The 144,179-nt window shown below is 31.7% G+C and overlaps 1 protein-coding gene across 2 annotated transcripts; it reads right to left on the reverse strand.

The window, feature by feature from the left end:
- Positions 1–33,718: 33,718 nt before the first annotated feature.
- LOC143232187 (nephrin-like) lies at positions 33,719–97,749 on the reverse strand. 2 transcript variants are annotated; one of them, XM_076467318.1, is made up of 13 exons: positions 97,448–97,749; positions 82,823–83,152; positions 73,408–73,518; positions 72,712–72,915; positions 72,077–72,373; positions 69,017–69,310; positions 65,671–65,958; positions 64,848–65,144; positions 63,234–63,368; positions 62,829–62,856; positions 59,191–59,279; positions 54,700–54,842; positions 33,719–33,997 (listed from the first exon to the last, which is right to left on the reverse strand). In XM_076467318.1, the coding sequence occupies exons 1-13, from the start codon at positions 97,527–97,529 to the stop codon at positions 33,836–33,838; spliced, it is 2,460 nt and encodes an 819-aa protein (XP_076323433.1). In that variant the 5' UTR covers positions 97,530–97,749; the 3' UTR covers positions 33,719–33,835. The 2 variants fall into 2 exon arrangements, with proteins under 2 accessions (XP_076323433.1, XP_076323432.1); XM_076467317.1 differs by having other exon boundaries at positions 59,191–59,282.
- Between the last annotated feature and the right edge of the window lie 46,430 nt (positions 97,750–144,179).

Genomic DNA, 144,179 nt, shown 5'->3' on the forward strand with positions numbered 1-144,179 from the left:
TTCACTAGTACGAGACTGATAGATAACAACATCTAAGTGATTTTCTCAGATGGTCTGACCAGATTTTGCTCTAGAGTTCCAAAATGTCTCAAAATGTTAACTTAATGCTAAATAACTTGATTATTTTTTGGTTCTTCCGATAGCTGTGACCACGAAAAGATTCTTTATATATATCAAAAATAGCCTGTTTACGCTTTTTTATGGGAACAATAAACTACTGAAGCGTAGCCTGTTTACACTTTTTTAGTGTTTTTTTCCATATTTATGGTTATCATTAGGAATTAGAGGACATCGCTTGGCCAGGATTAAAGTATCCACGAAAAGAAGATAAGCAGTTCTCAGCTTTGGTTTTAAAATAAACCCTGAACAGCATTTTGGCAACTGAATAGTAGACACGTACTTAGTAAAAATTACAACCTTGCATAGTAAAAATATTATGCAGTGCAAATTTAGTGACAAATGAAATACATTTTAACAAATATTTAAGGTATTGTCAGCGTCGACAAAAAATTCGAATTTTACTCAAGTACTGGAATAATGACATTAATCAATTAACGTAAAATGTTATTCATATTTATATATATTTTAAGTAGATATTCCTTCAAGGCTGAGTATTAATATAAGCACTAAAGTGCTCTGAAAGATAGAAAAAAATGTTAAACATTATTATTCTTGTCAGAGACTTCAATTTGGACTTGCATTCTCTCTCTTTTATAGATATGCAAACTTTCTGCATAAAATAATAGATTAAAATTTAAACAGATCCCTTGCTAATGCAATTTTTTATCTGAATAATAATGTTTTTCTTGTAAAAAACACATTGTATTGCACGATCTAAGACTAATCTTGCTACGAAATTAAATAAATGTTAACCGTAGGTTATTTAACGTCATAAATTATCCTGACCAAGATTCACTTAGAGTAGTGCTTTCCAACAGGATGAATGGTTTACTCAGGGCCTAAGAATATCAGAATCATGGTGAACAAGTATTATCAGTTATCATTCTAAATGACTGGTCGGAAATAAATTTAAAAGAAATAAATATACTACACGAAAGGTGTAGTATAAGATATTTTTAAGCGTATATTTTATAGTAAAATACACAATATAGAGGTGATGAAAACATGCTTAACTTCAGAACTGTATTTCATTTATACTGAAGTCAGCCGTCAAAAGTTTTCGCATTAAATTTATTGATAGTTTTATAATATCAATTATTGTATTTTTATTACTTTTTGTCTTTTGTTTTATTTCTGGGGTAAGTGAGGTGTTGTGAAAAACTTACCGAGCTGAAAGATATTGGAAAAATTTGAAAAGTACTCACTTAGATCTCAAACCCTTTGTGGAGGATTTTAAAACTCCTTAAGCAAGAGGCCATTTCTGAGCAACTATTTCTGTTTCAGGATCACATCAATAACTGTAATCAACATTCAACTTTTAAGTAATTCTAACTAATAATATTTAAATATACTATCAAGTGCTTCCATCTATTGAAACAAACTGAAGGTATTCTTTATCCTTGTTGGAAAACTGTGTAGCGATTACGCAAAATTAACAGAATTGTAAAATGAGAAAATTCCAATTCCTTTTGAAATAAAGATAATAGAATACGAAAAACAGAGCGTAGAAATATAGAAATAAGATTCCTATACATATATACAGTGTATTTAAACAAAGCACAAAATCATGACACTACATGTTTCAAAATTCTCGTGAGAATGAATATATTGATATGGATCCTCTCACCAAACACACCCAGAGGAATCTATCTCCGATATTTAGTTTTGAAGCCCTGATGAATTAATTTAAAGCGGCAAATTAAAGGGCAAATTCCAACAGAAAATATCATACTCCTTAAGTTAAACGAATGTTTGAACGAATTATAAAATAACTTGTTTAAACATTCTAATAACATAAAAAAATATAAATACAGTTTTTCGTAAAAATCTTTAAAAATATAAAGAATAAAATTTTGAGCTAACAGTACTCAATAGTGAGGAAACATAGTAATACAAAATATATTGAAAGATAATAGTTTTTCATAAACTTTATTACACTATGTTTTATTACAAAAGCTAGTTTGTAACTGTCCAATTATCACAAAATAACAGGTATTTTGAACAACACATAAAGGTGCCACCTAGTAGTAACTTATGTAAATAATGTAGCATTTTAGCTTTGTGTAAAGAATATAGAAAAAAGATTGTTAACGAATAATATCTTTTTAAGTTGTTATAGCACAATTGTTTTAATTATAATAGGAGCGCGAAACAAAAAGTGTTTTGTATTATAAACATAACCGTACGTAAAACAAACAAAAAGAACTTTTTAAAAATTAGCTTTGTGATTTATAGAGCTAATACAAATGCATCAAAATAATTGAGTTATAAATATTTTATAACGTGCTTATAAGAAGTGTTTATTAAAAACAAAACATATATATTTTTGCACTTTATATGGTTATTTAGATTTATGTTTATATTTAACCAACTTCTTTAATTGTTTGCATTTAAATCAACTTTATTCATTGTTTCCAATACTATAAGTGCAACATATTGTTGTAGACGATTATATTCATGGTGTTGGATCTATATACGAAAATGATTTGTTTGTTTGTAATTAAGCACAAAGCTATACAATGGGCTTCTAGTGCTGTAATTGCGGAAACATACCGCTATACCACAGGCACCATCTAGGTATATCACCTGTTCAAAAGGCCTTAGAATACATATTTTATGCATAAATATAACATAATACGACAATATGCACAAAGCGCGTAACTTAATGATTGAAGAAAAATAAATATAACAATCTTATATTAATAAATATCCGTTTAAATACTGTTATTTAAACAAAAACGTTTGTATAATAGTGTTTGGTAAGATATAATTGGAAGTTGTCACGACATTTTTAAATGTATTTATCTTAATAACTATAAAATTACATTTAAACGGGATTTGAAACTAGTAATTTTCATACCGACTTCATCAAAACATGTTTTGTAAATAAAAGTGACTATTATTCACAAATATACAAATTTTAAACTTACAGTTGATCTGTGCTTATACATTTAAAATGGACAATGAGATTGACTTTCACTTTTATAATACATGCACAACTGAAAATTTGGAGAATGATCAGTATTAGTAAAATGTTATAAATATTTCACATAGTTAATCAGTTGTGATTCTACATACTCGTTTTAAGTTTCACAATATTAAAAAAAATACTTGTACAGTTTTTAGTTAATCGATAACAAACTCACTGTCTGTCATTACTTGTACAATTTATTTGTTAATCGATAATATTACGTATTATAATTTATTCCGAACGAGCCCACGATTTACCATATTACGCACATTACGTATTACTATTTGAAAAAATCAGAAATTTAAATTTAAATTTAAAAGTTAATTTTATCAACTTTATAATGTTTGCCAACAAGACTGATACACACAATTTTCTTGACTAACACAAATATAGTTTAATTTACAAACCACAATAGAATTTACAATAACTTTTAGAGCAAATAGTTATTACAAATAATGATTTATATGCAACAGTTTTACAAACTTATTAAGTCATATCTCGTCTAGAACTGAATATTTTATCGACGATCCAGGTTCACGACAAGCAAATTAATTCTGAGTTGGTTGGCGTCACACCAGTTACAAGATGACTTTTTCCGGCGAAGATATTTAATGTCTTCCAAAAATGATAACGTTCGAAATAATTCGCTGAAGTTGAACAGTTTGTAATATTCGAACAATATAAACGTTCCTGGTCAAATTCTACAGTTTTCCGAATAATAAGTGTTAATCCCAATTGTAGCTTCAGAGGCCTATAACACACCGACTGTAGCTGACTGATGATATTCTTCTATTACTGCCTCTTGGCTGGCTGCTTTTATAAGAAACACGCGAATTTCTCGATGTTTCAACAGGCAGGAATTTGCATTACACAGCTAACAACATGCCTCGCATGCAAAAAAGAAAGCTTGTTTTTTGAATTTCGCGCAAAGCTACTCGAGGGCTATCTGCGCTAGCCGTCCCTAATTTAGAAGTGTAAGACTAGAGGGAAGGCAGCTAGTCATCATCACCTAACCGCCAACTCATGGGCTACTCTTTTACCAACGATTAGTGGGATTGACTGTCACATTATAACATCCCCACGCCTGGGAGAGCGAGCATGTTTGGTGCGACCGTGATTTGAACCCGCGGCCCTCGGATTACGAGTCTTAACACGTTTGACCACAATAACAAACCGACTACCTTCCTTTATCTCAAAATATTAATTAACTTTATTATTACAGCAGTCTTGTATCTTTTACTATATAATAGTCAAATATTAAAACAATATGTTTGAAGTTTCTGTGAAAGATGTTTGATTGCAGGTCAAATGTCTCATTTTTGAGAAATAATTAAAAAGAAGAAGAAGATTTCGAAAAGTGTTTACGTTATTTTTTACGTTATCAAATTTCGCTCATTGTTATGTTATACGTGTTATCCAAGTTTCACGCAGGATATAAAGTTATTTTAGTGACTTCATTTATGTATGATTTTAGTTATTACTCAAATTAACAAAAATGAATAATATAATACTAATGAAAAGAAACATTTCAAAAAATAAAAAAATGTAAATAAAATGTTTTGTTTCTTAGCTCTTTGGTTTCAATGATTTTTTGTAGAAATGTTTTTCATAAGATAATTAACTTTCTGAGATATAGTTTTGATAGTGAAGAAGTAAGTTGACTCTTTTAAACGTTATTAACAAAAGTCCGTAGAGTGTACCGATAATACTTTGAAAATCCTTTATTTGTACAGTGTGTTACTTGAACCGAGAGACAACTAATTGTTGGATGTTTTTGGACAAACAAGAGTAATATCTCCAAATTAAAATATTAACAGAAAATTCCTGGCATTAGAGAATTAGCTGAATAAATACACAGATGTCAGAATTAAAAAACACACACGTGAAGTTGTACATTGATGGCTGGATTACTAAAAATCATAACCCATAAAAATACCATCTGTATGATGATGTTATGTTAGTTTTTTATTTGCAAACAGATTGTTGAGGGAAAAAAATCCCCAGTCTTACTAAGAAGTAGGAGATGTTCTAAATGAACCTTTGACTAATGATGTGACTTTTTTAGTTCAGGTAATAAAATAAAAGCCTGTACATGAAATTGCCACTAATTTTTAATGAGTGAAGAGCATTATAGCAACATGCGTTACTTATTACCTATTATTCACAGCTACATAAATTATTTGTCAACTAGTTCTAGCCGTAAAAGTTACACTATGAAATTAATTTTACATAGGGTGTAGTTGAAAACCACCAGAAAATTTAGTAATAAGTCTCCGTCTCTTCCCCTGGCTCATTCGGTGCACCTCAAAGAGGGATACAACAGCGTCAAGACCTTGCTAGAAGCCTTGAAGTATGATGAGTATGGCTGGGAGGTTATCGGAGACTTCAAAATGGTGGCATTTCTGATGGGTCGCCAAGGAGGCTTAACCAAGTTTTTCCTGTTATCTTTGCCTTTGAGACAGCAGGGACACCGTAGCGCACTACAACAAGAAGCACTGACCGCAACGGACCGAGTTATCTGTGGGGAGGCACAATGTCAAGTGTGAGCCACTAGTGGACCTCCAAAAGGTGTTGTTCCCACCATTGCGCTTAAAACTGGGTCTTATGAGACAATTTGTCACAACTCTTAATAAGTAGTCTGCAGCCTTCAAGTACATTCGAGACTTCTTTCATAAGCTGTCTGAAGCAAAGATCAAAGCTGGTGTCTTCGTTGGACCATAAATAAAGAAGATCCTGGAGTGCACAGAATTCCCCAAGGAGCTCAGTGGGAAAAAGAAAAGCTTGGGACAGCTTTGTCGCAGTGGTTTGGGGCATCTTTGGCAATCACAAGGCCGAAAATTATGTGGAACTGGTTGAGGCTCTGGTGAAGAACTACGGCAAAATGGTCTGCAGGATGTCCCTGAAAGTCCATATCCTTGTCGTTCATCTTGGTAAATTCAAGGATAACTTCAAAGAAACATACTCAGAAGAGCAAGGCGAGCGCTTTCATAAATATATACTGGACTTTGAACGCCCGCTACCAAGGAGCATATGACGAAAACATTATGGGATACTATATTTGGGGGTTGATACGTGAAAGTGATTTATATTACAGTTGCAAATCTCGAAAAACTACTCACTTCTAAAGATTTTTGTATAATCTTAGTGTAAATACACGTAAATTTTAATTCATATGTTGTTTTATTTAGACCTTATGTAAATTAAAATGTGCAAATTTGCCCGTTTTTACATAGAAAATGGGCTAATTTCTAAATATTATTATCAAATTACAAAAGCAAAGTTTGTAGGTAATAATGGCCATTTTCTGTAATTTTACAACATAAGCAATTAAAAAATAGCACAAAACTTGTGTTACATAGTATAATCTGTTGCCCTGCTCAGAAGAGTCCTGAGAAAGACTGTTTGTGGTGGTTCTGGATGGATTTCAGTTCTGCATCTTCGTGATAGAAATGTGTGCATCCACTTCATATGATGTAAAAACCTTCTTTTGTTTTTATTATTTTCTGTGTGGGTCATTATTTTCATGTTATTATTTGTTTATCGCTTTTCTGAATATTAAGTTACGTATACATTTTTGTTATTTAATTAATTGGAATCTATATTCACAAGGGATGCTGTAAACAGCGATTTTGTTATCTTTTTAGGTCTTCACGAGGTTTACTAGTCATAAGTAGTATCGTTTTGTTCTGCTTTGTTCTTTTATGTTCTTTACTTTCTTCTCTGTAATGTAACAAATTAATCATCAGATTTAGATGATCGTATAGGCTACTCTATGACAACAGAAGATACAACATGATTAAAAGATATACCACAGTTGTTTTAGTTTTTGTTTCTATTAAAATAAGCTCTGCAATCAGCGACAAGTATCATTATTACTTACAAGTATACAATCACAACAAAGTATTCGAAATTAAAGTACAAAACTACCTCTTGTCTTTAACAGATTCTAAAGACGTTATTGAGAAGTCTGTAAATTTTGCTTTTATTGAAATAAATGTATAAAAATATTGATGTATATATAAATGGGTATTAGTGTAGGTCTCATACTAGTTCCACAGATAGACTAAAAGTAAATTCATTTTTTTTCTCTAAGGATTCAGCACTCGTTTTGGTTTGTTTTGAATTTCGCGCAAAGTTACACGAAGGCTATCTGCGCTAGCCATCCCAAATTTAGCAGTGTAAGGCTAGAGAGAAGGCAGCTAGTCATCACCACTCACCTTGGGCTATTCTTTTACCAACGAATAGTGGTATTGAATGCCATATTATAACGACCCCACGGCTTAAAGGGCAAGTATATTTGGTATGAAAGGGATTCGAACCCGAGACTCTCGGATTAAGAGTCCTGAGCCCTAATCACCTGGTGATGCCGAGCCTTTTAGTACTCATGAGACATTTTTTTATATTACGCTACACCAACTAAAAAAATAATCATAAAAACACTTACATAAAACTGCTGTATTGGCCATAGGAAATGAAGTCGAAACTGTGTTTTTATTAGAATTGTCTCATATTACTGCAATAAAGTGCTGTAGTTTCTACGGAAAATTTCGAAACCGTAAAAACATATCAGCATCTATGTCATTTATATCGTTAAAATAAATAATGTAATGTAAAAAAATGCTCGGCATTATTCTATTTTGACATAATAAAAAGGATGAAGAAATTACACTTCGCCAATGTCGTCCACTTCACATAGTAATAGTTGTTGCCAAGCTGTTTACTGATATAAATAGCATCTCAGCCACTGCTGCACCATCTTTATCTTTTGCGATTCCTAATGTTTAAATCCGTCTTGCTTCTATACATATATGCATTACAAATAGCTATATTGCCCGAATTTCTGCCTCTCCCACCATTTACACTCGTCTTATAGTTTTGGAACGACATGTCCTGAAGACAGCTCTCGACATTAAACTTCCTGGTCCTACAAAAGGTATGTATGGCAGAATCACTTTATCATATATTTTTACATCTATACAGTCCTCGCAAGAAATATATTTACAGAGGGTCTCACTCTCAAAATATCACATTTTCTGATATCTTAGCCAGTGCGCTTTTTCGAGGAACGCTTTGCTACCGGTGAATCGTCTCATAAATAAGCCTGCATTGTAGCTTCCAGTTGACTCTTCTACTCATGAGGACTTTCCAATGCTAAGTGTGTCCAGTTATATTAATCCAGCTAACTGGATGATTCTTTATCTTTCCCCAATTGTTCTGTCTTTCACACACAGGTAAATGTCAGTTTAAAATCATAGCACCTTTCACACGCTCGTTTTCATGTATTCTTTGATACACATAGTTGTCCATTACACTCTATCAATCGTCAATCGTATTACATTTAATAGTCGAAGACAGGAAACAATACTTTAATGGTCCAAAAGCTTCTCTAATTGAAATGATATGACAAGAAAACAAACAAAAAATACTGCTGTTAATCTCTTTCTATTCGGGCTTAAGTGGATATAGTGTTGTTTACATATTATTATTCTTTATTTGCTCTCAGAAGTTATTATTATTAATGTAATAGGTACTCTTGAACGGGTCACCATGGAGCATAAATATCTAAATATCTAATCGTTCTAAATGTAAAGGTCAGATAAAATAGTAGTCTATAGTCACACACATGCTTATCAATAAAAATGTCTACATGGAAATGCTATTTAATTATATTAGAACTTTCCAGAAACAAGTCTAAACGTTTGAAAGTTGATATGTTACCCAATAGGAGAGAGAAATGTTTGGAATTTACCGAAATTTTCGATACTGAAATAACCAGTAAAATAACATAAAAAAAACTCAACACCTTATTTTGCTACTTTTAGTTCCTTTTTTGAATTTTTCAAATAATTTGTTGTTTTCCACGAAAATTTGACATTATACATGAGATGAAAATTAATAAATTTTTTTTTTATTATTTTGTTTGGTTTTTGGAATTTCGCACAAAGCTACTTGAGAGCTATCTGTGCTAGCCGTCCCTAATTTAGCAGTGTAAGACTAGAGGGAAGGCAGCTAGTCATCACTACCCACCGCCAACTCTTGGGCTAGTCTTTTACCAACGAATAATGGGATTGACCGTCAAATTATAACGCCCCCACGGCTGAAAGGGCGAGCATGTTTGGCGTGACGCGGATGCGAATCCGCGACCTTCAGTTTACGAAGCGCACGCCTTAACGGGCCCTTATTATTTTGTAATCACAAGCAATCACAGTTTTTATTTCTTTTTTGTGTGTTTAGTTTTGTGCATGAAAAGGCCACTCATTATAAAGATAGAGAATACGCTTTCAGTTATCTAACCATTATATCCTTGTTTTTGCGAGGTGATTTTGGGTTTGAACTATTCGACAATTAAATGAGTTTGTCGAGAATCATTGTTATTGTTCAAAAGTGATAATAGTCCTTATAGGAATAAGCCAGTAAGGATAGAGACAATGACGATAAGAAACTAAATAATGTTCTTCATTAGTTGAAACTAGCAAATGAATTTGATTTACGAATCATGTAATTTGAAGGTGTTTTCGTAACTTATGTGGTATATAAAAGTAAAATAGGTTAAGTACTCATAAGTCTGATATCTTAACAAGTTTATTAGCAGTTGGATTATGAGCATCGGTTAATGTAGTGAAAAAATAGAGATTGATTTGTGTATTAACATCTATGTAAACTATTTAAACTTAGAATGAAAGTATATCATATACAAGTTCAAATATGTATACGCAAGAAGGAACAGATTTCTATCAGAAGTAAAAACGTTAACTACACTTCGTTTTTCATAAATTCGACAGTGGTGTTTAGATGAAAGGTGAAAAGTAGGCTTTAATTTCATGTCAAATTTCATTTTATGTTATATTAAAGCATGTATACAGAACACTTCATGGCAAGAAACCTTTAGTAGTTCAAATCCAGCACAAACCTAGATGATTTTTAAAATGACAGTTATGAAAATGTTAAATTGTAAACAGTAGAAAAATGAAACGTAAATGACAGAAAATGAAACACATTTCATGTTAAAGTAGCAGTAAATACACACTACAAAATGCAATAATGCTTATATCTTAATGAATTAATTTTTAATGAATTAAGCATGCCCCTATGGTTAATTTGCTGGATTGCCATTAGACGTGCACAATGTTAACGTCTCGTTAATACAAATATAAAATGAACAATCAAAAGAAAGAAATCGCGTTCCGCACTATGGGGCAGTAGTTTTACTATCAAATATTCAGTCATACGTGAGTAGCACATACATTGGTGTTCGGTATTGTTGACCAGTTCCCTTCCATCTTGTCTATATGTTCAAGTCTCCCACTGGCGCAGTGGTATGTCTGCGAACTCATATCGCTGCAAACCACGTTTCCATATCTGTGGTGGACAGAGTTCAGACATTGTGTAGCTTTGTACTTAATTCCAAACAATCAGCCAATTAACTGACACATTAAAATGGTGAACGTCTTTGCACGAAATCCGAAAACAATTAAAAGCTACTGCATTGATGTTGATTACAACGAATCTTTTCTTATATGTGCATTATGCAATACACAAACAATAAAATACCATAATATTTCGGGCGAGAAATAATCAAATAAAGAAGCTACTGCTTTCTACGTGTATTAAATAACGTATATAAAGAGTTACTAAATGTATTTAGTACAGTATATTGTGGTTGAGTGTTGTTCTTTGCCTTTTTAGGTATGCTTGATAAAATAAGCCATAATACACGGGTTGTTTATACTTACACACTCTTTCATCTTCTAGGTGTGTAATTTTAACAGCTGAAAAATAAGCTTACTCTCACTCAAATAATCTGTTGTTCTATCATGTTGCTAGCGATATATGTTTATTAAATATTTAAAAGTCATTGGATTGGATGCCGATTTTAACTATAATGAAGTTACCCTTCATCACAGTTAAAATCGAAAAAAAAATCCAATAACTATTAAATATTTAACTTTCAAATAGAAAGTAGAAAATTAAAATACATTTAAGCGTCCAATAACTGGATTCTTAAAGAAAGTAGCTCTAAGCAAGATAATTAAAAATTGCAACTTTTGCTATTGCAATTGCAAGCTATTTTAAAGTTACACTTTTTGTTATATTTGATTTATATATGGTAAAACAGAATGTCACTTAGTTCAAAAGATAAACGTTTCGTTGTATAACACAAATCTCCTAGTGTGTAATGGTTTTAATTTATCAGCAAACCAGGACAAGAACGCATCAACTAATTTAAAATTTTGATAATTTTTTCTTCACAAAAGAACTCTGAAGTTTATTGCAATAAACACAGCTAACGAAATGAAGAAAATAGTGTTTGGTTTGTGTGTGTATTTCTGCGTTATCGCCTCGTGCATTATTCAATATTATATATTATATTTGTATAGAAAGTATATAATTCTGTTACCAAAAACAATGAGAATAAAAAAAGTTCTGAGATAAAATTAATATTGTTTATTCGTACGATAAATGTTCACGCGTGTTTAGCTTGTAATACATTTCCGACTTGTTAAATTCATAAAAATGAAGGTCTGGCATGGCCAGGTGGATATGGCGCTCGACTCTGACTAACTGCTGTACCTCTACTCTTACACTGCTAAATTATGGACGGCTGGCACAGATATCCCTCGTGTACTTTACGCTAATTTAAAAACAAAAAACCTAACAATGAAATTGAATTAATAAAATTTATAATTTTTGAGCTAAAGCATTAGCTCGACTTTTGTCTTAAGTATCGTTTTATTTATTAAAAATATAAAACTTTAAACGGAAGACAAATGCTGGAAGCAGAATGATAAAACCCGCTTTCTGAATTACTGGAACGGCATGTACCACGTGACACTGAACAAATACGACTTTATCAAAACACCTTACATCCCTCACAGATGTATTAGAACTACTTTTATGGTTCTTAGTGCAAACAGAATGACAGTATGTTTTCTACCGAGCTTACCATGCTTTGAGATCGTGTTTGTCTGACGAATCAAAATTTCCCCAGCTCAAATAAGTGATGTTTTTGATAGTTAAGTTTTACTTAAAAAGCAAAACATGTTGATAATTGAATGACGATAATGATATCGACATAGAAAATAAAAGTCATTAGAAATGATACAAATAGTGAAAAGTAAGTATAGATACACGAATTAATTAAGTATTTTATTTTATCTCTTTTTGAATTGAAAAGAAAAGTGATTACCTAACTTTAAACAACTAAACAGCCCACTTTTAACTGGAATTATACTTTAATCGAAGTAAGTCTAACTTAATGATACCTCGTAAATTTAACTGTCTGCGTATTTACACAGAAATGCTATAGCCTCGTTATGTGTAATTATAAACAATAATAAATCATAAATATATTATTATTTTCCTGCCAAATTTGTTTTCAACGTTTCATACCAATTTTGAAACATTATTTTAAGATTTATCTGACAATAGATGTCGCTACAATGCAATTGTAACTCCTGATAAATGTCTACAGGGAAGAACCGTCACAATGTAACTTATTTATTTAAATAAATAAAATCAAGGTTTATAAGTCGTCACGAGAAAAAATCTCACTAGCATTGTTGTAGCATTAAACTTCTTATCTTTAATTAATAAAATAACAATATATAACAGAATAACTGTAGAATGTGTAAAAGGAAAACAACTAGATACTGTGATTTGCATTCAAGTTTGTGACCAGTTCATTCTATTAACGTATTTCCATACCGCAGAAGAGTGATTTGTTTATTTTTGAATTTTTCTCAAAGCTTGTTTGTTTGTTTTTGAATTTTGCACAAAGCTACTCGAGGGCTATCTGTTCTAATCATCCCTAATTTAGTAGTGTAAGACTAGAGGGAAGGTAGCTAGTCATCACCACCCACCGCCAACTCTTGGGCTACTCTTTTACCAACGAATAGTGGAATTGACCGTCACATTATAACGTACCCATGGCTGAAATGGCGAGCATGTTTTGGCGCGACGGGGATGCGAACCCGCGACCCTCAGATTACGAGACGCACGTCTTAACACACTTGGCCATGCCGGGCCCACCGCTCAAAGCTACACGAGGGCTGTTTGTGTTAGCCGTCCCTAATTTAGCACTGTAATACTAGAATGGAGGCAGCTGGTCATCATTAATTCTTGGGCTACTCTTTTACCAACGACTAATGGGATTCACCGTCACTTAGAACGCCCCTGGGGCTGAAAGGACAAGCATATTTAGTGTGACAGGGAATCGAACCCGCGACTATCATATTGTAAGTCGAGTGCCTCAACCAACTGCCTATGAGAAGAGTAGTTGTGCATATTGATGATAAAACCAATATATGTAAACGGGATATTTCTAATAAATTAAAAGTTTCTTCCAAAATTACTTTGATACTATATTACTTTATTAGTTATTTGATCAAATTGAAAAAATGAAGAGGAAGTTAAATGTTTTCGGTATAAAATTAAATCTTTTAAGACTGAAACGTTAGTACAGTTTTCCAAAACTGAATTTTACTAGAGATATTTGTGTCTTTATTAAAAAAAAACAGAAAAAATAATTAACACATTCATGGAATCCTTAATGTGGAAGTAAAGTCCATATACGTTGGTTACACGTGGTGTTATGTAATATCTTTTAGTTTAATGTAGCACTCGGACGACAGTGGACTGTTAAGTTCTATAAAAATTGTCCTCACATCCACCGCCACCTTTCACACCAGTTTTTCAAAGAAAATTATTGATTTTCGATTAATCTCCCGTAATGTTTGCTCCCATTACTGTTAGTAACAACTCATTGTTTAAGCCAATAATTCTGTTAGAAATTAGAAAAATAAAACTGTCTAGCCTTGTCTTTCTTTTTCATATATGAAACTGGAGTCGTCTTGTCCCATTATCTTCCATTATATTTATCTTATCGTTATCCTAGGTAATCTTGTAAACTTCAACATATTCACTTCTTACCTTTCCTTTTCTCAAGATAATCCAAGTTAAAATATTTTAAGATGTCCGTTATATCCGTTATAAGATAACCTTTCATTCCTTTGAATCCTTCTAATAGAATTCTGTCCAGTACGCCGATATCCTTTTTAGATAGAAAGACCAAAACTGCACACAACATTCCAAGTACATCCCAACTAATGATATGTATATCGAGATAACTATTTTGTTTTGTTTTGTAACTAATATGTCTGTAAATGGAGCCTAAAATTTCATTAACTTTACTACTCGTAATAAAACTAGTGGTTTGAATAACTTATTCATCACTACGCCAAACCACGTTTCCTCAGTCACACCTTTAATTGAGATCGTGAGATTGAAATTATGATAACCTTAATGCATTACCTTGCACTTTACTATAATCGTAGGTCATTTGCTAAATACTTGCCATATTTATTAATTGTTGCAAATCATTCTGTGGTATTTAAATGTTGTCGAATATTACTAGTTCACCAATTATACCTCTATCAGTATAATTAATATAAATAAGAAAGGCCAATTATCCAAACTCTGATCCCTTTACTATTAATAAGGGTCCATTCTGACTAAGCTCCATTAACAACAACAGTTTACTTAAAACCCAGTTAACTATCCTTTTTTCACTATCCATCAACATAATATTCGCATCTAATATTTTGTGTGGCAACTTACCAAAAGCTTTTTAAAACCCAAGTATATAAAATCTAGACTTTTATGATCGTCAGATGAGAAACAAAATCTTCAATAAACGTAAAACGTAATAAATTAGTCAGGCAAGGTTTTTCTTTGGTGAAAGCACGTTGACTTTCTTGTCGCGTTGGCAACTCCTTATTTCTCAAGCAGCTGTATATTGAATTACCAAAAAGCTGATGTTTTTAATCTTTATAGTATTTTAAAACTTTGAGAAAATCTTATCTGGTTCAGGTACTTTATCTGTTTTAATCCCTCAATATTCGTACTTACGACAAAAGATTAGAATTTGTGTGTTTTAGGTCAACATTCGACTTATCTTTAACACATCTAAAACCAATTATTTCAGTTAGTTTTGGTATTATTAGTCAGTTGTTTCTCATAAGCTCTTTATTGGATTTCCTAAGGTATTTTTAAACCTATTTTGTAACTTTTTTATAGTTCTGAAAATCTTCCAGCCTATTTATCAGTTTAAAGTTATGGCATTTATTCCAATTTTCTTATTTATGTCTGTGTAAGCTAAGTAGGTTCGAGTATGCACACTTCTTTTATGAAACACTTAAAAGCAGCTTATTAAAAAAAAGTCCAAATATATCGTACATCAAATTTCAACTCATTATCTCGATGCACAAATGATAGCTTTTGTATTATGACCTCAACATTTGCTTTCTGGAAATCAAGAACTAAAACTTACTTTATTTTAATTAATGTGTAGTAAAATATCAAATGATTCTCTACTTTAATTCTTATAATCGTATCTTTACCAGAGCTAGTGACCTCAATTAATTGAAAAAATCATTTTCTCTCGCTTTTTGACTCCATACAGTTCCCATCAATCTGTTTAAGTTGACGTATAGTGTAATTATTGTTTCAATAATCCGTTTAGTAACAACTCTGATCTCATTACATAGTTTCTCATTGACCTTATATGTTTGATCATATAGTCTATAACAATTGCCAGTTGAAAAACAATTACTCTTGAAATTCTAAATTGTAAACAAGACTTATTCATGTATTCACATGAACACAACTTTTTATGTTTTCAGTCCCTGAAGGCTGTAGTTCGTCTCGTATAAAATGCTACGCTACTCTTCTTTTGAAATGTCTTTACTATTAAATAATTTACTACCTGGAATTTCAAAACAATTCCTATTTTCATAGTCTTCCATTTCAAATAGAGCCTTGAAATCACTCATTTTAATCCCAATTTCCTAAAATTAAAATAGCGTCTCATTTTGTTTAATACTTTTAACTTTAGAATGATAGTGTCTAAGCGTATTCTTAAATCAACTATGTTATCTATAGAACTGATATTCTTATATTTTAAAATTGTTATCAAACGTATAGGCCTACCTAATAATGAAATATAAGCAAACTTGTCATGTTCTAAGTATTTAGTTCCAAATTCAATTGACTGCCCAAGCTATCCTTTCAGTTTATCTATTTTTAATTTTTCAAGCTCTTTTACCAGTATATAAAATCAGTTTAAACTCGACTGAATTAATATCTTTAGAGACTCCCCCAAACTCCTTTTTCCTAATCTGCATAACTAAATCCTGTCTCTGTCACGTAACTAATCTTTGCCCCGAAAATATATCATAAAGGTTCAACTAGCCACCATGTTGCTCTGAGAATATCTGATAAACTTGCATTTAAGCTTTAGATCAAGCTAAGTAATCCAATTTTGCATTTATCCCTACGGAGCACTCCCGAAAGAGCCGCATTTCTAGTTCTATCTTTTAATCTGAAAGAGATTTTATTCACAATTTTAAACCTAATGTATACCTTATAAAATATAATGTCTTTTATGCACTAGTATCTAAATTATGAATGCTCTGTATAATATATCGTATTGAAATTTAGCACCTGAGAAGCAAATTATGATACTAACGTCCCTATGTTCCCCGTTACCAAATAACTTTATTAGTAAGTGTGTGTTAGTAAGCAAAAAGCTATACAATGGACTATCTATATTCTTTTCACTAGAGGTATCGAAAACCAGGTTTCTAGTATTGTAATTCCATAGACATATCTCTGTATATTTGGATTTTTATTAGTATAATTAATGTCAGAGTTTCCTACTGTACATACCTTGTGATCATCTTGTTTTTCATCATAAGTATCCATAGGTTCAACTCTACTAAAAATGACACTTTAATGTCTAACTAAACCATTTTTTGCAGAACGTTTACTGTTTGGCACCTTTTAAAGCCATTAGTTTCATTTTGACCTTTTTACAAAAACAACCTATCAATTTCATATCTTGCGTTTTCTATTTCTGTTCGTAATCTCTTATTTTGCTCCTCTTATAGTAAAATATTTCCCAAAGGTATCTCTAACTTAATCTAAAATAAATAAGCCCTGTAAGTCTAATGTACCGTATATCGTTTTGAGCTTCCTGAAAGCCGCGTCAAGCCTACAGTTCCCAAATATAATACTGACCCAGGTCCATCACACAACTATACATTTCATTCCACTTTTCCTAAAAGTAACTTTAGTTATATTGAAGCTTACTACTTGATTCTTTATTACTAATGTTTTAGGAAAATAGTAATTGTATAATTCACTAGTATTAAGCTATTAGATAGTTCATAGTTTCACGAAATATTAAAATTCATTAACTAACACTTGGCCATTAATAACCAGTATTACTGCTATAATGTTCACTACTTTTGAAGTTATGCACAATTAACTGTTAATTTACATAATTGAAAATTCCTTCCAGCTGTTAAGTAATAGAAACATTACTCAGGATAACATATGTTCTTCTTACTTCACAAACCTTGTGTTATCTTAAAGTAACAACAATCTATTTTTAAGTCTAATATTATAGCTCGAGGTTTAAAATGTTCCTTCCTAACTAATTTATCCAAAATGCATTGAAATAACTACTCAAGTTTTAACAATAGCAGTATAATAGTTTTCTTCGGGAAGAACAAAATAAATACACTAAAATAGTTACTCTACACTTTCATATTACCAAAATAAAACTGTTCTTCAAAAGAGTCTGATAATAAAGAACTATGAATATTCCTACTTTTTTGTTTCAGAACTGAATAATATTCTATCAGTTACTCTCAACAGCTCATTTTTATGTGTCTTATAAAATACTGCCCTTTCATAACAGATCATAGCTAAAGTTTGAACAGCATTTATAGAAAACGTTTTCCCAAATCGTATATTATCCATTTATAAACACATTCTGTCCTCATCGTGAAATTTATACGCTCAGAGAGTCATATATTTTAGTAACAGAGAGAGCCAAGAATAACTTTAACTACTGACTTATAGAACTGTTATTGGATGGTTCCCACTTTACAGATTTGTTGAAATTGTGTAAAATATAATTTGGCAGACTCAAGAAACTTTAATTGCCACTAAAAGCACAGACTGTATTTTCATTTTACACGATTATTTTTAAACTGCTTAGAGACATATGCTTCAACACTAAAATACTGTAAAATAATTTAATGTTACTCTATGTTTCTTATTGCATAATAACAAAAATCTACGTGGTATAAAAAATAGGGTATAAGCAAGAAAGTTGTGGTCATTGACAAGTGATCTGTTATTTCAGAAATTCAGCCATTTCTGATAAATATATATTGATACTTTGACTTGTTTTTGATACTTTTATGGAAGTACCTCCAGATAGTAAATGATGCAATGCACAGAATATTTTAAGTAGGCTTTTGAAGTGATGGATCGTCCTCTTTTTCTCACTAAAAACGACCTCATCCATTACAGTACAAGAAAAACATCAAGTGGCAATATATCCTTATGATATGCAAAGTATTTAACAAACAACATCTGTATGTGAGAGTATATTTAAACTTGATGGGTTGATTATTGGGTATAATAACTTGTCAGTCTTGTTGCTTAGTGTTTATACGTGGTATTTTAATATAAAGTGATCGATAAGTGGCAAGCTATTTTATTAAATTTCGGTAACCTAATATTGTATAAGTTGTACCTTTAGGTCGTCTTAGTGAAATAAAGTTTTTAACTGGCAAGTTGTCTTGTTAAATTTCTGTAAACTAATATTATATAAGTTGTGCCTATATGTCGTCTTAGTGAAATAAAGTTTTTAACTGGCAAGTTGTCTTGTTAAATTTCTGTAAACTAATATTATATAAGTTGTGCCTATATGTCGTCTTAGTGAAATAAAGTTTTTAACTGGCAAGTTGTCTTGTTAAATTTCTGTAAACTAATATTATATAAGTTGTGCCTATATGTCGTCTTAGTGAAATAAAGTTTTTAACTGGCAAGTTGTCTTGTTAAATTTCTGTAAACTAATATTATATAAGTTGTGCCTATATGTCGTCTTAGTGAAATAAAGTTTTAACTGGCAAGTTGTCTTGTTAAATTTCTGTAAACTAATATTATATAAGTTGTGCCTATATGTCGTCTTAGTGAAATAAAGTTTTAACTGGCAAGTTGTCTTGTTAAATTTCTGTAAACTAATATTATATAAGTTGTGCCTATATGTCGTCTTAGTGAAATAAAGTTTTTAACTGGCAAGTTGTCTTGTTAAATTTCTGTAAACTAATATTATATAAGTTGTGCCTATATGTCGTCTTAGTGAAATAAAGTTTTTAATGATAGCAAAATCCAACACTGATTCTTACATTATTGTAGTTTTTAATTTTGCATTAACAAGCAAAAACAAAGAAAAAAAAGATCAGGTATCGTAGTTCAAGTGAAAAAAAAACTAAGTTACCTCTAACATTTAATGAGATAAACCTTTCGAAACATGTCAGGTTTAGTTAACATGTTTAATAGAACACAACTGAATAACAATGGTGCTATAAGACGTTTAAACAAGATTTAAGTTTCGATATATTTGGTTAAACAACCATAACTGTATCTTATAAAGTTATCCTTGACAATTTATACACGTTTAAACTTTAAAATAAGAATATTACAGTATTTAAAAAAATGTTTGATGAAAAACGGAGGAAAGATACTGTAGGAATGGCAAGAAATTTCAAAGTATAGCTTATTAAAATATGCGTTTGAATCTAAGAAATTCACTAACTCTCCGTTTACCACCCTGGCAGTGTTCTCTTTAAAAAAGAACAAAATCATTATTTACAACTGTAGCGTACACATGCATGCTCTCATTGAACAATATATAATCATGTGCTTAAAATCCTTGTCAACAATAAAGTTACTTGGAGTGACTAAATCTACTCAGTAGTCAAGTGAACAATTAATATATGTATATTATGTCCAGCAAAAGTAGTGAATTACACATAAGTCAAAGATTCAATAAAACTCCATTTATTATTAATTATGTTATTATTATGGGTACTTATCTTGTCGCCCCCCAGTGACACAGTGGTATGTCTGCGGGCTTACAACACTAGAAACAGGGTGTTGATACCCGTGGTGGGCAGAGCACAGATTGCCCTTTGTACAGCTTTGTTCTTAATCACCAACAGGAAAACAGCAACTTATTTTGTAGTATTTAATGTCTATTTTTGAGAATCATAGAGATTTTTCATTCAAAAAACCAGAATAAAAAATACTTCCATCAAATAGAATGTAATCATTGTACGAGTTGTTTCGTTCAGTTAAGAATAAAAGTTTAAGAAACATAATAACAGCAGTATTGTTTTGATGACAATTTTATGTTTCTTAAAGGCAAACTAGTGTCACAGTCAATCATTTCAACACTGTGAGCTTTTTCACGCATGCGTACGATTTACATAACTGTTTACTTTTCGTTTATAAATCAATTGGAGGTTGATAAGAACATATAATACAATAAATCAATCTATATTTTTATTGCAACATGGTCAAATCTATTTATGGCATTCTTAATATTTTAGCAAAAAATTAAAAATGTTGAAATAAATAGCTTTATTGATATTAATAAAGAGTTGATTGAATTGCAAAAACTGATTACCTCTGGAAAAGCAGTATAATGTTTCGGAGAGAACAAATCAGTTTCAAAACTTTACTATATAGGTTTGGTAACATAAAAAAAATCATTCATCTCCAGTGGCACAGTGGTACATATATATCTGAGGTCTCACACTGCAAACAACCGGCTTTCTATATACGTGGTAGGTAGAGCGTATCCTTTGTGTATCTTTGTTCTTAACAAAAAAAGAACATAAAGATAATGATGCTAAATAAGAAAACATAACCTTATTATTTATTCTATATTAATTTTTATAGAAAACAATATTTTTAGTTTTAGAATAATGTTTAATATGACAATATTTATATATTTTTTTCAAATATTTAACTCGTCTGGCTAGTTTTTTGCAAAGTATCTAATTTCCACTGTTTTTCTTAAACACAGAGGTGCTATTTGTTACGTAATTATAGAAGTTTCGTTTGTTTTATTTTGAATTTCGCGCAAAGCTACACCAGAGTTATCTGCGCGAGCCGTCCATACTTTAGCAGTGTAAGACCAGAGGGAAGACATCTAGTCATCACCACCCAAGGTCAACTCTTGGGCTACTCTTTTACCAACGAATAGTGGGATTGACCGTCATATTATAACGCTCCCACGGCTAAAAGGAAGAGCATGTTTGGTGTAACGGGGGTTCAAACCCGCGACCCTCGGATTACGTGTCGAGTGCCTTATCCACCTGCCCAATTATAGAAGCCTGTTGCCAAAATGATGTAGACTTTTGTGTTTCAGACAAACAAAAAAAACCCTCTAAAATAAAGTTTATTTTTATTATTGTAAATAAGAATGAGCTAAAATCTTGTTTTTTATGCTTGCCACGGTTTTATGTCAAGTGATCCTGATACGTGATTGCTTTTTAAACAAAGTCGATATCAGAGAACCATAAATGAAAGCATATGTAATTGCAAAAAATTTTGATATTTGTTCAACCAGACATAGCTAAGGAACAAATGCTTTCAAGTATTACTTTGGTATGCTGATTCAGGAGATAATTTTGATGGTGTTATGGTGATGAGCGCGATTTGAATGTGTTTAAATGTACATAGCGTCATGTCAAAATCTTGAGAGATACTTGTTGAATATATGATCTGAAGAAAAAGAAAGAAAAGAGAACAGAATGTCGAGAGGACGTTTGAAGATTATAAACAGCTACACAAAAATAAAGGGAGATGTTTATATCGATCATTTTGCATTTGCAGCATTTAAGTTGTTTCTCTTTCGTTTTTTGAATTTTACGCAATGCTACATGAGGGCTAAATGCGCTAGTTGTCCCTAATTTAGTAGTGTAAGGCAGTTAATCATCACCACCAACCGCCAGGTGTTCGGCTACTCTTTTAATAACGAATAGTGGGATTGATCGATCATTATAACATCTCCACGTCTAAAAGGATGAGTATATTAGGTGTGTCGAAATCGCAACAGTCACATTACGAGTCGAAAGCCCTAACCATCTGATCATTCTGGGCTCCATTTAAGTTGACGCTTCAGTTAAAATACAAAGAAGTTTGTTCATTTGTTTTTGAATTTCGCACAAAGCTACTCAAGGGCAATCTGTGCTAGCCGTCCCTAATTTAGCAGTGTAAGACTAGAGGGAAGGCAGCTCGTCATCACTACCCACCGCCAACTCTTGGGCTACTCTTTTACCAACGAATAGTGGAATTGACCGTCACATTATAATGACCCCACGGCTGAAAGAGTGAGCATGTTTGGCGCGACCGGGATGCGAACCCGCGACCCTCAGATTACGAGTCGCACGCCTTAACACCTTGGCCATGCCGGGCCAAAATACAAAGAAGACGACTGTGATATTTAAGAAAGTTGAAATGTTACTTAATTGGTTAGAAAAAAATGAAACTTAAACTATTCTTTAAAAAGTAATTTAATACACAAGGTATATACACACACAAAAAAACAACAACAACAAATTATTATATATTGTAGTTTCTAAATCTGTTTTGTCCGGGTATTGACAACATTTATAAACTGAATATTTATGAAGCTGTTTCGCCAGGAATAATTAAATATATTAAAAATATAAAATTAATATTTAAATGTAAGAAGCTAAAATAGATGTAACTAGAAAAGTTTGATTTCTTTATTTATGTACGTTAGGTTTCACAAACACTATTCACTATTCAGAAGTTATTTTAAAGTATATATCCTCCTCCGTCAAATAATATGTAATTACAAACGAGAAATACTATTTTCAATATCTAAGTAAATTAAAAGAAATTACTATATTAGTATGGATCAGATGTATTGATGATTCTTGAATAGTTGAAATTCCAGTCCACTGAAAAGGATGAGGGAAATTTTTATCATTGATGAAAATAAATCTGTTTGTTGCTTTCGACATTTTCGTACAAATTTGACCGTCACAATTATAACATTTCTAAAGTGCCGATCGATTTTTCGGCCAGTGACCATTCCAAATGCAATAATTACTAGGCTACGTCCAACCTATGTATCAAAAAATACATCCACGTTCAGAGCTCCACAATGTGGAACCAGAGGACGTGCTGCTTGGGTCATTATGTCGATGTATTGTGTATTGCTATACATGAACGTCTTCAACGTCTACATTGATAAGTAAAACTATTATTTTATTGATTATATTTTAATGTATTGTGTATACATACGAACGAATTCTTGACAAAATATTTTATAGGATAGGGTTACTACAAGCGGATAATGCTAATATGGGCGATGTTACCATAATTCGTAGCATGATCGATTTGTCATTAGTAGTTTACTTTATTTACCTAGCATAAGGTTTACAAATATAGGTCCTTAAGAAAGGTTTTTCACGATAATAACTTTGTGGTTTTAAAGTACAGTTTATAAACGAACTTTATGCATACATCAAAAAGTTTGCAACGATTGTCTTGCACAGATTTTTAACTCTCACTAATGCTGTCTAAGAAGTACAACTCAAATGGTGTTGATAAACGTTGACGTTTCGGAAATACACCGAGCAGGAGAGGACGTCATATAGCCAAACATCCAATTCTCTTTTAAAATTGACAGAAGAAAATGTCAATATCATTTTAAAATATGGAATTAAGAAATATTATTACCCCCCACGCATACATGTTTTTCGTAAAATATGCTATTTCTAGTTTCTAATGATATGTACAAGACTTACATCATGTCATTTTACAATAATTCAAACGTACATATTAAATGTTTGTTAATAAATCAGAAATTTTATTACATTATAGTGTTTAATCATATTATTTAACCAAAGCTTCAAATATATTTTGACAACTAACATAACTGAAAAAAAGAAGAGTTATCAATCGTAGAAATGGAATGAAAGAACATTTAACAACAAATCAAATGATTATTCTTTCATATGTTATAAATTCAACATGTTTATTGTTTATAATTTTGACAATAATGTAAAATTACTGTCTTGGTAAGCACACTGAAATATTTGTTAACAAAACTCTAAGATATACTAATACACTACTTATGAAAACATCTTACTTTATAAAATACCGACCTAAAGCCCAGTGTAATAATACCTGACATATATACTTGTTCTAACATATTATTAGAGAAATATAACAAATCATGATAACCAAAATATAAGGAATTGACTATGTAATACACAATGCTATAATATCTGTTTTGTTGAAGTCAAGTTTTTTATTTGTTGCTTGTTAGGACATGAAATTAAATTTATATATCAAAATTACAATGTTGATGATGTATAACATGTTAAGACACATTGTAAGATACTAGGTTTAAATCATCGTTTTATTAACTGTTAATAGAAACACCATTCATCCAAGCAGCACTTACTTTAGTGACAGAATTTATCAAGTAATACATTCCACCAAGTAACACTTTAACACCGTTCACATTTGTAAAACACATATAAGACAATTAGATATATAAATGGAAATTATAAGCACAAGTTTAGACAATACGATATCTGGTCGTAGTCTTATTTATGTGTGAAACGAAATATTTTGTCAACAACTCAATTACTGTTATACAATGAATAAAAAAGTAATATGTTTAGTGGAACAGGATAAGAATACATTTCATAAAGCCAAACTAAGGCAGTAAAATTGTATGTTAAGTTATTGCATGATATTTGAAGATATTATTACGAAAAAGCCATGATTTTCAGAATAAATATTTGTAAAATAAGGTAAAATACTAATTATTAATTGATCATCATAGGAAATATGGTATCACTGCTCTTAATAGAACCATCTGCCTATAGTGACAATATGAAATATTTTGTCAAGAAACCAGTTATGTTATACACCATAACTAAAAATATAATGAATAAAAATAACAGTTTTACTTAAAAAAATTATAGTACGTTCATGACGTCCTGTTATAGTAATACACAATATATCAACGTCATGATCCTAGCAATATGCCCCTGGTCTCCCTTTCCCGAATTGCGAGTCTTAACAAATGCTCTCATAGGGTGTACCACTCAAACTGTGATGTGATATGGCACCTCCTAGCTACGCTTGCTATGGCAGCAAACAATTTCCATCATCAAGTGGCATGGCGGAAACTGTCTGCCACTTTTGCAGAGACATGAGTAGATTGTTATACGCCTTAAAATTCCTTAATGTTATGTAATAGTAGTGTAACATAATTTTCCAGAAGATAGTGATACTGCAAAATTGATACATTTACAATATAATAAAAATGGTTAAATTAAACAGGGGAATATGGATCGTTTAAAAAGTACAGTGATGAATTAAAATGGAAATATTATATTTTGAAGCATAGTTTATTCATTTTCACTAGTCCCTAGTTGTAAACTGGTGAGTACCATCACCAATTAAAAATAAAGTGATAGCTGGTAATACCAACTTTTATGGTATCACTATCAATATTTTAAAATATGATTTACTTTGCAATGAATCAAATATTTTATCTTACGTGTGTGTGTTTCTTATAGCAAAGCCACATTAGGCTATCTGTTGTATCCACCAAGGGTAATCGAGCCCCTAAGTTTAGCTTTTTATATCCGAAGACTTATCGCTGTTCCAGCGGGTATCATTTACCTTATGACAAATACAGTAATTTAGAATCATTTATTTTATATAATGGTGCTTCTAATGAAACTTACAACAAAGAATGTGATCATGACAAGAGAGATGTTCCTCTTCAAGGTCCAGAGTAGAAGATTAGAGATTTTTACGTTGTTTGTACAGGATGGCCCTTAAGTTTCTACCCATCCATATGTTATTATGTTATATTCAATTACGCATGTATTAGAAATTTGTTTCTTTTCTTCAGAGAAATATGGCCGGTGCAAGCCCATTTACACTTGAAGAGCGTATTGTGCATAATATTATGCAGCGAGAATGAGGGACAGCACACAGATACACGGGATACATAAGATATATGAATGGGAAGGGACTTACGGGCCACCCGTAACGTAGAGACTTATTAAATATAGATGCATAAACATATTAAATTTTTACTATACTAGGCGTAACTGATTTCTGTATGAAATCAGAAATATTCTTGGATTTAATACTGAACATACACAATCCAAAAAAATATTGTGAATATTGCAATTCTAACATAAAAGGCAACTACTGGCATAATAAACAAGCAGTACTTAAGATTTATCATTTGAAAGGAATAATTTATGTAAAGTTTGAATAACTATTTTTACTATAGATGCCTGAAGATGGATGTTTTAAATTTGTAGATAGATGCATGAAGTGAAAAGAAAATCGAAGCGAATCTGAAAATGGAGGAGACTGGGATCCCAGAGTTTTTTATTTTCATTGACAGAAATAACAGTGCAGTGAGGATGTGTTTAGCATTATACACTTATTTATTGTTAATACATTGTTTTTTTATTAATAATCACAAAATTACTTCAAAAGTGTAGTGGGCTTTATTGAAGAGGGAAGACTTTGAAAAGCTAAAATCTTATAGATTCCTGAAAGTTATTTACTATTTATATTATAATTTGTAGTAGATTGGGTTAAATAAAAATAATAACTAGACATAGTAATTTTGGTAAGTACAAGTTTTAACTTAAAGAGTTTGGTGCTGTAAATTTGACTACTACATTAAAATAGGCTCAGAAAGTGTAACGGCAGTTTAGGCTTAGAATATTTCAAATTATTTGTAAATCGAAAACAGGATAGATACATTGTTTTAGTAAATAAACAATATTTAAAAACTAGTTTATTGTTTCTTGATGTTTTAATTTCATCTTATAATATTATAACTTATAGATACAGATAAGCTATAAATTAGACTAAATACTTTTATTATTAACGTCACATATATTGTTAATTCATGTTATTAAATTCTGTTTAAAGAAAAAAATTAGTGTGAAAATGAAGTAATGATAAAAATATTATTATTAGTTCTTAATTAAACGTTAGGCCTAACTAGATTTTTCAAATGACAAAAGCGAAGTGAAATTCTTCTGGATGAAAAACAAAGGCACTTCAAATAATTTTAAAACTACTCTGTGACATACTCAATGCTGCATTTATTAATCTGTTCAGCCTTTAGTAAAATATGACACTGTTATAGATACACATATTATTTATTCTAATAAAACAAAGCATTTCTTATGTTTGTAACAAAAACAACTTAGAGAATTTTAGAAGATGACTACCTCGACTTTCAAGAATCAAGTTAAAAATAAATCTGCAACAATTGCTGGCATTTTTGTAGTGCACGTGCGTAGGTTTTGGCGCTGTATAACTATCTATATTTACTGTAATCTTCGAGGAGAAATTTGATCAGTACAAATGATAAAACTTACAAAATACAATTACGACAGAAAGTGCTCGTACCCCTGCGTCCCGGGTAGTTTTTTGTTCAAAACTTAAAAAGTATCACGAATAGACTAATAGACGTATAGTCCTTTATAAATATTATATTAACACACATCTACATAAATATTTATGTAAATTAAACGACAAATTTGTTTATAAACAAATAACCAAAAATAGGAGGAGCAGAAAGTGTTCGTACAGTTCAGAACGTGTAAAAAACTGATATTCCAGTGAAAATTTTGTTTAGTTTAGCGAATAAACTACATTATACCATTCCAGAACCAGACACTGGGTTCATAATTATTGGAATTTAGCCAGCAAAAATTTTACTTCCAGCAATTTAGCGCCGTCTCCGTCATTATCTGCTTGGTCATCATGGCGAACAGGAAACAACTTCCAGTAATTTAAAAAACCGAATTATTATAAAACACAAGTCTCATGTGTCTCTTTCCGGTATTGCTACACAACTTAATGGGAAAAAATCTACTGTTCAAAACATAATTGCCAAGTTTAAGCTTACAGGATCAACTGCTAACCTTCCTCGTTCTGGATGCCCCACCAAAATTCCAGAGAGAACCAAGAGGAAGGTTCTCAGAGAAGTTAGTAGGAACCCTCGTTTAACACGTAATGACATACAGAAACTGGTAAGGTCAACTGGGGTTGAAGTAAGCACCTCTACAGTTACGAACATGTTAGGCTCTTCTGGAGTTGAAGCATGCCGTTCTCGTAGAACTCCATATTTAAAGCCTGTTCATTTAGAAGCACGTTGAGGTATGTAAAAAAGTATGTAGAGAAACCCTTTACCTATTGGAAGAGTATTCTTTGGTCAGACGAGACTAAAATCGAGCTTTTCGGCTACAATATGTTCGCAATATTTTCTGTAAGAAGGGGGAACGAAATTTTCCAAAGAACACCGTTCTTATAGTTAAACACGGAGGTGGCTTGATCATGCTATGGGGTTCCTTCAGCTCTTCTGGTGTAGGCAGCCTTCACCGCGTCAATGGAATCATAAAAAAGAAGAGTACATTGATATATTAGGCACTTATATCAAGAATGATGCTCGGAATTTGCGGCTTGGGCATCGTTGGATCTTTCAGCATAACAATGACCCTAAGAATACATCGAAATATGTGCAATCGTGGTTGCAGAGGAACCATATAAGCATTCTGGAGTGGCCATCGCAGTCACCCGATCTCAACCCAATTGAAAACCTTTGGCATGAGTTGAAGACCAGGGTTCATCAGCGTCATCCGAAAAACTTGCAAGAATTGGAGACCTTCTGTAGAAAAATGGAAGAAAATACCAGTAATGACAAACCATCATTGCGCCAAGTAATTCACCTGAAAGGCTACACAATTGACCATTAAAGTAGACGCACGAACACTTTCTGCCCCTCCTATGTTTGGTTATTTGTTTATAAACAACTTATTTGTCGTTCAATTTACATAACAATTTATGTAGATGTGTGTTAGTATAATATTTATAATATACTATACTTTCATTATCCTAATCGTGATAATTTTTAAGTTATGACGCAGGTGTACGAATACTTTCTGTCTTAACTGTATTTCTACCCATTCCTTATTTTATGATATTCTTCTTCTAAACTACATATCATACCCATGGTGGCCTGGCATGGCTAGGTGGTTAAGGCACTCAACTTTTAATCTGAGGGTCGTGGGTTCGAATTTCCTTCGCACTAAACATGTACGCCCTTTCATCTGTGGTGGTATAATAAAGTGACGGTCAATCCCACTATTCGTTGGTAAAAGAATACCCCAAGGGTTGGCCATGGGTGGTGATGACTAGCTGCTGATGGGTGGTTTTACGCTGCTAAATTAGGGACAGCTATTGCAGTTAGCCCTAGTGTAGCTTTTGCACGAAATTCAAAATAAATACAAACAAAAAAAAAAAATATTCTATGGGGGAGTTGTTTTGACTGTATGACCAAATTTTCTAAATTATGTTGTCGGTATGCTTTTATCTTCAAATTACTATTGCCAAGCAATATGTTAATCTCTGATTTATCTGAGATTCAATATTTCAAGTTATCTGTGTGCATTATCAACCTAGCTTCATTTAGGACAGTATGGCAATATTTTTAGAGTAGTAATAAATTTAAATGTGACTGTTTAAAATACTCAGTATGAGACTTAGCTAGCTGAGTTTAATGTCTAAAGTTTCTTGAATATACATTTCAAGTATCTTAAAAAATTTGTTGTGTATCATGAATAGAAGCATTATATAGGAAACATTTCCACGTTTTGTTTTCTGAAAATGTATTTTAATATAGTGTAAGCTGATACTGTAATTGGAGCGAGTTTTGAGAAAAAAAATATTTTTATACTGCTGAAATCAATCAGTTTCGCTTTCAAGGAAAGTATTAAAAATTGCAAGATATGACGTGCTAGCAGACGACAATAAAATAGCAAAAAAAATCTACTGAACCGAAAGCTTAGAATGACAAGTTATATCTCACTGGTCCGCTAATGGTTTATGTTCTATAATGTATATTTTCGTTCTTACAACCTTACTTCTAATGCTACTGATAAATAAACCAACGCACTTCAGCAACAGAGTTACGTTAAAAAGAAGAAAAGCAGCAGCCATCTCATCAGGCCATCCTACATTGGAAAAGTTCTACATCATCACTTAGTACATAAATCAGAATAGGTCAGAGAAAGGAGGTAGGGATAGTTTTGTATGAAAGACAGTAACTTATTCTATTTTATCAGCTCAACTTTAGTGGATATAAAAATCTAGGTTCCCAATTGCTATTTCTCTACGAAATACGTCAAACCTTGATTTAGAGACCTGTAATTTACAAGGTATGCAGAGTTTACAATCTTAATGGTAAAATAATACATGCACAGATCACATTAACTTTCTAAATGCATCACTTAAAACTAGCAAAAATTAATCATTTTATAAATATATTACCTACACTATATTAAGGTGCACATTATGACTGAATAGGGTGCATGGGAACTTCACGAAGCAGTTGTTTTGGTATGTACTGTTATATGTGTATTTACTGCTGCAGACATATTATCAACCAAGGAAGTTTGTTGTGTTAATACAAGTTGACTTATTTTTGTTCATACATAGATGACTAAGGTTTTAGTTTGAAAGTAATAACACAGTAACTGTTTTAACAAGCTAGAAATACCACTGCTTAAGTGTACTGTGAGTTGTAGCTTGTAGCCAGTAGCTATTCACGCGGTTGCACAATGCATAACTACTAGCGACAAGCTTCAGTGATCATAATAGAGTTCTGTAATTAGGCTGAATACCAGTAACTTATATACAAATAATTACGGCAGTTTGGAAAAGTGGTTAATTTCAGTTTACAGTACTGTAAGTTGCACACACATTTCAGATATAATAAGAGGAGTTACAGTAATACTCCAGCACTCTTCTCACCTGTACACAGATATATAATAGAAATAAGAGATATATGTGTAAATTAGATAATTTACTGTCTTATCTGACGATTTTCCAAGAAAAATAAATATACAAACCAATTAAACACCATTTTTATAGGCAGGTGTTACGGAAACATAATTTTGTTAACGCACTTGAGGTTGTGGAACATTGTGCTGTAATTGTAAGAAATACTACCTTTGTTGAACCTGAGAATCTGGATACTTAAAAAAGTGAAAATAAATTTGACTGTGTGAATACGCAATGTGTTAAACCTTCATATAAATAAATACTGTGTAAGAAGAAACAACATACTAAGTTACCGTCCTTGTATTCCTATAATACTACAATTATGCAAATGAATAAATGGGAGATGAATATGAGTCTTTTTATTCCTCAGTTTTTGAAGCCATTTTTTCAAAGTGTTTACGTTTATGGAGTGGATTCACACCGTATGTATTTCATGATGACGATAAATCAACTTGAAGTAAAAATGTATCTGGGTACAGCTGGTATGGGTATTAACACTTTTACTAATAAAGCAGAGAACAACGTTTCGACTTTCTTAGATCATCTTCAGGTTAAAATATTGTACTCTGCTTTGTTAGAAAAAGTGTTAATACCCATATCAGCCGTTCTGAGATACACCGTATGTGTGTTTGCATAAAACGGATAGAATAAATACAGTTAAAATTATTTCACTTTTCCTAATTTTTGGTTTGTGCAAAGTTTATCTTATTTTTTGCTACGAGCATATAAGTTTCTCATTCAATACTGCTCAACAAGTTCAAATTAAATTAACGATTCCACTTTCCAGGTTTACACCAATTATCATTACTATCATCACACCAAACATGCTCGCCATTTATAATGTGACGGTTAATCCCACTGTTCGTTGGTGAAAAGTAGTTGAAGGGTTGGCAATGGGTGGTGATGGCTAGAGGCCTTCCCTCTAGTTTTACACTGCTAAATTAGGGACAGCTAGCGCAGATAGCCCTCGTGTAGCTTTCCGCGAAATTCAAAAACAAACAATCATCAAATCCCAATTTTGTAATATAGAATATAGTCCACTGTGTCAAAACGAATTAATTTAAATAAAAATGCAAACTACGTAAGAATGACACATATTTATTTTAAACAACACTAATTATTTCAAGTTACGTGAAAACAAATGAACATACCTTTTCTATTTTAATTTATATTTGCTTGTTATTGTTTTCTTATACAGCAGAGCCATATTTGAGAAAGCTTTCTGTACTTTTTATTCCTTACACATACTAAAGAAGTCTGCATTGTGTTTTAGTAGAGAAAACACTTAGCTGTTAAAATAATGACCTAACCTAACTTATATCATGTCAAACGGTATAATTTGTTTATTGTCTTTCTTGCTTTGAGAAAAACGGTTCTATAACTTTTAATTTCATAATTATGTATATAAGATGTTAGTTTTCATATAAGAAACACTACCTTCACGTAATACTTTTTTCATATATAGCTTCACATGTTCTTTTGTCTTCTAATTATTTGTTTGTTGAATTTTCACGCAAAGTAGCTCGAGAACTACCTATATTAGCATCCCATATTCAGAAGTAATTGACTAGAAGGAAGACAGCTGGTCAACAATGATCACCGCCTACTGTTTGGGTACTCTCTGGGATTGAGCATCAAATTATACAATTTCCCAGATGAAAAGACAAGCATATTCAGTTACAATATTAGAAACCACTACAAGAAAATTTGAATCAAGTGCCCTAACCACCAAACGTTTGTTTTTTTATAGCAATTTGTTGCAGAAATCACGTTATAAAGCGATTATTTAGTAAGTTTAAATAGAAGTGGCGTCATGAAACTATCATATAATAAATTCAATTTCCATATACCATATAAACGAGAAAAATATAATAACACGATAAGAGTTTTCATACAAATTCATTTGATATGAATCCTGTATATACAAACAGTTTAAAACTAAGAACATATTTTGACTGTAATAATTGCAAGAAAGAATTATTTATGGTTTTTAAGTCAAAGTGCTAGAAGTAATTTTTGTATATACAGAAGATCAAGGAAAATAAGTAAATAAAAAGAAGTATGAAAAATTATGATGGATTATAAAGGACTGTTTCATAAATTTAACCCATAAACATTACTTTGTACAATTTTCATCTCTATTCATGAATCTCATAAAAACATTATTACTGGAAAGGTTTTGTGAGTAATCTAGCTGAACAAAATAAAGATGTATATGAAAGGTAAAAATCTCTCAGATAATAATAAATATCCGTTTTACTTTACGGTTGTATATTTGTTTTAGCTTTATACTAATTTTACTAATTTTCGTACATATCTAAATGTTACCACAGTATAGATACAACTATCTCTTTGTACTCGTTAAAAATTTAGGCTTTCATTGTAAAGTACAAGAATATAATTGTTTTATTGTTAATTTATTTTTTCTGTAGTAAATTATGATATAACTAAAAGTTTTATTGACATCAGAGGACTGAATAATAGTTTTAAAGTTCTCGTCTGTTCGGATTGCTCACATCAAAGCATTTTCATTTTAATCGATATGAAAATACAGCGTAATCTCCAAACCAATATTAGAAATTCATATTAAAATAGTCAGGGGTGAAGTGTGTTGTTAGAACAGTCAACCTAAACCTGGTTTATAAATATCAGTTTAAATACCCATGAAAAAAAATCAATAAAAATTGTAAATTGTTAAGTAAAATGTTGTAATGTAAGCATGTAAATAAATGAAATATTATCGAAATCTGAACAAAAGTACGACTTAATAGTTAGAAGGTCACTAGAAATCTGTAAATTGAAGGAGACAGTGATGAATCGATATACAACTAAGTAATTTATTGAAGATGCCACTCTTGGTTACAGACGAGAACAAAATAAGTAAACGGGGCCTGAAAAGATGAACTGAGAAAGTCAGCAAGATAATAAGGAGCTACGACTCTAAACTTTTGTTGTTTCTCCTCTAGACACAACAGTGTCATCCTTTTGACTAACGATCCTTCGCAACACCGTTGTGGATGAACCTGGCTTAACTCTAGAGCGCATAGTGTGAAGCTTATCTTCCGAGCTGGTAGGTGAGACTCTCTTTGAAGTGCTGCAACCCTAAGGTAAACAAACAATATTACAGGTGAGTACTACATCTACAAATATTTTCATACGTTTCTTTTTGTTTTGTTATGTAAAATAGGATACTTATAGTTTAAAAAATTCAATTTTTACTATTGCGATTTTGATCAAGATCTCATACTTAATGATTAACACCAACAGAACTCTAAGTATGAAAGTTATTAAGACAAGAGTAAAAATATTTTCACGTTAAAGTACGACAAAGTAAAAGTTTCGGAACTTTGTAAATACTATTTCCAGTAGAACTGATACCATTGTTGGCTAAAGAAATATGCCACTAATTTTCCTTTACAGAACTGTGTGTATTTCTTAAGACAAAATGTAATCGTCACTTTTACAATAATTATTCTCGGTAAAAGATCAATATACCTGATCAATATACTTAATAAAAGCAACAAAACAAGTACCTAAAAGAATAAATGTAAAGCCTTATCTATTATTCGATTTACCACTTTTCACTCAGTTATACCGGTTTCGGGGAAATTACACTATTAGTCAGTAAATCTGGGCAAGGAAAAAAAAAGAAAATATGACTAGGCTTCATAAAGTGACTTACTGTCTGAATAGGTGTCATTTTAAAATAACATACAATATACACATTACCACTATATGAAACTTAGTCTAACTTCAAAAAGAAATTGAGAACTGTGTTTATACTATGTATTATGATTTATTCCAAAAGAAACTATCGACTGGAGTGGTTAAACCCATGTAAATATTTTATTGTTATACTGGTTTCTGCATGACAGGAAATTCAGAATTTCATATGAATGTATAACTTGGAACTGTTTGCTCAGTTTGGGATATAACTATGTTCTAACTTGGTTTTTACAATTTTGCAGGATGCGTAAAAGCTGTATCTTCGGTTTGGAAATGCTGTGACATAATACAATGTTGCTTTATGAACAATATATAAAGACTACAAAGGTGCGCTTCACACGTATTACCACATAGCATTGTTAAGTTTTGCATCAGAACTATATCTGAAATTGCTATTTTAGAAGGAAAAGATAGCCCATTGTATATAGTAACTCGATGTTTTTCTACTTCAACACCATCACATAAAACATTGTAATATTGTATGTATTAAGTTTAAGAAAGTGACACATATGTTATGAAGTATAAAAAGCAGAGTGGATAATACAACCGAACAAAAATACTTTTTGTCCGACAACGAAACGTTCCATTCTTACGTTTTTCTGGAATAAACATTTCAATTATATTATGATATAGATGTGGGTGGCTCACTTTCTAGTCATCAGATTTTTCTGACTTAATTTGCATGAACTTAATTTTGAGTGGCTTCATTAAATGTGCTCCTTATGCAAAGAGACGACATGCAATTCATTGATTTCTAGCGCTATAAATTTTCGCACAGCTATATCATTAGAAACGCTACATTTGTAACACTAGATATCGTCATCGATTGTTTACGCTATTTTGTGTACAATGTGTTAAAATTTAGAAATGAGCACAGATCATGATCATCCAGAAATCACTTGTGTTTTCATTACATTTTTGAATGATGTGAATCCCTTTGTTAGGAGAATAGATGCTGAAGAAATACATTGGAGTAAAATACATTTAGGTTAGAATCCTAACTTTTACATACGTGAGTTTTGCAAAGTTTTTGAAATTATTTAAGAAGTGCAGCTCAAATAAGTTTACAGAAATGACAATTTTTTATAGTACTAAGGAAAAGATAATTACACATTGTTGATTTACAAAGGGTAATAGGAATCGTAAAAAATAAACAGGATGGATCAAAAGATTACATCTTCAAACCAACAATTGAACTAGTGACTCTAAAAAAGTAAACAAAATAGGCTGGAAATAGTGTTTACATTATTTTCTCAAGCTGTATATCCTTACATTGACTCCATGTTAACAGTACTCATCAATTTTAGTTGAGTCAAAATAATGATTTGTAACGTTAGAAAATAAGGTAAACACTATTTCCAGCCTAGTTTGTTTCCTTTTTCAGAATCCCTAGTTCATGTGTAAGCTTGAAGATATAATCTTCGTATTTTGATTCAGTTTGTTTCTTTACTTTTTACAATTCTTGTAACCATTTTTAATTAATAATATTTAATTATCTTGTTTCTTAAGTTTTATGTCCATTTATGGAGAATAAATTATACGTTATATATGTGCATATGACTTCAGTTGAATATTACGTGTTTTTTCACAGTTTACTGCTGTCTTGCAACTATTATTTGTTGAGCCAATAAGTTTTGTGACTGAAGTTTCGTCTAAACATACGTTTAACAAATGACGAATATAAAGAAATCGCTCGCGACAACATCGCATAATTATGTATCTATAGTCACGTAAATAAACTTTCGATGAAAAATAAATAGCTTTCTAAATAGGTCATGGGTATTAGCAGTATTTCATGTAGCACGTTTATCTAGGTTTTGCTGCAAAATACCCAACTGATTTTGCTCTAGGCTGGCTAAACACAAAAAAGAAAAGAATAATAATTTTAAAATACGCACTCAGTATTTCAGCGAAGTACGAAAATTGTTTGAATAAACCTCCTCTCAAAAGAACAGAAAAGTCTGTTACCAACGTTTTAGCAGCCTTAGCCATTTAGATAGACGGTTTTGAGTGTTGTTTGAAGAAAACGTTTCTTTTTAAGATGTTTTTCTTTATCCAATTATTACATTAGATTTTTTTGTGAAATTCCTATACGATCCTTATTGTGAACCTCTATTGTGGTTAATCATATGAGAAAATAGTTCAATTCATAAAACGTAGTTTTTACAGTACAAATAACTACTTTTCTTGTTAAATACAAAGCTACACAATAAACTATCTGTTTAGTGCCTAGCGCAGGGATAAAGCCAAAACTTTTGGCGTTATAACTTCTTAAGTTAATGGCTGAAATTTCTGGGATAGCACACATACTACAGCTGAATATTAAACTTTATTTATAGTGAAGATAATACGAGCATATACTTGTATTTCGTAAAATATTAATTATTTTTATTTGTTAATGCTTTGCGTATGATAAGAAGGATAACATTTTTTATTTCTTTTCAGTTGGTTGCTATGACTTTTAGTCTTAGCTGAAGTGACAGTTTGGTAGTCTATTGATCACTTTTTATTTTAGAATATAACAAGAGTTATCGCTAGGCTGACTGATATGTGGTTAGATTATAGTTAAATGACATATCTCTTTGACCAGGAAGTCACAGACTTAATATGTCTGTTCTCCGTTTTAGCTTTTATGCATTTGTAATTATATCACCAATGTCTGTTTAATATTTATAATAATTGTAACCGTATAAAAACACAATAAATAATAACTGTATAATGTATATTACATATATAAATAATTCTCAGCCAAACATAACGTACACAAAATAGCATAATAAGATAATAAGATATTATGGTATGCTATACCATAGCATAGAGGTGTGGAATACAACTAAAGTGGAATCGCTTATGACAAACATATTTCGAACATTGTATTAATAAAGACTTTATTGGATCTTGAAAACAGTAATAAAACAATTACTTGCCAAGAGTTTTGTGTTAAATTTACCCTTATACCGTTGTTAATTTCGTTGAAAATGACATTGAAATTACGTTAATAGACTTACTAATATGATTTGTGCTGAATCACAGTTAAAGAAAAAGGAGATACCGTATTTTAATTTGATACTATTTCTGACTGTATACTTAATCCTTTTCATGTTATGAGTTTATGGTGTATTATTATAAATTTGCAGTGCAACGGTATGCATCGGACTAAAATCTGAGATTATTTGGCGTTTCGCAGGCAGTGTGATTACACAAAAAATTGATCGCTTTTGTGTACATGTAATAGTAATATTTAATAACAACAATTCATATATTCACATCATCAAGAAGTGCTCATTTGGAAGATTTATAATTTTTAAAATGGGGATATTCCTAGTACTTCATATTATTAGAAAATAAAGGAATTTGGATCAGCTTGAAATCTAATGTCTTGTAACAAGTAAGAATCGAAAAATACACAAGTAAGTGACACACGTATTCCACATATTCTGGATAATAGTATGCAACATACTTATGAAAAACCTCCATCTGGAAAAGCGACACAGGTACAATGTAGATAGGTTGCTTTCAAAACATATACGTTGGAGAACGAAACGTGTATTTCATGCGAATACTACGAATTTCTGTGACATTAAACTATTGAAATTGGTATTGCAAAATCGTCATAATAGTAGTTTCATAAATATAATTGGTCTAATGACAAGTTTCATTGTGGCTTGGCATGGCCAGATGGTTAAGGCGCTCGAGTCGTAATCCGAGGGTCATGGGTAAATTCCCGTTACACCAAACATGCTCACCCTTTCAGGCGTGAGAGCGTTTAAAAGTTACGGTCAGTCCCACAATTCGTTAGTAAAAAAGTAGCTCAAGAGTTGGCGGTGGGTGGTGATGACTGACTGCCTTCCCTCTAGTCTTAAACTGTTAAATTAATGGAAGGTTAGCACAGATAGCTCAAGTGTAGCTTTGCGCAAAATTAAAAAACAAACAAGCATTATTAATTTCTATCGTCTTATTTAGTGGGTTTTGAAGTCATACGCTAATAACCATAGTTGAATAAATAAATGTCTTTTTTTGGGTTTTCATTTCCTATTTATTTATTTCCTTCATTCACTGACTAACTACATAACCCACCAAATGAGGTTTTAGCTTTATTGCAGGATAATTTGTAATCCTAATATCTTTCTTCATAAACAGCACATTCCAATATTATGAACTGCAATTGATCGATTTTTAACTTCTAACGATTTGCAAATATGAATGAACAAAAGACAATCCTGACAACAAGTTACAATACACAAAATGTAATATCAAATGTATCACGAACTGTTCTTATGGAAAACCTATACTGATGAGGTTAAGAATTTTTTTAAAAGTAGATCTATTATTATCGGAACTTTTAATCACACTTACTTCTTTTAAGTGGATTATTCTTTGCCGATTTCAATTTTAGACCACAGAATTACTGCAATATTTCACTTCACTTCCAGGTAACAAGGAAATTAGCCAAACTAGGTTGTTAGTACTTCAATATGGAAGCATTTTATGTTATATTAACATATTTTAGAGCTTAACACAATCTGACGTCATTATTATTATCAAGCATTATATTCTCTTTTACAGCCAGGGCTCAGGTCAGATAGATATTCAGTGTCTGTCTTTTACAGCCAGGGTTCAGGTCAGACAGATATTCAGTGTCTGTCCTATGAAAATGAGTTTTCTTCGGGAACTCCTGTTCCAACCCTCTTCCCCCAAACAAAATTAACCCGAGCTTTAAACCTTATGGACCCGCTCCAATGAAAAAGCTTCTGATACAAATTCAATTCGAATCATTTTTATAACATTTATTTTGTGTGTGTGTGTGTCTTCTTATAATAAAGCTACATCAGAATACCTGCTGAGCCCACGGAGAGGGAATCGAAGCCTTGATTTTAGCTTTGTAAATCTGTAGACGTAACGCTGTACTAGCGGGGAGTAACATTTATTGGAAAAATTAAAATTAATATAAATTCCATAATTCATAAGATGTAAACTTAATGCATGTCTGGATATTTCTGTCACGACCCCTTCATATTATCAACAAGACCATCTTACCTTTGTTGACAGCTTTCTCTGAAAAAATTCCCGTAGCAAAATTTTTCTCACGCGCGGGGTTGAAGAGAAACAATCGCTCTGAAGTGCACAGTTGGGAAGAGGAGGCAACAATGATGTTGATTTCTCTTCCTTCTAACAAAATTTATGACATGTTCCGTTTTTTCTTATTATTTTAAAGGACTACACTACACGTTTTGACAGAACATTGGTTTACCTTATTTAAGTAGAACAAGTTTGTTAAGTTATTATTAGATTGATAGTATTTACAGTTGTTGAAAATACTAAAATACTTCTAGTAACACATCAGTTATTTCACAAAGACAGTTGGGAAATGTTTTTTTAATTGTAACATTATTAAAATATATATCTCAGGCCGGCTGGTTTAGGTATTAATATTTTTAATATTAAAGTAGAGAACAAAGTATTGACCTTCTTAGGTCATTTTCAGCTTTAAACGTTGTTTTCTGCTTTATTAGAAAAATATTAATACCCATACCAGCCATCCTGAGATACATTTTTACTTAAAGTGGTTTCTCATCATCACGAATTATTAAAATATTGTGCATCATAATAATACACGCCGCAAAACAGATAGTGAATTTAGCTAGTGAAGTGAATTATGCTAGCTGTATCTTAATACATTAACAGAGTTTATTTCTCATTCTGAAATGTGAAGTATAATTTACATTTTCGACTCTCTGCTTATTGACTCTCCGGTTCGACAGGCAAGTTTTAATATAGAACACATTTTCTTACAGTACAAGAAATTAATGAGCTGATTATCAAAACTGCGTGTTATAGTAACATTTTGAAGACAGTCAATTATGTGTATTAGTAAAATATATTCTTCAAAACAAGAAACGCAAAAGGGATATTTTTTTTATTTTAAAGAGAAATATATGTAACAACGTTACAAGCTCAGAGTATGTTATGTTACACGTGTTAAGGCACTGATTGTCAGACCAAAATTACAATAAAAGATGTGCACTTTAAAAACGGAGGAAAACATCGGATTTTTCACTAAAACGCATTCGTGTCCAATAAATTTGTTTGAGAGATCTGCATGTTCTGCAAGTGCAACATGTGCAAAATCCCTATAAAAGTGACGGGTTCTCGGTTTCCAGGCAAATCTCGATCAGATGTTGCCAGAGCTGTGAATGTCCACCCAAGCACCATCACAAGGCTATGAAATCGTCACCAACAACATGGATCAACTCGATACCGTCCACGATCTGGCAGACCTCGTGTGACTACGCCCGCACAAGATCGCTACATCCGGTTACGTCACCTTCGGGATAGGACCACCACTGCGACGTCTACTGCCTCAGCCATACCAGGACTGCGTAGGATTTCCGATCAGACCGTACGCAACCGTCTTCGAGATGCAGGAATCCGACCTCGACGTCCAGTCAGAGGCGTTATCCTCACCCAGCAACATCGTCAAGCACGGCTGCAGTGGACTCGGGCACATCGGGTATGGCCTCATCGACGATGGAGGCATGTTTGGTTCAGCGATGAATCACGTTTTATGCTTCGTAGGCAGGATGGAAAGACTCGTGTTTATCGTCGCCGAGGTGAACGTTTTGCAGCAAACTGTGTGCAGGAAGTTGACAGATTTGGTGGTGGCAGCGTCATAATGTGGGCTTCCATCGTCTACAATGCCAGAACAGAACTTTTGCACATTCGAGGGAATCTTACGGCTCAACGATACGTCGACGAGATTGTTAGGCCCCATGTGCAACCCATCATGGTGAACGTCAACCACGTTTTTCAACATGACAACGCCCGTCCTCACACAGCCCGACTTACCACTGTTGAGACACCACAACATCAACGTTCTTCCCTGGCTCTCCAGATCACCAGATTTAAACCCCATCGAACATCTTTGGGACGAGTTGGACCGACGTCTGCGACGGCAACAACCTCAACCGCAGACTCTACCTCAGCTTGCAGCAGCTTTGCAGGCTGAGTGGACAGCCATTCTATAGGATGTGATTCGTCATCTCATCGCTTCCATGGGCAGGAGATGCCAAGCAGTTATTGATGCTCACGGGGGGCATCCTCGTTATTGACGTTGAGTGACGTTAAACGTCAACAAGTGAGTGTGGACTTCGCCTTTGCAGACTTTGGATGTTCAGCAGTGAATGTGCAAAGTTTCACACATGTCATACAGAACTACCCGGAATAAACTTGTTAACAATTTGTCTCAAATTTTGCCATTTGCATTTCTTTTTTTGAAGAGTATATGTAGCATTTTTTATGTATGAATGAAATTTTTGTACTTTTCCGTGCAAATCTACAAAAGGAGTATTCATTCTAATTTTGAACTGATAGACTAAAGAGAGAAGACAGCTAGTCAATAGTATCCATCGCCAACTCTTAGGCCATTCTTGTCTGACCTTATAGTGGGATTTGACCTTGATTCTTATAGCATATTTTAAAGCACGTTTCTATGGCAACGGGCAGAATCAATAAAATAAGACCTAGCACGGCCTTGTGGTTAGGGCGCTCAACTAGCAATCCAAGACTCGCGGGGTTCGAAACCTTGCCCTAAACTCACTCATCGTTTTATCTTAGATGATCAATATCACTATTCTTTGTTAAAATAATAATCCCCTTCCCAGTGACACAGCAATATATCTACTGACTTACGACGCTAGAAACCGGGTTTCCATACCTTTGGCGGGCAGAGTACAGGTGGCCCATTGTGTAGCTTTGTGCTTAATTACAAACACACGTTAAAAAATATCCTAAAATCTGGCAGTAGGTGCTGTCGGCTGGTCCTCTTCTCTTTTATAAGTAGCTCAAAATTAGGGACAGTAGCAGAAAGTCTGTGGTTTTTCCCACAAACAAAACAAAGAAATAAAGTGTAAAAGTAACAATAAATATATTATCATTATAGAATGCAATATCAGTAAACAGCAGTAGATAAAAATGTAAGCAGTTTTAAGAGAAAATTAAGAGAAATCTGAGGCTGTGATGTTACCTTGATATAACAGTTATGTACGATTTATTGAGAAACATTCTTACTTTTCGCTTCTAAAAATACAATTTTAAGTGATATTAAAACATTTTAAGAGTGTAGTGTATATGGATCTTCTGAAAACGTTTCTGTTCTGGATGAAACAATGAGGACAGTTATTATTTAGTCATAACTGTGCGTGTATAACAAGAACGCCTATTTCGCCTATTTACAGAATTGTGTAACGTAAAAGATTTTTTGTTTTGTTCTGTATTTAAACAAAATATATTCAATCGTAGCATCTGCTGCATCGACCATAAAGATAAATAAATACCAGCATCGATTTGGTTTTGTTGTTAACAGCAAGTATACAGACCTTGGATTTTCGTGACGGTGTGCCTAAGAGCATGCATTATGGGAATAGGATTTTGAAAAAAAAAATATTTTTACCTCATTCTCTTTATTTTTAACTTACTTTCACGTGATTTATGTGGAATTGGGACAAGAATTATGTCAACATTTTCTGGATGTCGTAACTAGTTTTATTAAACTTGCATTTTGCAACTGTGTCTCTTTGAAGCGAATGCATTTCAGGGTATGATTTGATTTAATGTGTTCCTCCATTTTGTTTTCTGGCTTATTTGAATGCATTTAAGGATATGATTTAATCCTCTTTGTTATTGTTTCCTGGTTTATTTGACTTCTTGTTGATTCCTACCTATGAATTTCTATCGTATACCTTATATATACTTTGCATAATATGCATATAAAGACCAATAAGATGTCTATTTCTTCTGCCTGGATGAATATTTGCAGACAAATAGACTGCAAATTTTATACATATGGTTTGAAATCTTGTTTGATATTCATACCAAATTTAAAACACAAGTTGAAATAATAAAAATGTCTCGTTGTTAAGCAGTTTGATATGCGGGTATAATAATACGAAATATACGATGTACGTTATGTGTTTTAACTAAGGGGCTTCCAATCTGTTTGTTGGACCCTTGAAAATATTTCAGGCTCGGATGATCCCCTCACGTACACATAAAAATGTATAACAAATTATTTTAGATACTCTAAAATATGTATTAACGTAATGTTTTGGTTTTTTTTAATAATGTTTTGACCCATTACAATATCCTTCAGTCCCCCGTTAGTACAGCAGTAAGTCCATGAATTTACAACGTTAAAATCAGGGGTTTATTCCCCTCGTTGGGCTCAGCAGATAGCTTGATGTGGCTTTGCTGTGAGAAAAACACATACACACAATATCCTCTAGTACCCTTTTTGTGGCGGGACCGCAGTTTGAGAAACACTGCTCTATCTATCATAAGTTTAACCACATTTTAACAACTGTTTTCTGTTGTTTATACTAATTAACAGACTTTATTCACAAGGTTAATCAACATTACAACTAACAATGATACACTATTTTTGACTAATTTTGAGGGAATATTGATTTAATTACTGGGATTATTACACCGTACTTTATCTAAGAATCTATATGTGTAAATTATCTACTTTATAGAAAGCTTAAAGTGATTATCTACACATTAATAAATTTATTCATTCATGCAAAACTCTGGTCTTATATCGATATGTTATCTCCTTTGCTTTTTGAGACTTACTTGGCATTTAGCTCGAGAACATCTGTTTAAAACACACGATGACGTAATTTATCACCTGTTTTGTAATTTTCAGGAAAGATTTGAGGTATTGCTTTCTTGCAGCTTTCTATGACGTAATATGTGTTTAATAAACTTTAAGTCTCATAAGCCGATAATATTTATTATTCCAGCGCCGTAACCGAAAGTGAGAAAAGGGAACCCGCTTCAGTGGCTCAGCGGTAAGTGTGAAGTGTTGCAGCGCTAAAACTTGGGATTTCGATACATGAGGAGGAACACGGCACAGATAATCCATTGTGTAGCTTTGTACTTGATAACAAAGAGTGAAACAAACGAAATGTTAAATAAAATGGCGCAAAAAAACAAAAACTTGACGCTTTTAAATGGTATGAATACTTGGGCCGAAGTAAGTCGTTTTTGTTTTATTTTCCAAATATAGAACATCGTGAAACAAAATCAATATGTCTACTTTAGTGATAAAACAAATATAAACTGCGAAAAAGAATCTTATCATGCTTAGTCGAAGTTTGCGTGAACTAATCATGATATGATTTTAAGAAATCTTTATCGATTGCGAGTTTAGGCATTATAACTCTTTTAATATTGAAAAGAAAAAAAATATTATAAAGTTTATTAATCATTAGATCTACAGATCCGAAGCTATTTATTTTACGGTATAAAATAGATTTAAATTCCGTAACTAGGAGTTTTTTTTCGTGTTTTTTGTGGTCTTTTAACTCGTCAATCAACCCGTACTGCTTCTGTCAAAATGAAAAGAGGTATCACGGTGTTATACATAAATATTTTTTTTTGTTTCGAAATATCGGAGTTAGATATAAGTACATAAAGTTTTGGTAATTTTATTTCATGGTTGTTTAAATTTTAATGAATTAATTACATAGCAAAGCTCAGTTACAAATTTTTATCAGCTTTCTTGGTCAGATGAAGAACAGTAATGTAATTCATCCAGCCTTGAAAACTGCAAGTTTCTATGGAGCGTGAAAAATGTCAAAATAAATTAATTGATAAGTGACAAAGAAAGTCTACCTGTTTTCCTGAGGAAAAACTAACAGAATAATCCTGAAAAATTAAAACTGTCATGTTGAGTTAGACGAAACGCTAAACGTGCATTTTCATTTTAAATAAAGAATGGCTTATAGCTCACATTTTTAATTTTTACTTTCAATTCGTACTTTAGAATGTTTTAGTTAGAGTCAGTTATGTTAAATATACAAATGATATTTTATGTTATCAACTTTTACTTATATTTATGACAAATAATTCAACTTAATAAGTACGTTGCTCAACTTTAAAATGTCTGCATGTAAACATTGCTATCTGACATTTTCAGTATTATTTTACCTATTAACTAGTATGTTGTTTTTATCAAAAAATAATTATCTCTTGGCCAGTTTCTGACTTTTATTAATTCAATCTTCAAACTCACTTTGCATAAAAGCGATTTTTCACATTTAAGAGGTATGTACATCCTTCAATAAAAATTACGGCAGGAAAATAAAAGGGAGAGAAATCACACACAGAACTCAAAGAAGTATTCGAAATAAGTTGTATTTACGTTACAAATCCATATGGTATCTTTGCCGTCTAGTAAAATTACTAACTAGTCTTTCACTTGTATGGAAAGAATATGATAAGGTTATTTTAAAAATATGCAGTAAATGTTCCACTTTATTTTTCTGTTGGTACAGTTGGACATTTCGTTTGGTGATCTCGCTGTTTTAAAGCATATTTTATTGTTTGGAATTTCGCTCAAAGCTATACAAACAATCAAATATATTTATTGAAAAGCGGAATAACACTAATATCAATTTGTTTGCCATCTTGTTTTAACTACTTTGTTTGAAATATTAGTCCAAAATTGGATACATATGTCAGCCTTCAACAAATTTCGTAACTTAAATCGAATATAATTTGATTTCTTTTGAATTTCGCGTAAAGCTACACGAGGGATATCTGCGCTAGCCGTCCCTAATTTAGCACTGTAGGACTACAGGAAAGGCAGCTAGTCATCACCACCCACCGCCAACTCTTTTGCTACTCTTTTACTAACGAATAGTGGGATTCACCGTTATATTATAACGTCCCCACGGCTGTAAGGATGAGCACATTTGGTGTGACTGGGATTCCAACCCGCGACACTCGGATTATAAGTCGAGTGCCTTAACCACGTAGCCATGGCAGGCCTGTTACACATGTAACTTGAGTGCACGTAGCCATGGCAGGCCTGTTACACATGTAACTTGAGTGCACGTAGCCATGGCAGGCCTGTTAAACATGTAATTTGAGTGATATTCTCATCAGTTCGAATTAAATGAAACTATAATCGTTGTGAATAAAATAGTTCAGCAACTGTTGTGTCCGTTATTTTACCGTGACGTAGTCCAAATAATGTAATTTTAAAGAATTTTACTGCTGAAAAATAAAAACATAATTTGTAGTAGTCAACAACCATTGCCGACATCATCAGTTCTGGTAAATGGAGATCTTGGTTTTAGGAGTTTGGATGTTTTTCTATTTAAACATGCCAGCTTCAAAATATATAAATATAGTGCAACGGAAAAATAAACAAAACATATGTAGATACTCATGACTTGCAAAGCGTTTTCTTACAATGTAATTTTTGTTGTTGTTTTTTCACGACAATAGCAACCTAATGACAGAGGTGTTACAAAAACATGCGATAAGGAAATAATATTTTTTTTTCTTTATCTTATGTTTCAAAGTCCAATAGTATTTTGCTGCTGACGTACTTAATATGCTAAACAAGTGTTTTCAAAAGGTTCTTTCTGAGATCGGCTGTAAGGAGTTACAGAACATATCTGCATAATAATACTGTAAAACGTAACGAAACATGTACTAAACCATAATTATCTCGAGTGGCGTTTTCTAAATTCGCAGGATATTCATCTCACATTGTATAACTAAATAATAAATTATTCAGGCTTTACATACAGTTTCGTAGTATATTATTAATAATCTACCATCTTAATTTTGAAAGATGAATAATAATGATATCTTGCTTGTTGAAAGAATGATTAATGTTTTCTACAGAACGTGGTTGAAGGTGTAGTGTTTACTGTATTCTTGCAGGTTTTATGCATTTCTCTTTCAGGAAAGTTTTCAAAGTAATTTCTTTAAGTATTGAGTATCAGATTTCAAAGAGCATAGAAGTTTAGAAATGTTTATGTTACTTTTATTGTTTTGCAAATAAAAATGCTAACAAAATTCGATTGAAAGTCTAAAATTGGAAAAAAAAACTAGATTTGTATGTAAAAAGAAAGAAGTGCTAAGTGTGTTGTAGGATCGATTTCGTTTCAAATGTTTGTAAGAATTTGCTGATAAGTATATAACAAACCGCTAAAATATAAAATTTTTTGTAGAGTTGAATGATTTTTAAAAAAATAGTAAATCTGAGAATTGTAGTGTTACTGGAAATTTATTAATTTTTGAAAAATATTATGAGGGAATTTATTACCAAAAGAAAATGAAAACTACGCAATTTATGACTTTGCAAACAATTTTCATATTCAGTATATTTCCGTATTACTCCTTCAATTAATACATCTCCTACATTTTTGTTTCTTGATTGCTCAATGATGGGTTATCGGAAAGCTTCAGGGAGTAAGCACTAAGTTAATATTTAGGGTTATGCTATATTAATAGCCCTAAGCAATTCCTGTTTCTGATAATTTCACTGTTGAAATTTTCATTTTTCTAAGTACACTGAGTAGTTTACGGTTAATAGGAATGTTAAATTTAAAAGAGCCTAGAGATTTATTCAATGTATTACAAAACGATGATAAAGGTTATTATTTATAGTTTACAGAATTAGAAGAATGTTTTGTTGAAATACACTTTATTAAATACACTGGTGATGATTGTACTTTTACACTTTATTAGACGATCAAAGACAACTGTTATCAGTGTATGTCAGCATTAGTAATTGAAAACTTACTCACTAAAAGTAAAGGGCCCGGCATGGCCAAGCGTGTTAAGACGTTCGACTCGTAATCCGAGGGTCGCGGGTTTCGAATCCTGGTCGCACCAAACATGCTCGCTCTCTCAGGCGTGGGGGCATTATAATGTGACGGTCAACTCCACTGTTCGTTGGTAAAAGAGTAACCCAAGAATTGGCGGTGGGTGGTGATGACTAGCTGCTTTCCCTCTAGTCTTACACTTCTAAATTAGGGACGGCTAGCGCAGATAGCCCTCGAGTAGCTTTGCGCGAAATTCGTAAACAAACAAACCAAAAGTAAAGATGATAAGAGAGGTATATAAAAGCGTAAAATACTCATGGTTATGCCTCAACTGGCTTATTTCTCTACTAGTGGTTATAATTCGATTATCTTCAAATGTGTAACTCAAAGAACGTTACATAAAGGTATCGCACAGCATCTTACAACCAATGTGCAAACTGCTTACCAAACAGAACAACTTAGCATCAGATGTGCCGAGAACGTAAACTATTTTCAGTGAATGACAGGCTACTTGTAGTTTGGTACACAATGAGTCACACCTTGCTCTTGTCTCTACTAACAATGAATTATATATAGAGAGAAATATCATGAACTTCTTTTGTTTTTCGGAAAAATGAAGCTTTTGGAGGTGGAATAAATAAGTAGGCAATGTTTTTGTGACAGGGGTTGATTGTTTGATCTATTCAAAAGGTTGAACAATATTATCTGAAGTCGTTACTGTTAATATTTTTGCGTATAACGTTTCATTTCCACTCTGATAACCAAGTGATCCTCCAAAACGATAATGCAAAAACCAACAACGCTTGTATTGTTCGAAATTGGTTTGAGAAACAAAACCGGAACTTCAGTCAGTCTGTTTGGACAGCGTGTCATTAGTCTTCAGATAAAGCTGAAAACTGCTTTCATCAAGTTAAATATCTGTGGTGTAAATGAAGATCATAAGCGTGTCCATGAGATTATCAATGTAACAAATGGTTGTTGTACTGTTATTAGGGGAGAATGGGCACGTGCTGTATATTTCTGGAAAAACAGTAATGATTTGCTTGTTTTTTGAATTTCGCGGAAAGTTACACCTACCGTCAACTCTTGGGCTACTTTTTTACCAACGAATAGTGGGATTGACCGTCACATTATAACGCACTCACGGCTGAAAGGGCAAGCATGTTTGGTGTAAAGGAGATTCCAACCTGCAACCCTCAGATTATGAGTTGAGCGCTCTAACCACCTGGCCATGCCGGGTCACAGTAATAGAAGTATTGTTATTCGGCATAAGCATGTTGATTAAGATAACATTACGATAGTATGTTTTTTAATGTGTGTGCGTGTGTATGTGAAAATAGCGATAAATTCCAAATATTTAATGTGACCTGGACGTTTGAGTGAATTTTTTTTCACAACATTACCGTTAACAATTCATTATTCATGTGCAATGAAAAGAAGTTACTCAGTTGCGACTTATATATATATATATTGAAATAACATGTTAAGTGACATATTCCCAGACGTATTATAACAAACAAAATCAGTTCAATGTCGTGGCGTATTTTTGTTGAACTAAGTTTATGAAACCCCCAACTTAAACGGAAGAGGTTATTAAGTACGTATGATTAAGGATTTTGCCAGTAGTTTTGTAAACTAGTCTCTTAAGTTTTTTAAAGACTTTTTAATAGAAGTTTCTAATAGTAAAAGTGACATATGAGAGTAAAACAGCTAATAAATGGCACCCAATTCGCAATGCGGATGATTCTTGTTTGATCGAATAATTGGATATGAATGTCACTTCTATAGAGACCCACAATTTAACGTCCAAGCTCGCTAACCATTTGGATCGTGGATGACGAAAAAAACAACAATTGTTAGATAGCATTGTTTTCTGCATTTTGCTGTTAATGAAAAGAGCAATGACCTATAATCTTTCATAATTTTATTTTCTTATGATTAAGTACAAAAAGGTATTAATCCATTATTTTTTAACTGATTATTTCTGTGTTCAATAAAAAAGGATATTTTTTATGTATAATTGTTCACAATAAAATATAAAATAGTCTAATCGGTGTTTGTAAAGGATTTGCTTGAATAATATAGTAACAGAGTAAGTCTACCAGCTTTGTTAAAACCTTTATGAACATATAAGATCGTGAATGTTGTTTTTGTAATTCAATGGTAGTAAACTAGTGGTTAAATCGACTATTATTGAAGGATAAGGCTGATCTTTGAAGTCGAGTGCTTACCTAATAGTGAGGGAACCGCGCCATACTTCATAGCAAAACGATAAAGCTGTCGAGAAACACTCTCTGCAATAAAACATTGGACTGATGCAATTCCAATCGAGTATAACTTGTAGTTACATATGGAAGAATGTAATTAGTAACCTGATCGGAAAACAGATATATTTTATTCCTGAAGGATTTGCATTACATACGAGTATGTATAATTCAAAGTCTTTAGGTAAGGGAAGAGAAGATAATAAATAAATGCATGCCTAATGGAATAAAAAAAACATTTATTCCTATCAAAAGCAATGCCCGATTGTAAGACTTTGTTAAGTCGGTGCAAAATTAATTATGTTCTTCCTTGGTAAACACCGCAGAATGCATGTAACACCTTTCATGTCTTACTCAGTAAATTTTGTATTGATTTGATGTAATCTCTTGACATATGTAGCAGGGTACTAATAGTGTTATAGCGACTGTAACGTCTTTAATGTGTCTCCTGGGATATAAAGTGAAAGTAATCCAATTATACAGCCATTCTATTTAAATACACCATACAAAATGAAGTTCATAGGGTTAGACCTGGAAAAGCTAGGTGACTGCTATCAGATTATTACGTTTACTCCTTAATATGCTGATTCAGTTATTTAAAACGATCTTAGAAAATCTTGCGTAACATATCCTATAAATATTCAAGTTACTATCAAACATGTATCAAAATGTGATCTTCCCTCTACGTTAACAAAGTTGATACGTGAATATACCTCCAGCCAAAATACAATGATAAGTATTTCGTAAAGACGAAAATGCAATGATAAGTGTATTAGTGTATTATTATGAGGTCTCATGACATTTTAGCTTCAATACATTTGTTGTGTGACAGATTTACTAATATATACACTCTTCAAAAAAAGAAACGCAAAAGGTAAAATTTGAGACATATTGTTAACAAGTTTATTCCGAGTAGTTCTGTATGACATGTGTTTCACTGCTGAACATCCAAAGTCTGCAAAGGTGAAGTCCACGCTCACTAGGTGAAATTTAACGTCACTCAACGTCAATAACGAGTATGCCCCCCGTGAGCATCAATAACTGCTTGGCATCTCCTGCTTATGGAAGCGATGAGATGACGAATCACATCTTGTGGAATGGCTGTCCACTCAGCCTGCAAAGCTGCTGCAAGCTGAGGTAGAGTCTGCGGTTGAGGTTGTCGCCGTCGCAGACGTCGGTACAACTCGTCCCAAAGATGTTCGATGGGGTTTTAATCTGGTGATCTGGAGGGCCAGAAAAGAACGTTGGTGTTGTGGTGTCTCAAGAAGACAGTGGTGAGTCGGGCTGTGTGAGGACGGGCGTTGTCATGTTGAAAAACGTGGTTGACGTTCACCATGATGGGTTGCGCATGGGGCCTAAGAATCTCGTCGACGGTTGCGTACGGTCTGATCGGAAATCCTACGCAGCCCTGGTATGGTTGAGGCAGTAGACGTTGCAGTGGCGGTCCTATCCCGAAGGTGACGTAACCGGATGTAGCAATCTTGTGCGGGCGTAATCACACGAGGTCTGCCAGATCGTGGACGGTCACGAGTTGATCCATGTTGTTGGTGACGATTCCATAGCCTTGTGATGGTGCTTGGGTGGACATTCACAGCTCTGGCAACATCTGATCGAGATTCGCTTGCTTCCAAGCGACCAATGGCGTTGTTGCGTTCTGCTTCAGTCAGTCTTGGCGTAACTGTATTGCGTGTCGGTGGCTTAACACTGAGCTATGGAAACCGAAAACCCGTCACTTTTATAGGGATTTTGCACATGTTGCACTTGCAGAACATGCAGATCTCTCAAAAAAATTTATTGGATACGAATGCGGTTTGGCGAAAAATCCGATGTTTTCCTCCGTTTTCAAAGTGCACAACTTTTATTGTAATTTTGGTCTGACAATCAGTGCCTTAACACGTGTAACATCACATACTCTGAGCTTGTAACGTTATTACATATATTTCTCTTTAAATAACAAAAATATCCCTTTTGCGTTTCTTTTTTTGAAGAATATATTTATTTTAATATGTATGTTTGTTTCTGTTTAATACATATTTAGAAATGCATGTAACGTATGTTGTTAAATGTGTATTGCCAAAGTTCCGCCTATTCTCTAAATTTGTGAAAGATTTTCAGCGTAAAAATCAAGAATATATGTTTTACGAAAGTCCTATCCTTTCTTTGAATATTGTTGCCAGCTGAACTTTCGAAATCATCACCCTAAAAGTTTATAAATCGAAGCGCCAACAGACAGCTTAATACTGCTGGTTTGCTACAGTTAGTATGCTATAAACTTCGGAAGCTACAACTGTGATAAACGATTATTAATTGGAAAAACTACAGATATTTGACCAGAAACGTTTAAATATTTCGAACATTATAAACCGTTTAACTTTAGTAAACTAACTTCGGACGTTAGTATTTCTTCGAAGATATCGTATAACTTTAGCGAAAAAAACTAATGTGTGAAGAAGCTATCTAGCTTTTCGTCAAGCGAAAGGTGCATGTGTATGAACAAAGAATTAACTTACTCATTGTGAACCGTCGATAACATATTTATTTACAGACTAGATAGAAGAATCAGTGTTGTTTGTAAGTTTGTAAAACTTTTGCATATAAATCATTATCTATAATAACTCTTTGTACTAATCGTTATTATAAATGGTATTATTGTTTGTATATTAGAATATATTTGTGTTAAGAAAGAAAATTCTGTACATCAATATCGTTGGCAAATATCATAAATTTGATACATATCGACATTCAATTAACTTCTAAATTTAAATTCAAATTTCCGCTATTTGAAATCGTAATGCGTAACAGTTGACATTCTAATCACATCAAGAAAAGTTTACTAAAACCTCAAACGTTAAAGAAAGTTAATCGAATACATTGCGCAAAACAGTGCATTGTTTTTCTAACCTTAATATCCAGTTGTTAATTTAATATTATGTTTCTGGATGTAGAATAATAATTAAGACACATTTAGAAACAAATTTGAAATCATTATGTTTCTATTAGCTTAAACAGTCGTTGTATGTTTTTACCGTGTAACGCAATAATAATTAAAAATGTGTCTAAAGTAAGAAAAATACCTACGTAAAGACGCATATTTAATTTAAAACTTTAAGATAAGAAACAAAATAATACACCTCAACTCATCATTAATATTTTCAGAAAATTATGAATGAAACATCTTGCATATATTTTACCAAGTTTAATGCAATATAACAGTCTACATAAGTTAAAATTTTGTGAAGAATTAATATTGCAAATTTCTAGCAGGAAATTTATGAGAATTATTAGGCCATTGAAAATTAAAATTAATTAAAGCTGAAATGATAATTAGTATCACTTAAGTATATAATGAAAAGTAATAGACTGTGTCATTATTTTTAACCAATACAATTGAAGTTTAAACACATTTCAAAACACAAATGCACATCAGATAATATGGTTTAGATATCGCAAGATCGAAATATGACCATATAGTAAATTAATTCTCTGGATGTTTATCTTTCATTGTAGTATAAAGTTACACAATGTATTATTTGTACTGTATCCAACACCAGTATAGAAACCCGGTTTTTAGTTCATTGGCTATTAATAAAGACAGGAAATCGTAAATACTCTACGCTGACAAACAATGTTATTGGTAAATAGTTATCACTTATTTTACTATACTATCTATTTATTGTAAATAGAGATGTATACTATATCACATTTTTACATGAAAAAAAAACATTTTCTTATGTCTCATAAAACAGCGTTTAAGAAGATTGATTTTTAATCAGCCCGAGTGTAAACAAAATAAATCATTGAAACTTTTGAAAACTGACGTTTAAGTTCTCAGATTTCAAGTATTTATCGATCTGTCGTTGAAATTTATTTAAATATACTGTGAATTAAAAAAAAAACACGCTGTAAAATAGCATTAGTGATATCTTTAGATTTCTGTGATTGCGGTAATAATATTGACACTTTTTTGTATCAACAATCGGGAAAGAAAACTTATGATAAAATACTAGTATATATGTACATATAACATCAAATATTATTTTATTATCTGAAGTGAAAAAGAAATAATAAAATTTTAAGTAATTTTAAATGTATACGTTAGGTAAGTAAAAGAAATAAAATTGTAAAACCATGGTAGTGACTTGATGACTTGAAAATATAAAACATTCATAAAAGAAATATCTACACTTACTGTGTTTGAGCACATATACCTTCCTTCTGATTCAAAACTTTCGTCAGGAATTTTGGACATATTTGATTTTGATGAAGAATGGTTAATAAGAAAAACACTTTCATCAGTTCCTTTGTCTATACAGTCCAGGGCAATTTCATTAACTATATAATAAAAAATTATATTTTTCATCTACTATTATAAACTTAATTTTGTTAATATGTTTTGTTCAAAAATTTGGTAAGAGCCTATGCTGCTTCAAGTCTATTTCAAATGAACAGATAAATATTTTACTTTCTGAACTAATATCCTGAGGTCAGATATCTAATAGAAGATCATAGTATTATGTATTAGAATACCTTAACTTTATCATTTTTTTTCTTATTAAAGTTAAAGAACAATTATAATGTATAGCACCCATATTTTGAAATCTAAACTCTAAACTAATAAAGAAAATGACAACCTTAACTTGTGGCCAATCTCATCAGTATTTTGAAACTGTCGATATAAACTACCAGTTTACCTAATACAGCTATACTCGAGATTCTAAGAACAGAGATTCATAGAAAGTCTGCTCAAGTAACATATTCTTGTAGCTTATTACTTTTTAATCTGTGTATAAAGATATTTATCATCAAAATACTTGGAATCAGCCGAAAAAAGCAATTTAACGTTTCCTTTGGTTGGTAAAGGCTTTCATTTGGAGCTTTCTTATGAATCTATAGAATAATTACATGTGTATCAACATAAAACTAATTTCTTTTCCGTGAAGCGTCGATAAAATATTCATTTCCAGATCAGATAGAAGACTGAGTATTATTTGTAAAACATATATGTTAAACATTATTTGTAATAAAAAAATTTAATAATCGTTATTAAAAATTGTGTTGTTGTTTGTATGTTAAAATATATTTATATTAAGAAAGAAAATTGTTTGTATGTTAAAATATATTTATGTTGAGAGGGAAAATTGGTTGTATGAATCCTGTTGGCAAATATTATAAATTTAATATATTACGACACTTAATTAACTTTTAAATTCAAATTCAGATTTCCGGCTATTGGAAATTGTAATACGTAATGTACGTTACATTAGAAATCGGAGACTTGTTCGATATAAATTATAACATGTAACAGTTTGAAAACATCAAATTTATTACAATACTGGTACTAACAGAAGATTTTTTAAAATTGCAATATAAGATTGTAGATGATAAAATAAATTTATAAAATATAAAGTATATTGACTAATTATACCTAGTGTTGGAAAAGAAAAATAAGTGTTTTTTCAATTGATTTCTAAATTATGATATGAATATACACTACATGACCAAAAAGTATGTGAACACCCCTTCTAATTAGTGGGTACAGCTATTTCAGCCACACTCACTGCTAACAGGTGCAAAGAATCAAACATACAGCCATGCACTCTCCATAAACATACATTGGCAGTAGAATAGGTCGTTCTGAAGAGCTCATTGACTTTCAATGTGGCACTGCCACATGATGCCACATTTCTAACAAGTCACTTCGTCAAAATTTTGCCCTATAGGTGCTGTTATTGTGAAGTGGAAACTTCTAGGAGCAACAACAGGTTGGCCACGAAGCGACAGGCCACACAAGCTCACAGAACGGGACTGTCGAGTGTTGAAGCGTGTAGCTCGTAAAAATCGTCTGTTAACAGTTGCAACACTCACTATCGAGTTCAAAACTGCCTATGGAAGCAACGTCAGCTCAAGAACTGTTTGTCGGGAGCTTCCTGAAATGGGTTTCCATGGTCGAACAGCCGCACATAATCCTAAGATTACCATGCGCAATGCCAAGCGTCGGCTGGAGTGGTGTAAAGCACACCGTCACTGGACTCTAAAGCAGTTGAAATGGGTTATCTTAAGTAATCATGCTTCACTATCTGGTTGTCTAACGGACGAATCTGGATTTGGCAGATGCCAGGAGAATGCTACCAGCCTGAATGCAAAGTGCCAAATGTAAAATTTTGTAGCGGAGAAATAATGGTTTGCTGCTCTTTTTCATGGTTTGGGCTAGGTTATTTAGTTTTAATTAAGGGAAATCTTAAAGCTATAACGTACAATGTCATTCTAGAGAATTGTGTGCTTCCAGCTTTGTGACAACAGTTTGGGAAAGGTTCTTTTTGTTTCAGCATGACAATGCCCCCGTGCACAAATTTAGGTCCATAAAGACATGGTTTGCCAAGGTTAGTGTGGAAGAACTTGACTGATCTGAATTTGAACGTCGACTGCGAGCCAGGCCGTCTCTCCCGTCACTAGTGCCCGACCTAACTAATGCTCTTGTGGCTGAATAGGAGCGAATACCTGCAGCCGTGTTCCAAAATCTAGTAAAAAGCCTTCGCAGAAGAGCCAAGGCTGTTATAGAATCAAAAGGGGACCAACTCCACACTAATGTTCATTGTTTTTGAATGAAATGTTCAAGAAGCACATATGAGTGTGATGTTGGGTGTCCACATACTTTTGACCATGTTGTGTATGTCGTCATGTGACAAATCTCTGCTCATTTGTTAAAAACTTATAAAATAAATCAGACAAAAAGAAATTGAATTTCAATGTGCAAAAAGCAATGAATGAGTAAGATCAAAACAGCTAATAATTTATAAACAAACATAAAATATCAAGGTAATTAATTTCTTATCTAATGTATTCTTAGCTGTAAATACTTTATTGGTGGTTGGTTTATCAGCAGAAAAAAACGCGCATGTTCATTTCTTGAAGGAAAATTTCTTTTTACGTGGATTATTTAATATATATTCGTGAAAATAAGAACATGCAACTAAAGACTTTCAGTTATGATGGGATGTGAAGGTAAAACAGACATTCATGAGGAAAATGCTTGTGTTGGTCATGAATGTATCTGTTTGTTTGGTATACTAAATAACTGAGAATACTGTTCGCCTGCCGATTGTGACGAAGGTATTAAAGAAATACTTGTGTAGTATGTATACATTGAAACGTAAATTAGTTCTTAAAATATATTGCGACATCTATTAAAATGTTAGGCTGGTTAACTTTATTAATTATTAATGATATTATTTATTTAGAATCGTCAATTTATTGCCGGCTTTAATATCAAGACACTTGTTTGCAAGAAGCCTTCCCACTTTAAACGCCAGTGAATTTTTTAAACGCCAACAATTTTAGTTTTACTAACTTGTAATGAAAAAATGATTGCATTAAATTTAGCTAAAACCTTTAATTCATAGAGTCTGAAACAAAACGAACGTTTACGACTGTAACCTTTGACCTACAGTGTTGAGAAGTTAGAGTAAAGAACGTTCTTCTGAAGATCTATGGAGATACATTTGATAAACAAGGGGAACAAGGAAAACGGCTGTCACGTTCACATTATGATTTGTGGATAGTTTTATACAGAAAGTTATGAATAAATACCATATTCTTCACTACATATTGAAATGCATTGCTTGTCTTGACCTATGATATTTCAATTTTGTCTAGAAGTTAAAAACGTAAATTTGTATAGATGTTAATTTTTAGAACAAAGCTGAAGAATGGACCGTCTATGCTCTGTTTACTGCGTTTATCGAGACTCCGATATTACGTTGTAAGTCCATCTTTAAAAGTTGATAACCTACCAGGAAGCAAATTTTAGAAGTGGAACACTTCGTTAATAATTTTAACTTCAACTTCTAATGGCCCTAGGGATAAGCCAAAGAAGTGAAGATTTGTTAATATGCTGCTTCTTGGCTCAGCGATTACTCCAGGGCTTATGACACTAAACTCCAGCATTCTATTCCATGGTGGGCACAGTTCAGATTGCCCATCGTGCAGGTTTGGGTCTAAAATAAACAAACCTTTTAAACTTATGGTGTTTCTAACAACACATATGATTAGGAACAATAAAAATATCAAAAACATTTATATGTTATTTTACTCGTCATCAAGAAGTGTAAATCTTGAGTCATACAATTTTCATCAATCATAGAATTATTGATAACTTTTTTAAAACATTTTCTAAACTATTTATGTAGCAAGCTGCTTGTGGGTCCACGGACTTGTTAGTTACAGGTTCCTAATAACATATCAGAAGAATCATACAAAAAATGTGAACAAAGAGCTATCGATACTGCAAGTACTGTTGGCTTCATCTATATATGTCATACGGAAAATAAGTGTTTTCACTTAGCTGTTTTAGTTATTTCTTTAATCTAATGTTACGATAGGAAAACACGAAATTTATTCAGGTGACCTCACTAGTAGTGAATCACTTTAGAAACAAGTCGACAAATTAAGAGCTAAAATGCTCAAAATTCCAAGTTAAATTCTTGTTGTGATGATATTTGCTATATCATTATAAGAAATGCGGATAAGAATAAACTTTGACACGAACTTCCGTAAATGAAAAAAAAGCATGATATATTTTATTCGTGTATTTAATAAAGAACCTCAAGAAGTTATCACTAAAGTGCAAAAGGTTTACAAGTGGTACATAAACACAAGCAAGCGTGTGTTTAATAATTATTACCTGGTATAACATCCGGGCATCTTTCCTCTTCTAAGGGTGACATTGTCTTGATTTCTTCAGCAACGTTTTTCAACGAGAGTCTTTCGTCACTGCTGATTAGTAAAATTACAAATAAATATGAAAAAAAAATTGACCGACGTACGCGAAATAATTTTATAGATTTGTATATGTCGCACGTACTATGCTTTAGTATCGTTTTATGCATGTTCAAGGTCTAAATTAATAAATTAAAATACACTTAACTAAAACCATTTACTTATATCGCACAACCAAGTCTACTGGGAATGAACCTGTTGTACTGAACATTCGAATAAGCAGAGCAATTAGTGATACAGCTGAACTGGACTAGATTGCTACTATAGACTCAATGAAAATGTTTTCAGGCACTGTTAAGAACACATTATTAAACTCTAGACGCTCTAAACTAGCTAATTAATGATATCCTGTACCTGGCTAGTAAAAAAGTTTGGAAACAGTTAATAACCAGTAATTCAAATTAGGATTATTCTGAAAGTGATTTATTAAAATCATATGAAAATCGAGACACATTATTTTAATGCATATGTATACTATTTTTTTCCTGGTTACATCAATAAATGATAAGCGTTTTTTTTTAAGAACAACATCAATATGCACATAATAACAAACGTGTTATGAAGTCAGATGTAAAGAAGATTAATCGGTGTTGAGTGAGGTGAAAGGGCGGTTGGAATTTGGTCAGTCCATAAGAGATTGCAGCATTCTTAGCCGTTAAATTATTAGAAGAATCAGCAGCCCTTCTTCTTTAGTGCTACAAAGACAATAAACCCACCCATGACTATGAAATGTTAGTCAAAACAAGTGTACAATGCTAGAAAGAAATAAACTTGTTCGCTGTGGGTTTCGAGAATACTGTTTTGGATTCGAATTTCGCACAAACCTATACTAGAACTATCTGTGCTAGCCATCCCTAATTTGGCAATATAAAACCAGAGGAAAAAGGTTTGTTTGTTTTTGAATTTCGCACAAAGCTACTCGAGGGCTATCTGTGCTAGTCGTCCCTAATTTAGCAGTGTAAGACTAGAGGGAAGGCAGCTAGTCATCACTACCCACCGCCAACTCTTGGGCTACTCTTTTACCAACGAATAGTGGGATTGACCGTCTCATTATAGCGACCCTCGGACTACGAGTCGCCCGCCTTAACGCGCTTGGGAGAAAAAAGGTACCTAGTCATCAAAACCCACCGCCAACTCTTGGGCTACTCTTTTACCAAAGAATAGTAGGATTGACCGCCACTTCATAACTACCCATGGCTAAAGGTTCGAGCATGTATGATGTGACGGAGATTCGAATTCGCGACCTTCAAATTACGAGTCGAGTTCCTTAACCGCCTGGCCATGTGGGGCCGTAGATAGAACGGATAAACCAAGAGAGAGGCAAAAGAAGAAGTAATATGCTGTAAACAAGAAACTGAATCTAGATCTACGTTTATGTGTTATTTATTATTACATTGAACAGAAATTTAATAAAGTTATGCTCAAATTGATACGAATCAATTCCTGATTGAAGTATGTATTAACCTAATAAATTGACGGGAGAACAACGAGCTAATGTGATATGATCATAACGAAGATGTGTGAGAAACAGTAATCTGTGATGTCATATTTGTCTTAGTACTTATTATTCTTCCTTGGCCATGAGACAGAATGATTCTAAATCAAATCAATATACAGCGTAAGTAACAGTAAAATTAATTATATATATTTACTACTTTTTACGGAGTAATTTTATAGGATGTAGAGCATGTTTAATATAGATTATTTTTTCAATAATGTTAATAATAGTCCTTACGAAGTAAAATCCATAACAATTAATTATTCAAAGAATTAACAAGTTTTTACTAAAACCTGAATACTTGAAGTATTCAGTCATTTGTATATGGCACTTCCTTTTTATTTTATTTTAATGCCTGTAAGATAGCTTTAGAACATTGTATTCAAAACCCCAACCCATTAATACACATTCTCAGCGCCAAATTAGCAACCCTTATAGAATTCCCTACCACTAAAATTAACTTTATGTTCAATGACCAAAACTGCTTACAAATAAATGTCTTAAGTATGGGCAATCCCGTGTCACCAGTTCTAGCAAACATTTTAATGACACAGATTGAATCTTAAGCGATAAATTCAGCTTTACACTCACCATTATACTGGTATACACATGTTGACGATACAATTGCTGGATTCATATCTATAAAACATACACGTTTTCAACCACGTTAACTACATACACCCCAACATTAAGTTCATCTGTAAACACGAGAGAACTAGTTTCAAGATCACAAGAACCGTTACATAATTCAAAACAGAAATCCACAGAAAAATCAACCGTACTGGATTACACATTCCCTTAACCTTAAACTGAGCACATGAAACAAAACAAACACTCAATACTTTAACAACCCATTAAATTTAATAATAAAATCAACCAGTTAAAATAACATTCACTTCATCAACAAATTTGTTTCAAATTCGGTTGAAAAAAATTATATACACACACCTAGACCAACAACACAGTAAATAACAAACAAACAATAATAAGTTCAACGATATAACAAACTATAAAACCTTACACTGCTGCACCCCATATATTCCTGATATCAGCGACATTTGGAAAAAAAAAACTTATAACAAAACGCAGCAATCCAGTAAACACCAAATTTATTCAAAAACCAGGTACAAAACGAAAGTCCATACTATGTGAAAACTACACTGAAAAACACGATACCAATGTTACTTATAAAATACAATGTAACAACTCCCAAGAACTCTACAACAGAGAAACAAGCAAAAAAAATGGTAACCAGATTCAAATAACAAAAAAACAACAACATATCCGCATGTTTCTGAGCACTTCAAGTCAAGTAAGCACAACATAACCATAGAAAATACCAACATAACAAGTAGGAAACTAATATGATCAAACTCAAAATCAAAGAAACTATAGTTATACAAGAACTGAAACCAAACTTGAACTAATACAAAGGAACACCATTGTACCTGTATTAATTAATAACTTTACATCTTACAGCATCGTTCCTTCCGTATAATTTTGTACCAGACATATGCAAAGTAACGATCACATTCAAACTGTCTTTGACAACCTGAAGATGGTTTAAGAAGGTCGAAATAATGTTCTATACTTTAATTTAATTAAAGTTTTAATATCCATACCAGCCGTTTTTAGGATTAATTTTTAATGAAACTTAATGGTTCAGCTCTTTTTATTCTAAAGGGAAGATATTATTACTCAATCATAGAAATTTGGAGCATATTCAATGTTAATTATAGTCTCAAATCTAGGCATACGAAAGGGTGTGTTTAGTGATTCAAGTTTTTCAACTACACCTAAAATATATATCATTATAATAATCTCGCTATCATAAAAGTATTGAACCGAAAAATATAATTTCAGAACACTGATAACAAGAAAACTCTTGTAAAATCAAACTACCAAATCAGTGGTTCTATTACACTTGAAATTACAGCTGAAGTTTTTCCGCATATCAATTGGCCGTTGATACATTAAAATATTATAAACCAGAACCTGGATTACTCATTTAAAGATCATTTAGTGTAAACGTTGACTAAACTTACCCGCTAGTGATTCCTCTATGACGATTTCCTAGGACAAGAAAAGGAGCATGTAAATAAATGTTATATTATTAAATAAATTTGCGGTTGAATCTAGTTTAGAGTTCAGTTCTTGTTGTTATTTTTATTTAACTATCACCTTGTAAGACTATTTGTTAAGAATCTGTTTATTATATAAATATTATTACCTCCTGTAAACTCAAGAGCAAAATATAACAGCATTATTTTATACATTTTAATTGACATTAATTTCAAGATGAAAATTAAACTTAATTCTTTAGAATTTGAAGCTAAGTATTGAGAATATATCATTACATTTTTCTTGTGAGGATAACTATTAATGGTAAGATAATCACAGTTCATAAAATGATTGTTACGTCTTATTACAATGAAAATACAAACTCTTACTTGCTTTTCTGGAAGAGTGAGTTCGGAGTCGTATGTGAATAACAATGATTATGACAAGAACAACAGCTATCAAGGCAACAAAGCTTGTTCCAATGATGACAAAGAGAGGCCCAAATGGGAAATTCCATTGATTTTCTTATAAGGGACCCAGGAAAAGATACAACTAATAAATGCAACATATACACACAAACATTTTGAAAATAGTGTATGTGCAGTATTTAACCATATTGTACATTTTGTAAACTTAAATCATGCTATTCTCTTTAGAAATAAAATGATATTAGATAACAGCTCATTTGTAGTTATTATAAATTGAATAGAATAAAAGTAATAACTAGGGAACTGAGACATAATTACGCAAAGAGTTTCAAAGTAATTAAGCAATTAGACAGTTGAGAATTGTGTACAAGATTGATTATATTTTTGTAATACTCCGATTACATTTGTATTAGATTTCTACCTAACGACTCGTTTAATCTTTTTGTTATAGTGCTGGTTAACGGCAAACTTTGCGATGTTTAAAAACAAATTTCAAACTATAACTAAAGAGATAATTTAATGAAAGTTATAAAGTATTCTAATCATGAAGTAGAGTTGATTACACTTATAAACTAGTTTTAGAGGTTTTATCTGCTGGTTGACGTTTGGTTCAATCGACCAAAGCGAAGGATTCAGTATGAAAGAAGAAAATCTATTAAAATTTCATTTCCAACTGTAACCAGTTATTTGTGGATTTTACTCCAAACTCACACGACAATTTTCTTTTATTATCTAATTTAATGTCAGCTTAGAACTATGCATATAAAGTTAAATTGAACACGCAGCAATTATTGACACTAATGTTTAAATTTATCGAAATTTATATGATAATTTGTCGATCTTAAATTCGTTCTCAACTTGTACCAAAAAAACAACTAAAAAGTGTTGTTCGGAACACCGAAAAATCTTTAACCTTTTAATGTTCTTATAGCTTCGATATGATAAACTGAAATATGCTTTTCGTATCTAGATAATGTACAGCATTTTAAAAAGGTTTGGAACAAACATGTTTAACGTCAATTGCAGAATAAGGTTTAAGTAATTTGAACTGTAATCGAAACATGTGCTGTTCAACATCACATTAATCGTTTCTTATGGCATAAGAGGAAACTAGTCTGAATCCGAAGTAGAATGGTAGTACATCAAGGAGGGAAGAATAAGGACATGACAAAACAATAGTGAGTAAAAGGTCATCATCATATTCTTATCTTACTGTCAAAAATGCATAAAATATTTTTTTTGTTTTTATTATATTTTAGGATACCAGTTACGGTAAAAAAAGGTTTTACTTTGTTATTATTATCTGAAATTAAGTTCAAATAGTCATCGGAAAATAGTTTCAATGAGAATGAGCGATCTACTTCAAAATCTGCCATTGATCATGGCTGAAAAGATTTTGATTACGAATTATGAATTATGATTTTTTTCTTCCTGTAGTTAATAACGATGTTGTTGACACTAAAAATTGATCTAATTAAGTGGAATGTTTTCTCTTATACGTTTTAACAACCGGAAGGCTACCTATTGGAAGTTAAATACTTTACTCAATTTTCTTGGAATTTGTACATTACTTACCGTCGTTTCCTACAAGATTAGATAAAGTATTTATTGTCATCATCCAGTTTTCACTTTTACCTTCAGAATTCACTGCATAAACTATCACTTCGAAGGAAGTTTTATATGACAGATCCCTTAGAAGAAACACTGGTACATCTGAAGTTAAATTTGCTTCTATTGTTTCCAAATTTTTATCAAGAACTTCCAAGACGAAGTGTTGTTTCAGTCCTCCATGGTAACCTTCTTCACAGGCAATTTGGAGAGAATTCATTGTTACGTTTTGTACTCGGCAGTCGCGTGGCTTGTCTGGCGGTCCTGGTAAAGATATCTAGTTTTAAAACGGAAATAGCATTTCACATTTGTTTGAGCTATTTATAAATAATAAGAAATTTATATATTGTTCAAAATTACAACTTTTTCTCGAAGAAAACGGCCAAATACAAATAAGACACGATTAATAGATGCAAATATTGCGAATTAAGTAATTAGTTAAATAAATAAAATTTCATGTTAGATTCCCGAGAACTTGGTAAATGCGTGTAAAATGATACAGCGTATTTGAAATAAATAAATGGGAACACCCAGGTGTTGGTTGTTTCCAATTTGCTGTGCCTTACACACCTCTGTGCTTTCAGATATATTTTAGTGGTTTGATATTAAACACATACTTTTTGACGCAATATTAAATACACATTATCTGGATTGATATTAAGTTTAATTCATACTTTTTGGTATGGTAATGTGTATGATTTTGAACATGTAATGGATGGTGTAGCAATGATAATCCTCCTGCTCGTGTGATGATGACCAAATATTGAATGATGTGATGTTGGTAACTCACCTACTGGTGTGATGTTGAACACACATGGAAATTTCTGTGAACCGACTTCATTGCTGGCCCAGCAAAGCAGTGTACCGTAATCTTGTTGATTTCGAGGAGTAAACGTTGCTCTGCTTCGAGTTAAACGACTTTCAAAGTCTACTATATCTAAAGTTTCATAAGTATTATTAAAACTCCAGCGAAAGGAGACTTCAGGTGGTTCTGCCTCCACTTGACAGACGACCTGAAGAGGCTCATGAACTGCCACTCCAAAAGACTTTATGTGCGTTGAAATACAGATAGGAGGATCTGCAACACATGATAAATGCACATAAATGAGAAAACGTATGTGTTTAATTAAATGTACTTGAGAAAAGTTTGTTTTAGTAACTATTGCTTAATAAAAACACAATGTTTAACTGTATATTAACAAGTAGATACTGTAAAGACTTTGAAGGAAATAACAGGATAAATGTTTAAGATACACCTCATTTTAATATTCATGATATTGTTGTGCAACCGAAATTCTTACTAAACGCGTCCACGAGAGGGACAGCGATAAGTTTACAAACTTTCAAAGCTAAAATACAGGGAACGATTCCCTACGATAGACAAACCTGATATTCTAATGTGATTTTTTTCACTAAAAAAATAAAGTGATTTATTAAAATTACATAAATAAGAAGATAAGTTGCGTAATAGAACAGTAATAAATTAATATTGTCATTTGGAAGTTATGTGATATTAAACTCTTAGCTAATTATATTTCATAAGCTAGACATATATATCACTTCCATATTTTCGGCTTTTAATTTAAAGTTTGTTTGTTTTGAATTTCGCGCAAAGCTACTCGAGGGCTATCTGCGCTAGCCGTCCCTAATTCAACAGTGTAAGGCTAGAGGGAAGGTAGCTAGTCATCACCACCCACCGCCATCTCTTGTCTTTCTCTTTTACCAACGACTGTCACATTATAACACCCCCGCGGTTGAAAGGGCGAGGATGTTTGGCACGACCGGAATTCGAACCCGCGACCCTTGGATTACGAGTCGAACGCCTTAACACGCTTGGTCATGCCGGGTCTTTAAGTTAAAGATAAATAGGTAGAGAAGACAGATTGCTTTGAATTTTTAGAGGAATGAATTGAGAAAATGCGTAAATATAAAATTATTCAAAGATACATTGATTGCTTCATTCCTTTAATAGCTTTTACCTATTAAGTATTATCTTTATTTATATACATTCAAACTTAACATTTAATTCAGAACGTATCTTTGTGTATTCACAAATTTTCTTTAGTACGTATATCTTTTTTCACTTTTCCACGACCAGCACTGTCGAAGATGTTAAAGCGGAAAGAAGTGAAATTTGTGTCACCGTCCTGTAAACAGGGTCAAAGTACGGATGACTGTGTTTTCTGCGTGCTCTTTAATATGTAAACACAGACAACGTATTGTAGAACCCACATAGACAAAGAAAAAATTTACATTCGTTTTTGCTGTTAGCCTGATAATATATTATTCTTTTAAACGAAAAGTAAAAGGTTGAGTATAAGACTGATTTCTCATACACTGTTTTGGGAAAATGTAATCGATTCACTTTCTTTATTGATAATAGAAGATCTATTAATAGCACTGTAGTGTTCTTCATTATAAGTTTTAATTTACAAGACACGTGTAATTGATGACATCGTTTAGATAACTGTTAATAGTAGAGTAAACTAATCTTTCACATCTAAATAAGAATTTAATTTCTAAACAAAGACGAACAGGACAAATAATTATTTCATTAATTTCTTCAAGTTAACGGGAAGAAGATAAAATAGATAATTTCAAGAAATCCAAATTTCTTCGTGGTAAATTAAAAATAGTGACTTTTTCTCAAAAAATAAGAATTTTTACGTAAAGATGAGAGATATGATGTGAAGAAGGTTAAGCACGTGCTAAATCTTTATATCTAAGACATTTTAACAAGAGTGATTCATGTTGAAATATTGGAAAATAATAAATTCTTAAAATATTTTATTTTCGAAGTACTCTCCCAAATGTAACATGGTTGGGTGTTTTTCTTATAGTAAAGCCACATCGGGCTACCTGCTGAGCTTACCGAGGGGAATCGAACCACTGATTTTAGCTTTGTAAGTCCGTAGTCATACCGCTGTACTAGCGAGGGGCCCACAATGTAGCATGAGATAATGTTTACGATATTGTATTGTATAAGTATCTCATAAAAACAAAATTTTAAATTGGAATTCATATATTTCTTAATTAGTGGTCCGGCATGGCCAGGTGGGTTAAGGCGTTCGACTCGTAATCTGAGGGTCGCGTGTTCAAATCTTCATCACACCAAACATGCTCGCCCTTTCAGCCGTGGGGGCGTTATAATGTGACAATCAATCCCACTATTTGTTGGTAAAAGAGTAGCCCAAGACTTGGCGGTGGGTGGTGACGACTAGGTGCCTTACCTCTATTCTTACACTGCTAAATTAGGGACGGCTAGCGCGGATAGCCCTCGTGTAGTTTTGCGGAAATTCCAAAACAAACAAACTAAACATTTTATAAAATTAATATGACTTTCTTTCATTCTGTAGCATGATAAAGGAAAAGGATATTTATTAATCTTGTTATTTGCATTAATCAATTTTAATAAGTCTACATCTTGACATACAATATGTGATATCATAAAAGATGAAACATGTATGAACCTAAATCATGCAGCATCTTGAGCATACCTGAAATGTTAAAAAAACGCAGTGTGTTCTTTTACCAAAAACAAATCTTCTTTAATTAAATGTAGATTACGGAATAAAATTTTATGTAAGCTAAACGGTGTAACATTTTATGGCTTAGTTTTATAGTACAGATGTTATTATTATTTTATGGAAACAATAGTGTAGAATATGGTTTAGAAAACTTGCAAGTTTGATACTTTGCAACTCATTCTATACTTAAAGCAAAGAAGCTGGAAAATATTTTTGATTTTTTTTTCATTACGTAATAATTAATTCTTACAATAATTTTAATAGGTATTTGTTTTGCAAAATTGCATTATAATATATAATATTAGCATTTAGATAAGGTAGATCTTACCCTGTTACTCATGTAGTTGCTTTAAAAAAGATATAACATTTTTAAGGAATGAGATGCATATAATAAACATTAAAGAACATTTTCACAGTTTATAGATTCTCTGTTTGTCAGTTAATAATGGATCGTATAAAATATATGTTTTGTTAACTACGTCTTAGAAATATATGGAAAATAGCAATTTTTAAATTGTCAAATCATTAATTGATTAACATTCAAGTAATTTCTTCCTGGTATTTATATACCAAAATAAATAAAAGAGCAGTATAAATTATTCTAAGTACATTGTACTCGAAGGAAAAAGATGCCACTTTCCCCTTTCCCTTCACTATTGGTTGCTGTGCAGCTATAACGCCCTCTTCTGGAACGACTGATGTCTTTCAAAGTTAAGGTATAATTGTTAATTAGAATTCCTGCTGAGCTGTTGGGATGGAGCTCCTCTCCTTCAAACATCCAGGAAATTCCTGTTGGCCGAGGATTCGATTGCACAAGACATTCAAAATAAACATCAGCGTCTTCTGCAATTGATTGCGATTTTTTGGACTTCCCAGAAAATCGTAGGCTAACTAATGGGGCATCTGAGTGAAAAAAAAAGAATGTTTTTTTTTTGTAATGGAACACTTGCCAATATTTTATTTTACAAACTGATAGCTTGATTATTAGTTCAATTAAAGTACGTACTAAAATAAGCATGCAAAACTTAAAACTAATTGTAGAAAAATATCACATATTGGCATTAAAAATTGCTATTTATATGAAAATGATAGTGCCATACTAAAATATGCATATTATAGATTGAAACTAATATATTAGAGTGATTATAATTTGAACATTAAACTGTAATCTCTGTTTTGTCTGATATTGTTGAAGTAATCCACAGATGTAATTAAATACATCAAGTGCTCATTTGTAATTAACAATAATATGTTGAAGTGAATACAATATCATAAATTTCTTTATAAAAAGTATTGTTAACGTATTACTTTTCCATACTTTCACTTCTCTAAACTATTTTTACAGAATGCATATTGTACAAACAATTTTACATTTTTGTACTACTACGAGATTTAAACATATCATTTAAAAAAATCAAAGGTAAATAATTATACACACATGTACATCATGAATGCAAATCTCATTCTCTAACTTGATAAAGTAAAGAATAAATTCCCTTATAATCCTAAGAGCTGTATCAACAAAGGATACAACAAATACACTGCACTATCAACAAACATAAAATATCAAACCGTTAAAAACTAATTTTAATGACAGAAAATACTTACCATTAATTTTGTTCATATAATTTGGTTAATAACTGTTTCTACAACCACATTAAAATTCTATTTTCTATTTAAGTAAAAAATTCAGTTGAAATTTTAAGATTTTATGCATATAATAATTCCATATAAGTAGTTACAAATGTTATTATTATCCATTTCCAGTTAAAACTAACTATATATATACATAACACGATATAGCTTATGAATATATTAGAAGTCTTCAGACTGTGTAGGATAAAATAATTTTCCTGCTTGATTGTTGAAACACTTAAAAATTAGGCTTTTAAAAGCACTAACTTTTGGATTTAGTGTGACCGAAACAGAAAAGCTTCATTCAAGAATGTTTTCGTAATGACACATTTCGTAATAACACACATAAAGCCGTGATTTAAATGTGCAATATTATATTATTTTTGTCAAAGACATATTCATATTGTTTCTGTTGGTGATCGCTGTAATCATACTAAAATCGTTGTCAACCTGTTGATTCCATTTGCTAATAAAGTACGAAATGACTGCTTGTAAAGCAGTTAGAGGTAATTACTCAGAACCGTAAATAGTATTTTTCGTAAAACAGGTAGTGAATGAAATATTCATGTAAGAAAGCTATAACTTGTGAAACTGCGAAATTGATTGTTTTCATCTCTTACATTATTTGATGTGCTTCTTAAACTGTATTTGAATAAAGCATTAACTGCTTTTTAAAGTATCCATGTGACTAAAAAGTCTAAGGCTGTCAAAAGTTATTATGTATCGTAAAATCTTTCGATTTAAACTTGGAGAGGGAATAACGAATCAGATGTAAAATTATAATTAAAATACAAGGTTTGCAAAAACAACAACAAAAAACATATAAATCCTTACGTAGGATGAAAAACCATGCCTCTCTGACCTAACTTAAGTAATCCTAATACTGACTTAAGTAAATCGATTACACAGAAAATTAAGTGAACCCAAGATACTTTATAAAGTAATCTTCAATATTGTAACATCTTTATTCTCTCATTTCCTCTTTCTATTTTGTTCTTTTAATTTTTGTTTTTTTTCACTTATAACTCGTTTTATTTCCTTCTATATTCCCTCCTCTTTCTCTGTCACTTGGCAAACTTAGGTGAGTCTTCGCAGGTTTGAGGTATTATGTTACACGGTTGTGAAAGAACCCAGTCTTCGACAGGCTGTTTTGCTTTCGGTTCGATAAGCTTGCTCACTATGTTTGAGAGGTAGCATGTTCGATTTGATCAGTCCAGGGATTATTTGTTTTGTGTGACATCATAGGAAGCCCCTTTTCAGTACTTGTTAAATATTTGCTTAACAATTTTACAGCTGTTATAATTGATTTTGTTTTCTATTTTTAAACTTAGAGAATGTCTGAATAATTAACTATATATTTTACGACATAAAATTTGTCTTACTATAGACGACGAAGCTGTTAATGATTAAGAAAAAACAACAACTAAAATTTATTTCTCTCAAAGTATTCAATTATCGTTTCATTAATAATTACTCAATATCTTTGCATTTAGTAGTAAGAAACAATGAATAAATCTGATATTTATCCTATTATTAAGAAAATATGTTTAATGTATTTTCACCTTGTTCAGATATTCGTTGCCTTAATTATAGTTAAATGTTTTTTTAAACCTACAAATCACCTAAAGCTTTATGATTGTAAGAATACGTAATTAATCCAGTAAAATAAATAGTTTAGGTATACTTTGATAAACAAGCACCTGTATTTAACTACATTTGAAATACAGTACCATTATGAGTAATCTTCTATAATTTATACTTTCCTAAAGTTTTAGAAAATAAAACCACCATAGAAAACATATACTTCTGGTAGGATACTCATAATTTTGGACATGACTACAGTCATTTCACTTCGAAACATAATTAAAATGACAGAAGTAACGTGTAGAATAGCACTGTAAATATACAAAATATATTTGCACACTTCTCTGAAACACAAATTAAAAGGTACTTATTATTATCGAGAATAAAATAGGTATGTATATATATATATATTTATATTTAAGACATAATATAATACTTTTGATTACTTACAATGAACCTTCAGTTTTCGATTTTCCCGCATAATTGTTCTTGGCATAAGTACGTTTTTTGCAACGCAAGATAAAATTTTGTTGTCATCTTCAACAGTAGGTGTGAATATTAGAGTACTAATGGTTGAATTGCCGTGATTGGTTACTGTGGTTCTGGCTGTCTCAAGCTCCAAATTTTCTTTCCACCATGTAATAGTTACCGGTGGTCGAGAACCAGCGCTATGACAGTTCAGCTTAGTCGGTGTTCCCGCTGACAAGGGCTGTTGGCCTCCCTCCATTTCTAGTAGTAAAGGTCTAACTAAAAAGAACATATATTCATTTCTAATGTTAAGACAGATTTTAAAACGGGAATAACATTTCGGCTAAGCCTTTTATAGCTTATATAATAATCAGACATAAATTTCAATTATCTGTTCTTTATATGAGAAGATACAGTATGTATTTTACATCTTTTAGTCTGTTTCTCTTTGTTTACAAGACAAAATGTTTAACGAGAAATAACTTAAAAAAATAAGCATTTGATTTATTATTAGCTCTCTATCCTAGCCAGAAGTACAAGTTTTTATCAAATATGTAGTGAAACAAAATTAGACTTGGAGTCATACCGAACTTTCAAACCAGGAGTACAGCACTTACAATTCATATCCAGTGTTACTGTTGATGATAGTGGAGATGAAACTTTGTTATTAGAGGCACAGCAAGTAAATGCAGCCATCAGATCATGTCTGCTTAATGAAGGAATTATCAACTCATTGACAGTGAGCCCTTCATCTGCCATGCTGTAGTTATTGTCTAACACTACCGATTCTCTCCACCATGTCACTGCGGGCATTGGAATGCCTATAAAATACAAAGTGTTTAGAGAAAAAGAACTTACTCACAACAAACCACTTTTTACCACTTAGCTACAAAGACGTTATGATAGAGCTTTAACGTTTTTTTTTTTTCTTGATAGCTATACTGATAAAAGTACTTGTCCGGACTGTGTAATTATCAGACGTAAGTTATTATACATTTTAAAATAGCAAGTATTACATTAATAATCATTATTGGATAATCATTCCTTAATAATTAGTATTATGTTATCAATAGTACTTGAATATGGAATTCAGTTCAAAGGAATAGAACTAAACATTTAAATAATTACGAGACAATTTAAGATAATTTGGAATTAAATCTACAATAGGATTATATGTATTGCACCTGATGAAACTATAAATAAAAGGTACGAAGTATATAAATATTGTAAGTAATAAAGCACTAAAATTTACGAAATATATAAGTATTGCAACTAATAAAGCACTAAATAAATAGGCGAAAATCAAAAGTTACCTCCTTCTACTTCACATTTTAGAAAAAACGACTCTCCTTCATCGTACGGACCAATCAAACTTTTCAAAATTCGCCCGTTGTTGTCTTTTATCACAAGCTTAGTCGGGGGAACTATGATAAATGTTTTACAGATTACAAATCAAAATTACATTTACTTGATGATTACACTACATTTTTTCGGTAACAATATAATAGAATGTTAGGTTGGAAATACTATTAACCAAATATTTTCGCACACAATATTAAGCAGGTCACATTACAAAATATCACCGCAAAGAGTGAGCTTTACAAAAGTCTTAATAAGAATTAATTCACACATATTTTGCAAGATAAGCTTCATGTCGTAGAATTTATAGACAATATAAGAAAGGGTTACTTTTAAATTAAGTAATGCCACGAATAAATTGTGACCTAACTTGCCATTGAGAGTACTGAAACATTTTCATAATAATTATTTAAATTAACCATATCACGTAATTTGCAATATTCATCACTATCTGAATTAAAATTTTAGATTAAGAATTTCTGGTAACCAAAAACGAAATGCAATATGCAAATTACTTTATATAATCATATAATGTTTCGAACTTATTAAAGTGTTTTATTAAGATCTGTGTAAATTGTATAAAAGATTGAAAGCATGTTGAGTAAATTTATTTACAGGTTATATGCTTTCTCTCAAAGTCCATCTCGCGATTTCGGATTACCATTAGGAACTTTGAGCTTCATCAAAAATAACTGTTAATGAGATGAAGTTAACGTTTACGGTACAACTGTTTTTTAAACTCTTCAAATACGAGAGTTTTTTTTTTTTCTGTGAATTTAATTCACAATTGTTAAACTTTAGCTTTTATTGAGGTGGTACTTAATGAATGATAAAACAACTTCTTAAATTAAAAATTATTATAAGCACAGAAGTTTAATATTACTTTATATGAACGGTGTATATCTGCTAACGTACTGTCTTTTTGCTGCATAATGTAAGCCATGGCGCCTAGTGTAGTATGTTGATCATGTTAACCACGTACTTACAGAGGATTGAATACATTCAACAGACACAGTGTTGAAGCTATTCCGTACGAAGGACATACTGGTGAAGTCGCAAGGCGCAATGCGTATAGAATTTTGTGTTGAAAATGGGGCTAATAAACTCTTATCCTTGTACACTAGATTGATTAGGTAAAATAAGTATATACTTTGCACATGATACGCATACAGTGGATATAATGGATATGCTTCAGGGCTATTATCAAGATAGAGAGATAGAGCATGACAGAACATGGCCACATTGCATGAAATCACATACAACGCACTTAACCTTTGTATGTGGTTCGCATGAAGTTTCCGACCATCAGACGTTCAATGATACTTGGGGTAGACTTATGGCTAGAGCATTTGTGACACGACAGAAGAAACCCAAATTATACAACATATTTTGATCATATATTTATTAAGTCCACTAATACAGCTTGAATGGAATTTCGTGTCTTTGGATTGCTTAGAAGCGATCTTAAAGCCAACGTACACGTACTGTTGAAACTCGGTTGAACGTTTGTCAGCATTTATTGTCTACGCTTGACGTTGTTGTCTTTCCTAAAAGATTTGTTATTCTAGAAACTGCAATAGTGCATAATCATGGCCATTACATTGAGCACGATTAATGATATAGGAAGTAATTACAAAGGCAGCACAGAGCTTAGAACATCGTTCTAATAAAGTACGATTAAAATAAAAAACAAGACATTTTGGAAACTGAACTACGGTTGTAATTCTTGTTCCTCTTATTTTAACGTACAATGAAATGAACATTTCACTTTCTTCAAAAAAATACAACTGAACAAAACACATTTTTAACAAATTATTTAATTTAATACATGTCATCCTGCATGTGTAACAGGAAGTATTAAGTAATACAGTCTTTGATTATTTATTTCTAATATTATTTGAGCCTCTTAATCACGGATGAATGTCAGCTAAGTTAACTGGATAAAAAATGCTACGCCGCACATTGTTGGTCATATGAAGTTTTAAAATAAATCAAGTTAACCCTATAATAAGATTATAATACCTAAATTAATCTATCTAGAGCTTATGTGAATTGCTAGTTTGATTTTTTCCACCAATATACTTTTTATATATATTAAAGATTAAACTAATATATTTTTTATACATAAGATACTTAAGGACTTTGACTTAAACACATTATTACTCGAAGTAGACTAACAAAATGGGCAAAGTGACTTTGATATAGAAATTCATATTAATAATAAGATATTCTATTCAAATTGAAAATTACTTTCATTACTCTTATGCATAAGCACTTTGAATAATTAATATTCTTACATGTATCTCAGAACGGCTGGTATGGGTATTAACACTTTTATTGATAAGGAGAGAACAACATTTCGACCTTTCTAGGTCATCTTCAGGTTAAAAACACATGAAAACCAGTTGAACAAAATACTACTACAAATAACAAAAAACAACAACACAATCTCAGAAAACATTTATTCTGACCTATGAAAGACCGACTCACGCACACCGCAACTATACGGCACCCCGAAACCTCATACACCTGATTATCCATTACGATCCATAATGTCGAATTACGAATCATTTAACTACAACCTCGGTAAATATATAGCGTGGGAATTTTCTAAATATGCAACATCAGCCGGTTTCTTTTTCAAAGACTCTTTCAGCTTTAAATATATTCTTAATGAATTAAATCATAAAGTCTTAATAGTCAGTTTTGATGTAATCTCCCTCTTCGCAGAAGTCCCAACAACTGAAGACTGCAAGATAGCTTTATAACTTTATGTCCAAGATCCCAACCCATTGATACACATCCCCATCAACCAATTAGCAACCCCTATAGAATGCACTATCACCAAAACTAACTTTAAGTTTAATAACCAAAACTACCTACAAATAAATGGCCTAAGTATAGGAAATCCCGTGTCCCCAGTTCTAGCCAACATTTTTATGACACAAATTGAATCACAGTGATAAATTCAGCCTTACACCCACCACTATACTGATACATGTATGTTGATAATACAATTGCTGGATTCACATCTACAGAACACAAGCTTAGTTTTTTCAATAACGTTAACTCGATACACCCAAATATTAAGTTCACCTGTAAACATGACAAAAAAAATTAACTATATAAGATTTCTTAACCTCAAAATCACTAGAACTGATACAAAATACAAAAACAGAAATCCACATAAAAATCATCCATACTGGATTATACATTTGTTGGGACTGAGCCAATAAAAGAAAACAAAAACTGAACAAATTATGAAATCAAATAAACACAGCCACCAAACTATGTTCACCCGATAAAATTAAAGAGGAAATCAACAAAATGAAACAACACTTCATCAACATCAACAAATTTCCTCATAAACCGTGGAAAACATAATACGTACGAATCTAAATTAACAACAACATATCCCAAGATAAATAAACTACAAAACCTTATACTACTGCATACCATATGTTCCTGACATCAGCGAAAAAATAACCAACATTTGGAAAAAAAACTTATAACAAAACACAACATTCCAGTAAACAACAAATTTATTCCAAAATCAGGTACAAAACTAAAGTCCATGCAATGTAAAAACTACATTCACAAACACAACATCAACATTATTTATAAAATACAATGCAACAACTGCCACGACTGCAATATTGGAGAAACATGCAGAAAAATTGAAACTTGATTAAAAGAACACAAACAAACATTTTCACACGTTTTAGAACACTGCAAATCAAATAAGCACTACATAACCATTATAAACACCTAGATGTTAAGTAGGGAAACAAATATAAACAAACGTAAAATCAAAGAAGCCCTACTCATTCAGCAACTAAAACCAAAATTAAACCAATATAAAAGAACACCTTTATACCTATATTAATAAATATAATCAAACATCTAAGCACGCCCTCTACATTTTTACACTCAGTTACACAACCATCTTCAAACATGTGGTCAGCTATCGATCAGTTATATCTTTCTTTCTTTGACAACCTGACGATTACCGGAGAAGGTCGAAACGTTGTTCGCTCCTTATGAATAAAAGTGTTAATACCCATACCAACCGTTCTGAAATACATTTTTATTTCAAGTGGGTTTCTCGTCATCAATAATAATGTTCTTACAATCTGACCAATATGCGAGACAATGTATGTGATGCAACGTTAACGGTGGGAATACGTTATATTGTTGAGGAAGAGTGACCTTTACTCTCATGTTTATCTGTTTATAATAATTACTATTCATACATTCTTACTTTTAAGATCATAATGCAATGTTTCGTCAGCTATGGACCATTGTTGTTAATGGCATTTTCGGCCGTAAGCCTAATAATATCTTACAAGGTTCGACCATCTTTAGATATTAGGGTTAGTCTTAAATTCGTCTACTAAACTAACTACACAAATTAACCTTTACAAAAAAAAATATTACAATACAATTGTTAAAACAATAAAAACTGTTGTATTAAATAACCTAACAAATAATGTTAATGAAAGTAATATCAAACAAAGAATTGCGAGGGAGAAAAAACTAAACATACTGAACCGATTGCTGAAGACTGAAATATGGTTTTAGAATTAAAAATACATTTAATATACACGTAAACACGCGGAAAACGTTCTTGCGACATGCAATGATTGTAAAACAAACTGAATGCAAACAATTCACAGAAAATATCTAGAGGCTTATTTATGGCAACCTATAAATGCCCAGTTGCTACCTTGACTCACTTAGTAAAATGTATCTTCAGATAAAAGGCTGATTTCAGTGTAAGAACTGCACTTTACATAATAAGTTAAAAATAAATGAACGCATGGTTGAGAATATTACACGAAAGAATGAGCTTGTCATCTGCAACATTTCGAAAAATAACTTTAAAAATTGTTTATAGTTAAAACTTTGTAATAAGCAGGTACGTAACGTTGCCAATACGCTAGAGGAACTATATCTCTTTATAAAATATCGAATTGAAAATTAATTCTGCAGTAGTGAATTTTTAATACAGTGGTTGTATTTATTTTTATAACTGTAAACAGTGAAACACCTTTCACAAGATTAACAATGTGTTGAAAGTGTTTTTATTTAGTGTTATAGCTAGACAAATTATGTTATTAGAGTTCAAATACATTGTAACTTTTGTTGCTGCTTTTTGTATAAAAAAAATGAAATCGTAATTAACTGTTCCTGTTCAATTTCACTAGTTCGAATTCAGAGAAAGACAAATATTTATGTCGCTGATGAAGATATACGAGCACCCAACTTAATCTGAAGGTGACTGATTCAAATTCCCGTCGCACTAAACATGCTCACCCTTTCAGCCGTGTGGACATTATAATGTGACGGTCAATCGCACTATTCGTTGTTAAAAGAGTAGATCCAAGAGTTGGCGGTAGATGGTGATGACTAGTTACCTTCCCTCTAGTCTGGCACTGCTAAATTAGGGACGGCTAGCACAGATAGCCCTTGAGTAGCTTTGCACGAAATTCAAACATTTGTGAGCAACTGTGAAGATATGCGAACTTAATCAGATATGATTGTTTGTTTGTTTATAATTAAGCACAAAGCTACACAATAGGCTATCTGTGCTCTGTCTCCCACGGGTATAGAAACCGGTTTATAGTGTTATAAGTCCACAAACGTATCGTTGTGTCACTGAAGGGGTGGCCCAGTATTGATATGAAAGAACGACTCATACACGAGTTTTCCAAAGTAACTGTAAGGGTAAGCCTAATTTATAACTATTCTATCAAAACTGACGCCTTAATAATAACTCTATATTAAACATAATAGTAATAATATAATTTAATATTTTTACAGACCTAATAATAATTAATTAGTTGAACTGGTCTAATTAGGTTGTTTCTTTGTTATGGAAACCCCGCTTTAAATTAACCTTGATAATTTAATTGAAAAATTACATCAAATTAATCCTAGACATGTTAAAAGTTGACTATCACCACTGATCTGTGCTTGATTCCACGTTGTGATTGAGTTACGAGCACTCTAAGAACAGAAAATCTGTTGTACAATAATGTAATTTAAAAATGAAAAAAAAAGCGCTGGAATATTTGTTTATTTACAATACATACTCTATACAATTGCTTTTCAAGGACAACTGAGTATTCAATGTAACCAACCAATACTACCCTGATGCACACCTCAGCTTTATGAATCATAAACCTCTGATGGCCATGTACAGTCGATCTTAACTTTCAACTGATGGCCAGAAGGGATGTAGTAAGCGCTCGTCTCTGTCAGGACATTGCCTAATTTCACATCGAATAACGATATTGAATAATATTTTTAAAACTTGTCCACAACTGAGAGTCCAACAGTATTATGACGTGAGCTTGGGAACTTTTGATACAAAGATCAATCTTAAGGATTGTATTTAACGAGAAGAGAACAAATCTTACTTTTTAAAGCATTGTTTGTTTCTTTGTTGTTGTTTTTTTTTTTTGCATTTTCTGCAAGGCTACTCAAGAACTATCGGTATTATCCATTACTAATTTAGAAGAAATGCACTAGAGAGAACACAGCTAGTCAACACCATTCACCGTTAACTCTTGGGCTACTTTAACCAACTAAACGAGGGACTAATCATCACTTTAATACGTCCTCCACGGCTGAAAGGACGAACATGTCAGGTTATGAAATTTGAAACAGCGACCTACAATTCGAGCGCCCAAATAAGAAGGTCTATGATAAGCAAGTGGTAATTAAAATATTGTGGTTTGCATCAAAAGAATCAAACTTTATTTTTTCTAATAATTTACGAGGTGAATTCTGTGGCTAAAGCTTCAAGATTAGTATCATCTTTAGACCTTTTTTTTAATGTCAAGAAAGGGTTAGAGAACTATCCTGAATTCAATAAAGCGTCATATTGTCATAAGTGTTATAATGACTCATTACTTACTTTTAGGAATGACAGCTTTAGATGTGCAGTATATTACAAAAATTGTTCCTAAGATCATAATTTATTTTAAACAACGTGTTGAAAAATTGTCTTAGAATCCTAATTGAAGGAGGCTTGTTCAATCACAAACACATATACATTTTTTAATGAATTATTAAACGGCAGTTAAGACCTAGAACAAATTATTAGTTCATGTATATTAAAAGTAAAATTATTTCCGAATATCTGGAAAGAGAAAAACCTCTTAGCAATAGCGTTTCGAAAGCCATATGTAGTCTGAGGTAATACAATACTACATTAATAAATATAAATGTTTTTAAATAGCTAGATATGCCAGTTTGTTTAGAGAAATCATATCCATTTCAACATCAGGGATTTAGTTTAACAAGAAAATAAGATACAGCACTTTCGTAGCTCGATAAGCGATTTAATGCCATTATAAACATTATATTTTACACGTGATTTTGTGTTGCAGTGGATGAAATATACTCTGCTTTTATCGTGTGAATTACATTGTCACTAATACGCCATCTTTGTGATCCACACTTTTCATTCACGTCAACCTTCTTGTTTCAATTAATTTCTTAATTTCAAACTAATTTCAAATGGAGAAGTGCTAAGAGGAAGAATTGGGAAGTTGTCATGATCTTACATATGGAACTACATAACGTATGCATCTAAACATTGATATACATATTTAATTTTATAATTTTCTTTAACAATTTAGGTAACATGCATATTTACTAATTACCATATAAAGAACATCTCAGTATCAACCAAGACAATTTAGGTAAACTAATCTTACTAGTTGACGTTCGCTTGGAAATTCTAAAGTTGTTCTTGTTGGCCTTGTGCTCGTCTTACTGATAATTCTGATTACAGCTCCGAATTATGGATTATTTTCTTAATTTCTGTCTAGCGAAGTTCTTCTGTCTTTAGCCCTTAAATTAGTGTTCACAATTTCCTTAAATTTTATTTTGTTCAAATTTCTCGAAAACGTAGAACGTTTTCTTTCGAAAATAAGAATATGCACCTATTACCCCAAATTATATTTCACTTACTTCTAATTATAAAGTAATAGCGAGAGAGTTGCTGCTTGTCTTGAAAATGGTTTTCTTCTAAGCTTAATCAAGCTATAATTTAAGCTTATGAGACATAATGCGTTTGATATATATTTATATGGGTTAATTATTTATCAGTAGAAAATGCTATTAAGAGAAAATCGGGACTAAAATAATTTCCTTATTTAGCAGTGCTGGAACAATTAACTCATGTGCGATACATTAACAAACGTTTTTGAAATATCATAACTTTATAACGTTAAACCTTTTAAACCACAACGATTTACTGAGACTCTTCCAACGTTATCAGCGATACAGCTTATGCATAGAGGAGCTTTAGCATCAATCGGTCTTTCATTTCCATTCATTTTCAGCTTTTAATTGTTACTAATTAAACGTTTCTACGAATCATTTCAGTGACAAGAATCCAAACGCTGTTTAAATAATTATATACAAAACTGTACAATAAAATAGGCGATCAATGTATTTGTAAGTGTATCACTACAACCACCAAAGAATGAAAGAAAGAAAATATAATGTTATTACTTTTTTATGTTATATATGTTAGAGGTTGACAATATTTCAAATATATTCATTTAATGAAAAAATAAATATAAACATAAAAATAATTTGACTGCAATTTCCCTCCCAAATTTCTCTCAATTCCATTGTCATTTGTATTCAGAGGTAAGTAAAGAAAAAAATACAAGATTAATTTTTGTCTTCCACAAGATCTGGCCAATACGATTTTCTGTCAATATTATAAATCATCGGTTTTTTCTGGCTAATTGGTATTCCAATATTGCAAAGACTTTGGGATATGGAACTGTAACTTTTAAATAAGAATTATCTTTTCAATTAACTTTAAAACGCAGCTTCGACACACACGTTTTTAATACTATTTTCTAGTAAATTTTGTACTAAACTGATAAAAATATGTAAGCACAAAATAACTCCGAGAGTTCTACAGGGTGTTTGGAAAGTCACTGTGCGGTTTTATAATCATATTTTATTCAGTCTATTTCAAGCCAGCAACTGATAGCGGTGTTTTGAAACAAAATAAGAAGGATCCAAGCCTGTATTGATACCAACGGGGGTCACTTTCAACATTGTTTATAATTGTCATTAATAATTACCTTCTGTATTCTATATTGAAACATGTCTGTTAATAAATATATAAGTGCACAATGACTTTCCGAACACCCTGTACATTTGAAACTATTATGTTATACAAATCGAAACTATATAATAGTTTTGATTTGTAATTTATGCTACTCTATCTCTAACTAACCGATTTTGAGAAAATGCAACCCTTTTGTTAAAACTTTGGTATGTGGCAAAATAAAATGTTTTACTCGGGCTGTTACTTAAGCACTGACCACTGACCAATGACCTTTAGAATACTGTCCGTGTAGCGGGTTCTAGCTCTGTTGAAATCCACTCTACAACGATAAGAGCCCTCGTCTTCTTTTTTCACCTGGTTAAGCACCAATGTAGCTGGCCTATTAACTGTTGTCAGATAGGCTCTTGTGACCAAGTTGTCATTAGAAGAATGTCGTGCCTGCCTTAGAGGACCTATCCTGGCGTCCAGAGTGTAAATTGGAGTGGGTGATTTGTCTTTATACCACAGGACTAAAGCTGGCTTGTCATTTGGGAGATCTGCGGTAATATTACAGGGAAGGTTCACTTCTTGACCAATCAGGCCAACCACTGTAACTAAAAAAAAATAAAATAAGATAAAAGAAAAAGAGAAGAAACAAAAAGATGTTCTTAGCAAATTTTAAGGAAACTTTAGAATGTTTAGTTGTTAGTGTTGTAAGTATATTTGAAATTAAAATAGGCAGAAACAATTCTAAAGTATTATTTCCCCAGTAAGCATTTATGCCCATATATAACTAATAAAAAAATTAAATGAACCGAAGAGAAGATACACTGTAAGTAAGTACATGGTTTCCTTGACTAAATTATTTGAAGAAGGTGTAGTTTGTCTGCACCAGCCGTCTCTAATTTAGCAGCGCTAGACAAGAGTGAAAGTAACTAGTCAACACCATCTACCTGCAAACTATTAAGCTACTCTTTTACTATTTAATAGTGGGATTGATTATAACACCCTCACGGCTGAAAATGCGAACATGTTGAGGGACGAGAGCTCGATCCTGCGACCCGCGGATTACGAATCCTGAGATATTACCACCAGGCTATGTCAATCCTTTTTAGGAAAGTGAAACTTTAGTAAACAACATTCTAGCATGATTATGAAAGTTTCATATGGAATGTGAATTGCGTTTTTATTTTGAAAAGAAAGTAATATTTTCATAAAAGTTTATTTCATCAAAAAAAAGATGTTTGGTATGTAAACAGCAAATGGATACAAATCTTAATATTGTCTTCAATCAGTTAACTGTTGTGCTTTCAAATATATTTCCTATACAATTCGCTTGTATTATTTGAAAATGTAAAAGCTACTGTAATTGACACTCGTTAATGATTTACGTGATAAGCACTCTATTCTAATAAGATAAAATGTTTTCTTTTCTTTGTCGTCGGTAACGAGCGAATGTGCTCAAAGAATATATATATATATTTATTTAGTAGTTATATATATTAGTAAAAGTATATTTTCGTTATGCCACGACAACAAATATGCCAATGAAACAGATTGATTGCTTGTTTATTTTTCTTAAATTTGCGCAAAACTACAGGAAGATTATCTGCGCTAGCCATCCCTAATTTAGTAGTGTAAGACTAGAGGAATTGCAGCTAGTCATCACCATCCACCGCTATCTCTTGGACTACTCTTTTAACAAAGAATAGTGGAATTGACAGTAACTTTATAACGCCCCTACGGCTGGAAGGGCAAGCAAGTTTGGTGTGACGGAGATTCGAACTCGCGACTCTCAGATTGAGACTCGAATGGCCTAATCATCTGGCTATGCCAGGCGTGTATGATTCTGAACTGTATCGAAAGATCATTTGATAACTAAACCATGATAAGAATATTTACTAAAGATATGTTTTTGTAATATGATGCGAAAATATTTAGAAACTCTTTTTCGCTCTTAGTACCAAGAGTTAAAACAATAAAACCATTTTTACTATTTATCTAAGACAATAGAAGAGATTAGAAGTCTTTTACATGCTACTATAGAGCTAGGAAAATAAAAACATTTAGCATGGTGCTGAGAAACAGGGTTATTTTGGTTGGTAGATTATGGGACAAAAGCGTGAGTGCAAGACACGTTTTAGTAATAAATCATGTTAGTAAAATGTATCATAATTGTATTTCTATGATAGCTATGGGTATAAAGCCGTTAGAACATTTATCGCCAATCTGTGGCAGTGAAACTAGTACAGAGACCGTTTGACGTTAAATATTTCAGATAATATTATGTTAATAATTAAAATAACACAATATATTTCAATACTTAGGTTGAGACATGTTGGTAAAATAAAACATGTAACTTCAGCAGCGAATCTACGTCACGTGTGTATGATGTTCAAAATCGGCAGAACCAGAAACACCTCTTTTATGTTGGGAACAGATCAAGAGTTTCTCTACGTTTCGCTTTGAACACATGCGTCCCTTCATTACTTCGACACATACAAACAAGGTTATATTCACTTGTGTCTGTTTAGTCGTTGACCGTTCTACAGAAAAAGTTGTGTCTGATTTTAACTGAACAAGTTTTAGAATAGAAATTAATAAATATAATTTTTTATAATTTTAAAATAATTTTATTATAATGTAGTTTTCAGTCAGAATTAAGCTTATTACTGAAAGCGTATCCTATTTTTTCTACGAATGATAATATTTGTATGCTACACGTTGCTGCTTACACGTCTGACGAGTAAGTAAATTAGTCAGACCTTATTAAGAGTTGAAGTGGTACTGGTAGGCAAGTAGTGTAATCTTGGTATCAAACACAATTTAATGAAATCAAATTTTGCATTTTTATATACCACTGAGACCATGATCTACCTAACGTTTGATGGAGATATCTTACTGATCGTTTGTCTCAAGAAGAATTAAATACGTTCATATTTAGTGAATAGTAATTTTACATTTCATAATTTGCAAAACATTTCATTAGTGTCTTTAAAACTACGAATAAGCTAATAGCATCTGGTAAAGGACTATAAGATATAACTGAAATACTGTTCTTATGTTTAAATAGGCTTAGATTTGGAAGGCAAACAATCAATTATATTTGGAGCACTTTTATCATAAATATATGCTACTTTTTCTGTTGTTTCGGATTAAAAAAATATATTGGTTACCGGAATATAAGATTATGACATCAAGCCATCAAGCAGTTACTTCTCTTTACCATTTAACTAAATTAACGTGTGTTCGCTATTACTGCATAACAAGAACTATACACATATATATTGAATGTCGTGTTTACATAATTACACCTAATATCTTACTAGTTTTTGCAGCAGGCCTAAGCAGATAGTAAAAACATGTACTGTGATTGTATAATATTTGTAAGCAGTTCTAACTCAAGTTGGAAGGTTATATATAGACTTTTCGTATTATACTTTTCTAAAACGATCACACGCTAGACCTAAATGTGTTGTACTCCCATTTACATTGAGGTGGGACTTGGAATGAAAATATCTGAATAATGGTTATCAAACTATGTAAACTAGTATTGCTGTAATAAATTTGAAGGACACATTGTTTAACATATATCTAACAATACTTTTATATATTTTTTTAATTTGTATTTCTTCATAATTAACCCGTTCAGAGCCGTAGACGAGATAACTCGTCCAAGCCGATCGGTAACACAGTGCCACGGGCGAGTTAATTCGTTCTCAATAATACCTAACTGCAACGCTAGATGTCAGTACCATATATGCATTTGATCTACTTACAAATTGTTTCACCTTCGATCCAAAATGGCGTCACGAAAAGAGTTACAAAATGAAGAAGCATAAAGTTGTATTTTTAACCTGGCTTGGTGTTGCCGTAGCAGCTGAAATACTTGGCAGTCAACAGGTTAACTCTGACTGTACTGACTTTTAGAGATGGATGATAAATAAACAAGTAATTTTATGATTTATTAAGTAAGCTTCAGGTGATAATGTGAAGAACTGTAGGGCTTTTTAATAGGTCTGTGTATAAAATATTATTATCATTTTACCGTTGATTCAGAATTTTGAGAATATTGTATAAATTCTACATAAAAAAACAAGAGCTCAATAACCCTAATTATTCGTTTCTGATCGAATTTTGTACTGGATTTTCTTTCTAATCTTTGCTCTTTGCCATTCCTTGTGAATGATAATTAAGTTACTAAGTAAATAATATAAATAAATAATGTCGTATTACTAATTCTTACAGTCAATATCTGATTAGTAAATGACTTAAATACAATTAAGAATATTTACAATTAACTCGTATAATTTGGTTGACAGTCGTTTTTATGGAAGCTTATGATATCTATATAGCATAGACCATAACTATTTCAGCCTGCCTTGTTTGTACTGGATATGGCAGATTTAGTGTGGTTAACATAAAAGGGCTTTCACACAAGGGCTCTTACAATTTGAAAGAAATCCTGGTTCCTCTTCATAATTTGTTTGAGAAAGATAGTAAAAATGCTAAAATCCATAAAACTCTCTGACTGTCCAAATATTTTCAGAGCATTTTTTGACTCGTAATATTACATTGTTTGGAGTTGAAATTTTCAAACAGTTCATGAAGGTAAATTATTGAAATTACAATAGGAGCTATTTGTGAAGAGTAAACAATTTGTATTTAAAGTTTTAGAAAAGTTTATTTAGTAAAATGACTTAAATATACTGATTATTCTTTTCTGTTCTGTTAATACGAATATTACAAATATAATAAAGTGCAGAAACACTAACTTTTTGCGAACGTTGACCCTGATATGTAGCAGTAATTAGCACTAAGTAGAAGAAAATGTAGTGATTGTAATTAGCTTGGATGTTTAAGGCCCACCACGTGAAGGTTCTTTATTTCGTATTTATGATCAACCAATTCTTGTTACCACTGAACGTAATTCGCTCATATATTAATTTACGTATGAATAACAACTAAATTCTACTCATAAAACATTTCTTAAAAATATTTCTTTCACTTAAATGCATTAAAGCAGTTCAGAGAGCTGACATTTTCTATAACACAATAAAAAGGGTGATAGTAAAAACTAGCTAAATTTGAACATTTTCAATTAACTGACCTTGATATTAGCGTTTTATTTATAGCTGACACCAATATTCATATTTTTTTTATTACGTGCACAAAATAAAGTTATTTTTAATGGCAAAACGAATAAGGTACCTAATTTTTAACAACCAACAAGAGAGAAAGAAGTAGGTTGGCAACACCCATCACCACCTCATTGGCTACTGTTTTTTTTTAACGAATAGTGGGATTAAGAGTCACATTATAATGATTTCATGGTTGAAATGAAAAACATGTTCAATGTTGAATTTGGATCCCGCAAAACACAAAGTTCAAATCGAGCGTATGACAAGCCAACAAGTTACGTAAAATAATTTTGAATGTAACACATACGCAAATAGCAGTTTGAATATTGCATTTCTAATATTTTCTAGAAACACAGTTTTGAGATTGTAAGTGTTATAAATATTTACTTAACACTATCAGTGTTTAACAAATATCAGCTGTTGGAAAAATTATAAAAGGAAATGATTTAAGGAATAAATTACTTAAAATAATAACATTTGATTGATATCATGCGAGATAATGAACCCATTGTATGCTTTGGAACGAACTATATAAAGAAATAAAACTTTTATTGAGGGTAACACTTTATATAGTGTAACGGATTTCCTATTATGTATTTATTTTGATGTCGATGTTTGTTTTAGTTAAATATATATTTATAAATACGTGACGTATTTTGTTAAATATGTATCACCAATTTTGTAAAAAATTCTCGAGTGTAAGAATCATATATGTTTTACGAAGCACTATCGTTTCTTCGAATATTGTTTCTTACTGAACTTTCGAGAGCCTCACCCTAAAAGCTTATAAATCGACGCGCCAAGAGACAGTTTAATATTGTTCGTTTGCTGCAGTTAGTATACTATAAACATCGGAAGCTATATCTGTGATAAACAATTATTTATCAGAAAACAACAGACATTTGACCAGGAACGATTTAGAACATTATAAACCATTTAATTTCAGTTAATTAGCTTTGGACGTTAATATTTCTACGAAAACGTTTGATATTTTCTTCAAGAAAACTCGCGCTTCAAGAGCGTGTGTGTTTTCTTATAGCAAAGCCACATCAGGTTATCTGGTGAGCCCACCGAGTGGAATCGAACCCCTGATTTTAGCGTTGTAAATCCGAAGACATACCGCTGTACTAGCGGTGGTCACACGTTTGAAGGAGCAGCAGGCTTTCTGTGTGTTAACACAGAATTAATTTGCTTATCGTGAACCTTCGATAAAGTATCCACTTTCAGATCAGATAGAAGTATCAGTATTGTTTGTAAGTTTGTAAAACTTCTGTATATAAATCATTTTTTACAATAACTATTATTATAAATTGTGTTGTTGTGTGTTTATTAAAATATATTTGTGTTAAAAAAGAAAATTACGTACATCAATCTTGTTGGCAAATATCATAAATTTGATACATATCAATGTTCGATTAACATTTATATTCAAATTAAACGTTCAGGCTATTCCAAGTTATAATACGTAACAATAGTAAAATAGCACTTTTACAATGTGATATTTTATGCAAGCGTAAAGGTATATACAGCATACAATTTACTAAACCTCTTTTCATAAGGTACACCAATAGACAATATGTATAATTTCCTTTATTGACATCTTTAAGAATATATGAATGTGTACTGAGTCCATTTGTTAAACATCAGATGTTATTTTGTTTGATATATTATTAGGATATACGAATGCGCCACGCATACAATTTACAACAAGGACATTAACATTGGGGTTGTAACGTGCAGTGTAAGCAATTATACTATATATTTATGTTTTGTGCCAATTTGGAGTACAAGAATTAAAATTATGCTGTCTTTTTTATCGATACTATTTTAAATGCATCAATTTGATTGTGTAGGGCTTTTATGGAAGGAAACAGCGGTAAACACAGTTTAGATTTTAATATGTAGAAGTTTACAAGGTGCAGTAGTGTACACAGCATACAAAATTCAGATGAACCTGTACAGGTGCTATTAAAGATCTACATCTAAAATTGACATTAATACCTTTTAAAACATGCATAAACCGCTTTCCCTACAAACGTTATTGCATCGTGTAATGGAAAAGCATCTGATCCGTAAACATACACGTAATAACGAAACAAGTAACAGTATTAGTATAGCATAATTAATTACAAACCTATGGCTAAATAGTGACTTTATTCATGCGTCGTTCACATGAGTTTAGAAGCAACACACATCGTGTGAAAGAGAACTGTTTAGAGAATAGATATATATTATCTTGAAACATTTCACACGTAATTTATTTAACTATGATTCCTACACATGAAATTAACATGCCACCTTGTTTAAGGTATACAGCTGTTATAAGATTATCATACAGTTTTGTCCATGCATATTTTAAGATAATTATCATTGTACTAGTAACGCTCCTTACAAACAACAACATAAAAAGTTTAATGCTTTTTTATTTTGTACATTACTTAAGAGCAAAAAAACTTATTTCAAATATTCTAAATCAAGTTATAAATCAGTCACATTTACGATTCACGTATAAGAAAGAAGACCGGAAAATTATGTCTTTTTGGTATTTTCAGAAGTAAGAAATTGAGTGGACATACTAAATAAAACGGCATGAAGAAAATAAGAAAAAAACATCTTATGGTTTGAGTGTAATATACAAATCATAACATAATTCACAGGAATCATAAGTAAATATTACAGACATAATACTTCAAGAGCATCTATTAATGTTAGATACTATATATTAGTCAATCACATGAACTTAAATAAATGTTAATGAAAGATATATCTAGTTAAATATGTATGTTTCCATCGGCAATCACCCTAAATGCACCATTTCGACATAACAGTTATTCTAAAAATACTTAAAATGAAGCATGTGTATTCCTCACATAACCTTTTTTTACACTTCTTAAAAGAAAATCTGTGTTAAGAATAAACATAATTTTCTTTATCAAACTCTCAGAGGTCACAAGGTCATAAAGTGGACCAAGCTAGAAATTTCCGAAACTAGTTTCTCCAAACAGATATTCGTTACGAGTAAAAGTGCCTTGCCTGTTGACGTCCTGCTGTTCTGTCGTGTTGTCAAGTGTCGGAGCAAGAGCTTGTCCTTGTCGTAAAACTCGTCTTATCTTCCACACGAGAATTGTTGATGCTGCCTTTTGTTTAACACAATTTTCGAAACTAGAGAAGTAGTCTAAGAACGGAACATTTTCGTCTTAAGTGGTCCGTATTTTTATTTTGTAGTTCTCTTGAAGTGACCATATTGGTTGAAACCATATCTTCACAGTAAGTTAAACGCATAAAAATCCAAATACAACAGTACATATTTTCTCCATTTTCACCAAACTGAAGTACGTTTATACCAAAACTCTATACATGTCTTAAAAGGTACAAGATGGCCAAACATAAAGTAATTACATTTAACAAACAGTAATTGAGATAAAGCAAAGTTATTTGCATTTATGAGCAACAATGAGAGTAAAAAACAATAACGTCGTTACAAAGGTGGCTTTTTACAAGAAGATAATTAGGTGATGTTCACCACTATTACTGCATTAAGTAATTCCAGTTATATGTATTTTTAGTTTAGAATAATAGACTTCTTATATTTGTATGCTTGTGTTTTTGTTTGGAATTAAGCACAAAGCTACACAATGGGCTATTTGTGCTCTGCTCACCACGGGTATCAAAACCCAGTTTTTAACGTGTAAGGCCTAGATGTGTTAACACATTATATCAGTATATTATTTATTTATTTATGCCATTTTATAACTATTGCTTTTCTGTTTAGGGTGAAGCACTTTTGTATCTTAGTATAGCAAGCTCATATTTTGACCGTGATATTCAGAAATTTGTTTTTTTCAAGATTAAACAGCGATTGTAATGTGATGTTTCGTAGTTTCTTTGGCTTACAAACAGCTTCGATTAAAATACTGCAATTCGTAGAAAATTTCTCTGTTTAATTACAGGTAAATGTAAGTATATCGTCTCGTATAAAAAATATACACGTTCGAACTGAAGAACTTAGAAATACTGACCACATTCTACACAAGTTACCCTTAACAATTTGTTCGTTTTATGTAATACGGATAAAAAGTGTCTTTCCTAATGTTAGGTTTTATTATTGCAGATATATTATGCAATATTTTTTGCTAAAAATGGGCATTTTTATATACTCTTAGACATTCATATTTAGAAATGTAGTATTTACATGAACATGTGAATATAAATATTAAAGATTAAGAACAATTTTATACTTTTTATAATTTTTAATACGTTTTCAGAACATATGTGCAAACATTACGAGCTGTTAACCCGTGTCGTCCTGCAGAGGGTTAGCGATAAATATAGGCTTAAGCAGTAGTGGTTAGGTTACAATAGCTCATAGTGTGGATTTGATATACAGAAAGCTGTGAATTAAAGATTTTATTATGAAATACTCTACCTAACACATGTGGAGAGTATCTTTTTAACGTGATGTCATTTAGAGTTATCTTGGAAACATATTCGCTTATCTGAAGAAATATGTGATATTGTACAAAATTATCTTCAAGAATAAACTTAGATGGTGTCCTGGATTGTCAAGTAATCAGGATTAACGATAGATATGAAAGTCTATTAAGGGGAAAATGACTTCAATATCTTTGCAATGCATTAAATTACATATCTAACTTATCAAGTAACGTTAACAAGTTTGGAAGTATGGCATTATGAAAATATCTAACGTAAGTAAAACCAACTTCTATGAGTTACAATGAAACTATTAACAAAAGGCAGCTTTAGTGAAAATAGAAGAACGGACTCAGATTTGGGCTGTAGTAGAACTTTCGATTTTTGAGTTGGCGAATTGTGTTGGAATCAGCGCAATATTACAAAATAATTCCCGAAGTTTAATCTGTGGGTGTTGTTGTAAGGTTAACATTGCTTTTGAGTGATTGCCTTCCCTCTGTTTAGTAGATCAAAATTAAAGACCACAGCAACTAGCCTTAATAATTCTGCTATGAGTACAAATTCTGTAAAAATTATGTAATGAACGAAAAATTACTGATAAATAAAACACGTGTATTGTAAATGCGAAACAAATACATCGTCTAAGCATTTGCTTGTTTATTACATGGTTAAAGTGTAATTACAGCTTTTTTTAACTATGTGCCCCATTTTGTACCATCAGTTTAATGTTTTTCATTATATATGAGACAACTCAAAAAATGGTACATCAAACTGCATGCCCAGCCCAGTAAAGTAATCTGTTTTTTAACCATCCAACAGAAAGAAGAATGAGAATAATTACCTTATGTAGTTTTTTGGAAATGCTCACGAAACATAAAACTGATATTTTGATAAATTGTTGTAAGGGTTATAATTCTCCTTCTACATTCTCCGGATCGTATTAAAAATGTTTTATTCTAGGTGACCTTGATTTTATGTTGATACAATGCAGTTGTGTAAACATCTTAGAGATTAATAACACTATCTAACAAAATTTTTACTTTTTCTTGTTCCTGGGCAGAAAGTGTTATTTCCCAAATGCTTATGCCTAAAGTAAATAAAAAAATACCTATTTTTCTTTTCGGACTTTGCTTTTGTGACCTAGGTAATGAAAATTTCAAATTTACCTATTTTCCAGAACATTCCAGGTAGAATTAGTGCTGAGTAGCTGATTGAGAATTTTCTCGAATTTACAAGAACTTCATAGAATGTTGTAGAACTTACGAGAATTTTCAAGAACCTTTTAGAATTTTCTAGAACTTTCCATAGTAATATATATACAGAGGCTCACCACTTGATGGCACTAAGAAGCTGCAATAATTCTCCAGACGCATTCTGCTATGTATGTGGCCAATTTCTCAAGACAAGAGCGAAAACGTACTTTGTAACAGCATTTGCTGAAATGTGTGAAGCCTACAAGGCATATTTCGGCATGCCTGTCGGGGATCAAGACAAAACCTGGGCACCTTATTTTACTTGCGAGCACTCAAACAAAATTCTAGAAGGTAAGACGGACAATCTTTGCTTGCTTGAATAGTAAGATTTTATATTATACAAATTTTAGACATTTTAAAATTTAAATATATTTCGATGCACCTCAAAAAGGAATACAACAGCGTCAAGACCTTGCTAGAAGCCTTGAAGTATTATGAGTATGGCTGGGATGTTATCGGAGACTTCAAAATGGTGGCATTTTTTATAGATCTCCAAGGAGGCTTCACCAAGTTGCCCTGTTATATTTATCCTTGGGACGAGAGGGACACCGCAGCGCACTACAACAGAAAGCACTGGCCACAACGGACCGAGTTATCTATGGGAAGGCACAATGTCAAGTGTGAGCCACTAGTGGACATCCAGAAGTTGTTGTTCCCATATGTTGTTTTATTCTGGCCTCATGTAAATTAAAATGTGCAAATTTGCCCTTTTGACATAGAAAATGGGTTAATTTTTAAATTTCATTGTCCATGTCACAAAAGTCAAGGAGATAATGGTCATTTTCCGTACTTTTACAACATTAGCAATCAAGAAATAACACATACTATCCAAGAACAAAATTTGTGTTACATAGTGTAATATGTATTTATAGAAGGTACTCTCATAGTTCGAAGGCGTGTGTTTTCTTATAGCAAAGCCATATCGGACTATCTGCTTAGCCCACTGAGGTGAATCGCACCCCTGATTTTAGCGTTGTAAATCCGTGGACATACCGCTGCACTAGCGGGAGACAGGTTCAAAGGAGAATCTTTTTGTTTTGTTCGGTAAACTTCTAATAAATAGGTAATGTAATAAAATGTTCACAAACTTTATTTTGTTTAAATCTTTGTTAACCTAATCAAATTCCCCAAAAGGTTTCAAATAAAAGAAACAAGCATATTTAAATGAACTGACCAGTTTCAGACATAATTCCTAGTTAACTTAGAAATTGTAAAAATTTGAAACGTTAACCACATTTCTTATATTTCTTTCAGCGAAGACTGCCATAAAGACCTTCTGGTGCGTCAAAACAAAATCCGATTGAAACATTTCATGATGCCGTCAGAAATGTTCACGGTAGGAAGTTATTAGGAAATCGTTAAGGCATCATCATAAAAAAAGGAATCGTTAGGAATGTTTCTCAAAGGCTTCCAATCTAGTTTCCAACTTGGAAAATTATTATGTCTCTTTTAAAAATCTATATAAAAGCAAACTCTTTGAATAGAAGGCATATGAAAATTTGATACTGGATTATTAAAAAAATGTGTCTTTTTCTTATACCTGAGATATTGAATTAAAACGGCTCAAACTGAGTTACAAAGCAAAACAGAATTATAAGCTAAAGTTCAAAGGAATAATTTATTTGAAACTACTGTAGTAAACGTACGTACAAAGTAGTTGCCTAAGTAGTATTGTCTTAACTACAAAATTACAACTGTATTGCACCACTACTTTGGTATTCTTAAAATTAAATTTTTTGAAAGAGAAAATAATTATTAAAATATTTAACAAACTTGCAAAAAACCCTTTCTAGTTTATTTACTTTAAAATCCCTCTTAGATTCCCTCTAATTGTATAATTATAGCAGAATAAATAGAAGCTAATTAAGACGGCTTATAAAATTAGTGGTTTATTTATAAGCATTTAAATTTCAAAACAGTGCGATCTAGATAAAGTGAAGTTGAAATATAACAAGTAGAAGTTTTTTTTTTCAAATTGTCAAATTTATATCTTAATCCGTGAGAAAGTAAGTGATAATTAATATTTAAGGATACAACCCTACAGCATTTTGTAAAATTATTATTTCATAAATTTATGCAGCTGATGTTTCACAAATGTAATACAACTCACAGGATATACAAATAATGGTTACTCTTACCCACCTTTGATTTTGAACAGATTATTTTTTTTTTAATTCTATGTTTCTCATGATAGCCCAAGGTAAAGTGAAATTACGAACTACACTTTAGAAGCTAAAGATATGGATAATATAAAGATATAAAACTAGCTTATTGTAATTAGGTACAGTAAGATCATTATGGCTACTATTTTCTAAAGTGTCTTTTGTTGTTAAACACAAAACCACACAAGAGGATATCCGTACTCTGCCCACCAAGGATATCGAAATCCAACTTTTAGCGTAATACACCCTCAGCTTTGTCATTTTGCTAGAGACGGCAGTTTCTAAAATAACAACCATTCTAAATGGCAACTATAATTATAATTTTATTTTTATATCAAAGATTGCCATAACAAACAAACCTCTGCCACAAAAACGTTCTTCGTACTTTGAGGCTGTAAATGAAATATAAGAGCGATGACCGAATTCCATTATATAGTTACGTAAGAGCGGCTAAAGAGTATGCGGCACTTACTCGTAAGTAACTGTCTTCTCTTTAATCTAACAGCCCAAATTTAGAAAGGGTTTTATGCAAAAATTCTAAAATAAACAAATCTTCTTAATGATAAAAAGTTAACTCCTAAAATAAATTTCAAGACTCTTTTTTTTCTAATGTTACATGACATAAACACTCACGAATATTTAAGAATAATGTTTGTTTTTTTAAATTGAATATATCTTACAATAATTTCGCAATACGTCTATCTACTTTTTTTTTAAGAGCACTGGCATCAAAATCATTCCCGTTTACTAATTACATTAATTCAGAGCATGTTTTTGTCTTCCTTTGTCAACTTAGTAAGTGTAAATAATATTGCTGCTATACATACTAAAAATTAAAATATTTCAGCAACAACTTACAAGTTTTTCTATAATATACATATATGAAAATGGTTGATAAATGAAAACTCTAAAGAGAGTACGCTACTATAAGTTTCAACAGGTAAGTGTATTAAAATGTATATATATATATATATATATATATACTGTTTTTAATGAAAGAAAGCGAATGAAAATAAAGTTTTTGTTTGGTATATTACGAGCCTTTATAATTTATTTTAATACCTCATCAGGGGCGTAGATCCTGGGGGGATGGGGTATATACCCCTCTTTGTTTTAGGTGGGGGTATGGTGCATACAATCATCCCCATACAGTTTGGTCTGCTGAATTGTTTTATTGCATCACAGGCCTACAAATTGTGTGTTTATTCTTGTGATTCTCGTGTTCTTACCAATCGAATTACATAATTAGGCCTAGATGTAGGCTTTTTCAGTAGCCGAAATGTACATCTTTAATATAGGTGTGTTTTTAAGCTTTTCTATCTAAGCGATAGTTCGTAAGTATCAGTCAGTAGGTCTAAGTGTACATGCAAGTATCGTGGCAACAAGATTACTCTGTGACTGCATGTTTACAGCTTTCAGGTTCACGTAATCAGAGATTACCAACTTACAAATTGAACAGTCCATATAAGTGGTTGTAAGAATCATCCCCCCAATCGAATGTAAAAAATCTACGCTCCTGTACCTCATGCATGTTTTGAAGGACTTTTATAATTGTTTCTTTATTTTACGTGTCATGAATTTCTTTCTTGAAATGTCTTTGTCAGTGATTTAGCTAAAAATATAGCCTTTCGGTAACATAAACACAAAAACAAAGTATTCGTTGTTAAACACTTTAAGTGAAGAAACTAAACAACACACAATATTTTAAATAAACAACTATGTGTACAGAAGTTAGGTTAAAAAATCTCGACTGTGATTATATTAAACACTTTATTGTAACTTTTCCAACCTTTGATTGACCATATATTGATACTTTATTAGAAAACACTTTAGTTGGAAGACGTTTGCACTATTTGCTTTAACATGAAAAATTATGTAACATTCATTGAAGAGATATAAGCTTATAATTTAAAAATACTTACTTGCCCAACTGGTATAAACACTGAAAAGAATTTGTACAACCACCGATAAAAATTCTATTCTATGTAACTTTACATACACCATTGTTGTTAAGGTCCTCGAATTGCGTTTATAACTCAAAAAATGACATATTTTCCACAATGTTTTTTGTTTTAAATCTCATTTTACTTTCCTGGATCGTAAGTTAAGTTTATTTTCCTGATAAACTGGAAGCTAAAGCTAACTTAACCTAAAGAACTTTTGTCCGTTGCAACCGCAGCATCCCAACGAACCGAATTTAAGATATCGACTGAGGGAATTCCATTTCTGAATGATCATCTGCCAGCAGTCTGGCGGTATGCCAGGATATAGAAGCAAGGCGACACCTATGAAAACCCATAAGAATTGACGTCAGTCGTTCACATCCCACAAGGTGGTAATCTCTTCAAAACAAATACGAAGTTATATTTACGCATTTTCTCAGGTTTCCTTTTCTAATTATTTCACAAAAATGTCATGCTATATCTGTATGTTGCTGGTTTAGCACAGTAACTTTACTCTCTGAAGAAAAAAGTTTTAGCTCTTAAAAAGAAGTTTTTAGCCCTGAAATGTATGGAAAATTACTCCTGTCGATATGCTGGTATTAGTAGTAACATAATAATCACTAAAACATTTTGTAACTGATTTGTTTGTCTCTTCGATAATAACAAAAATAGTTCATTTCTTTATGTCAAATAACAAATTAAATAATTTATACGTGTCTGTGTGTGTATATATAACGAAATATTACCACACTTGAAATGAGGTGTATTTGATATTCTTTATGTACAGATATGTACTCTATATCTGTACATTAAAAACCAACAACACCTAATTAATTCAGGTTATTCATGTTTAGTGGAAAAATGGAACATAAACATTTTTTTTTACCATAAATTTTCTGTAACTTGCATCCTGAAGAGCTGCATAGGAAATCATGAAAGCGGTAGAAAATAATAAAGGAAAGAAAAAAGAAGACTTAATGTATTGTTCTGTTTTTTGGCTACTTGTATCCAGAGACGAAATATTGTATATGCTTTGGTAATATATATATATGTTCACGTGTTTAACGATTTGTTGCATCCTATAGTGTATTCTGGATACCAATGCTTTGCTTGATATTACCTTCAAGAACCATTAGGATCCGTAATACAATGTAATTCTCTGTATAAATAGAATTGTTCGCAATCTATAACGCTGTGGTCATTCAAGCATCCTTTGTAATTTTTCTAGGAGAATGACTGTGATAAAAGCAGTATTGGTTACTACATGAAAATCGTTAGAATTCGTTTACTTTTTTAACTGTCATAATAACAGGTAGTTAACTGTGCTCGATCAGTGAAGCATCTTATTTTGAAGTGAGTTATTTCAATCAGTACAATTTTCAGAATGAATAACCTCAGTTACTCATTAACCCTATATAAGCATAGCTAATTACAAACAATCTATCTTTGCTTTCTTTCACAAGAAGTGATAATTAAGTTGCATTAATATTTTAATATACTTCTATTTTATACCTTATACGAGTTCTACATGAGAATTTATCCAAGAGTTATATATTTAGGTACTTCTAAAGGCTTGCTGTAAGGGAAAGTAATTTAAAATTGCCATTTACTTATAACCATTGATCAAGAGAAATGCTTAAATTAACGAGAGGATTTGTTTGTTTAGAATTAAGCACAAAGTTACGCAGTGGGCTATCTTTGTTCTGACTATCACGGGTATTGAAACCCGGTTTTTAGCGGTGTCAGTCTGCAGACATACCGATGTGTTACTGGGAGGCTTAAAGAGATGAATTTATAATAATATTGATTTATACATATGTAGTAGAGACAACTAATATAGGTGTTTAAAAATATAAAACTTATGTTTAATATATATAACATATTTATTGTATAAATATAAATATTCTATTAACACGAAAAAAGCTCCTCGTTGACATATATTGATACACGCAGTTCTCAATAATCGTTGGTTCTTATTTGATTCAAATATTTACACATATATGATGTAAACATTGTAGCTGAGTAGGACAGAATACAGAGTACTTTCCTTTAGAGCCCCTAAATAAGGTGAATGAAATAACTGTTCGGTGTCTGAAGAAAATAAATTACTATTTTGAAATTACATTTCAAACCATTTTAATAACAATTATTGCGTTCGTTATGCTTTACACCAGTTTTATACTGAACATCAGTAGTGAAACTCTGTTACTGAAGGTAGTAAAACGAAACGTTTCTTATGTTCTACCCAAACTATGATTTACTAACATCTGCTGATTTGTTTTATATACTTTTTAGATACTATTTTGGTATATACTTCTGTAAAACAAACTCATATTGTGAATATATATCTATATCTTCTAGGTTCATGCTATATTACTACTAAAATATAATCTTGATCTTCAGTTCAAGTCAAAACCAAGTCTGAAAAGGCACATTGTAAAGTGACAAGACCAGTAATTCTATAAGAATAATAAAAAAAAAAAAACAAGCGTCAACATAAAATTGTAAATATGTAGTGTAACGGATTTTTTATTGTATATTTATTTTAATACCGATGTATGAGTTAGTTGAATATATATTTAAAAATGCATGCAATTTATACTGGTAAATGTGTATTGTAAAATTTCTGCAAATTTCCTAAATTTGTAGAAGATTGTCGAGTGTAATAATCAACAATATGTTTTACGAAAGCACTATAGCATTGTTGAGCCAAATGAAATTTTTAGAACCTCGCCTAACCGTTTATTCAGAAAAACAGTTTATATTGTTGGTTTGCTACAGTTGTTATACTATAAATCTCGGAACCTATAACTATGATTAACGCTTATTAATCGAGAAACTACAGATGTTTGACCAGGAACGCTTATAGATTTCAAATATTATAAACCGCTTAACTTCAGCGAATTTACTTTGGACATTAGTATTTCTACAAAGTCATTATATAACTTCAGCTGTGAAAACCTCGTGTGTGATTACGAAAAGCTAACTAACTCCCCTTTACATTAATCGTACTATATCGACTCAGAACTAATTCGTTCATCGTGAATTGTCGATAAAATATTCAGATCCAGACGAGATAGAAGAGTTAACATTATTTGTGTTTGTAAACCTTTTGCATATAAATCATTATTTGTAATAGCCATTTGTAACAACCGTTAATATAAACTGTATTATTATTTGTATATTGAATATGTATATATGTGTGTGTTAATAAAGTTGTTGTTTTGAATTAAGCAAAAAAGCTACACAATGTGTTGTCTGTGCTCTGTCCACCACGGATAGTGAAACCCGGTTTTTTTAACGTTTTAAGACCGCAAACATACCACTGTGCCACTGAGGGTAGTTAAGAAAGAAAACTGTGTTTGTCAATCTTCTTGGCAGGTATCTTAAATTTGATACGTATTGACGTTGAATTAGCTTCTAAATTAAACGAATAATTCAGGTTATTTTAAATTGTAATACGCAACATAATAAATCGGAAACTCGTCCAGGATAAATTATAATAAGTAACAATGGTTAAAAAACTCTTAAGAAAATAAAGTAGAGTCTAGTGTTTCCGTGTAGTTAATGTACTAAACTATGGATCAGAGGGTTCCTGATTTTCGTCCCGTTGTCGCACAATTGCTCTTTGCTCATTAAGACCGAGAGTGTAATGTAAAATTGAGGGTCGACTATCCTCATTTTGTCTGACAATAGAAACCCAAGAGACCATGGTGAGTGCTTTTGGCTAGCTGTATTCCCTCCAGTTTATCAGTTTAATCTTAAAAATGGATAGTACAGAAAGTATTTATCTAGCTTCACGTGAATTTCAGGAACAAGTGAACAAACATATAGTTTTTTTATTCTTTGTTTGGAAAGAAATATTAAAACCTCAAATAAGCAGTAAATGGAAACCATAACGTTAAGTTTAGCTGTTGAACATGAAAATGTGTAATCTATTTTTCTATAATATCTACTTATGGAAATAGAACATTTTTTTTTGTTCCTGATATTCGCTCAAAGCTGCTAAAAAGACTATCTGCGTTAGTTGTCGCTAATTTTGAACTGATAGTGTAAAGGAAAGATAGGTAACCAAAAATATCCAACGTCAATTCTTTAACTATTATTGTGTAGACGAATATTGTTTTTGCCGTCATCGTTATAATGCACCTAAGACCCATAATAGTAGATCTCTAATCATTTTATTTCGTTGTAACGGAAAGCGAATATTGAATCCGTAGATCCACAGACTGGTACGTTAATCATTGGGCCACGCTTGAGGTCCAAAGAGAGAACTGAGAAAGTTATTTAATTGAAGTTTATCTCTTTTCAGTTGTTTACTTTTCAAAAGGTTCAACTGGTTAGTACTAACTACTAATTACACATTTTTGTCCTTTTACTTTTTATAAGCCAGATAAATTAGAATAAGGGTACTTAAATTATCTGAAGTATTTTTAAAAGTAGTACTTGTCTTGAGTTGTGGTTAAACAAATCCAAATTTTGAGCATGTTTGATGTTGTTAAATGGGTCATTTATTTTGAACTATGGGGTCGTTTAATAGTTACTTTTATTTGCTCTATTAGGCTATGAGTTGTCGTGTATTGGAAGTATGCTTCTCTTTGGTTTTCTTCCTGTTATTCAACAGTTCTAAGTGAAGGAAAGTTATATCTGACTTGGAATCTCTGGCCATGTCCTTGGACTATGTATTATATAGGATGACGTTAACAATGAAAATGATTAGAAGTACTATAAACACATATTATAATAAACATTCTGATAAGCTAAAAAATTAATATGAAAAAATATTTTTAAATATATTATATTATAGATAGTTATGCATATGGAAAAAATCTTATTATGCATAAAAGAAATTAAAACTTTTATGCTTATTTAACGATCTAATGATTGCATCCTACGCACCTTTATCCAGTACCATGATTAAACTATTTAGACATAATTTGCACAAATAAAGCTTATTTTTTAAAGAGTTTAAATTAATGATAGTTTTTCTCTCAAGTTAAGTATTTATAATACAAAAAAAAGTCTTATACCCTACTCCAAACTAATTAAAATACTGGAGGGATTAAATGTTTACTTAAAATATTTTAATAATGTTAATTTGCCGTTTCAAGAAATAAAGTTGATACAGTAGGTATTGGGATTCCCTTGGAAACCTCTTTTCCTCGATAATAATAAGATTAAAATATTTCACACGTATTGAAAATGAATAAAAAACTTATATTGAAATCCTCAGGAAATAAATTTAAGACCTATTTTTATTCTTAGCTTAATAAAAATCTAGAAATATGGAAACATATCACAAAAAGCTATAAAATGAAAAAATGAATACATATATTTTGTTATTATACTTCCTAACACGTACAATATCGCATGAGTAGCAAATAAACATTACATTGAATGGTCTTAAACTTCTCATGAGCAATAAATACATGACAAGTCAATTATATTATTATGATAAAAATTCAAGTTTTACATAATGTTATTAAATTATTTTAATGGAATTGTTTAATTCTGAAGGTATCAAGAGAAAGTAATGTACTTCAATTTTTTGTACACAGAATACAGTTGTGTGATTTGCAGCTTTGGAGTTGCTCTTACACCTAAAATTGACGCAAGGTCAAGACACGAGAATCTTTTATGTATTCTTATAGTTGTAGTAATAGTTGATACATCTTTTATTAATAATTTTCGAAAAATTGTAATTATTATACGCATCATTCTCCAAGGGAGTAAATTGATGTTGTTTGTCACCTCTCAGATTGACTAAATTCAAAACTTATAAGATGTGTTTCAAGATGTCTAAACCAGCTTCTTCTATCGAGCAAACGTTTGTTGAAACGTTGTATAATTAAGAGTTACGGAGTTACGCTCTGTACCCGTAGATCTATCGTAAGTGACTGATGGTTATCACTCTTACGACAGTGATAAATTGGGAGCTGCACAAGGAAATTTTTGGAAAACTTGTTCCTTAATCAATGATTCACGTGTACATCAACTATCACATACTCCACCAGATCCACAACCTACGGAAAATGACGTCATGTTTTCCATCAGATTAATGAAATATTATAGCATAATCCTATATTTAACAGAAGTGAACTCAAATGAAGAATAGAATACTTAAGCTTGGAAAAATGATTTCCATACGAAAATCTTCAAAATAAAAGTACTTCTCTTAATTTATTTATTCTTTTCTTGAAACAAGTGTCAAATGCGCTTCAGATAGTTTATTACCTTTCTTTACGGATGAGACTAAAATCAAAGATAGATTCCACGTGTTCATTCCTCTCCAGATGTGAAGTTAACCGTTTGAAGCTGAGACAATGTCAATAATGTTTCTCTCGGTACTATATATTGGTTTACGAAAGAAATTACGTTAACTTTTCTTTGTCTTGTATTGCAGGGTGTATTGGGTTGTTTTATCTTAGAAAGACTGGGACTTATAAAGCTAAAAATCTGACTTTGTTATCAGGTGTGTGTATAGTACAGATAACTCACTAAGTAGCTTTTTGCTTAACAACAAACAAACAAACGAGGGCTATTTGCGCTAGTCGTCCCTAATTTTGCAGTGTAAGACTAGAGTGTAAGACACCACCCACCGCCAACTCTTGGGCTACTCATTTGCCAAGTAATAGTAGGATTGACCGTCAACTTATAACGCTCCCACGGCTGAAAGGGCGAGCATGTTTGGTGTGACGGGGATTCGAACCTGCGATCCTCAGATTAGGAGTCGAGTGCCTTAAGCACCTGCCCATGCCGGGCCGGTGAAGTGGTATTGTAAGATGCCATGTTTGGTGGATAAAAAAACATTACTTCTTATTTAGTTTTAATGCCTTTCAAACTTGAACATTTTAATGCTGAATTACTTATGGATTATTTTAGGCAATATAATTATGAAAGAAATTATCTTCTTTTTTTCATTTCTTAGTGTTACAAATTTTGTACTCTTAGAGCAGAACACTAATAAAATAATTATATTACTTATAATTATTCAGCATTATTAGGTTTTAAAAGTTTATTTTAGCGTAACAAAAATGTGGATATTCTGTTAAAATCGTGTTTACTTTTTATATTAACATCCCAGAATACATAAAAAACTTCCAAAAATACGTTGTTATATTCGCTCAGTATGGCCACGTTTGCTTAGAAATAAATAAACAAAAACAAGTATATCAGTATTTATGTTTAGATATTCGAATTATTACAACAATTTGATATTTCTATCACATTTTATTACCAGCATATAAATATTACCAGCATGTTTCAGTTATAAATCAATTTCTTATTCGAACAGGGAAACACAACGTAAGTTTTAATTCGATGTTACAACTTCAGTAAAGGATAATTATTTAATCATAGAATTACATATTACTTGTAACCAATGTACGTGTTATATTGTTCACAAGATATGTAAGCTTTCCAGCCAAGAAAAATAAAACGATTAGCCAAGTTTATTTTGTAAAGGTGTGTTTGAAATTGTCTATTGCAATTTTACTTTAATAGGTATCAACAGTACCATAGATTTTCTTATAAACAAAAATCTCAAAATGATTTTTAGGTAAGGTAATTTGGAAAAAAAAAAGTGTTTATTATATAAGACATTTTTTTTTTTTAAATTTCAGAGTAAAGGAAACATTCATTCTCTATTTTTGATCATTTAATTTATATATTGGTTTGATGTCTTATCTGAATAGCTCAAAAATCTTTTTTGTTAAGAAGAAATGTAAATGAATGAAATTATTGAAGCTGACATAATTTGTTTGAAATGTATGAAACTCAAATCTTTGAAAACGTATAACATTGTAAGTACATATAGTATACAATACAGGTTTATGTTTCACATGGGACATGGTTTTATAACAATAAAGATTAAATCCAGGATACAGCACTCATAAACCTAAAAGAACCATTAGTCGTACAATTAATCATATCATACAAGCAAAATATATATCATTGGTTTCTTTGGTATGGTAATTTCTCGTAATTTCGTTAGGAAACTGACGTCATAACAGATTCTCTTTCTTCAACAAACTCTATGATATTGTATTTGTTATCATGCCACTAGTAGTATTTGACTTTGCCGGAGACAAATGTTAACTTTGAGTACCACAATGGATATAGGAGAGCAGTTTTTGGATTATATAGCAGTTTATTATAAAATAAAAATGATAACATATTATAACAACACACACACATATTTAAGCTTCAACTGAATGTTTCTTTTCAAAATGATGTTGTTGCTCTTTTTTTCTCAAAAACATTCTTTATGAAAACCGTTTTATATTATCATTACAGGCGACTCTTCAATATAAAAGCTTGTCTTGAATAGCTCTCTCTTTAAAGTTCTTTATATTTACATATATAACATCTATGCTTAAGAAACATTTTATCCATTTATAAGCTTCTGGTGACCTTGTCTTCCACGTAATCAATTTTAAGAATTTGTTGATAAATGTTTTGCGATTTTTGCATTTCACACACACTTAGAATCTGTCACAATGGCTTAATTTATTAGGTGCGCTCATCATACCCATGTATTTTAAATAACTGAAATACTACATTTTTTTGCATTATTGATGTTTTATAAGACTTTAAAGCATATTATTTGCATTTATTTTGATTATACGTTGCCTGACATGGCCAGGTGGTTAAGGCACTCGATGAATAGTGAGACTGACCGTCACGTTATAACGCCCACACGTTTTAAAGGGCGGGCATGTCTAGTGTAAGGAGGATTTGAAACCCCGTCCCTCAGATTGGAAGTCGAGTGCCTTACCCACCTGGCCATGCCAAGCCGAGTATATTTATTCTATTGGGAAGAAATAAATATAATAACCTTTTCAATGCTAGCAATTTAAAAAAAAAATCAGTAAAAATTGTATCCGTGTTTTGATTCTTACGTAACTAAAAGATAATTAAATAAAACAACATTATTTTTCCTTGCTAGTGTTTTGAATAACAAAAAACGAACTACTTCATTCTTCGTTTTTCAGCTGTAATTAAAAACAATAAATTAGTTTGTTTTTCTTTATTCGTTTTTTCTAATTACCAAAAAAAACGATTTGTTTATCGTTATTCATTTTTAATTATCGAAAATCAAACTAGTTCCTTTATTGTCTTTCAGTTTTTATTAACCTCCAATTTCGTTTTTCAAACACTAAGTAAGGAAAAATCTAGTTTTCAATAATGAATAACGAAAAATGAACCTAACCAGTTCATTTTTCCTTTTGCCATTTCTCCGTAACATTAGGCTTTTGTGATTTCAGACTTAATCCTGTCTAGCGCAAATAATTTTTGTGGTTAAATACAAAGAACTTTCGTTGAAATATGGTATGTTTTAATGCTATTTTTCTTTAGAAAAATATAGCCAACGTTTAATGTTAGCTTTCACGATATCTGTTAAAGACACATTTAACTTTAATGTTATAATCAGTGATGACGAGAAAACCCACTTGTAGAGAAAGATATATATGTAAAAACGGTTGGTTTGGGTTAAGAAATTTTTTTATGTAGAGGATCAAACAATGTTTCGACCTTCTTCGGTCATCGTTAGGTTTACAAAGAAAAAAAGAGGTAATTGACCGATAGCTGACCACATGTTTGAAGGTGGTTGTGTAACTGAGTGAAGGAATGTCACACTTTGTGTCACAAACCTGACGATGACCGAAGAAGATCGAAATGTTGTTCGCTTCTCTACATAAAACATTTTCTCAACCCAAACCAGCTGTTTTTACATATATATTTAATGTTATAAGTTTCATTTTTAATTATTTTTATAAATATAAGCGAAATGTTGCTAAGGTCTGTTGCCTATTCTATTGAAATAAAAAAAAGTGCTACTAGAATCGTGTTATTTTAATAAATCATGTTAGGTTAGTGTAGTGAAACAAGCAAATGGGACAGGTCCCTTTAATCCTAAAGAATAAGAATAGAATGAGACTGTGCAGTTTATATATTGTATTTCGGTCTGTAACTATAGAAAATTGAAACTGGTATTTCATTTAAAACACCTAATTACACCATGTTTTGGCAATTCTTTAAATCCAACAACAAGATGGTAAAAATGTAAACATAAGTCACTATACCATCGTTTCTAGAAGCATTTAAAAGGAAATTATGTTTATGTTCGTTGAGTTGCTGTTTAGTAATGTCATATTTTGTATATGAACACTTGATTGAACATGAAAGTTTCATGTAAATTAATTCGTTATGAATAAAGTATTTTGACACAAAGTGAACGTGAATGACTTCGTCCTGTAGACTTCTTGCGCAATACATATTTGTATTTCACGCAGAGCTACACAAAGGCTATCCGAGATATATGCCCTTCATTAACAGTGTAAGACAAGAAAGAAGGAAGCTAGTTATTTCCACCCACCGACAACTCTTTTACAACTCTATTTTACGAACGAATAGTGGGATTGACCGTTATGTTATAACGCACCCAAGGCTAAAATGACGAATATGTTTGGTGTGACGCGGATTCAAACCCGCGACCCACAGCTTTAGCTACACTCCCATCCCAGCCAGCGAAACAAATGAAACATAATTGAATTTATATCAATTTATTTCTTATCGCTTAAAATTTTGAAACTAAAACAATGTTGCAATTTGTAATTCAGCAACAGTGAGAGCTACATTTAATTTTCGAATCAGACTGAAGAAAATGTCTTGTTTTAACAAACCTTTACTGTTTCGTTGCATTCGAGAATCTTAATTGATAAGAATTTATTATTGTTGTTCAACTTTAAACACAAAGTTACACAATGTGCTATTTGTGATCTGCCTACCACTGGTATGAAAATCCGGATTCAAGCGTTTAAAGCCCGTAGTCATATCTCTGTGCCACTGGAGGTTAATTGATAAGGATTTCACTTTTTCAAGATTACTTTTGTCGTTTACTTCTAGCTCATTTAGAAGAAACATTTATTCGATTTCTATTGCAGTACCTTTGTAACACGAATTACAAACTCTCATGATTCATTACATTAACATTTCTTTACGATCATTATCTGCCTTTGAATTCTAGAACAAAGAAACAAGACATCACCCTAGTTATGAGAAGGCTCTTGTGATAAATGTTATTAACCGATAACAACTATTTTTACAACATTCTGTCTACTTCTGAGAAAAAAAACAACTTTATAGTGAAACATTGCCATTTTTAGTTACAGTATTTTTGAAATGATGTAGTTTAAAACATAATGTATGGTTCATAACTCAACTATATATCGAAAAGAACATATCACCCAATGAGTTATTTTGATTTTCTTAAAATATTTTTTCTCAGTGGAATTCAGGTTAGTTGGTATAAATTAAACGTTGACGGTTTTATGCCATTACTGATCATGTCAAACTGTAAAATTGAAGGCTTTGTAAACTACTCTGAAAAATATAACGTAATATTGCCTTAATATCGGGGGACATTTTAGTACCTAAAACACTACAGTCAGCCGACTAAAGCTTTTCTTAATACATATATTCATAATTTTCATCAGTTTTTGTGAGTATTTTTAGCCGGAGAGGTTAATAAATAGGTCTTTCTCATCTTTAATACAAACACAATCCTTTTGTTCTGTTTGTTTTCAAGCTTGTTAAAACAATAGAAAGATGCACCACCATTTAAAAAACTAGAAAGATAATTTTAATATTTGTGTTAGGTAGTATAATTTATCAGGGACAACCCTTTAGTTTAATATGTTACCAATTACGATTTAAAATTGTCTGAAACTGAGCTAAACTCTAATTTAAATTTAGAAGTTAATAAAATGTGGAGATATACCGTATTTATGATGTTTTCCAATAAGATTGATATACACAGTTTTATTTCTTAGTAGATTAATATTTAAATATACAAACAATTATAAAAGTTATAATAACAGTTATAACAAATAATGATTTATATACACATGTTTTGCAAGCTTGCAAACAATATTAAGGTTGCTATCACATCTGGAACGTTCTTGACATTTTACCGAGGGTTTATCGATGAATGAAGCAATTCTGAGCTGATATACTAATTCACTTAAGCAAGCTAGCTCTTCGCTGATCATATGTAAGTTTTTCACCGCTGAAGTTATATACTGTCTTCGTAAGAATACTAATGTCTGATGATTTGCCTCTGACGTTATGCGGTTAATAATGTTCAAAATATATAAATGCTCCTGGTCAATATCTGAAGTTTCGAATTAAATAGCTATAATCACAGTTATAGCTTCCGAGGTTTATTGCGTACCAATTGTAGCAAACCAACAATGTATGCTGTCTCTCAGCGCGTTGTGTTGGTAAACTTTATAAGCTTGAGAGGAAAATTTCTTGAAGTTTCAGATAAGACAATAATACTAGTAGTTACATACATGTACTCATCGTTGATGCTTACAAATTTAATGAATAGGAGGCAATTTCGCGATACACATTTAACAGTATAAGTTACATGCATTTACAAATATATATTTAACTGAAATAAACATTGATATTAAAATAAATACATAATAGTAAGTCCGTCACATTTGATATTATTGTTGCGAATTATTATTTACTCTTAATAAATTAAACTTATAAACAATTGTTTACACACATTTAAAGGTGTGTAAGAAAACTCTCAAAATATTGTTACATTTCGAGTTTTTAACTCTAATTTAGTGGCTTTATCATTTTGACTTTACCTGATGAAACGAAAAATATATCTTTTTATTACAGTATGAAAAAACTCTAGTTAAAGAACTTTTATAGTTATATATATATATATCTTCTGTTTTGAAATTATTGTCCGTAATATCCCAGCAATTTTCAATGCGTATTAAACTCTTTTAAAACGTTGGTTCTAAGTTGGAGGAAGGCTTTTTTTTCAGATATCATTTATTTATATCTGTATCTCCAAGTCATAAGTTGTTTTCAGATGAGCGACATCACTTCTGAAAGAGACAGGTCACATGCCGTTTACGAGTTGTGTATCATTCACTAGATCTAATCTAGCCAATAATCAGCCTTAAAGTTTTTGCCATTCATGTTGTATGAGTGTAAAACACTCCTTAAGAATATAAAATGTGAAGTTATAACACAAGATATACTATCTTATAACTTGCGATTTCTTTCACATTCGTATAAAGAAGAGACAAAACTATTATTCTATGCTTTTAGATATTAAAGAATATTAACTTTAATTTAAGCATTAAGATGACTCTTGCAGATAATTAATAAAAATTATGCAAAAACTATGATTTCAAACTTTTTTGATGTTATGTCCTTCAAAACATAAACAATTTTGTTAAAGTACTTTTAAAGGTCAAACAAACAAGTTAGAAGTTTACTTATGAGACACTTTTATTTTCGTTTAGAGAAAAATAGTTTTAAAAGCTCTTTAGTTTGGTAGCTATAGCTATTATATGGTGGTACGACGTCATCTTAGATTATCCCATTCCATAAAAATCTTAGACACCAGTTTTAAGCTAAAAGAAAATGTTATTCAACAGAGATTTAGATTAGAAAACAGCTTGGTGGATACACATACTTTTACAAAAAAAAAAATCGTCAGGGTTATTTGGATTTCAATTTGATGATGTGTTTGAATTTCTTGCACCTGGACTCATGGGAACTGATGAAGTTCGAAACTACAAATCCAAGTTGACCGTTGTATGGGATTTGTTATCCAAAGTGAGTAAATGTATCGCTTTACAAATTAAATGTTTAATATTAAAATAGCTTGTGACTTTTGATGTAACTCATTTTTGTGTTTGTGCTTGTGTTTTCATACAGCAAAGCCACATCGGGCAATATGCTGAGTTCACCCAGGGGAATAGAACTCCATATTTTAGAGTTGTAAACCGGTAGACTTACCGATGTATTAGCGGGGGGATAAATAGGGATGACAGAAAAGTTTGACACAATAATTATTTTCACAAAGACGTCATAGTACAGGAAATTAAAAGTTTTGTAACTTTCTCTCTGAAAGTAAAGCTTTGGTGTGAAAAGCATCATTTTAAGAACAGATATGGTATAATGGTAACAGTACAGGGAAATATTGTAATTAAAAGAACTTCGAATTTTTAGATAGCGAGCACCCATCTGAAATATGCATATAGCCTATCCAAGGAAAATAAAAAAAAAATTAACATACACCTCCCTTTGTAATCTCTTGGTTTTAAAATAAAGTTACTTGAAATGATTTCAAAAAATCAAATGAATAAAACTTTGATGTGACGTTACTAACTTTAAACATTCCTAAAAGGATAAAACACCAGTGGCTCCTGAACTATGCTCAGATACACTATCTTATCTAAATCAGAAAAGTTTAGTTTGTTTAAAATTTCGTGCAAAGCTAAATGAGAGCTATCTGCACTAGCCGTCCCTAATTTAGCAGTGTAAGGCTAGAGGGAAGGCAATTTGTTATCACCACCCTACGCCGACTCTTGGGCTACTCTTTTACCAACGAATAGTGGGATTGACCCTCACTATATAACGCTCCAACGGCTGAAAGGGCAAGCATGTTTGATGTGACGTGGAGTCAAACCCGCGATATTTAGATTACGAGTAGAGTGCCTTAACCACCTGACCATGCCGGGCCCAAATCAGAAAAGAGACTATCTCAATGACATATACATGTAATTTTTTTTAGTGTGATCCTGTTAATATATATGTACATTTTGTGATTTGTCCTGATGATATATATATGTAGAGTTTATGATTGGTCCTGCTGATGTATATCTGTACAGTTCGTAATTAGTTCTGCAGCAAATTTGTCATTGTTCTTATTACAGTCTGTAATTGCACTTGTTGGTGTAAAAAGTATTATGTGTCATTGACCTTGTAGAAACATATAAATAAGCACAGTTTGTGACTGATCCTGTTGATACATATATGTATAAGTATAGTTTGTGATTGAACCTGTTGATGTAAAAAGTACAGTGTGTGGTTGATCCTCTTGATATATATAAGTACACTTTGTGATTGGTCCTGTGATTATTCAGAAGTTAAGATTTATATTTACTTTATATTTCAATCAATATAACAAGAGAATCACAAATGTTGGCGGAAGATGGTACTGAATAGTTGTCATCTTTCTAGGTTACATTACAAACATTTCGTGTAAGTATTCTTCAAGTGATTCTACGCGAAATTCAACAAATAAAACATTATGTACTTCACTACGAGTCGTAGAATCCTTCTACTAAATGTATTTCAAATCTGTAGAAAATAAGTAAAATTCTGCGAAAATTTAAAATAGATTTCTAAACAGTAATTGAAAAAATCTATGCAAGCATTTTATGTGCTTATTATTTGTAATAACAAAGGTATGTTATAAAAATTTAAATGAATTAAACATACCTATATCCAACAATTTATATGTAAAATATTTTTCATTTAGCTTACCAATATTTTGTCAGTAAAATCAAAACAAAGATACAAATATATAATTTATTTTTACGTTACAAAGAATTCTATACTAATTAATACACATTTAAGGCACAGTAATTCGGCTTGCTTATCACTAAAATTCTATGGAAAAAGTATCTAATTCACTTAGTAAAGTAATTCTACCCATTTTAAATAAAAAACACTAACATATTTTACTCTCTGTATGGCTCAGTATGAAATATTGTCCTGTTAAAAATATATTTTTTTCTGTCAAATTTTGTTTATTACTTTATCTATATTTTATCAGCAGCACCGCCTATTTCAGTGAATCTGACGATGACAGAAGAAGGTCGAAACGTTGTTCGCTCTTTTATGCAAAATATTTTCTCAACCCAAACGAGCTGTTTTTGCGTATATATTTCTCTACAAGTGGGTTTTCTCGACATCACTGATATTAAGTTAACATCAAATACCGTTAACAGCAAAAAGAATCTATGTGCGGCATTAATGCCTCAGTATAATTGCTAATGATATGTAAAACTGGGTTGATTTTCAGTTCTGATCATTGTAGGTATCTTGCTATGGTAAGATGTTTTTTACAAAAGGATGTTTTTTGTACGAGACGCTAATTGTCTATTCCTGTTTCTTTTCAAGTATCCATAAAGTATTTTAAATATAGTATAGTTCTAAGACAACTCTCTCAAAACCCATACCAGTGGTAAAATATTTTTCACTACTACATGTCTTTCAAGATCGTATATGTATATCTGCGTGTGTGTTTGTGAATAACAATATTAACATGTAAATAATTTATGATGTTACCAGGTGTTATAAATGTATTTGTATTCGCATCTGATTCAGCAATAATTATGAAGTTTATTATGATTAAGTTTTCCTTTTTGTTTTCTTGTCATAAATGACTTTTAACAAACATTGTTATATCAGTTGTTAGTATATTGTGGTAAATATTAAACAAGGTGAAACTTAATTTTGTTACGTGCAAAAAATAAATTATCATTCGAATTAAGTAGCATGATACCTTTAAAAAGTAGAAAAAATGTGATGATAAATAAACACTGAACCGTCGGCGCATTTTGCGTAGTTAGACTGAGATGAGTTCATTTGTTAGAGTGCCTGTCCATGGATCTGAGTTGCTTGGTTCGTGCCTCTTTAAGTAGTCCAAGAGTTGGTGAAGGGTCAGGTTAAATTGTTGTTTTCCCACTTGTCCTTCAAAATTAGTGAACCTAGTGCAGATAACTCTCGGGTATATATCGAGTCTGATGTGTTTGTGTTAACATCACACATGTTACTAAGTTCCGTATTTGGCCGCAGAAGTATAGTTGACCAGTTTGTTCACGAAAAATGATTTGCCTTTAATCTCATTCTAATAAGAATGAATAACAGTATTACATCAGTAAAGATAACGTTTGCTATTTTGACAAAATATTTAGTTATTTTAACATAAATTATAAATTATCCCATAAATAATTAACCGGAAATAAATTTGTACAAACATTATGCATATAAAATCAAGAAAAGAAAATTAACAAAACGAGGTTTCATCAACCACCGATAAACGGTCCACGTACCACAAAATATCCTTTCTGGATAAAACATCAAAAACGTGCCTTTTCTTATGTTTTCAGAATCTAAAATTAAATTCCGTAAAAAAGTTGTTTAATTCTTTGGTTTGTTACTTTGTTTTATTTCATTGGATCATTATTTCTATCAGGCTTTTCTTTTTTTATTCTCTTGCTCATCCTCTCTATGGAATTTTTTTCACGTGTCTTTTCATTCATTGAATCTTCATTTTTATGGCAAAGGTCTGATTGTAGATCCACAAAATATCGAGCTGCAAAAGTGGCTTGAATTGAATCTTTCACAAAACAGATGAAACTTTGTTAGAGTAATAAAAATAAAACTATAATCTCGAAATCCAAATTGTGTTTTTATTTTCATCATTACGAAAAAGGTTCCGAAACAGATATCTCATATTTATTCTATATTTATTATTATATTGATATTTTTCTCGTTTAAACACCCCCACCAGTGGTTTGCCCTCTTAATGGGTTTGCCCTCCATTCTGCAGAAATATGGTTGAAGAAGAGAAAGAGGAATAATGTCTCTGTCCACATTGCCATCACGCAAATGAAACATTTCAGTGAAAGAACTATAAATGTGAATCTGAAGTTTTAATGTTATTCCCATGATCATTTATCAGTGTCGCTTACAGAGTTTATCACATCATATAGTAACTTAATACGGCGGTGTTACATAGATGAACATTAGTTGCTGTGCTTTCGGAATATAATAATGGGTTTCCGTATGAAGACAAACCTACAATGTATGAACACCAGTAACATTTATGTTTTATGTGTAACTAGAACTATGGTTGAGACTCAACCGTGGTGATTCTTAGAGAACCCTTTTTATATCAAAATGCATCAATGGCCTTTTTATATTGTTCATAATTTTAGTGAAATTATGCAGATTCAGAAAAGATTATGGTAATGTGGTCTTATAAAACGACCTTTCCTTTTAATATGCCCATTACTGTTTGTTGTTCTTTAAAAATAAGAGTATATAAGTGTACACTAAAGACTGGAAGTACAAAGGTACTTAGAAATGTGATGTTTTAAAAAATTATAAGCTAATAGTTTATTAACTACTTTACATATATTTGTTTTTGTTTACTTAACACATTTTATTACAAAACAAAGTAATTAATCAAATTTTGATACAATAGAAAAAATTACATTCAGCATAAATACGTAATACCCGAGATTTAAGCTTGTACTATTATATGAATTATAGAGGAACACAAATACTACTCTGCACTATAATGTTTTTTAAGACCAGTGTATCATTCTTAGCTTACTACGTAATGTTTAAAATATTTTAAAGCATTTGCTTTTCAATTATGCTGACGTTCTATAATATATTTTTGAGTATGCAAAGAGAAGTCCTTCTTTGAAATGTATATATGTTCAAGATGGGGCAGTAACTACTGTACAATGATAACAATTGATACTGTAAGGCTGCTACGGTTGCTAGAGATATTATTGTATGATTGGTACTGAATAGAGTATTAAGACAACTGATAATAAATTTATTTTTGTTTTTTTCAGAATAAAAACTGAGACTAAACTGTTTTAAATGAAACAATTCTATAGTTAATTCTGCCCCATGATGTATGTATATTTAAATCACGCATGCTAAATCTAATGTTCTTGGGGTTATAAATTTCAAATATTCCTCTTTTTTAAGACATAAAATGTCCAAACCTCAATGTTCCTTGTTCTTCTTAAATTGTAAACTTTCTTTGAATATTATTTATTCAACTACTTACAACTTCGCTACTTACAACTCTATTCTCAAACTGTATATATATATATATGATTAATCACAAACTGTAATTTTCATATCAGTAGGACCACATCGCTAATCTTAATTAAGGAATGCACTGGCATTCTTTATGTAGGGATGACAAGGACGCTTGTATTAAAGCAATACAATTGCTCACTTAGATTTTCTTCTTTACAGATAATCAGAAACTAGATATGAAAAGCTAACTGTTATAGTCGCTCTATATTCGGTGCTGCTTTTCAATTATCCAGAGCGTTCCAAAGTCAAAAACAGTGAAATAGCTAAAACCATAATTTCTATTTTCGTTCGTCATCTTCTTTCTTCATCAGGCTTGACATCAGTCTGGTTTTAGCAGTAACTTTAATTTTACCATCATTTAACAGAGCAAAACAGTCCTCACGATCTTTAACTACCTCGTTTATTATAATTCTGTCCCCCACTAGTACAGCGGTAGGTCTACGGACTTACAATGCTAAAATCAGGGGCTCAATTCCCCTCGGTTGACTCAGCAGATAGAACGATGTGGCTTTGCTATATGAAAACACACACATATTATCATTCTATCTAATTTCTGAATATTATAACCTAGTAACTACGTGCACCATCTTATAAAAAAAGTAAACAAAGTTAGGAAAAATATTATATCTAAATAAAAATATATATAATATGTAGGGCAGTTACTGAAGTTGCAAAAAGAAACAACAACAATCAAGAGGGAGATAAGTGGACATATCACTTAATCTGTCTAATGATTATATAGTAGACTGAGCTGTCTTGATTTTATATGGAGAATAAAATCCTAATGTCAGTGGCTTCCTCACAGACCAAACAAATAGGATTGGCATTTCTAATTGTAAGATGTTACTTTGTTGTAAAATAGTCATTAAGTGAGTAATTTAAAGTTAACTAAAGGAAATATAATGATAAAACTGAGATTCTATTAGCACATCAAGATTTCGATCGATAATCTGGAATTTTATTCTCCACGACAGATCCAGACGGTTTAGTCTATTATGTGATCAGTAGCCGGATCAAATGATATGTCCACTTCCATTCCTATCTTGTTTGGTTTTTTTTGTTTCAAGTTCAGTAACCAGCCCTACATAGCTTCTTTCTTTAGAGATATTTTTTCCTAATATTAGAATAGTAAGATTGACACTTCCGTTTGTAAGGCGGTCACAGCTGAAAGTGCATAGAGTGTTTAGTGAAATATCACTTTACCGAGGACATTCCAATCAGTGGGATGTCACGTTAACCATTCACCACTCCTGGTCTTATTAGCATTAACAATTACAATTTATTCAGCTTGGTTATTTACGTAAAATATTTTGACACAAATAATTAAAATTCGATGTTGTCTGGATAAGATAAATTTACTTCAACTATCAAATACGTAAAGGAAAGTAGTTGTTTTTTCAACCTACTGTGCTTATTAGATTTTTGTGTCTACCTGACAAACCTTTTCCATATTTACCGTCGCGATTTGTATTTATAGCTGGATATTTGCTCTTTCGACATAATATTTTGATTTGTGAAGAAATAGATGTAATACTATAATAAATATATTTGTCGTTTAAAACTACTAAACAACTAACGTCATACATGTCATTTGACAGTGTCACTTACATTTTGACGCTTCAGTGACCTTTAACTTCATTTTTATTAGAGTAAGCGGACAGTTAATGTAAGAGAATGCTGTCGTTTTTCATTGATAAGATGAACTACGTTTATTGAGGAGTCAAAAAAGTGTTTTATTTTACTATTGATTGGCCTTTAAATACGAATAAGTTTACTAATAAAAACAACTATGTTTTATTAATATTTAATTTAAATCAATTTGAATTATTTTGCAATATAACAAATGAACATAAATATGCTGTGAGAAATAGATTTCGAAATTAAAAAAAAATCACAAAAAATATAAATTGAAAACATACTCCTGAACTTCAAGTAAAGCGTGTTATTTTACATGTTCTTAAGAAAAACAAACTGTTAATTTTTGAACAAATTTCATGATTGGTTCTACATTATATAAATACAAAAGGTACACATTCTTTGGTGTTTTAATTGAAGAACTGAAATAAAATACTATAACATGTTCTGAGTCTAGATACACCAAACGAAATGAGTTACAAATATCTGAAGTATATTAAAGTTACTAAAATTGCTTTAAAATCTCCATATGGATATAATATTGATCAAGATATTCTTTTCAAATTCATTATTGGTATATCAAACGCGGTTATATTTTGTCATATGTATGAATAAAACAATTTACCCCAAAAGTATCGCTTGATTAAATGATTTATGAAAAAAGTAAACGAAGTAGAATTAAAACTTAATTCTCACATTTCAGTATTGTTCTTCAAGACGTATGACATTAAAAAAGTCGAGAGTACAAACATGTAAAATTAACTCTTATCCTTTTGTTATGATTTGCTAAAAATCCAAGTTTATAGTTAATTGTATTGAGCAACCAGTTTCGTGGCGTATTAGTTACTTCACTGACACATCTAGGTAAAAACTAACTAATATTTTGAGGTTTTGTTTGTTTTAGAAATGAGAAAACTTAAGTTAAAAATTCAAAAGAATATTCCTTAATCGCAACAAAACAGTTTGCAACTAAATATCATTGATAAGTTTGTTTGAAGTTAAGCACACAGCAACACAATGGATTATCTTTGCTCTACCAACAACAGGTATGTAAACCCAGATTGTAGAGTTTTAAGTTCGTAGACATATTACTGTGCCACAAATATGAATTAAACACATTAAGCCAGATAGTTTAGTTCTAGTTTAAATAGAACAATTACAAAAACAATAAAGTCTAAAATGAGAAAATTAGAATGGTGCAGTTCACATTCGCATTATTTTTTTCTCGTTAAACTCAAATTATAACTGCAACTAAAAGGCAAATGACTTTTTAGTGCGATAAAATATTATTTAGCTTCTTAGTTCTGAAAAAAATGTATTTACTATATTTACGGAAATGTTCACGCAGTAAAAAGAAAGTTAAATGTTGAGATACACTTGTGGTAATTAGTAAATCCAGACGAAATTTTAAATGTTTGGTTTCACCAATATACACTTTATATTGACTAACTGTTATTTTATTATTATATCAACTTAAAATCGGATTAAACTATTTTGTGGTGCAATTATACCTTGTTTTTTAGTTAAGTACAACGCCACACAATGGACTAGCTGTACCATGCTAATTTCTGGTATAAAAACTGGATTTTTAGCATTATATAACCTTAGACTTTCTGCTGGATTACAGGAGAAGCCGCTGCAATAGTAGTCACAACTTGGTGTGGTGTGGACGCCACTAAATTAATAAAGGTGTTTTGATCGATTAATTTGAAGAGTGCGATCTGCATTTAGTTTACATATGTCGACAGAAAATTATGATTGCGAAATTCAAGTTTATTCCAAAGTTGCTGAATTAGACCAAATTTTGGTAATTAATGGATAGTTCAATGAAGTCATTGTCATGTCCTTTGAATTCTTTCAAATAGTACGAGCGTAGTGGATTTTTGCATTACTATGTTTGAAGAACCATACATATCATTGTATAAATTAATATTGTGGGGTGGACATGAACGTCAGCAACATTCATAGTAGGAATGTCGCATTGTGGGGCGAACATGGCCTGTAATAATGTTTATAAAAGAAATGTAGCATTGTGGGGTGTACATGATTTACAACAATGTTCATAATAGAAAAGTAGCATTGTTGGTTGCACATGGTTCGCAACATATTTCAAGTGAGCTCTAGTATATATTTACTCTTCGAAAAAATTAAAGGAACAAATATTTATCATGTGAACGATCTTTACACATTTTCGACAACTTAAACTACTGAAGATTATTAAGAGTTAAAGCGCTTCCAGTCATTTAATGTCTATAGTTTACTTTATGAATATGAACGTATTTGCGTCTCAGTTAAGAAATTTTTGAACTAGTTTTCAGTTGGCAGACTAGTAACATCTTTCATATGATAGGGTTAAACAATTCTGACAGATAAATAAAGTGGTCAGTTTTGATACGTTATAATGCCTGTTACACGTTAGAAAGTTGTTCAATTATCTTTATCCTAGGTTAGATGTTATACTTTTTCGCAGATCTTTATGTAATTTTTCTTGAAGACATGCCATTCAGATAAAGATTTTGAAGATGAATAAGTACTCACAGTTATGTTTATTTCAAAGTTGGTGAGATCTACGTTCTTATCAAGTTGACGACAAACTAATTATGGTTTGACTAAAAACCTCATTTTACAGCGTTCAGACTACCACCACATGATCAATTTATTTTGAATATTCAATTGTATAAAGTGTATTTTAAGTTTATATCTGCACTAGTCCAATAAACTGCAATAAATATATAAGGCTGGTTATATTATTCAGATACGTGGAATTTAGTTTAAGATAGTGACAGTGTTTAAATATTTTTAAAGTTGTTTCTCACAATGTTAAAACCAGAAACACTGAAACGTGCCATTGAGGAAAAAGTATTATAATTATTTAGTCTGATGTTTATAGAATGGTCACTTTAATAATCTAGGTAGCTTTGGAAATTAATATCAAAACTAAATTAAACATCAAAAACAGAAGTTATTTTGCTCACATGAAACCTATATATTTGAATTCTATATCAAGATAGATGGCATAGACTAACAGCGTATATGTGTTAAAAGCCAGTAAAATATTCCTTTTAGGCAAATGGTAATGTCCGAGGGTCAGTAATAAAGTCAACAACAAAGTAACTTTGCAATAAATTCCAATAATAATTTCGAAAAACTAAAAATAAATACTTTGAAACAATAATATAATTAAATATTGGTTATATAAACCTAGAACTACATACATGTAGAAACAAAGTATAGTTTAGTGTAACGACAGAAAATGTTCGTACCCCTGCGTTCCGAGTAGTTTTTTGCTCATAACTTAAAAAAGTATAAAGATTAGGCAAATAGACATAGATTATATTATAAATATTATACTAACACATATCTACATAAAATTTTATGTAAATTAAACGACAAATAAACTGTTTATAAACAAATAACCAAAAATAGGGGGAGCAGAATGTATTTGTACATTTCACAACGTGTGAAAACACTGATATTCTCGTAAAAAGTTTGTTTAATTTGGCGAATTAACTACATCATACCATTCCAGAACTAGACACTTGGCTCATAATTATTGGTATTTATCCGGCAAAAAATTTACTTCCGGCAATTTAGCACCGTCTCCGTCATTATCTGTTTGGTTATCATGACTAACAGGAAACAACTGTCCAGTAATTATAAAAAACCGAATTATTATAAAATACAAGTCTCGTGTGTCTTTTTCCGGTGTTGCTACAGAAGTTAATGTGTCGAAATCTACTGTTCAAAGCATAATTGCCAAGTTTAAGCTTACAGGATCAACTGCTAATCTCTCTCGTTCCGGATGCCCCACCAAAATTCCAGAGAGAACCAAGAGGAAGGTTCTCAGAGAAGTTAATAGGAACCCTTGTTTAACACGTAATGACATACAGAAATTGGTAAGGGAAACTGGGGTTGAAATAAGCAATTCCTAAGTTACGAACATGTTCGCTTTTCTGGGTTTAAAGCATGCCGTCCTCGTAGAATTCCATATTTAAAGCCTGTTCATTTAGAAGCACGATTGAGATATGCAAGAAAGCATGTAGATAAACCCTTTACCTATTGGAAGTGTATTCTTTGGTCAGACGAGACTAAAATCGAGCTTTTCGGCCACAATATGTTCGCAATATTTTCTGTAAGAAGGTGGAACAAAATCTTCTAAAGAACACTGTCGCTACAGTTAAACACGGAGGTGGTTCGATTAGATCATGCTATAGGGTTTCTTCAGCTCTTCTAGTGTAGGCAGCCTTCACCGCGTCAACGGAATCATGAAAAAAAGAAAAGTATATTGATATATTAGGCATTTATATCAAGAATGATGCTCGGAACTTGCGGCTTGGGCGTTGTTGGAGCTTCCAGCACGACTATGACCCTAACCACACATCGACATATGTGCAATTCTTGTTGCAGAGGAACCACATAAGCGTTCTGGAGTGGCCATCGCAGTCACCCGATCTCAACCCAATTGAAAACGTTTGGCATGAGTTGAAGACAAGGGTTCATCAGCGTCACCCGAAAAACTTGCAAGAGTTAGAGGTCTTCTGTAAAAAAGAATGAAAGAAAATACCAGTCGAGTACTGTCAAACAATGATGGAGGGCTATGAGGAGAAATTGCGCCAAATAATTCACCTGAAAGGCTACACAACTGACCATTAAAGTAGACGCACGAAAACTTTCTACCCCTCCTATGTTTGGTTATTTGTTTATAAATAGTTTATTTGTTGTTTAGTTTTCATAAAAAATTATTTAGATGCGTGTTGTATAATATAATATAGTATAGTATAATATACTATACTTTCAGTATTTTAATCGTGATACGTTTTAAGTTATGAGAAAAAAAACACTCACGACGCAGGGGTACGAACACTTCCTGTCGAAACTGTATATTCCATTATCGTGAGGATATAAACGTGTTCAACTCAAAGATAATATATGCGGTTACCCTTTATTCTATGAATTAAAATGACAATAAAATATTTATTGACTATAATACTGAATAATGTTTGGAAATAAAACTTCTCTGGTATTCTAGTAGGTGGACCATTAACACAAAGGTTTCACATTTATGTGATTCTGTTAAATACAAATATTATTTCATTACGATCTCAGTTATATTTCACTTCTTTTCATGTTAAGGTATCTTCAAAGTTTTTAGTTTAATTTATGTATTTGTGGGTGTTTTTCTACCTTTCTAATACTATTTTTGAACATTAAATATGCCGCAGTACTTGAAAATAGTGTTTGTGTATTCTGAAAATAAAGTATAAGATATTGACTATTTATTATTACTTATATCGACAGTGTTGGTTGCGATGTGTATTATGTTTTGTTTGGTATTTTAATTGTAACATCTATTATTATACCTTTATGACAGAGAGTCTTCTCTACTGTCAGCATAATGTACGTATTTAGGGTTTACGTACATTTCCTACACAGTTGAATTTCGAGATATTATTAGGTTCACAATAAAAAAAATATTGTTAATAGCAAGGGTTTTTCAGTCATACAGCAATGGATTCTAATATTACTATTTAGGTACGAAATACTAGTAAATTCAATTAGCTGTATTCATTATAGGTTGGTTTTGAGTTTTGCTGTTGTTGTTTTTGTTGCATTGAATTAAGCACAAAGCTACACAATAGGCTATCTGTGCGCTGCCCACCACGGGTATCGAAACCCGGTTTTTAGCGTTGTAAGTCTGCAGACCTACCGCTGAGCCACTGGGGGGGCGTGAGTTTTGCTATTATCAGGTAACTTATTCTGATCGGAAATTAATATCAATTTATATTCCGTTTTCTATTCATAAATCTTTTTGAAATTAAAATGTGTTGAAACTCCATTTGATTATAGAATGAACTGTTCAAGTATACAAAATATTGTCCTTAACATATTTTCAAACATTAATATCAATGTTAAAATGTACACTTTCAAAAATACTCTTTATTCTGTCTTTATATTATTTTATAAACCTTTTGGAAATAGTTTTTTATATGTTTCACTCATTTACCCACATATAAATTTAAAATAAATCATTTAATCTCATAACTTTATTCATAGTAATTTTTGTTTAAAAAATCACAATTTACTATTTAAAGATTAAAGTTATGGCCCTATTCTGTAACTCTCGTTTTGGTCAAGTACTTCACTTCACTTAGAGAGGCTCATGATGCGTATCAATGATTTAGTTTTGTCAGTGACAATTATTCTATTTTCACCCAATTCTGTTTCCTGAAATTTCGTTTTAGTTTATTTTTAGATCTACATATGTGATTATTATTCTTATATATTTCAGTTTATAACTGAATAAGCGATCTTCAAATGTTTTATTATCGATGTATTCTATTTTTATTTTTTCTGATTAAGAACTGTAGAAATCACACATCTTTATTTCCTTGTAAATGGGCCTGGCATGGCCAAGCGCGTAAGGCGTGCGACTCGTAATTCGCGGGTTCGCGCCCGCGTTGCGCTAAACATGCTCGCCCTTCCAGCCGTGGGGACGTTATAATGTGACGGTCAATCCCACTATTCGTTGGTAAAAGAGTAGCCAAAGAGTTGGCGGTGGGTGGTGATGACTAGCTGCCTTCCCTCTAGTCATTACACTGCTAAATTAGGGACGGCTAGCACAGATAGCCCTCGAGTAGCTTTGTGCGAAATTCTAAAACGAACAAACAAACAAATTTTTGTAAATATGAGTATTCTTTCAGATCGTATAAAAAATGTTAAATCACTTAGAGTGTAAACGTTAAGTGGGAAATAATAGGCCATTTCTATTAGGATTATTTAATGAAATAAAAAGGGTTTAAAATTTATTTTATTATAAACATTATCCTGAATATCCAGCAATTTTCATTTCATTATCTGAAAAGGATAAACATATCTACATTGATAAATATAGTGCAACAAAAATAGAAAAATGTGGATGATTTCAAAATTAAATTAGTATAATATACCATATCCATTCTGAAATATTCTAATATGGAGTTGTTGTTTTTTTCTAATAGGTCCTGATAGTTATTTATTCATTCATCTTTATACTTGAGGGGAACCTACAGGTTAATTTTTGTGTATAATTATTTTTTTGATATTTTTATCATCGAAACTAAGAAACAAGTATTCTTCTCACTCGTGAATCAGAATTATTTTACTGATACTGCTAAAACACAATACTGTTCAAATGATCAATTACTTTATACGACTGAAACTTTAAATTTTGCTTGTATGAAATAGAATGTTTTTACTTGAAATATTCAAAATTAAATTTTAGAAAAATGTATCATTTAGCGATAATTCTATAAATAAAATAAGGTTATGGATTTTATTTTAACTTTTTCAAAGGTTCTTCAATTTAGTGTGTTCCTACTGTGGAAAGATTTCACAAACTTTGTAATTAATCCGACATTTCTCCTTGTATTTGGTTGACATTGTTTAATTATATTAAATTAACGCACTCTTAAATAAAGATAAACAAAAATAAAAAAAATATTATGCTAGTTAGTACGTGAAAATATCGAAAACATTGCCATATATACAAAAACAACGTTTTATTTTGCTGTTTTTGATAATTTGGAAAATATGTTTTGTAACCTGATAAAAACATTAACCAGACCCCTACAAACAGACACTTACTCGTACTTTTTAGTATTAATGACGTTTATTTAAAAGTAAACAAATTCTGATGACGTTTTTCTTAGATTTTGACATCTGAATTTTCATTCTTAGGAAGTAACAAAGTAGAAAATTGAGCTTATATGTATTTAATAGATACAAGATGATCTGACTTATAATTCCAACTATACTACAAGTTGTGAACCGTAAGGAAACAGTCAAGTCTCTTTCTAATGTAGTATTATGTTCATTCATCTATAATGAAACTCTTGGCTCTCGTGCGATTTACTCTTTAATTTAATACATGAAATTCACATTGATTCTATTCATGACATAGTGCACGCTACCTTGATTTTAAGTAAAATTTATATCTAACTCAGGTGTTTTCTGAGACAATGGGCTAAATCTCCTATTCTTAGGAAATCTAACGTATGAACAAACACACAATTAAATGCTGAGTTTCGCTGGTTCTATAGGTTTACAAAATGTCCAACAATTTTTCTATAAAAGTTTCATTTCCTTAAAACAATACTCAGATCATTGAGCAGAAGTATTTACTTTCATAAGTTGGAATTTTATATTTGTATGAGAAAACTATAGCAGTGCAATTTACTTTCAATTGCTATCAAAGAGTCGAAGGCTTTCACTTGATTAAAAGCGAACAGGAACGAATCGAGCAGATGTCGGTTTTGTTCCTACATTACTTATAATCAATTCATTAGAATGCAATCTGTTCAATACATTGTTCACTCTGTAACTATGAGGTTATATAAAAACAAATAAATTCGTTTTAACAAATGGTTTAGCTATCATTTCTTTCTTTTTGTATCAAAGTTTAGTTGGTTCTTGGATATCAATTAGTTTTGTAAAAGACGGTAAGAGCATATATTCGCACCTAGTAACGTCCATACGTAATTAAAATATTTAACACTTTTAAATATTAGTATGAATACTTATTTCTGATACCATCTGTTTTATGGTTATAACAATTGTTTCATGTAACTATTTTCTATCACAATTTGCAATGTTTTCTCGAGTTCAGTAAGTATTTTCTTAAAGATTATTTAACACGTCACAAAACTGCCAATAATAAACTGATGCAAAAGTTGTTTGAGCAAACTGAAAGATGTAGACGAAATAGGTTTTCAATCATCAAGTTGTTTTTTTACAAACGAAGTACTAGAATATTTTTTATAGAAAATCAGCTTGCATGCAACTTCAAATAATACAGTGAAGAGAAACGAAGAAAACAATTTCTTGGTTATTCTGTGATTTATTATTAACTCTTACTAGCAAGAAATATGTTTTTGCTCTAAACTTTATAGAACTCCAAATTGTTTGTGTTACATCGTAATATTATAGTTTATACACTATTCCTATTTAATAAAAATGCGTTAATTGTTAAAATATCTCAAAACATACAATGATCTGACAAAAAATGTGTTAACCTTTCTGTGCGCTATATTTTTAAAATAGGATTTTTGAGACAAATGTGGAACATATGTAGATTATGTAACATTATCTTCTTTTATAGCTACTGTTAAAGTTATTAAATAGTGAAGTTACTGTATAGCTACTTTAAAACCGTTAAATCATGACATCATTGCCTAGATACTGTTAATGTTGTTGAAGTGTGATATAACTGTCTAGCTACTGTTAAAGGTATTCAGTCGTGACACTAGTGCTTAGCTACTGCTAAAGCTGTTGAACTGTTATATTACTGTCTATCTACCATTAACACTGTTAAATCAAGACACTAGTGATTAACTACTGCTAAAGCTGTTAAATCATGACATCATCGTGAATAAGAAAGTGAGAATGCTGAAAGCTAAAAAAATGTTGGTAATTTTCAACACAATAACTTATAGTGATTTAAAACTAATTGGGTCAACTTCTCCAGCCTCAACTTGTACGCTTCATCACTTTATAGTATGAGACTTTCAACCGCTTTCCTTATATTTCCTGATTCCTAGAGCACTACAGCAATGTAGATAGTTGCTTTAGGCAATATATGTCTATCTTTCTGTCTTTAACAATATCACCATACTGGGAACTAAGAGAACTAGTACTTTTGCCAACTTTTATGCTCATATATTCCCATACTTTTAAGCAACAAATATTCTAGCATATATATCTATATATAGTTGCGTGTAGCTTTGGGCGAATTTCAAAAAGCAAAAAAAAACAACCAAACCGAAAAGGATTAAAGTATGTAAAACATTATTAGCATTTCGCCCACTTAAGTTGTCTTCTTATGTTAAAATGAAGCTAAACATTTATTTATGAGGCAATCATAAGTCAAAACGAGCAAAATTGTTTTTCCGTCCCAATAAACGATAGATGAGGATTTAACCGAAACAGACACTTATGTTCTTAAGAATTTCTAACATAAAACTTTAAGATGATTTCAAAACGTTACGTTTTAATGCTATTATCTTGTTTACTCAGGCTTGTGTTACATATCTTATTTGCTGCAGTAAAAAGGCGCAGAAAGATTTCCACTGTTCATTCTCGAGGATATTTATAGACTATGAAGGCATAATGATGATCAAAATAGTAACTTCTTTTTCCCATTTTTATGTACATTGTTTCCTCTGTTAGTTTTCTTTGAAATACATATTTGGGTGATAATGTATGGATTTATAAATTTCATGAAGTTAAGGTAAAATTATAATACATTTTGAACGTTGATTTTTAGTATATTAAAAGTTTTTGAAATTATTGTAATATTTGATAACTGTGCAACAACGACAAAAAACATTCATAAATAAAACAAGCCACGCTTCGAACTTTGGAATCGTAGTTGTGTTACAAAAGTGACGGTTATATTCACCTATTCAATTAGAGTAGCCTAAGAGTTAACGGTAAGCACTGTTGGCTCTCTGCCTTCGTTGTACCCAACCACTTCAAAATTATGGACAACTAGGTACAGCTAGTCCTCACGTAGCATTGCGACAAACATCTAAGAGATAATTTAGGGGTAGTTTACTATCACACTGATTTGTTGTTTGTATTGTAAGTTAAAGAAATTTATAATTGTTTTGAAAATTATAATACTGTAAAAACACAAGCACAATATACGACCAGTTAGCTAAAATTAATTCTATAAATTCTATTTATTAAATAATTAAAGGAAGTATCCGGCTATGTATATTTGTTTCTTGTCAGATATACACTGTATAATATCTGTGGTTACAACGTTTCACATGATTAACCTTGCATGTAAAGATATAAATACTACAAGAGTGAACTCACGATCTAGATGATACGAAAAATTAGCGGGTATTTGATTGGTTGACCTTAAGAAGATTGCAGAACTGGGAAAAAAAGTATTGCAAATGGTCAAACAATTAATGTTAATTTTTACAGGTGAGGAATCTTCATCATAAAAGCTGTTGAAAATTAGCCAAAGTAATGTATAAAACTGGAAATTATGTCAAAAGATAAATTGTGGAAGATTCATTAATCCAAACCTTGCCAAATTTCAAACACAGTTAAAGATCTATATAAGCTGAACCTTTTCTGAAGTCAGATGCTGTTAAAGAAGTTTGAACTTTCTTTAAAAAAATAAAAAAAACGAAAGTACTTCTTTCAACATCCAATCGTTAGTTGAAAAAGGACGCGTAAAAGTGTTGAAAACTGTATACAAGTTAATTTAATATTCTTCCAAAATAGTAGTTCATGACGTTGTTTTAGATTTTACCCATTACTGTGTATTACCTGTTGTTAGAAACAGAATATTAATATTCTTGTAATCATTAACAAAATCCGCAACAAAAGGGCTTCAGATATCTTACATTGTGGCGTATATTTTGAAATATAATTATATTACATGCTAGACATATCTTAAAAACTGAAAGGATAAAACAGACGTATACAGCAACTCAACTTCAGTACGTTATGTTTTGTAATCTCGATAAGCTTATCCAATCAAATATCAATGTATCCATCTGCTAGTTCTCGTATTTTCTATATCAGAAGCTACTTCTTGTAGGTTGTTGATGCCAAGTTAACTTGGTAACATGTAACCATAAATATTATACTCTATATATCTGACAAAATATAAGTTTTTAGTTTTATTTTTTATTAAATATCAAGATCAACGTCATAAAGGTGATTAATGGCTCGTTGTCAGTTAAAAATGACCGAAATAAGCACTTGGAAAAAGGGTAACAGGATATCCTGTTTCAGCTAATAACCTGTTTTGAATATTATATGTTGAAATCTTGACAACTAGTTTTTATGATCGGTTCCAGTTGCACCTTTTTGTAAAGCGTAGCCCATGTGTAGATGAATTAAGTTTTAAATATCTTGATTTTACAGAGTATGCAATAAGAAAGTCATAAACTAAAAATGTCTTAATTGTTTTAGAAAAAGAAATTCTTTGGTGAGCTATACATTTGGGAACATCATCTTTTTTTCGTTATTCCAAAAAATTAACAAATGTGAATGACTAAAAACAAATACAAAAAAGCAGAAAAAAGTAAATTATAGTGACCTAATGAATTAAACAACTTTTAAGCTTGTCTAAAGGGCGTGAAGTTTCAAGCTTCATTTATGTATATGTTATATTCTGATATATGAGTATAGATAGTTCTTGTTTGAAAAATGGCAATATAATGTTTTTTTCGGTACGAATTTAGTCATATAATATCATTTAGTAACTGAATTTTTATATTTTTGTCATAATTTATGATTTACTTGACTTAATGTGTTTTTTCACTCTCAGAAAAAAACTTTTTTCAGTACATAGTCTTTGTGAGATATTTAATATTGGAAATAAATGTAGAAACGGTGAATAAAATTAGAATAAAACGTAAAAACATGATAGTGTTACCTTTCACTATCTCTTGTGTGCAAATGAACAGCATTGGAGTAGAATCAAGTGTGTAAATGAAAAATATACCACAATAAACATATTTAAACATTGCTTTTTGTTAAAACAGTATTTAGGAACTCTATAAGCAAAATTTATTTCAATAAAACAACTATGTATGCCGTTGATTCACTAATAAAGCTTTTTTGCACTCCAGAAGATAAATAAATAAATTTCCAAACCAAATACCTCATTTTCCAAGTGTCATAAATTTATTTGTACTGGAAATGCCCGAATGTGGTTTGGAAGTAAAAATGCCCGGATTATATTATAATGAGAGGATTCATGGTTTGCGTTTCCTTGTCAGAAAAAAAAAAATTGGTTTATTTTTATATAAGTGTGAGAGCAAATTCCCTGCACTATTCGATCAGATAAGTTGTTTAAAATTCTTGATGAGTAATGTTGACTAGACGTTTTCCACTTAGCTTATTATTTTAAAGTTATGGATGGCTATATGCAATTAGCCTCTGCGTACCCTTGCACGAAAATTCTTTGAGAACAAATTTTTTGAAAATGTAAATCTAAAAGTGTATATTATACTTCTCTATTGTGCAAAGTAAGCGGTTTCTACAACATCCTAGTAGTTACCAAGTTCGTAATTATGTTCTAGGTAAAATACTGTTTTTAGAATAATTAGATAGTGTGAAACGTTCATCTACATATAATGAAGACTACGTGACTGAAATTGTTGTATCTAATTAAACAGAGTTTTTTATCATTAACTTTAACTGCGAATCAACTATTATGATACAGTCACTTAAATGAATTATCATAGTGAACTGTTCAGGCTTTTTCCTGCATAGTATATGTTATTTTTTGTCAGAGCAACCACGACATTCTTAAGAATAAAACAAAACCTAAGTATAAATAAGGGCCTAAAATGAAGTTTGTTACATATTTAAGAATAAATATTTGCCTAATTATAGTAACAGTTATGATAAATTACTTATGAAATTTGATACACCTACAACATTGGAATTTCATAAAATGGCAGCCGCTAACGCGTGTGGAATTACGCGTCAATAAGATTATATTTTTAGAGTTATTTATCTTTGAAATAGTTGCAGAAAATATCAAGTTCCTAGCAACAAACCTGATAATGTAAAGTATTGGAAGTGTTACGTATTATAATTTATTTATCTCGAAGGAGTATCCTATTTATTACGTTACGTACATTACTTATTACGATTTCAAAAGCCCCCCGCTAGTACAGCGGTATGTCTCCGGATTTACAACGCTAAAATCAGGGGTTAGATTTCCCTCGATGGGCTCAGCAGAGAGCTCGAGGTGGCTTTGCTATAAGAAAAGAGACACTCAAACTGAAATTTGAACTTAAAAGTTAATTTAATGTCAATATCTATGAAATTTATAATATTTGCTAACAAGATTGATACACATAATTTTCTTTTTCAGACAAATATATTTTAATCCACTAACAACAATACAATTTATAATAACAGTTACTACAAATAATATTTTTCATACAAGAGTTTTACAAATTTATAAACAATTATAAGTCTTTGTTTGATCTGGAACTGAATCTTTTATCGACGTTCGCGGAGAGCGAATTCATTCTGCTTTTGTTACTTTTTGCTTAATAGTTGGCTTCACGCCGTTTGTAAGCTGACTTTTACATGACAAAGACATCTCATATCCTCGTAGAAATACTGACTTCCAAAGTTATTTCATTGAAGTTAAAAGGTTTATATTGTTCAAAATCTAAACGCATTCCTGGTCAAACATCTGCAGTTTTTCGATTAATAGGCGTTTTTCACAATTATATCTTCCAAGGTTTATATAATACTGATTGTAGCTGTCTAACAATATTATAAGCTATGTCTTCACGTGTTCGATGTATAAACTTTAAAGCGAGGTTCTTAAAGGTGCAGTTGGCAACAATACTGGTAATTATTAGTATTTTATATACAACGTACATTGTTTATTCTTACGCTGAAGAATCTTCTATACATTTTGAGAATAAGCGTGACCATCGCGATAGTTCTTCAACAATATAAGTTATAGGCACTTCTAAATATATATTAAACTAAAACATACATGGATATTAAATAAAGATACATTAGTAAATCTGTTACAGAAGTAATTATGGAAACATTGCGTAAAACGAATATAAAATGCAAACATTATGGGGTTTCTCCTCTTGTACTACATGAAAATGAACACCAGAGTAGTGTTACGTACTGAGATTTAACATCTTGAATGGTTGTCATATAGCCAATCAATCAGGCAAATATATACTAGCAGGTGTATGGTTAATGCAATAATAACTCCCAGAATATAAGTTTTACTTGATAAATGTTTAAATATTAATGTATAGATTCGTGAAATTTACTTCATTTGTTAATGTCTCAGTAGGAGCTATACGGAAACTCTGAAATGGTGAAATGAAACCATTGATAAAAGTAGTAGTCTAAATATAAAGTCCAAAGCTTATAAATGTAATGCAATTCAGGATATACTCTTTACGTGATGAACAACAATCCAGTAGAGATGTTGTAAGTGATCCTTTTGCTGAGATATGAAAGGTATCTTAAGAGTAATAGCATGCATAATTGCTTGAAGTTGTCTCAGCAGATGTTTAAATGCTCAATAACAATGGTTTAAGATCCAAAGCATAAACTTATATGGGCATCAAAATTCAAACAATGGGATGAGCGAAGTTAGATGAGGGTGCATTTGAGAGACGAGTACAAACTAAAACTGTGTGACTGTAAATATCGATAATAATAAGACCAGGTCTATAACGCTCAAAGAACGCCGCCTCACGTTGATTGGATGTCTCAGGGGAGAGGGTGATAGTTCCAAAATTGTCACCACAGGGCGCGACGTCAGAGACGCATTTCTGGGCAGCCATTATGTCATACTTCAACAAAGTGTCACGTGAGGGCTCAAGGTATGGGAAGCTAAAAATATAGTACAATATGAAAGGCGACAAAAATGGAGAAATACATAATTGTACCACAAACTAGAGAATATGTTTCTTGACCACCATGACTTATACAGTACACGTCTCATCATGTCGATAATTAATAATTTGTAATTAGTTCGTGAAACTATTTATAATTAATCACCCTATAAAGGACTCTTAACACTAATTAATTAGTTAATCCTAAAAAAGAACAGTTAATACTAGTTCATTGGTCAATTAATTAATAATTAAATCATCCTACCACACAGTAGAGAACATGTTTCTAAATCATCATAAAAAAAGAATTTTAAGATTGATTCACCAGTTAATTAATTCGTCCTAAGAAGAATGCTTAACTCTAATTAATTAAAACATTTGTGATTAATTCATTCTGAAAAGGACCCCTAATACTAATTTATAAGTTAATAAAATCGTCATTAAAAAGGAGGCTTAACATTAATTTGAAACACAGCAAACACTGAAAAGTAATGAAAACTTTAATCAATTGGTCCTTGGATTAACTTTTAATGTGCAAAATATAATATATTTGTTCATAACAGACATACGATTTTCTCTGTGAGTTGTAAACTAGCTGGAACATATTACGTTAAATAATGTTCGACATTTTATTATATCACTAAAAAAATTTAAACACTTAGTTGATAATTCTAGGACAGGAAATTTAATTAATTGATGAATTAACATTAAGCATCCTTTATATGATGAATTAGTCCCTTTTTATGTCGATTTTAATTATATTCTTGTTGAGACGTGATTGTATGAGTTATGGCAGCCTAGGAACATATTCTCTACTTTGCGGTAGGATGATGTAATTATTAATTGATTAATAAGTGCAATAATGTACACTGCCCTTTTTCCTTTTTATAGGGTGATTTAATTATAAATGATTTAATGGGTTAATCTCAAGAATTCTTTTAAGGATGATTTAATTAATTAATTAACGATTAATTAACGGCATGATAGGACATGTTCCATATGAGTCATGGCAGCCAAAAAACACGTTCTATACTTTGTGGTATTATTACGTAATCATCCGTTGCATGTCTGATATCAAATTATAATTTCAGCTCTTCATCAGTTTATTTGGTGACATTTTGGAAGCCTAGTAACGCCTTCTTAACGATGTGTCCTATGGTGGCAATTCTTCATCTTTGATGACACCATCCTCTCTCCTTCTTCCCTAAGACAACCAATCAGTGTGGGGCGGCATCCTTTGAGCGCGATAGTTTCGGACTTACTACTAACAGTAATTTTATAATAAAAGAAACAATGTAATAGCTAGTGCATAAAACCTAGAGTGTAGAATGTTGCTGAGCGAATACAAATATCGACTGCATCTCAGCAAATGGTATTCTAAATCTATGCAAAATCGATGGCATTCTGATTGTTGACATATGTTTATCTATCATGGTATTGCTTCAGGAACAAGACCTTTTCTTCAAGGATTTAACTTCGAAAATAATAATCCCATACATGTACATGCAGAAAATGTGGTGAAACAATAACTGGTAGGGGGTGGATAGAACACTTGCAGCCGTTGGCTGTATGAAGTCCCGATATGAATATTATTAAGGCTGTATGAGCTTATGTATAAATTCAGAAAGTAAAATGGTAACCAAGTGGAAAAAAAATCACCATCATACATTGAGAGATTTATTAAAGTATGCAAACAAAATGTTCTGCCATGTTTAAAACAAATACAAAATACTTGAACACTGTGCAAAATATTTTCTTTGTTTTTGAACTTTGTTTAATTACATAATGATAAATTAACGATTTTCGAGCAATAACTCATGGTTTATGACATCTTTTTGGATGTAATCAGCACATTCTCAGATATTGAATATTGACAGTATTGTAGTTGTATTGATAATGTTGATGGGTTTCAGAAATTACTCTATCAATTGCAGAAAGCAAAAAAAAATTAAAAATCATGGGTTTATTGATGCCAACCCTTTTCTTGATGTTTTTTACTTAGTCCGGTATAACTAGCTGGTTAGGCGGTCGACTCGCAACCTGCGGGTTCCGAGTTTAAATCCCCGTTCCTCCCCACAAACATATTTGACGGTCAGTCCCTCTACTCAAGAGTTGGTGGTGATGATTGCCTTCTCTCTAATGTTACACTGCTAGCGCAGATAACCCTCGTGTATCTTTGCGCGAATTTTAAAATAAACAAACACAACCATTTAGAGCTACGTTAAGTAGCACAAGTTTTTACGCCACAGTAACTGTAATATCCAAATCCAGTTATAATATCATCAGTTTTCATTAGTAATTAATAAATAATTATGAAATCTAAAGACCCTTTGTTTGTTTGTTTGTTTGTTTGTTTAGAATTAAGCACAAAGCTACACAGCTAGTTGTCTGCACTTTGCCCACCACGAGTATCGAAACCCAGTTAAAAGGTACAACAAAACGTTATACCTATTAAAGTGACAATAATGTAGGAACTCAAAATTGCTAGAATATATTGTTATTATATATATTTATAAACTTAGGGGGAGATTGTATTTTTATTACAGATTTTACTCATTGTTACATCTTACAATAAGTAATAAAAACGAATCGGTTTTCATCTGCAAAGTAGCATTCCTTTCCAACAAGTAGTTAAATCTTGCTCGCCAGATATTTTCTTTTCTTTGTTCAAGGTTGAATGAAGAACATAACATATATATATATACAATTTTATTCCACCTTTATTTGCACGATTTCCCAACCCCCTCTCTCTGATATATATAAATATATATTTGATATAGTGATGAGTTATTGCAGACACAAACCAAGGCGACCGGATGTCTTTCTTAACTCCTTTATACGTGACTCAGAGCAAAATCTCGAGTATTAAAAGTGCTCTGTCACGACGAATAGACTTACTGCTAGAAAGAAAAAAAAAACATCTTTACAAAGAGAAATATTTAGGCAGTGAAACTGCTAAACGAGGTAGTGCAGAAAAAAACAACATTTCAAAGAACGGAACTTTCAACCTACTGCATGAAAACAGAACAAAAACAATTCTCCCAGCTGACCGTTTAAGACAGCAACAGACCAGAACTCAAGTCAATTTAGAGCGATACTCTCATTCCTGCAGTGAAGGCCATGGTTATAAGAGAGAGCAATAGAACCCAACAAGCCATCATAATAACACTGGTATTTCTCTGATATAGAAACCAGGACAATGAACAAGGGCTTGAACTTGATCAAGATTCAATAATGAAAGGTTACAAGTTTCTATTCATGCCTCGAGATAATCAGTCTTTTTCATTAGACGATCGATCAAAGAAACGGAAATCTTGTTTGTCCATATGCCTGTCAAGCACGGCAATGAACCTTTATACATGTGGTCAACCAAATCGTGGTCTCTGAAGTCAGTGTTTGAATATGTGGAAACTATCAACATATGTGGTCTGGGATCGACTTCATCAACAGAGGTTTATGAGGGAAATTTCGGTATTTAGCAGTAGTGAGTAACCATCGTCATCAAACCAAGATCAACTGATGGTGGAGAGAATGGTTGCAGGGCAACGCTGAAACTGTAAAATCTTAAATTGTGATTAACAACGGTAAATCTTTATCACTGACGCATGAAGCAAATGATTAACTGATTTGCAGGTAAAAACGCGCTCACGATTCTTTATTTTCTGCAATGACATATTTATAGCAATTTATTAAAATGTATTCTGAAGTGTTTTCCGAACACTTTGACATGAACAAAACCTTTTTCCTTATTCTAATTGACGTAACCAACGTGTACATCCCTCTCCCCCGAGTGGTACAGCGGTGTATTTGTGTACTCATAATGCTAGAAACCAGGTTTCGATACCCGTTACGTACTGTAGCCTATTGTGTAGCTTTGCGAATAACTTCAAATATGACTAACGTTTTACTCTTGTTAAATCCCCTGCAACACAGCAGCAAATCTGAAGACTTACAATACTATAAATTTGAATTTCGATACCAGTCATGGGCACAACAATGGCAGTCCATTGTGTGACTTCGAGCTTGAGAAGAAACAAACAAAAACTTATAATTATAAATAGAAGTAGATTTAATCTAAAAACATGTGAGTTCTACATCGAAACCATAAGTAGTATTTCATAAAGAGAAAATAACTTTCTGATGTATCCAGACGTAGATATGTAATACAACTTTGACCAATGTCACATGATATCCTTGCATAGAATATATGTATTTACATAAGTGCAAATAAAAAGTAAAAACACAATAGTCAATTTCGTCGTCATTTGCCTATATACCATTAGTTATAAAACTTTTAAATTCTTTTATTTGTTTTTGATAACTCATAAGTTACTATGAATATTTATGTATAAACTAAACAGTTGATCTGAGATCATAATTCCCTGTCTTATACTTGAAGTTTTGTTAATAAATAGGGTACACTTGCTTAGCATATACATTAATAAATATAGACTTATTATGATCATTCAGACTTTCCTTTGCTGTTGCTTTTCAGTAAGGTGGAGATTGTTGTGAAAATCTTTCACAAAGTATCAGTTTTCATTCAGGTCAGAAATATTTTCGGGTTTATTAACAAATTTATTGTTTGGGCAGAAGTTGAGACCGTTACTAGAGAGACTGAATTAATTTTTCAGAGAGATTTATGTTTGAAAGATGAATAATGTTAGAGATATATGGGAGTGTTCATCATTACCCGGAGAGAAAGTACTAGTTTATATATTCATTATATTAACTACGTCAAGAAAGAAACCTAGTTACCGTTACATTAAATTAAGAATACAAATCTTCACCAAACTTGCAAAAAAATCCTTGCAAGGACCTTGCTATAAGTCTTAGTTCTTATAATTTTGAAACAAAAATGCAGTTTATCTTTCATTTCAACTTATCTATCCATCTTCTAATAACAAGTGTTTTCCATTATATTATTCCACAGTTATTTAGGATATCTCTTGCTTAAAATTATGCAACGATTACAGCAATAGTAACCTTTCAACTCTATCCCAAATGCATGCTAAACAGGTATAGGTTTATTGGTTTAGTTGTTTCATTTCATTTTGGTTAACGCCTTCAATATTTACTGTATTTATATTCATTTCATTAGAACTTTATTTGAATTGATTTTTAGTCTTTCCATAAAATATCTAGAAAATGTTGAATAGTTATTTGATTTAATACTGTATATAATGTAGAGTAAGTTATATTAAAACGGTTTTGAAAAAGAAAATAATAAGTAACGAGACAACGACAGTCGATAACAAGCCACAGTGGAATGTTATGCATCAAAACTAAATTTTTCATTGTTTTACTTTCATAAATACTGTTAATACTATCGAGAACTGATTGCTTGCGAAAATAATAAGTAACGACCCTTTCTAACATAAAGTATTCTTACACATAGATCACAAGGATGTGCTAAGCTCGGGAAATTTAGTACCTTAAGATAAAGATATCATTGTTTATTTAATGCTATTAGAAAACAAAGAGATATGATAATATTGGGACACTTGTATCCCTCAGAAAGAGATCTGCAACAAAACTAGCCCTAGCCAAAAATTTTATGATGCAGATAATCCACTAACAAAAAAATCAATGGCACAAACCATCCTCGTTACACAGGCAACAGTACGCAATATAATTAAAAAGAATCTCCCTCTGTAAACAATGTCAACAGGAATTGGGTTTACCAAAATATGTCTTTCAGTCATACTTTCCATTTAACTACAGTTTTCTTCAAGTAGTCGAAGAATGAAATAAATATTCACACGATTCCATTCAAAGACATAAGTATGGATTTATGTGTGATGGAAATGTTTAAACGGTCAGTGGAAAACTTCATACTGAGTGTATGAATGTAGAGGGCGTGTCTAGATGTTTGATTATATTTATGAATATAGGTATAAAGGTGTTCCTTTGTATTAGTTTATTTTGGGTTTGAGCTGTTGCATAAGTAAGGTTTCTTTAATTTTGAGTTTGTTTATATTTGTTTCTTTATTTAGTATTTGTGTGTTTTCTGTGGTTATGTTGTGTTTATTTGATTTGCAGTGTTCGAAAACGTGTGAAGGTGACTTTTTGTGTTCTTTGAATCTGGTTACCATTTTTCTACTGTTTATCCAATATAGAAGTCGTGGCAGTTATCACATTGTATTTTATAAATGATATTGGTGTTGTGTTTGTCAGTGTAGTTTTTACACAGTATTGACCTTAGTTTTGTGCCGGGTTTTTGAATAAATTTGGTATTAACTAGAATGTCATATTTTGTTACTAATTTTTGCCAAATGTTGGTTATTTGTTTGCTGATGTCAGGAATATATGGTATACAGCAGTATATGGTTTCGTGGTTTTTTGATTCGTGAGCTGTATTTACTTTAGTTGGTGGTTGATTTTGCTTTTTGTCTAGGTGTGTGCGTATAATGTTTTCTACGGTTTGTGGAGGAAACTTATTGATGTTGATGAAGTATTGTTTTATTTTGTCTAATTGATCGTTAATTTTATCTGGTGAGCATAGTTTTATGGCTGTGTTTATTTGGTTTCTTAGTATGTTGAGTTTTTGTTTTGTTTCATGTGCTGAGTCCCAAGGAATGTATAGTCCAGTATGGGTGATTTTTCGGTGAATTTCTGTTTTAAATTGTATCGGTTTTTGTAATTTTGAGGTTAAGAAATGATAGTTGATTGTTTTCTTCCTGTTCACATGTGAAGTTAATGTTGGGATGTATAGAGTTAATGTGATTGAATTCTTTGAAGGTTGCTAATTGGTTGCTGGGAATGTTTATTAGCAACCTTCGTAGAATTCACCACGATGACGACAAAATTCATGTTCAACAATAACAATTATATACAAATGGCCTAAACATGGGCAACCCAGTATCACCAGTTCTAGCCAATATTTTTATGACAAGTTGAAATACAAGCAATTAACACAGCATTACATCCACCACTATACCGGTACAGATATGTAGACGACACGATTGCGAGATTCATATCTGCAGAACACACACTTAATTTTTCCAATATATATGTCAAATATTAGTTTACTGTGCACGTGAAATGAATTAAGTATAGTTAACTCAGTTGCCTTTAAGTGTATATACCTCTGCATAAATAATATATCTTGTTAATGTCATATTCGTGACAATAACGGAATTACGAACTGAAACAGATTTTTGTTAGTTTTGAAGCATTAAGACTACATAATGGTCAATCTGCGTTGCACTCTTCACGGGTATTGAATCCCAAATTTTAGGGTGTTGAGCCTACAAGCTTACCACTTGGCAATTATAGGATGAAATTACTGACAAATAGTATTTTTACAAAACTCATGTGGGATTACGGTATAAATGTTCAATACATATATAGTTGAATGTGATAGAATAAATTATATTAATACTATTGTTCATTTGTTTTGAATTTTGCGCAAAGCTACAAGAAGGCTATCTACGTTAGTCGTCCCTAATTTAGCAGTGCAAGATTAAATGAAAGGCAGCTCGTCATCACCACCCACCGCGAACTCTTGGATTACTCTTTTACCAATGAATAAATTACCCGTCACATTATAACGCCCCAACGGCTGAAAGGGCGAGAGTGTTTTGTGGAACTCGGATTCGATCCCGTAACTCTCAGATTACAAGTCAAGCGCCTTAACCACCTGGCCATGCCGGCCCATTTATACCACCCTTATCAGTATAAATTGAACTTTACGAAAACTTTGTTGGCTACGCATAAGTGAACAATCCAATTAAAAACCAGTACAGGTCTTACATAAAATAATAGCGCTAAATTCAAAACAAATAAACAAACATAGAATAATGCAGTTTTTAGCTTGTATATTTAAAGTAATTAATTTTTATCATTGGCGAGGTTCCAGCATCTGAATATCGATGTTACAATTTCGGGTTTGTTGTATAGGTATTAGAATAAATAGATATAATTATGCTGATATCTTACCACCATGTATGAACCTGCCATAAATGTTTTGTTCATGATGAACAGTAATCTGATATTAACGACAACTCCGGATAATTACTGCAAAAAAGCCAAGCACATGATGCGAGGGGAACAACTTTGTGACAAACAAAGGTAAACCACGTATAGTCACAGTTAGTCATGATTTACCACCATTGTCTTTTCTACAAACACTTTTCATAAGGAAAATAAACATTGTATGGTAATAGTCTCTCAAATCATAGCATACATTTTCTAGTAGAAAATATGTAATTTTTTATAATTTGAATGACTTGTGGATTAACATTATTGTGTTTTTTATTAAAATACAAACCATTTACATCGAATCATTTCACTTTGTGTTTAAAACTTCTTGTTGTGTATGTTACCCTAAGAATGCATGAACTATGTATTAATGTTATGTATCAAAGACCGCTCTTGAAGGATCTAGTATGGTCTAGTGGTTAAGGTACACGCTTCTCAATATATTTGTTTGCGGTTAGGATCCTGTCAGGCCCGGAATGGCCATGTGGTTAAAGCACTCGAACCGTAATTAGAGGGTCGCAGGTTCAAATCCCCGTCGCATCAACCATGCTCGTCCTTTCAGCCGTAAGGGCGTTATAATGTACGGTCAATCCCACTATTTGTAGACAATAGAGTAACCCTAGAGTTGGCGGTGAGTGGTGATAACTAGTTGCCTTTCCTCTAGTCTTACACTGCTAAATTAGTGATGGTTTGTGCAGCTTTGAGCGAAATTCAAAAGAAAACAAACCGATCTTCTCACCGAGCATCGCGACCTTTACGCCGTGGAAACGTTGTAATATCTCGATTAATCCCTCTTTATTTGTAAAAACGGTAGCCCAAGAGTTGGCGGTAGTTAAGTAACTATTTTTCCTCTTGTGTGTTACTTTTAAATTAGGAACCACAAGCGCAGTTAGCTCTTGGGTAGATTTGCGTGAAATTAAACAAATCAAATTCTACCTAAAGGGCATTATAAAGAAAGAAAAAGAGAACAAGAGTCGGTACTGGAATTAACTCAAAATTTGTCTACAGTGATTTAACATAGATGACGACTGAGAAAATATAATGTAAATTGTTAACTCAATGAGATTTTGCTATACCAAACATGTATATAAAATCATAACATCAATAAACGTATATTTGTGTTTGAGCATTACAAAAAACTTATTCGGTAGTAAGTCATGAAACTAAAAATTGTGTTTGTTAATTTAAAATCAGTGTCAAAGCAATATTAGACCAAAAAGAACTCAACTCTCTGTTCATAACAGATGTTGCACTACTGTTCGATTTTATTACCATGACGGCTTCTTTGAACAGGTGAAATTATTTTTGTCATTCGTATTTGAATGTTGTTTTAATTCTTGACTGTCATGTTGTCATAAAGAGCCAATAACAGACGATTTTTCATACAAACAATTACGGGTATCTTGCATTTTTTTCTACATATACTTTCTAACTGATATACTGGAGTTTTGTTGCGAAGTGGAATATTCTAATTTGATTACGATGTTTGAGGAAATCATCAAAATAAGAAAATTGAACAATGACCAAACATCCTACAGATCAGATCCGGTTTAAGGTGATTAAAAATAATTTTTGGTCAAAAATAATTTAATTCATAAATAACTATACTTAATGCTATATGTAAAAACGCAAGAACATTATAACACTATGTAGCACAAATATTGTTCCTGGATAGTATATGTTATTTCTTAATTGCTTATGTCGTAAAAGTACAGAAAATGGCCATTATCCCCTTTAAACTTGGCTTTTGTGACATAGACAATGAAATTTAGAAATTAATCTATTTTCTATGTAAAAACGGGCAAATTTGCACATTTTCACTTACATAAGGTAAGTCTGAATAAAACAACATATGAATCAAGATTTACATGTATTTATACTAAAGTTATACAAAAATGAACAAAAATGTTTAAAAGTGAATAATTTCTCGAGATTTGCGACTGTAATGTAAATCACTTTCACGTATCTGCCCCCAAATATAGTCTCCTATAATGTTTTCGTTACACGCTCCTTGGTTGCGGCGTTCCAAGTCCAGTAAATCTTGGTGGAAGCGCTCGCCTTACTCCTCTGAGTATGCTCCCATGTTCTCCTTGGATTTATCGAGATGAGCATCAACGATATAGACTTCTGGATGAGCTATCAATGAAGAGGCGCCACTCGTTTGGGCTACAAGCAATTCCAATTGCCTCGCACAAATTGGATACATTGTGGCAGAAGCAGGGCCCATCATGACGAGTGGAGAAGCTTGAAAAATCTCGGTGACGCTTCCTATGACTTGCGACTTGCACACTTTTATTTAACAAATCCCACTCCTTGAGCCTAGATGTCAAAACCTCAGCATTCGACTCTGTTAGACCAAGATCTCTGATGAAGTCATTGAGGTCTCTTTGATTAGCGTAGTATGGGTTTCTCTCACCAGCTACTCCTCTGAAATTTTAACCTGGATCTTCAACGTCTACATCCTCTTCTGATTTGCTGCTCTTTTCTGAGGATGGCTGCTTTCTTTTTGGCGGAGTTGGTACAGGGAGTTCAGGGCACTGTGGCACTGAGGCGATGGATGATGGAAGGTCTGGATACATGATAGCAGATGCATTCTTGCCAACCCGACGTTTATAATGGTCTACCATGCAGAAGTAGCAATTGATTGAGTTGTCAGTGGTTAACGCCAAATTCTTGGAATAGCGAACGTCTTGGCTCTCTTTTCTCCTGTACCATCCTTCAAAAGAGCAAAAAATTGTTATTATAAATATTAAATTTATTTCATCCACAACTAATGCGTAAGAGGTTTATGCAAAATATTTTATATGTGATATTTTTCCTATACTATTGGAAATTAAAAAAATAAACTAAAATATATTTAAATTTTAAAAGGTCTAAAATTTGTATAATATAAAATCTTACTATTCAAGCAAGCAAATATTGTCCGTCTCTTAACCTCTAGAGTTTTTTTGCAG

This window comes from Tachypleus tridentatus, chromosome 11 (genome assembly GCF_004210375.1).
Source record: "Tachypleus tridentatus isolate NWPU-2018 chromosome 11, ASM421037v1, whole genome shotgun sequence".
NCBI lineage: Eukaryota > Metazoa > Arthropoda > Merostomata > Xiphosura > Limulidae > Tachypleus > Tachypleus tridentatus.

What these genes read in the sequence shown, in the direction of transcription:
- LOC143232187 (XM_076467317.1), bottom strand. Translation starts at nt 97,529, where the DNA reads ATGGTGTATGTAAAGTTACATAGAATAGAATTTTTATCGGTGGTTGTA. An exon ending in TCGAAAACTGAAGGTTCATT is followed by an intron (nt 69,311 to 72,076) that starts GTAAGTAATCAA and finishes TTTTTCACTCAG; the next exon opens with ATGCCCCATTAGTTAGCCTA. An exon ending in TCACTCTTCCAGAAAAGCAA is followed by an intron (nt 62,857 to 63,233) that starts GTAAGAGTTTGT and finishes TTCTTGTCCTAG; the next exon opens with GAAATCGTCATAGAGGAATC.